The sequence below is a fragment of the Mus caroli genome, unplaced genomic scaffold, assembly GCF_978045245.1.
Source record: "Mus caroli unplaced genomic scaffold, Mus_caroli_1 scaffold_13, whole genome shotgun sequence".
Lineage (NCBI taxonomy): Eukaryota > Metazoa > Chordata > Mammalia > Rodentia > Muridae > Mus > Mus caroli.
This window is the reverse complement of record NW_028227268.1, coordinates 11,116,415-11,260,593: the sequence shown is the minus strand read 5'-3', so window position 1 is coordinate 11,260,593 and position 144,179 is coordinate 11,116,415. Positions and strand designations below refer to the sequence as shown.

Genomic DNA, 144,179 nt, shown 5'->3' with positions numbered 1-144,179 from the left:
ATCATCAGGGAAATGCAAATCAAAACAACCCTGAGATTCCACCTCACACCAGTCAGAATGGCTAAGATCAAAAATTCAGGTGACAGCAGATGCTGGCGAGGATGTGGAGAAAGAGGAACACTCCTCCATTGTTGGTGGGATTGCAAGCTTGTACAACCACTCTGGAAATCAGTCTGGCAGTTCCTCAGAAAATTGGACATAGTACTACCGGAGGATCCAGCAATACCTCTCCTGGGCATATATCCAGAAGATGTCCCAACCGGTAAAAAGGACACATGCTCCACTATGTTCATAGCAGCCCTATTTATAATAGCCAGAAGCTGGAAAGAACCCAGATGTCCCTCAACAGAGGAATGGATACAGAAATTATGGTACATTTACACAATGGAGTACTACTCAGCTATTAAAAAGAATGAATTTATGAAATTCCTAGCCAAATGGATGGACCTGGAGGGCATCATCTTGAGTGAAGTAACACAATCACAAAAGAACTCACACAATATGTATTCATTGATAAGTGGATATTAGCCCAAAACTTAGGATACCCAAGATATAAGACAATTTGATAAACGCATGAAACTCAAGAAGAATGAAGACCAAAGTGTGGACACTGTGCACCTTCTTAGAATTGGGAACAAAACACCCAGGGAAGGAGTTACAGAGACAAAGTTCGTAGCTGTGATGAAAGGATGGACCATTTAGAGACTGCCGTATCCAGGGATCCGTCCCATAATCAGCTTCTAAACGCTGACACCATTGCATACACTAGCAAGATTTTGCTGAAAGGACCCAAATATAGCTGTCTCTTGTGAGACGATGCTGGGGCCTAGCAAACACAGGAGTGGATGTTCACAGTCAGCTATTGGATGTATCACAGGGCTCCCAATGGAGAAGCTAGAGAAAGTACCCAAGGAGCTAAAGGGATCTGCAACCCTATTGTTGGAACAACATGATGTACTAACCAGAACCCTGGAGCTCTTGTCTCTAGCTGCATATGTATCGAAAGATGGCCTAGTCGGCCATCAATGGAAAGAGAGGCCCATTGGACTTGCAAACTTTATATGCCCCAATATAGGGGAATGCCAGGGCCAAAAGAATGGGAATGGGTGGGTAGGGAAGTGGGGGGCGCTATGGGGGACTTTTGGGATAGTATTGGAAATGTAATTGAGGAAAATATGTAAAAAAAAAAAAAAAAAAAAGAACTGGCCAAAAAAAAAAAATAATAATAAAAAAAGAAAGTAATGTCACATTGGTGTTTATGATTATCAAAGTAGTAGAGGTTATCAGTGGCTAACAATTCCTCATACAGCTAGTGTTTCCTATTGCCACCAGTTTCATATTGCTTTGACCAAGGCTATCACTGAAGCTACAGATCTTACATAGCCGTTATAGCACGGCTCATCTACTTTCATGGCCTCAGTTACAAACGAGCCCCTTAGAAGTGGCAGAATTAGGGGAGAAAAACCTGCTTCTTTGAAACTGAAGAGTCCATTTCTCCCTCTGGAAGTGTGTGTGTGTGTGTGTGTGTGTGTGTGTGTGTGTGTGTGTGTGTGTGTGTGTGTGAAACTGTGTGAGTAAAACTTACCTAGCTTGATATATTTGTTACTTGGAAATCCTGAATAGCTTTTTCTTAGAAATGACCAGATGGAAAAAATTTAAAAGTGACTCATAAGAGCTCTTAATGCTGGGTAGATTATTTTCTAGATGGATGTTATTTTTATTTAGATCTAGAAGATTAATATTATTAATATTAGCTTTCCAACATAATGGAAGTTGTTTTCATTAGATTTTGAAGCCATCCTTTCAAAATAGAGCATAACCATTTTTCAAAGTAGCCTATTCCTTTCTTACGTTTTAACAAGACAACAAAATTCAAGAGTGTCCTTACAGTTTTGGATCAAATGATCTTAGAAATATATTGAAGAAATGCTAAAACTGGCCCAAATTCCATTCTGTTAATTTTATTTTTTTTATTTTTGAGATTATAAAATAATAACATAATTGCTCCCTTCAGTTTTCTCCTTCCAAACTCCTCTGTAAATCTTTCCTGATCTTTCAAATTCATATCCTTTTTTCCCCCTTTAATTGCTGTTATATACTTATATGTATACACTAATTTTAATGTGTAACCCTAGAATGGTATCGATTCTGCGATAGAGCTTTCAAAAGAAAGACATCTCGTTTAATGTATTTGGGGGGGATTGTGGGAAGTTATATATGAAAATTATGAATAAATGCATATAAATTATTTTTCTTTTGTCTTTTAAAAAAAGAAGTATGTGCATGTGTGTGCATCTCTGTGTGGGTGTTTGGGTGTGAGTAGAGGTATCCAGGGAGGACAAAGGCACTGCCTTCCTGGGAGCAGGAGTTACAGAAGGTTGTAGGCTGTAGGCTGTGGGTTCTAAAACCTGAACTGAACTTGGGTCTTGTGCAAGCGCCATACACACCCTTAACTGTGAGCCATCTTTCCAGGCCTCTTGTCTTCTATCATATGATCACATATGTAGAAACAATTGATACTGTCTAAATGATGAAATTCTCAACGTTCCTCTCCAAGTCGATAAACATGCTGTAAGACCTTCATGATGAGGACAGTTGCTATAGATGGGAGACAAAGCATGACAAACTTCAAAGTGTAAAGAGTCAGGGAAAGAGGCAAAGTTTGTGGGTGAGAGTTAGGGACTCCTCCAGGACTGTGTGTCTAGGGGAGAAGGATTCCCTTTTACAGTTCACAAGGGCAAAATTATTGAGAGAAAAAGAAAAGCTATAGGATAACGCAAACCTGAGGGCACATTAACAGATTCAGCTTTGACAGGTCTCTTCATATTTATAAAAGCACTTAACCACCAAACTACACTTCTATGATTCTAACATTCTAACCTGAAAGTTGGCTTTCATGTCCCTTTATGTGCTTAGAAATAAGAAATCATCTTCAACAACCAACTTTGTCTTAGTGCTAAAGTACAATGTTTGGAGCTATGGTCTGAAGTCATGATGAAATAATGCCAATAATATAAAATACCTGTGGTAAGTTGTAAAACGCACTATCATCTATACCATATGCATCACTCACAGTTTGGTGGATTTCAAAACTTAGGAGAAAGAAGGAAACACAGAACCATTTTAGACCATAAAATTAAAATGTGAAGAGAGAATGCTAAAGAAACTCTTAACAATAAATTTACTGATTTCACTTTTCTACTACATTTTGTTTGCTTTTTAAATTTTACTTTGAATTGCCATGAATAGCAAGGCAGAAAAGACCTCACACAAAATAGTTCTGGATCACTGTATTCTTTACAGTCACAATACTTACAGCAATAAAACTTGTTATCCCATTTTCATAATTGTATTCTTATGCCAATTGTGACTACAGTTTCTGAAAAATGGAACACCCAAATATAAGTTATTAGTCTCGAGCCAATAAAAAGAAAAGTGAAACACAGTCATTAAGCAAATTCATTTGAATAATGTTCATTTAGTTGTATTCCTGGATGAAATCGAGAAACAAAGGCAAAACCAAATTATCCCAGGCCTCGGGGCTTGAGGAGTGAAGATCTGACTTTAGATCTACTCTACAAGTATGGTTCATGTCTTCAACTCCAGCACAGGAGGAATGGAAATAAGTGCATCTTCAGGTATCACTGACCAGCACCAGATTTATAGAAAGTAAACAAAGAGCCCATCCTGATTTCAATGCTGATCTCAGTAAATGCCTGCACAGCCCAGTACAGCTGTACATGCATACACATGCATACACACACACATCAGAGATCCCAAGTACCCACCCCACAGATTACACCTTCCATATACACACGTCCCTGAGATCTTACCACTCGTATACACACTCACACACGCTATACCTACTTGCACACATACATGCACATACACATACCCCACACCACTTGCATATAACACACACACACACGAGTCATGTTATACAAAAGTTACCTCTTTACAAGGAGTCATTCATGGATATATTTTAACCCAAATTCATTGATGGATGTGTTTTTAGCACCTTCCAACATTTGGTGCCAACTAGAGTCTTGATTTTAAATGTTTTTATAGTAATTTGTAGAGACTGGCATCTTTAGGTTCATGTCTTTAATACTGTGAATTTCACTTTTGGAAAGATATCAAATTGGATGAGTTCCTAGAATTATTCTTGATGCAGCCTTGCTGTTTATATACATCCTGACTATAGTGAAGCAAAACTTCAGGGTTCGACACTAGCTCTACAGATCTGGTCTTGCATATTAATGGTCATATCTGGAAGGAGTGACATTACCAAGGATAAAGATAAGCTTATTATATAGTTGCCATGTGTCAGATAATAGATCATCTCCTCTTATATTTATATTTCAACTTATTTTCTCTCTATGTGGAAACACCATAGAATGTGAACTGGGGATATCAGAAAGCCATTTGAAACTGTAAATGATGCTTTGGACATCTTTTTCTTTTCCTCCACATGCATGCGATGATGCAGAGAGGAAGTAATTAAAAATAATGTTGATTTTATTGCATTATGTTTATAGCTTTCCAACATGGTATGTTTATAGCTTTCCTTCATGACTTAGAGGGACACGTCAAAATCTCGTTAAAATAACATTATATATCAGCTTGAAAGCAGAGTCATTTGCAGGCTTTTGGTTTTGCTAAAAAGGGAAAGTTCCCGACAAGGAACTGATTTCAAGTTTGCTGATTGAAGAGTATTACGATCTAGTTACTGAAGTCTTCTGGAATTTTTTGAGGCAACTCACAACTTTCCCACTCTTGTCCACCCAGGAAGGAAAATGAGGAGTATATTTTTATGATGTGGCAATAGAAATCTTGGAATGTATTCACTGATATGCCAGAGAAGTGAGGTGTCAAGAATGTCCCCTTCTTTGCTAGAGATATCTGATATTTTCCCCCACAATGAACTCAGTCATTGACACAGACCTTCTTAAAGTTCATCTGTCTGTCTACACAATTTACATTTTTAAAGCGGGTTTTCCCCTACTGTTGGTCTTTATTTGCATTTGAAGTTAAAACTTAAATTCTTTATGAAGTTAGGCACCTCTGCTCTGTGTGATGCTTAGGAGCACCCTTGACCTCTTCGTACTAAATGAAAGTAAATTGCCCCACCACACTGTCTCTATCTCAACTACTACAACCAAAAACGTCTGTAAGCTTGGCCAAGTGGTCCCTGGGAGGCAAATTGCCCTTAATAAAAAACCAAAAAACTATTGCGGTAAATCTTGCAAAATAATAGTTCCAGAGCCTAAGGCATTAGTAATCTTCTCTTCTTTGCAACTCTTGCAACATACCCTGTATGTTTGTGTATTTTGACCATGTACTTTAAAGTGTGAGCTCCTGTTTATAGCCTTGTGTGTATCATCTGAGGAATCTCATATTTGAATGTGGATAGGGGCATGGTGTTGTGCTAGCCTTATGTACAGTCATGTCACTGTCGTTAAATATAGGCAGTAGTGGGTACAGTCTTCCATGTTACTATTTCTAAGAGGTAACCAGTCACTTTCTGTCAAGCTTCCTGAATGTGGAGACTGACCTTTGTGTAAGAATCCTCACTTGGACAAGTGGTCAGGGGTCAGGGTCAGGGGTGGGTGGGTGGGGGAAGCAGAAGATTAAAAGCCAAAGTCACAGGCCTGACCAAAAAAAAAAAAAAGATACTAAAGGTAAAAATGAGAAAGAAGTTTTGTTTTTGTTTTTTAAGTGAAGTGCTAGGAAATAAAAAAATGTATTCTCCAAAAACGTGTGTCTGGAAGCCAGTGATTATTCATCCTGGGAGCCTGCACCCTGCACGAGTTCCTTGGATTCACGAAATCTCGCACTGACATTGATGGTCTGGGAGTTTGCTCAAGAACAGGGAAGATGTTTCAAAGCAAAACTGTTGACTCAACACAGTGTTTTTTTTTCCTCTGATCCAAATTCTCTTCTGTGAAATATTCCAAATGTTACATTGAATTTACCTCTGTGAAATCAAAATGATGTGAACATAGAATTCAGCTTACAGCTTATTTGAGTTTTCTTTGCTTTGGAAGCTTTATTGTTGATGTAAGTTTTTTTTAGAATTGTGTTTCTTTGCTAAGGATTTCATATCTTAAAATTCCCATTAACATGCAAGATTCAGAAGCTGGTAGTCTGAAACTTAGCATGCTGTGAGGTCACTGAGGTTCCCTCTGTGATTCTTATCACATATTTACAGTGAAGTATTTTTAACAAAGTGCTCATGTAGATAAAGACCTATGTATTTGTATTGAGTAGAGTAACACCAATAGGTTCACAAGATTCAGGTTAGACTGATTTCTGTGATATTTATCTGGAATAGTCAATAGCTGAAATATGCAAAACTAAATCCCTCATGATCCCATACATGATTCTAAATTGAGGCACACTGGATTAACTGCTGGAACAATGTGGAATGAATTCTAGCCATTATCATCTTGACTAGAAAGAGACGTGTTATATAAATGGGAGTTAAAAGGAATGGTTATGGATATTTGCCTGGGATAAACACAAACTTGTGGAAGACAGTGTGTGCCCTTAAGAAATGCATTTTCTGTGTTAAACTACTGTGGTATAGGTATGCATCATTCTCCTTTTATTTGTTACAAGACTGCTGAGGCTGTATACATAGAGAAAAGCATCCATGGCCATAGGCATCTCTTCTCATTTCTTATCTGGAAAAATAGAACAGTACCGTGTTCCCTTCTGTTATCATTTGTTTTGTTGTTGTGCTAAACTCAATCACATGAAACCAAAAGCCACTGTCTTCTCCATAATTACTGTCTATGAGAGGATTTTGAGTAGCATTTTCACAGATTTGAAAGTGGTCCAAAACTTAATGTGCAACTTGGTCCCAGCTAAAACAATTTTGAAAGAGAAAATAATGGGGACCATTCTTTCTCATGCTCTTCATTATATAGATACAGTAATCAAAAGAGTGACATAATTGGGAAGATATCAGTACCAATGGAATGTGGTTAGAGAGATGTATATGTCAATAGAATATCAGACACCATCTACAAGTAAACAGCAAAAATACCTATGCAAATCCCAGTGACAGTCTTTTCAACAAATAGTATTTTTAGTCACTTATTGCTATACTCTTAGTTTAGTATATCTCCCAAACCTCATAGGAAGTTTTTTTTTTTCCCCTCAGCAGACAGTGATTGATACATAGACAAGAACTAGGAAAGATAAGAAAGTAGATTATGGAACACTCAGCCCTAATCAGAATATTTATAGCACATCCCCTCCTCCCAAGTCTCAGAGGCTATTATAGAAGAAGAGGTGGAAAGACAGTAAGAGTCAGAGTTGGTGGGTGGCCACAAGGTCATAGTGATTTATAGACACAGTAGGGCAGTAGCTTTTACAAACTCACAGCAGTTTGGACTAGATACACCAGTGAAAGCAGAGGCTAGACAAAATCATAGCATAGAGAGAAAAAAAAAAGTTCTATCCAAGCTATGACATACTAGCAAACAATAGAAACTTGGGGAAGAAGATGTATTTTAAGGTATGGTCCCTGGTAGTTCAACAAAATTCCAGTCGAAGTTGGTCAAGAGTCTATAAGCAGTATCGATTTGACTTAGTGGATTAATTTTACAGGGAATGTGTGGTGGGGGTGCAGGCCACAAAGTTGGTGGGAAGGAAGAGTGAGCAAACTTGAGAGAAGTTAGAGAAGTGTGAACGTGTTCAAAACACACACCAGATTCCATGAAACCAAAGCTGCATGTGGTTGTGAGGTACTGGACATGGGTTCTGAAACTTGAACTTGGGTCTTCTGGAAGGGCATTTAATGCCTTCTTCTGACCTCCATGAACACCTGGCATTTGCATCATGTACACCTACATACACACATACACACACACACACGCACACGCGCGCACACGCACGCGCACGCATGCATGCGGGCATGCACAGATAAGCACACACACAGGCAAACTAATCCTACATGTGGAACAAAATAAATAAGTCTGAAAAATTACGAATAGACAGCAGTAGTGATTTGGGCATTTAACTATATTAGAGTAGGTGATATTTATTATAAAGAAAGGGTAAAAGGAAAAACAACAACAGCAAAGATGGACTAAAAAGGGAGCTGAACTCTTTTATTCTTAATCAAGAGTCCCTATTAAAAACATATAGACACACAGAAAGAACAATCTAACGTTGTCCCATGGGATCAAACTCTATTTCCAAACCTGCTGCAGGTTCGTAAAATCAAGCAACCAACAATCAAACAAATTCTCTCATCCTGGGCCAAATTTTGAGTTGAACTAAACCAGAATATTTTCTAGGAGCTTGTTCAATATTTGGCAACCGTACAACCTTTTATTTGTTATAAAAATTATTTTTTAAGCTTCTGCCATTTCAGTGATACCCATAAGTTTCAGTAAGGAGATAATGTGGGGGTTGAGGGCTAAATGGGAAACACAAGGGAGGGAAAACATTAATCACTCTCTTCATATTATTTCAGGTGCCCACTTGTGAAATCGCCTTTGATCTCCATAGCAGAGAACTGTTCTGCTCCATTTCAAGAGCCTGCCCTGTGTGCCATTTCCCTATGCTAGACTGAACTAGCAACAAACTTCACAGACAGGATTCCACCATGGGCCATTTCAAAAGAGGTGAACGTTACATCTTCCACATCACTTTTAAAAATTTCTTTCAGCAGATCGCAGTTTAAAAATTCTGTTAGTTAATATTGCTATTGGCTCTGGTCAAATAATGAGGATCAGAAATTGGAGCTCAATCACAACATATTTTGCCCAAGCTATTTTACTTTTAGCTATTTGGAGGAGTGAAAAGACAAAAACAAAAACCAACCCCTCCAACCTATAGGAAAAAGCAAAGTCTGGGTAGACATTGTAAAAAGAAAGGCTTTTAGATGTTGGCTTTATATCGTTGCTTCTGATGATAGCACTGTTTCCTACAACTTAAAAACCTGAATTCAGATAAGTTTAGAAGAGGGGTCAGGATGAGCCAGAGGAAGGCCCTTAGCCATCATAGCAAAAGAGGATACCTAACTAGGTCATATAAGGACAAAAAGTGGTGGGCACGTGGACTTTTTAAAAATTATCTAAGACAAGGAAGGTAATATGGTTCTTGGAACAATGGATTTGTGATCAAAGGTCAAGGGACCAACACTGAACATTTCCACTTAGCAGTTGTTTAACTTAGAATTTTTTAAAATTAAATTTTGTTTGTAGGTGTCTTTTGTTTGTGTATTTATCATGTGTATTTCTAGCTTTTGTAGAGGCAAGAAGATGGCATTGGGTCCCATGGAATCTGAAGTACAGAGGGGTGTGAGCTGTGGGTGTAAGCTTCCATTTGTGTGCTGGGAATTTTGACCTGGGCCCTTTGGAGGATTAGACAGTGTACTTCACAGCTGAACAGAAAGAGACAATTGTCGAAATGTGAGAGTAGTATAAAGTTAATAAATGGGATGGATATCAAGGCAGGGAAGTCTCTGGATGGCATTTCCTTCAGTCTCTGCTCCATTTTTTGCTCCTGTATTTCCTTTAGACAGGAACAACTCTTAGATAAGAATTCTGAGATAGGTGGATGGGATTCATCCCATCTGCAGATACCAAACCGCAACACTGCTGATGCCAAGAAGTGCTTGCTAGCAGGAGCTTGGTATAGCTGTCCTCTGAGAGACTCTGCTAGCACCTGACTAAGACAGATGCAGATACTCACAGTCTACCATTGGACTGAGCCCAGGGACCTCAGTGGAAGTGTTAGGAGAAGGACTGAAGGAGCTGAAGGGGATTGCAACCCTATAGGAAGAACAATATTAACTAATTGGAGCCCCCCTCCGCCCCTCCCCCACCCAGAGCTCCCAGGGATTAAACCACCAACCAAAGAGTATACATGGATGGGTCCAATGGCTACATAAGTAGCAGAGGATTGCCTTATCTGGTATCAGTGGGATGGGAGGCCCATGGTTGTGGAGGATCATTGCCCTAGCATAGGGGGATGCTAGAGTGGTGAGGCAGGAGTGGGTGGGTGAATGGGGGAGCACCATCTTAGAGACAAAGGAGAGGGGGGATGGGATGGAGGGTTTAAGGAGGGGAGACTGGGAAGGAGTATAGCATTTGAAATGTAAATAAATAAAATAACCAAGAAAAAAATTAAAATTTAAAAATATTTTTAAAGTTAATAAATAACACAACATATAAAAAAATTAAAGAACTATCTTGTCCTGGTTTGATTTTCCATTGATGTGATAGATAAATATAATGACCAAAAATCAGGTTGATTATGGGAGGGTTTACTGAAATTCCAGTCTCCAGGTTCCTGCTTGAGCTCCTGTACTGGCCCCCATCAGTGATGGTCTGTAGCATAAAGTTTAGATTTTTTTTTTAAAAATAGGTATCCTATCAACAAAACCCTAAAAATGCATGAGACTGTGGAATAAACACTCAAAGAGGCATAAAAGGCTTGATTTTCAAAGATAATGAACACTTGGTTGGCTATTCAATTTTACATGTGAATAAAAATTGGGATATTGTGTGGAATTAAATTTATGATTGTGAAGTCTCTTGAATGGATGTTTTGGTTTCCAGGAATAATATTTATTCACTGATGTCTAATTAGCTAAGTATCACTGTGATTTTTTTTAGACATTACATCCCACAGATATTAATTATCATGGTTTTCAAGAAGACATATGTAGCTGCCAAACTTCTGGACTCTGTTTCCATCTCTTTCTCTTACTGATTTTAACATTACAGATACAAATTATCCTGGATGGTCCAAGGATATTGAGTGTGCATCCTGTTTTTAGACATAGAGCATCTTTGTTTCCTTACCAGCTCATGGGCAAAGCATGATTCTCATCCATTAGTCTTCTTTGTCTTCCTATTCTACTCTAGAAGTGAGACACAGCATGTTGTGCGACAGATTCCTCTGAGATTGAAGCCTTACATCTTGCAAGGAGCTCTGTAAATAGGAAGGGGATAACTCAGAAGAGCTTCAGGAAATCCCTGAAACTGATCAGATTCACTAGGCCCCTCCCTGCCAGGGTAAGCAATGAAAGCTGAGAGTTCCTCAGAAGAGCCAAGCTGCAAAGATGGAAAGAGAGGCCCATTGGACTTGCAAACTTTATATGCCCCAATATAGGGGAATGCCAGGGCCAAAAGAATGGGAATGGGTGGGTAGGGAAGTGGGGGGCGATATGGGGGACTTTTGGGATAGCATTGGAAATGTAATTGAGGAAAATATGTAATAAAAAATATTAAAAAAAAAGAAAAAGAACTGAAAAAAAAAGAAGACTTTCAGAGGAAAAATATGCAAAGACGCCAGCTGTCTGCTTGGAAGATGTTTAGACCAACTGAGGCACATGGAAAGTATGCTCTCCAACACATTGAGCTGCCTGCAGGCTATGTAGTGTGCCCCAGGATCCCAGCTTTGTGAACTGTCACACATGCTGTGGTCAACTTAGGTGATACAGCTGTCACTGAGTCATTGCTACCCCTGTATTTTCTTACCCATAGTCCTGAAAGTAGACATAGTTAAAACCTCATCATTTTACTAAGCTGGATGTTGGTGGTGTCTGTACTTTGGATAGTCATGGATTCTCTATCTGGGTGAGTAGATGAATGTCTTGCATCCTCCAAGAAAACTTATGTCACACACCACATGTCCACACTAGAAATATATTTCTCTTTAAGCAAGGGAGTCTTTGGTTTGAATATCAAGCACCCCATTGAGTACTAATTGTAGCTGGGCTCTATCTGTGCAGTTGGATTTCTGTACTTTCTCTGAAGAGTGTGTTGGTTTTGATGGTATCCCCCAAAGATCCATGTGTTAAAATTTTGATGAAAATCCCACTGGGAGGGAGTGGGGACTTTAGGAGGTGGAGCTGAGAGAAAGGAAGTTAGGTCATTAGGAGTATGTCTTTGAAGTGGATCATAGGACCTCATCTCTCTCATTGTTTTCTAAGCACCTTGAAGTGGAGGCCCCTTCTGAAACTTTCTCACACTATAAGGAACTACAAAGCCACAGACCCAAAACATAGCTGCAAAGCAGCCATGGGCCAAGAATCCAAAAACCATAAGACAAATAACGTTTCCCTTACTCAGAGGACTATTTTAAGTATCTAGTTGCAGAAAGACAAAGCTGTTCATGTATTTCATAAGAAATCCAAGTGTCTCCTCACAGAGCTTAGCCACTCAGAGCACTATTGTTATGCTGTGGTATGTGTGATTGTGAGTATAGGCCCACATGTGTGTAGTATCCAAAGAAGTCAGCAGACAGCATTGGATCCCCTGGAACTGTAGTTACAAGCTATTTTGAACTATTAGAAACTCAACTCCTGTCCTCTGTAGGAATTCTTAACCAATGAGCTATCACTCTACCTCGTCTTTTCCTATGTTTGAGTCTTGAATGCAAAACACCCATTCTGGAGATGGTGTGGCAGAGATGTAATTGATATTGGGCCTAATATGTGCTCTACAGATCTGGGATCCTGGCACAGTTCTGCCACAGAGTGACTCTAGGAAACTAGCCACTTAACTTCTCGAGTTTTGTCATGAGAAAAGTGAAGCGTTTTCATGACAGTGTATTGTAAATTTCATATTTACAGCATTTTCTATTTAATATTTTGAGATGGGCTCTTATTTTGAAGTTGTCTACATTGTATTTAGTCAAGTCCAATAAATCATTCTTTCGAAATAGCAATATTAACCCCTTCAAAACAGTTGTTGAGCATTTGTTTTGTCTAGATAATTCCATGTAATAACATAAGCAAGTAGAGAAGGCACATTAATAAAGCTTTTACTTTAAATCATTATCCCACGAACTGAATTGCTGCTTTAAAGAAGTACAAGCTAGTAGAAAGATGCATGACTCACTTGAAATCAGTTGCAAACGGAATCTTGGATGCAAATACAAGCCTTAGCAAAAACTTCTGTTTAGGTACTGTCATATTGTATGATAAGAGATGCAGTAATAGGGCATGGGCAGTGAGATGAGCTTGCTGATACAGGCAATATTTGCCAAGTCTTATGACCTGAATTTGATCCCTAGGACCCACATAGAGCAATTAGAGAACTGACTCCAGGAAATTGTCCTCTTTCCTCTGACATGTGTCATGGCACATACACCCCTACAAAACAAATACGATTTTTAAAAAGAATTGTTACAATACTTGCTATTTTGCATTTTCTTTATGCTCTACTGCCCCCTCCCCCAACTGTTGCTCGTAGGTCTAAAACTGTTCTTATCTGACTACCATTATCCCACTTACAATGACAGTATCTTGCAAATTTCATACATATGACATTTTTCTATTTACTATTTTGAAATGGGGTCTTATGTAGATATAAACTTTTGAGTATCCTGACTCCATTTCCTGAGTGCTAGGTTGAAGATGTACACAACCATGCCCAGTTTAGACGGTACTGGGGACCAAGCCCTGTGTATTACACATGACAGACATGCACATTGCCAACTACATCAAACATCAGATGTTCCACTTAATATTTTTGAACAGTAATTGACCAGGCTATTTGAAACTGTGAAAATTGAAACTTCAGATGGTGATGGGATGATACTCCGTATGTATATGTACTCTATATCTATATGTATTTCCAAATATCATTGATATTGAACAGTGATTGACCAGGTTATTTGAAACTGGAAGTTGATAATATCTAGGGAGCAAACCATGTATTTCTCCCAACTGTTTGATGCTGTTAGCATCAGCCAGGCAACACTTGACTGAAAAACCCCTTGTCACACTCTTGCTGGTGATTCTCCGTTCTGCTCCAGTCAGGTTCTGACTCAGGACATGGAGACCTACTACAAAAGTTTCACAGTAAAGTTTCATCTTCGTGAACCTAAAGCCGCATTTTCAAAATGCATGTTGTCATGATGAACCTTCTTTAAATGTGTTTTCAAGTCCAACTCGATCTAGTTAAGGATCTATTTAAGTTCAGACAGCATGATCACAGAAGAATGAAACTGATAGATTTATCAGTTCGGCTAAGCTTTGATGACTCTCTGTTTTGGTGAGAATTCAGGGACTTATGTTGTTGTTGTTGCTGTTGTTGTTGTTAGAAGTAGTTCTCTTTTACTGACTATGCCTCTGAGCATACAGGAGTGTCCTCCCATACAAGGGCGACTAGGCTCATTCGTGCAGGAGGGGAAGGCAGCCTTTGATAAATCTAAAACCCTGTTATTATCTCATTTTGGTATACTCTGAGATTTTCCTAAACAGATGTCATGGAAAATTCATTGAGAAAGAACATAACTTATTATAAAAGTAACCCACAGACTTTATCTCTCTTTTTCTTTGCTCAAAAAGTTCAAAGCCAGGGCAAAAAAGCTTAATTGAGATAAGCCTTATAAGAAAGAGAACTGAAGGGTAATTTATGTGGTAGGGACTGGGTAGCATCAAGTGAATTGTGTTGGATAGAGCTGAAATGCCCTCGATGCTACAAAGTTGGAACTTCAAAAGTTCTCTCTCTTAGAAAGTCTTAACATTCCCATTTTAAACACTGCTTCCCTTGGTATGTCAAGAAGTATCATTGACGATTAGCAAGGGAACTTTTGAATTTTTCCAAATAATGGATTGAATTTTCTCATGAGCCACTGACAGAAAACTGCCCCAGATACCTAAAAGGAACTGAATCTGAGTGTTTCCAAAGAGTAAGGAGAAGGTGCTTTAACACGAAGAAGTGAAATTATTAACTCTGGTTTCCAGTTAGGGGCCATTTGAACTCGCCACTTAAAGTTTTAAAAGTTCTTTCAATGGCCCACATCACAGAAAATAGTGAAGAGCAAAAGCTATAGTGATTATTATCAGGCAGAAACAAGATATTGACGTTTTGTTTATGAAATGAGATCTCTCTTAGTATCTGAGGCTTGGGTCAGATCCTACAAGGCAATGAAGATCACTTATTTGGATATATCCTAAAGAAATGCTGTAAATGTCATCCATAGAGAACAGATAATGCAAATGAGAAAACACGTCTCAATACCACTGGTAGGTGGTGAGGGAAGTCGTCCATACAACTGTACGGCTCGTGAGCATGGGAAGGTATCACTTGGAAAATACATCTTGGCCCTTTCGTAAGCAAATCCAACATACATACACTTAGCACCAACATATACTTAACTGCGTGCAACATCAGTTTACCTGGGCTTTGCTCAGGTTTGTGTGTGGTGCACACCTGTCAAAACTACAAAAAATACACATAAATAAAAATTAAGATAAATGTTAGGCAAAATGATGGGAGCAAACAATCATAGTCCTTGTATGTAAAGGATAAAAAAGAGATAAAACCATATTAAACATATATACATGATTGATAATATCTACGTTATTCACATTGGGCCCAATCTGAGACTTAAGTGTAGGTATTTTGTTATAGATATATCACCTGCTAATGTAAACCCCACAGTCAGTTATTATATGTAGTTGGACCAGCTGTGGATTTCTGTGATGTCTGTCTTCCATAAGGAGAAAGTTCTTTCATTTGGGGTGAGAGCTACAGTTGTGTGTGGGTACCAGGATTAATATTTAATTAAATACATTATTAAATTATTAAATATTAATATTTAGACAGTGTTTGCAATTTGGTTTAGAGGCAAGTCAGTAGTCTTTTCGAGGACACGTGACTTTGCCAGCCCCAGGTAGTAAGCTAGAATCACAATACCAGGCATGAATTATTCCCTATTGAGCAGACCTTAAATCCAAGTCTGTGCGTGTTGATTACTGCCGAGGTCTAAGTGTTAGCATCACATCCTTGCCTTGCAGGTCACTGCTGTGCTTCGCAGGCTTCAGGGCTGTGTGGGATGGGTGATTAATTGCTTTTCTCCTTCGGCAGCTTGCATAGTACCTTTGGGTTCTAGGAGAGCTTGTCTTCAGGGTTGAGGATTCCAGATCAATTTCAGCTCACTTCTTCCAAGTCCTATGTCTACAGCATGGAATTTTTTTTAGCAATGGGGTCATACTTTAAAGTTCTGGTAGGCAACAAAGGCAAAAACCTCTATTGTTTTGTGGGTTTCTTGGACTCCTCTATCCAATAATTCCAAAGAAGGTTCCCCATAATTTAGCATTCAGTTTTTTTGTTCAATACTCTATGGCTTTGGGGGAGAGCATTATCATCCCAGGTGCTACAACTGGGCCTTCATTTAGATTACACACACACACACACACACACACACACACACACACACACTATTGCTACTTCCTTTGGCACAAATGTAGATTCTCATTGAAATATTAACAAACTATGTGTTATTCTTCATATCACCTTTTGGTCATAGCTAGAACCCAAACCATCCTGATATACAGGTATTACTTCTGACATTCTGCTGCTGGCTTTATCTAATCTCTCCTGTTCTTATGTATGGAATAAGATTGAGCTTCTATTTGCCACAATCCAGCTATTGCTTGAGTTTTCTGTGGGGGACATCATTTCTAGGACATTCATTTAAAAGATAATCTTTCTGGCTTGAGATGTCCTTTTATGGGTGCCCTATCATATACAGGTGACATTATCTAACAGGATACTGCTTGGATTTCTTGCTCTTACAATATTTCCACAATGTTCTTCACAAGGAGGAAAATGTGTGAACTAGTGTGGTTGAATTTTGCTTAACACAATACAGATAAATGTGTTTTGTCTCAATCATCTTCCTTCCTTCCTTCCTTCCTTCCTTCCTTCCTTCCTTCCTTCCTTCCTTCCTTCCTTCCTTCCTTCCTTCCTTCCTTCCTTCCTTCTTCTTCCCTCCCTCCCTCTCTTCCTTCCTTCCTTTCTTCCTCCTCCTCTTCCTCCTCCCTCCTCCTCTCTCTCTGTCTCTGTGTCTCTGTGTCTGTCTCTGTCTCTCTCTCTTATTACAGTAATTGTCTATGGTGTAACTATAATTAGCTGGCTACAAGGTTAACCTGGACAAAATAGGAAAAGATTATGCACTGACCTTAGACAAGCATTATATTCAATATTACATTTTTATTATTTTGTTAAAATGTAAAATCTGGGTATGCTGAGTTGGCTCAATGGTTAAAGCATTTGCTCCTCAAGGGGGACTGGATTTTGGATTCACCAGAACCCAAATAACTGCTAGGTTTGTAGGGCATTCTCCTTTAACTATAACTTGAGAAGGCTGATTCAAGGGATCCCCAGAACAAGCTGGCTGCCAAGACTAGCCAACCAGTGAGCTCTTGGATTGATCAAGAGATACTTCCTCAAAGAATAAAGTAGAATAATATTCCCAACATCGACTATTGGTTATTAAATGCAGGTGCACACAGTTTTGTATGCACATACACATATAGTTGTACACATGCCTGTGAACATGACCATAGAAATATACATTAAAGGAAAAAAGAAAAATATAAAAATATATTCTATTTAACAACTCACTTATTATATTCTACCTTCCATTAATCTTTTGTTAAACAGGGATCTACTGGACACTGGTTCTAGACATAAGAGAAGCAGTTTGAAGCAGGAATATACAATCTTTGTTTCCAATGAGCATAGAGTTTGGCATGGAAAGCCAATGAATGAGAAAACAATTATGCAAGCTCTGTAGATAAAATAAAGAAAACAGCAGGTGGCTAGCTCATATTTGGAGAGCATATTTCAAGGGGCCATTCACAGAAGATAACATGTATATGTAACTGAAGAACAAGAATTTTTGTTTGAAGACTGAGAAGCAGTGTTAACAAGTACATAATATCAGGTTCTCCTCTAAAGTGACGGAGTTCCAGGATCACAGTACAATAACAACCCTCATGTAAACACTTACCAGTCATAAGCAAGCATGGAACCCTCATGTAAACACTTACCAGTCATAAGCAAGCATGGAACCCTCATGTAAACACTTACCAGTCATAAGCAAGCATGGAGTGAATACAGTCTTTTCTACCCATCCAGCTTGACCAATAATCCTTTGTACCAACCTGGAAGGCCTACTTTGAATTTGGAATTCTCAGACTTCTTGAAATTCTTTGTGGCACAAAGAGGTATTGGGAGAGACAGCAGGATGTCTGACCTTACTGTTCTTGCCTTCCCATTTCTGGATCCACCCATCCTGCATTGTAACTAGTCCCAAGGGCTCATGCTTGCATGGATACCAACCCATAGTTTGGTTGTTTGTTTGTTTTTTGTTTTTTTGTTTTTTTGCTAAATTATTATAAATACAATCAAAGGCAAACAATACCAAGTAAGGTTATATTGGAGGTTGTTTTCAGCTTGGGGAGACTGTCCACAGGAAGGTGTTTGTCTTATTTAAGGCTTCTGTTGCTGTGAAGAGACACCATGATCAAGGCAACTCTTACAAAGGACAACATTTTCTTGGGCTGGCTTACAGGTTCAGAGGTTCAGATAACTATCATCAAGGTGTGAAACATGCCTGTGTGCAAGCAGGCATGGTGCCAGAGGAGTTGAGAGTTCTTTCTATACCTTGTTCCAAAGGCAGCTAGGAATGGACTGGCTCCTAAGTTTCTAGGTCCCAGGTTTCTAGGAGGAGGATCTCAAAGTCCACCTCCACAGTGACACACTTCCTCCAACAAGGTCACAACTTCTAAAAGTGCTACTCCCTGGGCCAAGCCTATTCTAACCACCACAGTGCTCTCAGGCTGGATCTGAGGAAGGAGTGGGCACCCTCTCTGCAGTCTTACCACTGTTTCCTGTGCCAGCACTTTGATATGCACAAACCAGACTTTCTTCAAACATCTGGTCTGCTTTCTGCTCCTTGAACTAAAGTCTGCATTTGGCTTGCAAAAGACCATGAAAGTGCTAAGTGCCACACCACGAAGGTTGCACAGTAGCCACACCTGGTCATTCTTGTGGGAAACTTGCTGGCAAGTGGTAGCAGAGGTCAGCACCAACTTGTGGCCATTGGGGGAAAGATCTTTTGAAAGCAGTCTGTGCTGTAGAATCTGAGTGGTAGATAAAGGGCTTCCTGTCTCGAGTCCATGCATTTAAGCACTGTCCACACACAACTTGGAGCCACTCTCTAACCACATGTTAGACCTAGAGATGAATAGTTTATGGTGCACACCCTCATCATCAGAAGAACAGAATCGAGAAGATTCCTGTTCAGTGTGAAACTGAAGGAATGATGGAGAGGTTGTCTATGGAGTTATGGGTAGGGATGAGTTCTCGTCTCCTGTAACTAATACATGGGTTGGAGTGAAAGACATAAGCCAGAAGCACATAGGGACATTGCATCTTTGGGAATTTTGAGTTTTCCAAAAAAGTCAACAAAAGTTGTTAATTTGAGCATAATCTTCTATGCTTTATATACGTGTTTTGTAACATCTTTTGATTAAAAAGAAAGACATTTAATGGTGAAAATCTGGCTTGTGGAGTCACAGGGATAGTTTCCAGTGAAGGGTTTGATGTTGATTCTCTGCTCTACACCTTCTGTTAAAGAAATATTCCTGGACTGGAAATATAACTCGGTGGTAGAGAGCACACTTGCTGCTCCTGCAGAGGATCTAAATTTGGTTTCTAACAGCCACATTAAGTGGCTTATATGTGCCTATAACTGCAGCTCCAAGGAATCCAATGTCCTCTTCTGGCCTGCGTTGTCACCAGTTATCCATGTAGAAAGCATATAGACAAATAGGCACATACATGTACACATAAGTTTTAAAAAAAAAAAATTAAAAGAAATACTCCTACACCATCCACCTTGAATGAACATTTGTCTTAGTGTTCTACTGCTGTGAAGAGATACCATGACTATGGCAATTATTATATCCAAATACATTTAATTAGGCTTTCTCACAGTTGCTTACATCATCTTCACTCAGGAAGCATGGTGGCAGGTAGGCAGACATGGTAGCTGAGAGTTCTATATTCAGATCTGAAGGAAGCAGGAAGAGTGAGACACTGGGCCTACCTTGAGTGTCCAAAGACCACCCAAATGACACACTTCCTCCAGTGACACCACACCTATTTCAACAAGGTCACACTTCCCAATCCCTCTGAAGTAGTGCTACTCCCTAATGACCAATATTCAAATTTATGATCCTCCAGAGGCCACTCCTATTCAAACTAAGCACAGCATTATTTATTATTAGTATGTGAGTATGAAAGTTGAGGTGTAGGGTTCATAGAGAGCTTGGTCTTGATGCAGAATAAAAAGAGTTGGGGACATGGAGATCTATCTGATACAGGCCCTCTGTATCCCCCATATTGACCAAGCCACCGTAGATGCATCAAAATTTCTACTCTTAGTTAACAATTCATCAGGTCAATGGTATAATAGTAGTATTGCCCATATAGACTGGTGAGGTCACCTAAGTGAGGTAATGCATACAGTACCTTGAAGAAACTGATTGGTGTATACTATTAGGCCAATGAACTACTAAATTACCACTAGCATTGTCCATGAGTGCTTCTATGGGTAGTCTGGCTAAGACGTCTACAGAGTGTGCTTCATTAATCAGTGAAGAAAATTAACCTTTCATTTTCTGATTTAGAAACTAGTGCTCTGACAGCCTGAACCAGCCTTGTGATTATGTGATAATCATGATTAATAATTTTACATGGTTTCTTGGAATTATATTTTAAGCACAGGTAAGACTTGGCCGATAGTAAATCTTTGACAGCATTTTTTCCCTAACAATAAGCTAATAAGAACAGTGGATGAGTAGACATGGGTTACTAAGAGTGAAGGTAATACACACTGATCATAACTTCAAAAGCTCACCAGCTCCTCTAAGGACAGGAAGTGAGAGCACACATTAGGTGTGCCCTCCTCTACTTGTGCTATTCAGCTTAGATACTCTACCATGTGGACCAGGGTGGATTCTTCATCTGGACGGAGAGTTTCTGTGTATACCTGGGGAGGATAAGGATAGTGTCCGTCCATTCTCTATTAGAGGCTAGCAGCATTCTGTCTTTCTTCTTACCACCAAAGTTGTGCCAGGCAAAAATGCCTCTAGGCATTGCCAACATATCCAGGAGACAACAATGAATTGTCCCTGCTTAAGAAGCATGACTTAATATTATTCTGCCCTGCTAACTCTCAATCCCTGACCTAGGTGGTCACACTGGCTCCCCAGACATAAGCAGCTCCTGATCTTACACCTCCATTCTAGGCACCTGGACTAGCCAACATCTGCCTCTACAGCTCTGTTTACTAGAAGAGCTACTAAAAGCAACTTGATAGGGCCAGTGCAACTGTTTGTAATTAAGACTAGTTTAAAAGAGAGATAATCTACAGAATAAAAGTATAGAGTACTCAGTAGTCTACAGTGATTTATATTTAAAAATATTTTTGTTCTCCTCCAAGTTAAAATGCCCCTTATTTTAAAAAGAGCTGTTTAAAGAATACCCCAGAATATTTCTTAAGTATATAACAGACCAGCAAATTAATTTTTTTCTTTCCCAAAAGTTATACCTGGGAAAGATTAAAATGTATTATTTAAGAATGTTTCATGAGCTGAGAGGCTTCTGCCACAGGTTCCACGGGAGCCAGCTTGGTTCCGGGACTCCGCGGAGGGCAGTCTGCACAGGTGAGAGTGTGGAATACAGAGGCCAGCAGTCTCTGGGACAGGCGAGAGACACAGAGCCTCTGAGGCAGCGCCATTTTCGGCTCCAGACAACTGGCCACCTTCCTGGTCAGAGCACAGGTGTCCGCCCGGCCCGAGAGGCTTCTGCCTCAGGTTCCGCGGAAGCCACCTTGGTTCTGGGACTCCGCGGAAAGTAGTCTACACAGGTGAGAGTGTGGAATACTGAAACAACGGCTTCTGTGACAGGCCAAAGCAACACAGCTTCTGGGAAAGATCCTGTTTTGGGCCTTCATCTTCGGCCAGGAGGAGGTCCAAACACCAGATAACTGTACACCTTCCCTGAAAGAGGAGACCTTGCCTGCAGAGACTGCTCTGACCACTGAAACTCAGAGGAGAGAGCTAGTCTCCCAGGTCTGCTCATAGAGGGTAACAAAATCACCAGAGGAACAATCTCTAAACAGAGACAACTATAACAACTAACTCCAGAGATTACCAGATAGCGAAAAGTAAACGTAAGAATCTTACTAACAGAAACCAGGACCACTCACCATCATCAGAACCCAGCACTCCCACTTCGCCCAGTCCAGGGCACCCCAACACATCTGAAAAGCTAGACCTGGATTTAAAAGCATATCTCATGATGATAGTAGAGGACATCTTTTTAATAGCTGAGTAGTGCTCCATTGTGTAAATGTACCACATTTTCTGTATCCATTCCTCTGTTGAGGGGCATCTGGGTTCTTTCCAGCTTCTGGCTATTATAAATAAGGCTGCTATGAACATAGTGGAGCATGTGTCCTTCTTTCCAGTTGGAACATCTTCTGGATATATGCCCAGGAGAGGTATTGCTGGATCCTCCGGTAGTACTATGTCCAATTTTCTGAGGAACTGCCAGACTGATTTCCAGAGTGGTTGTACAAGCTTGCAATCCCACCAACAATGGAGGAGTGTTCCTCTTTCTCCACATCCTCACCAGCATCTGCTGTCACCTGAGTTTTTGATCTTAGTCATTCTGGCTGGTGTGAGGTGGAATCTCAGGGTTGTTTTGATTTGCATTTCCCTGATGATTAAGGATGTTGAACATTCTTTCAGGTGCTTCTTAGCCATTTGGTATTCCACAGGTGAGAATTCTTTGTTTAGCTCTGAGCCCCATTTTTTAATGGGGTTATTTGATTTTCTGGAGTCCACCTTCTTGAGTTCTTTATATATATTGGATATTAGTCCCCTATCTGATTTAGGATAGGTAAAGATCCTTTCCCAATCTGTTGGTGACCTTTTTGTCTTATTGACGGTGTCTTATGATGCTCACATCATAACTCAGGAAGAACTAGGTAAACCCTAATTTATCTCAGATTAGAACCCTAATGGATAGAGATGAAAAAGAAAGGTCCAAGGTGTTATTATCATATATATGATGTATATATATATATATATATATATATATATATATATAACGTGCCTAGATATCTCTAACATGAAAACGCTATTACATTAATATACATTAATATACATACACATATATTAGTATTGAAGATTGTACCCAGAGCTTTCACACATGCCAGGAAAACACTCTATGGCAAAGCCACAGCCCAATCTTAAAACACATGGAAGGATTCCCCCCCCACAAAACACTCAATAGTTGTAGTTTCTCGTCCAACTTTTCTTCTTAGCTCAATTTCTGTCTTTTTTTTAATATTTCTTTCTTTTTTTTAATTACAAATTTTCTTTATTTACATTTTAAATGTTATCCCCTTTTCTGGTTTTCCTTCCGAAAATCCCCTATCCCGCCCCCCTCCTCCTGCTCCCCAACCCTCCCACTCCCATTTCTGGTCCTGGCATTTCCCTATACTGGGGCATAGGTCCTTCACAAGACCTAGGGCCTCTCCTCCCATTGATGACTGAGTAGGCCATCCTCTGCTACATATATAGCTAGAGCCACTAGTTCTACCATGTGTTTTGCTTTGTTTTGTTTTGTTTTGTTTTGATTGGTGGCTTAGTTCCATGGAGCTCTGGATATACTGGTTAGCCCCATTTCTTTTGGTTTGTCTTCTCATGTCTGGATGTTTAGAAATCCTGATTAGTCCTGAGTAAGTGCTGCATTTATGATGTTGATTCTGTTCTGATCTTTCATATATCTATCTATTGATGCCTTAAGCATAATTCAAGGGCACTTTCTCTTCCTGACTCTTCCCCATAGTCTCTGAACTACTAGACAGGCCCCAGTCTGTAATCACCGCTAGCTGACTTTGTTACAAGTAATTCTCATAACAACCATTCACTGCATTTTGCCAGGCTCTGGCAAGCATCTTTCATATAACCTTCAGGATGATCCTCCCGAGCAAGGTGTTTTCAGCCCACATTACTTTGAAGCACAGCACATTTAAGTTTGCTGTTCATTTTTATCCACAGCTAGAAGGTGATCAAGCAGCACTTAACGATCTAAACCTGTCAGATTCTTAACAAGGGCTTATGATACAATTCTCTGTTCCTGGCTTCCCAGGAGTCTTTTATATCATGATGCCTATCAGGCTCCGTGCTAACATATCCTGTAAGCCACTTAGAGATTCCATTTCATCCATAGCTATCTGCTCAAAATATGGAGTGGAATGCTGTGTGCATCAAAGGCATGCTCTAAAGGATTATCTAAATGACTTTCTTAAGTTATAACAAAGTTCTCAACGTTATTGTAGCCTTAAGCTTGAACCTGGCAGTTCTGAGAGGAGAGAGCGGTGGAAGAATGTTCACGGGGCGAGAAGAGCTAAAAATGCCTTCTCATTAAAGTAATGGTCAGAAATGCCAGTGAACTTCGGGAAGCAGAATTCTCCAGGTTCTCCATAGGCCTCCGGGTCTGAGCTGTAATTGTAGGAAACAGAGTTCTGTCCAGGGCACTCCCCTTGCCCACACTGGAAAATGACAAGGTGTGTTGGAATGCACTCGGCTCTCCATTCGGCCATTGGGTTTTCTGCTTGTCAGGCACTCTAACTTCATGACCCCTGGAGCTTCCTTGACTCTAGGGGGCCTGAAGTCTCCTCACCTGTGAAATTCTGTTTAAGTCTCTTTGACCTACTGAAGATTCCTTAAATGCTACCATTCTATGATTTTTAAAATGCAATTATGATTCCTGGAAGCGATGCTGTTCCACTCAGCCTTTGTGGAAAGGAAAAAAAAAAAAAAAAAACTAGGGGAAGGAAAAGAAAAACACTTCCATAAAAGTATTTATAGTACAGCCAGGGCCTATGAATCACAGTATAATTAATTCTTTTTTATAAAGCTGCTTTCGTTCCTTACTTGATGCAGTAGTAACTCCCAAGCCAGGTTCAACAGCAGCTCCCCTGACAGTTAGGACATTTTCCTTGTCTCTGAATAATGAATGAGTTCTAAACACTCCGCCTAATCTCTACCAGCTCTAAATTCTGGAGCTGTGTGATTCTAATCCCCTGTGACTGACTGACAGACGTGCTTGCCGAAGGATATAAGATGTACATGATCCATCTCGACTTTAGCCACACTCTGGGTTGCTTTCCCCTCATCAATTTTACCCATCAAGTTTCAAAATTAAAGGCTTAACAATTTAATTATGATTTGAGTAGAAAGCCATCGCCGTGGGCTGATTTGAAATCATTGCATACTGACCCTACAGTTATGGCAGATAACAGTCATCTCCCTTGGAACATGAATTTGAATCTCCATTACTGGAATTTGATGATTCCTGGCTTCACTGTTTGAAAACTTGTCTTCCTGATAACAACTCCCAGAAGAATAATTTTCTATAAGCTACTTTTCTCTCCTCTCAGATCCTGTCTGGAACTCCTCGAAAAGCAATCAGAGGTCCCCGAAACCTGCAAGGAATCACGGTGAGATCCCATTTTATCCACGTTGCTCTAGTGACTTCATATATGCTTCCAAAGCCAAGTCAAGGAACTTTGTAGTTGGGGGGGGGGGGTCCTTCAGGCTTCTCAAGGCAATGAGAAAACCAACATGAAGCCCCTAGTGGCTGATTTTGTGCTGTGATTTTGAACATAATGACTGTTTGTGAGGAAAGCGGGTTATCTGTGAAGCCTCAGTTTTTGGCTTTCATGGTTATTTCTTGTCTCACATCACAATGAATTTTGATGGGAGTTATGTAGGTAAATGTAATGTGATGGCAATCTGAATTGTCTTTTGACTGTGATCCAGCTCACGCAAAGATGAATGGACTTCCCAGGGACATCAGAATCAACCTAACTTAAAACTCGTTCTTAGTTTCTCTCCTTATTGCTATGGTAAAATATCTGCTAATGGGTAACTTGAGGGAGGAAAGGTTTGGTTGGTTTACAGCTCCAAGCCATACAGTCCATAACAGCAGAGAAGGCATGACACCATGCATACAGTTATGTAGGAGAGGGAAGACAGGAAGTGCTGCTAGGTTATAAAACTCAAGCCCCTCCCTGAGTGACCTAATTCCTCCAATGAGGCCTCATCTCCTAAGGGCTGCACAACCTTGTCAAACAGCATCAGAAACTGGAGCCCAAGTGTTCAAACGTGTAGAAAATGCAGGACCGCAAAGCAGTGAATTTATCCAATAGAAACCATGTCCTTGGATGACAAGAGGTCTTATATAATGCATTAAAAGCCTGAACATTTCAGAGTCAATCAGAAACAGTTATTTTACATAACTATTCCCAGGAGTAGACAGCATTTATAATTTTTGTCAGAAATAATCAATTTTCTAGGAACAGTGTCCCTAGCATCTGCTGGTTTCCAATTGACTAGTTAAAAAATAAAAAACTCTTGGGACTTCCATCTTTATCCATCTGACTCTTCCAGATTGGCCAAAAGGTAGTCATTTAAGTGTCTGCTTTGGAAATGTATCCCTGGATTGGATTTCCAGTTTCTAAGACAAAAGCATTATACCTACAATAGTACACTTAGAGTGTGCTTTGTATGAGATTTTAAAGTATTAATTAATTAATTAGTTAGTTAATTCACTTTACATTCTGATCACTGCTTCCCCTCCTGGTCACCACTTCCCACATTCCTTTCCCCTCCGTTTCTCTTCTGAGCAGGTGGGGCCCTCTGGGTATCCCTCCTACCCTGGCACTGCAAGTGTCTGTGAGGCTAGGCACTTCCTCTCCCATTGAGGCCAGACAAGGCATCCTAGATGGAAGAGCGTATCCCATGTACAGACAACAGCTTTTGCGATAACCCCCTCTCCAGTTGTTCAGGAGCCACATGAAGGTCAAGCTCCACATCTACTACTTATGTTTGTGGAAGCCTAGGTCCAATCTGTATATGCTCTTTGGTTGGTGATTCAGACTCTGAGAGCCCCAAGGATCCAGATTAGTTGACTCTTTTGGTCTTCCTGTGGAGTTCCTATCCCCTTTGGGCACCCAATCCTTCCTCCTATTCTTTCAATAAGAGTCCCCAAGCTCCATCCACTATTTGGGTGTGGGTGTCTGTATCTGTCTGAGTCAGTTGATGGGTGGAGCCTCTCAGAGGACAACATGCTCCTGTCTGCAAGCACAACACAGTATCATGAATAGTGTTAGGAACTGGTTCTTGTCCATGGGATGGGACTCAAGTTGGGCTGATTATTGGTTGGCTATTCCCTCAGTCTCTGCTCCCTCCCCTGTGTCTGCATTATTTTGTGACTTAGAACACTGTACGGAGATGTTGAGAATACTTGTGAAATAGTAGCTTAGCACTTGGTATCTCTACAACTGTCCAAAACTTACATTATCTCACACTGTCTGGAGGGTATGGCAAATCAGATTTTATGTGTAACACAGCTTAATCAGCATACATTTTTGAGATCACTGAAGAAAAGTTTCCTTAGTGAGGAAAGATAAAGAGGGAACACTCAAATTCCTCCACTGTTTTCTCTGTCTACACAAGTTTCCAGAATGTTCTTTAATGCTGGAGGAGGAAGGGATTGTGCAGAACTCAGCATGATCCAAACGGCTGTATTTTCTGAACTAAGTATCTGATTTTTTTTTCCCAGACTGTTGGATATCAATGCACATTCAAGCTGTTTCTCCCAGTGCAATTTGTCTCTTCAAGTTTCTTTAGCCTAGTTAGATAGGGAATCTCTCCGGATGGAGTTACATGTTCAGCCTAGCAGCATTTGATTTAGATCCACTCTAAAAGCTGAACCGCAGAAGGAACTTGATTCACAGTCAGGCCAGCATCCGTTTCAGGCGTGTTGATGGATTGTCTGTTCTCATCTTGCATTGTCCTGTGTAGCATCTAGAGAAGATGCAAACATCTTTTATCTAGGGCATTTTTATTGATTTCAATTGTCCTTTCTCTATAATATATGCTTTGTTTGCCTGGAGCTGGAAAGAATGAAAATAGAACAGAGAGAATAAATCAAGTTATATTTCTCGTGTCAGAGCAAAACAAAACAATAAAACAAACCCTCTACTACTCAAAACTAGACAAACCATCCAACACAAACACTCACGTACAAGGAGAGGGCCATGAAGGAGACCGGGAATGGTCCCCATCATGTGTAGCCACCTCTCCCAACTCCCAGCCAGTCAAGTTTGCTGCACTTAGACCCTGCCATCCCTAGAAAGAAAACCTCTGTATCCACATGTCTGTTGGCCTTTTATAGTCAGTAAAGACTCCCTACTTGAACAATAAATACCTGGCAGGAAGCAAATGGCTATGTCTACTTGGTCTATCTTCTTTATGTGAGGAAGGCAGTATAGATCTAAACTCTCCTAAAGACATCATTAGCTTCCATGTTTGAAATAATCTCATGAATAAGAAGTGTGGTGACCTACTTTTTAGTCCAAAAGCTATAGTCTTTGATCTTTGAATGCTCATTACAATTCTATCTTTGCCAGCAGCAGGTGATATAATCTTAGAATATTGCACCCTTTTTTGGGGGGGAGGGAGACCATATAGACAGTTTAATATTCTGCAGAGATACTAAACAATTCTTTTCAAAGTCTATTATCATTATAGGAGGAGATTGGGAAACTGATCACAAAAGGAAACGAATATAAAGGAACAACTGAAGCTTATATAAAGCTTAAATGTCGGATTCTAGTGAAAGCCTCTCCTAAATAGTGATAACCATTGAGTATTTGCTATACTGAACTGTTTTGGTATGGCTGCATGTTCTGGTTGCAGAGCTGAGTTTCCAATTTGTTCTCTATCTTCCCATCTTGCATTGAGATTTCTCACTTTCACTCATGCCCCGAACATGACGTCATCTGTCATGAAGTCTCAATACAGGCCAAAGACATGTTGGACTTTTACCCCCTAAAACTGGGAGTCCACTACTCTCTTTTCCTTATAAAATAAACTTGCCTCTGAAGTTGTGTTACAGCTACATGAAACAGACAAATAAAATATGTTGCACTAGCCAATAAGGTTTTATGTACACTATATGATTGTGTGGTCATACAACTTTTAGGTAGCTCTATCAGTCATCCTAGGAGCATACATATGAGATACGGCATTATGTCTTGCATGTCTAATAGTGAGCAAGTCATGTTGTTTGCCTTCAGGGAACTTACAGGTCGATGAGGGATAAACATCAGTAAATAGAGAAACTGTATTTTAGGAAAGTACCTGTTCCAACCAGGTTTCAGAGCAATGCATATACAAGAAAGACGACAAGTCATGTTATGGACTTGTAGCACCAGTAAATGATGACCTACCATACAGCTGCTAGCACAAGCACCTCATTATTTGATGGAGCTTTGACTCCCTGGTTCTTCAGGCTTTTCAGCTCTGAAGCAATGAAAGGCATTAATGATCATCTTCCCTGGATTCCTGACTAAACAACGGATGCCTGCCCCTTACATTTCTTATTGCTGCTATACCTTTCCAGCTAATTCCCCTCCATCTAACCACACCACAGTGGTCACTGCAACAGTCTACCACTCCTTTTTGTGTCTCACTGTGATTTTCCTCCTGGTTCCTGGTATCACATTCCAATTAAATGACTTTAACCCCATCATTGTCTCAGAGTCAGTGGCTAGACAGACCCAAAGGTGACAAAATTATTGAAAACGAACCTTTAAAAAATAGAGACATATATGCACAAATTAGAAGATACACATACGTAACATGCTTCATTCTTTGCTCCATTCAATGGAACAAATTGGAGTGATTTCTATATTCTACATGGACATTAATAAATCCAGGATGAAAATGCACACAATTCTTATTCCTGGATGTCATAGCCTTTGACAATAGACAAATACAATAAACATACATGAACAACTTGCTGTTCACATCAGAAAAAAAAATGCAAGGTTTCAGATCATCAGGAGTCACACTGAAACCAAAGCAACCTCATAGTTTATAAACGCAAGTGCCAGGGCTGAACAAAAGAAGAGGCCTCCTCAAGGGACTGCAAGAAGCCCAACAAGGCTCCAAGGGTTCCAGTTTTAATCTCCAGTCCTCTGACCACCCCACCATGTGCTTTCTTTTTGTTGTTATTGTTGTTGGTTTTTTGAGTGGGGATGTGGTGGAGAGTCTCACTCTATAGACAGACTGACCTGGAGCTCAGTATATATCTCAGATTGGTCTTGAATTTACAGTGATCCTCCTGCCTCAGATTCCCAAGAGCTTAGAATACAGGCAGGAGGCTCTGTGCCTAGATGCTTACTCAATAGAAAGATTGAAAACAGGTGGGCTGCTTAAATACTATCACTATTAGTTATGCCCTAGGAGTGTATACTGTGAAGAAGTGCCTATTAAGTTCTTGTTCCAAATAGAGTTTAAGTTAACTAGAATTAACATCTGTGAGGGAATCAGTCTTTCCACTCCTTAACCCACCCTCATGGGCTAGTCATTTTTAACATCAGTCTCTGAAAAGAAAATGCCTATTTGTGTAACTTCAATGGTTGGGAAGGAACAAGTGGTACCAAATGTTCATCACATCCTACTTTCCCACCCTTGGTGCCAAGGCAACATTGTCTTATAGTTCAGCCCCACCCTGTCCCCCAACTCGGGACATGATACATAATGGAAAGAATTCCAGTCACTAACCTTGGATCATGGGTTGGCAGCTGCTGCATCCCTCATCTTTAGCAGGCGGTCAAAAGCTGAGCTGAGTGAGTCTCGAGTTGTTATTTGAGTAAGCAGGATGTATCTTAAAGTGGTTCAAGCCCAAGAACTGAGCTCAGTAACATTCTTTCTCTTCACTTAAATAAAAGGATGCAGAGTGTAAGGAGGCAGTTGTTTAAAATGTGTGTTTTATAAGCACAAGAGCTTAGTTCACACCTGGAATCCATGCAGTTATGTGAGAACAGCGACTGCTGTCTGTGAAGGCAGCACCTGGCGGGGAAGAGACAGGCAGATCTATGCCTCTCGATGGCTAGTCAGCCTACTGTACCTGTGAGTTCCAGGCCAATCAGAGACCCTCTCTCAAAACAGAAATAAAGGTAGATAGTGCCTGAGGAATGACAGCAGAGGTTGGTTTTGGCTGCCACACTCCTGTGCATACACATGCATGTACAGACACACACACACACACACACACACACACACACACACATATTGTCCGTGCTTCCTTCATGCTTTTTTTCTGATCATTATCAATAACTGTTTGTTTCATAAAGCAGATTCGTAGATTTAAGTTCTAATTCTTATTAGTCTGACTGAGCTATTACGGTAATAGTCTTTTGGCTGAAGGCTGCACCTCTTGTTTTCTGGTTATAACACCTGCACTCCATCACTCCGTCGTCAGGGACCATGCGCTTTCCTCTCACGCTCTCCTAAATTAGAAAACTTTAATGAGAGATTTGTACAACTCCATCCAACAAATATTTACCATACTTGGCTCTCTAGCATTCTTTACATTTTCCTCCCATTCCCTACAGCCTAAAGCAATTAGGAAATCCATTAACTGTAATTACAAATCTTGCAAGTTAATATATGCAGCAATTAATATTCACCATCTGTAACGTTCCAAAGGAATATTTGTTTATTTCAGTATTTCAGCTGCTGCATCTAAATAATTTGACAAAAGTTTCAAAAGCAATGAATACTTGCTCTCAAAGGAGTGTGTAAATTCTTAAAATATCCATGCCCCATGCCTCTTTTTAGATTATAGATTGTATTATATTTCATCTGAATGCTTTTATTGGTGTGTGTGTGTGTGTGTGTGTGTGTGTGTAAGAGAGAGAGAGAAAGAGAGAGAGAGAGAGAGAGAGAGATTAGAAAAAAGGGTTTAGGGTTTGGGTTACTAAATTCCTGGCTATGTAGAGATAAGATTATTTTGATTATTTTAAGACAATTCTTTTGCATCTTCAGTGCAATCCCAGTTAGTAAGTAAAGCATTTATGCTGAAATGACTCAGAGAAAGAGACCACCCTCAGCATGACTAAGGGATTTAGCATTGCATGGTAACTTTTGTTAGAGCATGTGGCTGAACCTACAACTGGCAAACTGCCTAAAGCAAAGCATGAGCTTAGAGGTCTACGTTGGTTCCCAGCTCTAAACTGGAGAGCAAGCTACGGTGTGAGAAGAGAAGCTGTTGTTTTTCTCATGGTCTCTTGGATACACGTGTTCACAAGTAGATTTAGGGTAAACATGTTCACAAGTAGATTGGGAGTCTACATGTTCACATGTAGATTTTTGTGACTGCTAGCCTGGCGTCTCTGCACAGTAGCTTCTTTCTGCTAAGTGCCACTGTCTTTGAACATTCCACATTAATGGCTTGAAAATCCCCACACTACAGTGAGAAATTACGGGCTCCACATCTATGCTTCATTCTTTCTTCCCTCAACGGTTAAGCTTAGGTGTCTGATTAAATAGGCTAGCTGATATTTCTGGAATCTGCCTTCTAAAGGAGATAGGCAGGACACTGCTGAAGTTCCTTTAGCCTTGTAGGAGAATGTAGTGCCCCACTTCTACCCATCATCTGTTTGAGCATAATCCTGTTTTGCTGGTAGTCACTGAAGTTCATACATATAAATTAACAGCACCCCCATTAATCTGTAGTCTGCCTAGGTTTGGAATGGTAACTGGTATGTCTAGCTGAATCATATAGGATTATTCTCTAATACTAATAGGACATTTTGAATATAGAAAATATTTTATATTCTTAGTCTCTTATTAATATGTAAAATATACTCTTTACCATCTTGACACCCCACAAAATAAGAGTAAATTATATTTGTGTAAATTACTGTCTCTTGAAGTTACTTTGAACTTTATCCATCTCAGAAATGCAAATATCATTATAAATAAGCCCAAAGATCAGCTTCCTTCACAGACTGGTGTAGTATCCCATTTATAGATACTCTATTGATGGGCCACAAAAGATGAGAACAACTAATCCTCCCTTGTCAAACCTTATAAAATAAATGTGTGACACATGTGTCTACTATTAAGTAGCATCACCCACATGCCCAAAGCAAGATGTACCAAAATAAAGATGCTCTGTAGATAGAGCAGCTGGGGGGGAGGGGGGTTGGCTTATGCCACTATTACCCAGTGGGGTAAAAGGGTCAAAAGTTTTCCCTCTACCCACACTTGAGATAGTGACCAAGATAACTTAGCTACAGGAGCATCTTCTCCTTACTTTTACATTCCAAGCAGGCTGGGTCATTCACTGAATTTTAACCTCAACTATGTTTATCCTTTCTCTATCTAAATTATATAGTTTAATTGTCCCAACCTATTGTGTTGGGTCACTTTGAAGTAGTAAACTATATGACTGTCCAGTTAGACCTTAGTGATTTTTATCTAGACTCTCTCATTACATTATATATATGTATATGTGTATATATATATATATATATATATATATATATATATATATATAATAACAATACATTATATTGTTATTAAACTGTAAGAGCACTCAGTGCCATACACAAAACAAAACTCAAACTTGCATTGGATGATGGTTAGAAAAATGAATCTGTATAAGAAGTGACACCCTAAGATTATGAGTAATACTATATATAAATTCTCAAAATATAATTTCACAAAGAAAGAGAGAAAGCAATTTGGGGAATCCATGTATAGGGTCTGCTGTCAATAAAACACAGCAAAGAGTCTTCACAAACAAACTGTACCCTGCAGGTTGCTGTTCAGAGTGAGTTTTAATCATTATATTTTATGTAGTTTGATTGGTAAGTTTGACAAGTAAAGGGGGGCATGGGTAGTGGTGACTTCCTTGGTTATTTCAGTTCTGTGACTTTGTCCTTCATCATGAGGAAGAGATACACTAAAAATAGATGCCTCCATGAGATCATAATAGGTGAGACTTTAAAGCGGAAATTAGTTTTGCTTGGAGAAATGTTCTCACCATACTTCCCTCCCCCCACTTTTAATTTCACACCTTATTTCAGAGAGGGAAGGAGACGTGTTCCTTAATTACCGTAATCAAGTGTGCAGCCCACAGGAAGTGACTCAAAGGAAAAGGTGTCGGCTTCTATGAGCTGATAACATAGAAGCTGGTGACCACACAGGAAAGCCTTCTACACGGAGGCACAATGTTAATTTTCTGCCAGAGCTCTAAGGCCAATGCTACGTTATGGCATCCCCTTCTACTTACCTGCCTCCATCCAACTGCTTTCAAAGAAAGCTTACAACACTCATTGCATATAATTTTGTAAAGAATGTGACTTAATGATCTTGACATGAACACTAATATTTAAGCCTTGAGCCTGAAATAATGAGATGGGTAATTATTGATTCATTCACTCAACAAATTTTTACTCTATCATGAAGGAAATCATGATCACCAGGAAGGAGAATAAGTGTATCATGCTCTTTTTCAGTGTGGCCTGTTAATGGGATGAATGTGGATAGAGATGAGCAAATCAACAAGTAAATGTCTAATATAACATAAATATGTAAATTAGATCATCATAGAATTCATCAGAAAATGCTGACCAAGAGGTCTGAGGGACTGGCAATAATGGTAAGAATTTTTACTATATTTTATTTTGCTTTTTTTATAAAAATATTTTATTACTTTCTGTGTCTTCTTTCTGTGTTTTGCCTGCATGTATGTTTGTGTGCCACATGTGTGCGGTATCTATCAAAAGCAGGAGAGGGCATCTGATACCCTGTAACTGGAGATACAGAGTGCTGTGAGCTCAACCCTCAATCCTCTGGAAGAGCAGGCAGTGTGCTTAACCACTGAGCCACTGCCCTGGATCTTGCGTCCTGTATATAATTTTTGAGTCTAATCTCACTAGGTAGTGATAGACAGCCTTGAATTCAATGGCATTCAATGACAATTTCCTGAGCAAGGGGGTTACATTTGTGAGTCATCACATCCAGTGTGTGTGTGTGTGTGTGTGTGTGTGTGTGTGTGTGTGTGACATGCATGTGAAAGCCAGAGGTCATCCCCCTGTGTTGTTCCTTATGAACCTTGATATTTTTTTTTAGATAAGGACTCTGATTGGCCTGGATCTTCACAAGTAGTCTAGGTTGGACAGCCATTGAGCCTCAGGGATCCTCCTGTTCATGCCCTCTTAATACCAAGAAGTACATGGCACCACGCCCAACATTTTAAGAGTCCTGGGAACTGAACTCAGGTCCTCAGACTTATGACACAAGCACACTCTCAGCCACTGCTTCCCAGCCTGCAATTTTATTTTAAATTAATGGTCACAGGCACAATTCTGAGGATGGGTGAATAAAAGTCAGCTTCTCTAAACAGAGGTATTCATTCTAAGAATATCTTCTTTCTGGCTGGAGACATGGCTCAGGGTTGAAAGCACATACTACTCTTACAGAGGCCAAGAATGTGGTTCTCGGTGCCCAGCCTGAGAAATCACAACTGCCTCTAAACTCCATTTCTGGGAGGTTCATCTTCTGTTCTCTAACAGATCCCACATTCACGTGCACACACTACAAACAAATATATACTCATACAGAATAAAAAAAGACAAATAAAATAAAAACCCTATACTTTTAAAGCACATCCTCTCTTGATGGAAGGTGTAGTGCTCAGATGCAGAGAGGATGTGGTAGGTGAAGGAAAGACATCACGAGAGACCAGGTCATGAGTTTTAGCTGACCTTGATAAGAACTCTGTGTATTATTCCAAAGATTCATGTTCAACACCTGTGCACGTCCTAACTACATGTCACAATTCTTCTACTCTGCCATGCTGTCATCTGTATGGCACATTACTCAGATGGTGACATGGACACTTCATCATTGGACCTGGATTTTATTTTATTATTACTTTTTATTACTTTTATTTTATTTTTTATAGTCCAATGATTACCCCACTCCTGGTCTGCCTTCCCACAGTTCCTCATCCCATTCCTTCTCCACCCTGTCTCCAAGATGTTTCCCTCTCCACCTATCAACCCACCCCCCTGCCAGGCCTCCCCACTCCCTAGGGACCCAAGTCTCTTGAGGGTTAGGTATGTCTTCTCCCACTGAGGCCAGAACAGGCAGTCCTCTGCTGTATATGTGTCTGCAACCTTGGGCCAGCTCCTGTATGCTGCCTGGTGGATGGCTCAGGTTCTGAGAGATCTCAGAGGTCCAGGTTAGTTGAGACTGCTGGTCTTCCTATGGGGTTGCCCTCCTCCTCAGTTTCTTCCAGCCTTTATCTAATTCAACTGCAGGGATTCCCAACTTCAGTCCAATGGTTGGGTGTAAGTATCAGTGTCTGTCTCAGTCAGCTGCTGGTTGGACCTCTCAGAGGACATTCATGTATTTTAAGTGGGTATACTTTTCCTTATACTCAAAGCTACAGGCTGGATTCAGTCTCTTGTTATACATCAATCTGACTAAGTTCAATTTGTTTCCAGCCTTTAGGCTTGGATCCTTGCTTTCTTTGTGGAAATCAGCAGAACCATACTTTAAGTAATTAGTTAGAAGAAGTTATTTAAAATATAGGAAAGACAACATCTGTTCGAGGAATCCAGATTGCCCTGGGCTTTCTCGGTTCATACGGTCCAAACTTAGGGATGAAATTAGTACATTGAAGGGTAGAGTTGAGAAGTCTTCTACTTAGAAAGTAGAAGTGATCCCATTTGGAAATTCAAGGCCCTTGATGCCCGGCCTGAAGTTCACTGTTCACCTCTTCATGTTGTGTTTCTGAGTTCTTGCTTGTCAATTTTAGTTTAAGTATATGTATTCCCATAGGAAAATGATACTCTGGGATAAACAGAGAAACTAGGGTAAGGCAAATTGGTTTGGGGACATGGAAATATAAAGTCTCACCTTTTCTTAGATTTAAAGTTTCCATTTTTTCTTATTAAGAAACAGGGAATCTCAATGACGTGACACATCCATAAGAACTCTTTCTCCATTTTTACCTCCTAAGAGTAGTGCTGTATGTGTAAATGCAAATCATAATAATGAGTACCTAATGTTGATCAGTTTGTGAGTGTGCTTGAGACAGGGTCTTTCTAAGTTGACCCGGACCTCAGATGTGCAATGTCCTTTCTGTCCCAGCCTTTTGAGTGCTAGGATTACAGCTGGGCACCCTTGCTTCACTCTGATTAATCATTCTAAAGACGTAGAACAGTTCTGCTAACAGCAAACCAAAAGATATATCTCAAAAGTATAGAGCATTTAGAATCAGATAAGTTTAACCCTCAGCTTCCTACATATAAATTTTCCCAGCAAGTTAATTCAACCAGTCTCAGTCTGTAAATGGACAACAATAACTATTACCATTGTATTGAAAAGTATATGTTACTTTTGAAGTAATGTTCCTGGGAGTTTTAGACGTAGGGCAGCCTGCAGAAGGAAGGTGTTATTAACAATAACCATCATTGACATCATCATACATGCCATGTATGTATAGTGACTTCTTGCAATGTGTCATTATCCAAGTTGGTGATGAAAAGAACAGTTGAAAAACCTCAAAGTTTAGATCCGTCTATTATATTTTTCTCTTTTTCTTTCTGATACCAATTATAGACCCCTTAACACTATCCTAATTATATAATTAGAGAGCAGGGCCAGGCATAAAAAGGAAGGCAAGTTGAATTCAAGACCAAAGTAGCCCTGAAATTCATTTGCTCTCAGAGTTAGTCACCTCTTCTTCTGCATGTTAATGTAACAAAATTCTGAATTTTATAAATGGGTACTAGAATGGCTCATTTGGTAATCTGAGCTTCAGGAAAGTAAGTCCAAAGGGGTTATAGGCTTTATAGACATACATATATCATGTATGAAAGAGAAACGCATGTTGGTAATTACTACTGACCATTCGGCAATGGAAAGAATAATCTATAACATTTTACAATCTATTAGTAAGTATGTAGTAATTGATACAGGGTAAGGTAGATATGTAGAAACAGCATGTGGTTATTGGAAACCATAGTAAAAATGCTAACTGCTATTTGCTCACTGTTTTCTTTCCAGTCTGCATAATACAGAGAATGTAATGAATCACTACATCACTGTTCTTATCCACTGAGTCTGTAGAAATGATGTTGGCAAAGGAAGAGGTGCAGAACTTTTCCCAATCTCTGCCTAATGAAACATTGTCCCATAATGTGAGGTGAGGAATTGAATGACAGATGGACAGGACTCCATTCAATATATTTTCTGGGGATTTTGTGCTTTTGGTTTAGTGATTCCTCTTGGTTGTTTATTTTTAAAAGATATTGGTATACGCCAGGCAGTGGTGGCACATGCCTTTAATCCCAGCACTTGGGAGACAGAGGCAGGAGGGTTTCTGAGTTCGAGGGCAGCCAGGTCTACAGAGTGAGTTCCATGAAAACCACGGCTATACGGAGAAACCCTGCCTCGAAAAACCAAAAAGCAAAAAGCAAAAAGCAAAAAGCAAAAAACCAAAAACCAAAAACCAAAAAAGACCAAAAACAAAAACCAAAAAAGACCAAAAACCAAAAACCAAAAAAAAAAGGAAAAAGATATTGGTATACTAGGGAAACATACACTATGTTTACAATTTTCAGGATAAACCATTTTTATTTAACAGCCATTTCCATAACTTGGTCAACAAATACTCTCACTGAGTACAGCTGAGGGATGGATTGGTTATTAGAGGGGCAATCACACACAAGCTTAAAAGCTGTGCTTTCTCCTCCCCCTTTTTGTTTACATTTATAATAACTGAAATAATTTAGGGCATTAAAATTATCATAGAATTCATTATGTGAAGTTACTTTGATATTCTTCCCAAACCAAACATTTCTAATATTATTATCTTTCTTTTTATGTATTCTTATCTCATGCAATAATACATCCCAACTGCAGTCTTCCCTCCCTCCACTCATCACAGTACCTTCCATTCCCCAGATTCACTGCTCTTCTTCCCTTCAGAAGAGAGCAGGTCTCCCAGGGATATCAACCAAATACAGCATATAAAGTTACAGTAATCTGGAATGGCCAAGAAGCTCTTTAAAAATGTCATCCAGGAAATGCAAATCAAAACAACTCGGAGGTTCCATCTTACACCCATCAGAATGGCTAAGATCAAAAACTCAAGAGATAGCACATACTGGTGAGTATGTGGAGCAAAGAGAACACTCCTCCATTGCAGGTAGGAGTGCAAACTTGTACAACTATTTTGGAAATTAATTTGACATCTTCTCAGAAAATTGGGAACAGTTCTACTTCAAGATCCAGTTATATCATTCCTGGGAATATGCCCAAAAGATGCTCTACCATCCCACAATGACACTTTATTTTATAATAGCCAGAAACTGGAAACATCCTAGATGACCCTCAACTGAAGAAGAAATAGAGAAAATGTGGTACATCTACACAATGGAATACTATTCAACTATTAGAAGCAAAAACATCATGAACTTTGCAGGCAAATGGATAGATCTTGAGAATATCATCCTGAGTGAGGTAACCCAGTCCGAAAGGGATATGCATGGTGTGTACTAACTTATAAGCTGTACTCTGTGAGAATATTTGTTGATCAAGTTATAGAAATGGCTTTTAAATGAAATGGGTTATTGTGGAAATTGTAAAACATAGTATATGTTTCCCTAGTACACACATACCTTTAAAAAAAAACTAAGAGGAATTACAAAATGAAAAGCTCTAGATTCCACAGAAAATATATTGAATGGAGTCCTGTCCATCTGTCATTCAGTTCCCCACATTATGGGACAATGTTTCATTAGGCAGAGATTGGGAAAAGTTCTACACCTTCTCCTTTGCCAACCCCATAAGTATGTCAATACAGATACCATGCTACACTCTACAGACACAAAGAAGTTAAACAAGAAGGAAGGTACAAATGAGGATGCTTGAATCTCATTTAAAAGGGGTAATAAAATAGCCCAAGAGGCAGATGGAGGGGGGGAACTATGAGGGAGAGGAGCTGAGGAGGGGATGGGAGGAATTCAGGTTCAGATATGGGAGGGGCAGGAGAGATGGCCAGATTAGCAAGGAAATGAATGGAAATCTGAAACTGACAGAGGTAGGGAGCAACTGCAGGATAAGACAAAGACCTGGAATAAATGATGCACCCAAGAATCAATGGAAGTGACCTTAGCTGCGAGCCACAGCATTGGAGATATGGCACTTAAAGAGGCCACCTCCTTTAGTCCGGCAGGAACCCCAGTGGAGAGATAGGGACACCAACACACCCACAAAACTTTTGACTCAAAATTTATCCTGTTTACAAGAAATGAGGGCACGAGGCTTGGAACAGAGACTGAGGGAATGGCCAACCAATAACAGGCCCAATTTGAGACTCATCCCATGGTCAAGCACCAATCCCTGACACTATTAATGATAGTCTGTTATGCTTGTAGGCAGGAGCCTAGCATGGCTGCCCTCTGAGAGCCTCTACCCAGCAGCTGACTCAGACAGATGCAAAGACCCACAGTCAAGCAGTGGATGGAGCTTGGGGACTCTTATGGAAGGATAGGAGAAAGGATTGTGGGCCCTAAGGGGATAGGAACTCCATAGGAAGAAAAACAGTGTCAACTAAACTGGAATTCTGGGACTCTCAGAAACTGAACTACCAACCAAAAAACACACAAGGGCTAGACCTAGGCCTCCCCACCCATATGTAGCAGAAGTACAGCTTAGTCTTCATGTGAATCCTGAACAACTGGAGCTGGGGCTATCCCAAAAGCTGTTACATATATGTTGGATATGTTCTGCTAGCTGAGCTGCCTTGTCTAGTCTCAGTGGGAGAGAATGTACCTAGCTTCAATGAGACTTGATGTGCCAGGGTGGAGGGATACCCAAGGGGCCCCCACCTAATCAGAGAAGGGGAAGAGGATGGGGAAAAGGATTGTGGGAGGGGGTGACATAGAGGTGGACAGTGAGGGAGATATAAAGTGAATAGGTTAAAAAAAAAAGGCTAGGCATAAACTTTCATATCAAGGCTAGATGAGGTCATCCAGGAGGAGGAAAAGAGTTTTGAGTAGGGAAAAGAGTCAGACATACCCCTATTCCAACAGGTGTGTGTGTGTGTGTGTGTAAATAAATTATTTTATTTATTTATATTCAAAATGTTGAGCCACCTTCCTGGACCCCCTTCCCAGAGTTTTTTACTCCATTCTCTTCTCCCTTGCCTCTGAGGGGGTACTCTGCCACCCACCCACCCACCCAACCCTCACCACCCACCTGCCCCCAGCATCCCTCTTCCATGGTGCATCAACTCCCTACAGGATTAGGTGCATCTTCTTACACTGAGGTCAGATGGTCCAAGGAGTATGTACATATTTTAAGTTTTCCTTCATTCCATCAGAATGAACTGATAGTTCAACTAGTCAAGGGAAAGGAATTGATTTGACTCAATCTTACATCGTTATTTGAACCCAGTGTCACGTTAGAAAATCTAATAAGAAAGTCAAGCAACATCCTCAATAATAGTAAGAGAAAAATGAACTGAGAAATCTTTTGTATGATTCAGTGAAATAACACACGTTATAGAATCTGTGGTTACTTATGGAGAATCTTCTTTTTTTTTAAGCCAATATCAAATTTTTATTAGTTATTTTCTTCATTTACATTTCCAATGCTATCCCAAAAGTCCCCCAGACCCTCCCCCGCCCCACTCCCCTACCCACCCACTTCCACTTCTTGGCCCTGGCATTCCCCTGTACTGAGGCATATAAAGATTACAAGACCAATGGGCCTCTCTTTCCAATAATGGCCAACTAGGCCATCTTCTGCTACATATGCAGCTAGAGACATGAGCTCTGGGGGCAGCGGCAGTGGTGGTGGTACTGGTTAGTTCATATTGTTGTTCCACCTATAGGGTTGAAGACCCCTTTAGCTCTTTGGGTACTTTCTCTAGCTCCTTCATTGGTGGCCCTTGATCAATCCAATAGCTGACTGTGAGCATCCACTTCTGTGTTTGCTAGGACCCGGCATAGTCTCACAAGAGACAGCTACATCAGGGTCCTTTCAGCAAAATCTTGCTAGTGTATGCAATGGTGTCAGCATCTGGAGGCTGATTCTGGGATGGATCCCCGGATATGGCAGTCCGGGGATCCGGACAGATGGTCCATCCTTTCGTATCAGCTCCAAACTGTGTCTCTGTAACTCCTTCCATGGGGTTTTTTTTTGTTTGTTTGTTCCCAATTCTAAGAAGGAGCAAAGTGTCCACACTTTGGTCTTCGTTCTTCTTGAGTTTCATGTGTTTTGCAAATTGTATCTTGTATCTTGGGTATTCTAAGTTTCTAGGCTAATATCCACTTATCAGTGAGTACATATCATGTGAGTTCTTTTATGATTGGGTTACCTCTCTCAGGATGATGCCCACCAGTTCCATCCATTTGCCTAGGAATTTCATAAATTCATTCTTTTTAATAGCTGAGTAGTACTCCGTTATGTAAATGTACAACATTTTCTGTATCCATTCCTCTGTTGAGGGGCATCTGGGTTCTTTCCAGCTTCTGGCTATTATAAACAAGGCTGCTATGAACATAGTGGAGCATGTGTCCTACTTACCAGTTGGAACATCTTCTGGATATATGCCCAGGAGAGGTATTGTGGGATCTTTCAGTAGTACTATGTCCAATTTTCCGAGGAACCGTGAAACCGATTGCCAGAGTGGTTGTACAAGCTTGCAATCCCACCAAAAATGGGGGAGTGTTCCTCTTTCTCCACATCCTCTCCAGTATCTGTTGTCTCCTGAATTTTTGATCTTAGCCATTCTGACTGGTATGAGGTGGAATCTCTGGGTTGTTTTGATTTGCATTTCCCTGATGATTAAGGATGCTGAACATTTTTTCAGGTGCTTCTCAGCCATTCGGTATTCCTCAGGTGAGAATTCTTTGTTTAGCTCTGAGCCCCATTTTTAAATGGGGTTATTTGATTTTATAGAGTCCACGTTCTTGAGTTCTTAATATATATTGGATATTAGTCCCCTATCTGATTTAGGATAGGTAAAGATCCTTTCCCAATCTGTTGGTGGCCTTTTTGTCTTATTGACGGTGTCTTTTTCCTTACAGAATCTTTGCAATTTTATCAGGTCCCATTTGTCGATTCTCAATATTACAGCACAAGCCATTGCTGATCTATTCATGAATTTTTCCCCTGTGCCCATATCTTCAAAGCTTTCCCCCACTTTCTCCTCTATAAGTTTCACTGTCTCTAGTTTTGTGTGGAGGTCCTTGATCCACTTAGATTTGACCTTAGTACAAGGAGATAGGAATGGATCAATTCGTATTATTCTACATGATAGCCGCCAGTTGTGCCAGCACCATTTGTTGAAAATGCTGTCTTTTTTCCACTGGATGGTTTTAGCTCCCTTGTAGAAGATCAAGTGACCATAGGTGTGTGGGTTCATTTCTGGGTCTTCAATTCTATTCCATCGGTCTACTTGTCTGTTGCTATACCAGTACCATGCAGTTTTTATCACAATTTCTCTGTAGTACAGCTTTAGGTCAGGCATGGTGATTCCACCAGAGGTTCTTTTATCCTTGAGAACAGTTTGTGCTATCCTAGGTTTTTTGTAATTTCAGATGAATTTTCAGATTGCTCTTTATAATTCGATGAAGAATTGAGTTGGAATTATGATGGGGATTGCATTGAATCTGAGATTGCTTTTGGCAAGATAGCCAGTTTTATTATATTGATCCTGCCAATCCATGAGCATGGGAGCTCTTTCCATCTTCTGAGATCTTCTTTAATTTCTTTCTTCAGAGACTTGAAGTTCTTATCATACAGATCTTTCACTTCCTTAGTTAGAGTCACGCCAAGAAATTTTATATTATTTGTGACTATTGAGAATGGTGTTGTTTCCCAAATTTCTTTCTCAGCCTGTTTATCCTTTGTGTACAGAAAGGCCATTGACTTGTTTGGGTTAATTTTATATCCAGCTACTTCATTGAAGCTGTTTATCAGGCTTAGGAGTTCTCTGGTGGCATTTTTTAGGGTCACTTATATATACTATCATATCATCTGCAAAAAGTGATATTGTGACTTCTTCCTTTCCAATTTGTATCCCTATTATCCTTTGAAGGGCGGGATTCATGGGAAGATAATGTGTCAATTTGGTTCTGTCATGTAATACTTTTGTTTCTCCATCTAAGGCAATTGAAAGTTTGGCTGGGTATAGTAGCCTAGGTTGGAATTTGTGTTCTCTTAGTGTCTGTATAACATCTGTGCAGGATCTTCTGGCTTTCATAGTCTCTGGTGAAAAATCTGGTGTAATTCTGATAGGCTTGCCTTTATATGTTACTTGACCTTTTTCCCTTACTGCTTTTAATATTATATCTGTATTTAGTACATTTGTTGTTCTGATTATTATGTGTCGGGAGGAATTTCTTTTCTGGTCCAGTCAATTTGGAGTTCTGTAGGCTTCTTGTATGTTCATGGGCATCTTGCTTTAGGTTTGGGAAGTTTTCTTCTATAATTTTGTTGAACTTATTTGCTGGCCCTTTGAGTTGAAAATCTTCATTCTCATCTACTCCTATTATCCGTAGGTTTGGTCTTCTCATTGTGTCCTGGATTTCCTGGATGTTTTGAGTTAGGATCTTTTTGCATTTTTTATTTTCTTTCATTGTTGTGCCGATGTTCTCTAAGGAATCTTCTGCACCTGAGATTCTCTCTTTCATCTCTTGTATTCTGTTGCTGATGCTCGCATCTATGGTTCCAGATTTCTTTCTAGGGTTTCTATCTCCAGCGTCATGTCACTTTGGGTTTTCTTTATTGTGTCTACTTCCCTTTTTAGGTCTTGGATGGTTTTATTCAATTCCATCACCTGTTTGGTCATGTTTTCCTGCAATTCTTTAAGGGATTTTTGTGCTTCCTCTTTAAGGTCTTTTACCTGTTTAGCAGTGTTCTCCTGTATTTCTTTAAGTGACTTATTAAAGTCCTTCTTGATGTCCTCTACCATCATCATGAGATATGCTTTTAAATCCCGGTCTAGCTTTTCGGGTGTGTTGGGGTGCCCTGGACTGGGCGAGGTGGGAGTGCTGGGTTCTGATGATGGTGAGTGGTCTTGGTTTCTGTTAGTAAGATTCTTACATTTACCTTTTGCCATCTGGTAATCTTTGTAGTTAGTTGTTATAGTTGTCTCTGGTTAGAGATTGTTCCCCTCATGATTCTGTTAGCCTCTATTAGCAGACCTGGGAGACTAGCTCTCTCCTCTGAGTTTCAGTGGTCAGAGCACTCTCTGCAGGCAAGCTCTCCTCTTACAGGGAAGGTGCACAGATATCTGGTGTTCACACCTCCCTCCTGGACGAAGATGAAGGCCCAAAACAGGACCTGTCCCAGAAGCTGTGTTGCTTCAGTCTGTCACAGAAGCTGTTAGCTTCTGTAGTCCACACTCTCACCTGCACAGACTAGTCTCAGAGGGATCCAGGAACCAAGATGGCTCCCCCAGGTGCTCCTACAAAGCCCTCCTGGCCCAGGCAGACACCTATCCTCTGGCCGGGAAGGTGCCCGGATGTCTGGAGTCTGAAAAGGGGGCTGCCTCAGAAGCTCTGTGGCTCCTGCCTGTCCCAGAAGCTGTTAGCTTCTATAGTCCACACTCTCACCTGTGCAGACTACTCTTGGAGGAGTCCTGGAACCAAGATGTCTCCTGCTGATGCTCAGGCAAAGCCCTCCTGGGCCAGGCGGACACCTATACTCTCTTAAAGTCCTTCTTGATGTCCTCTACCATCATTATGAGATACGCTTTTAAATCTGGGTCTAGCTTTTCGGGTGTGTTGGGGTGACCAGGACTAGCTGAGGTGGGAGTGCTAGGTTCTGATGATGGTGAGTGGTCTTGGTTTCTGTTAGTAAGAATCTTATGTTTGCCTTTTACCATCTGGTAATCTCTGGAGTCAGATATTATAGCTGTCTCTGGTTAGAGCTTGTTCCTCTCGTGATTCTGTTAGCCTCTATCAGCAGACCTGGGAGACTAGATCTCTCCTGAGTTTCAGTGGTCAGAGCACTCTCTGCAGGCAAGCTCTCCTCTTGCTGGGAAGGTGCACAGATATCTGGTGTTCGGACTTGCCTCCTGGCAGAAGATGAAGGCCCCAAACAGGGACTGTCCCAGAAGCTGTGTCACTTTGGCTTGTCCCAGAAGTTGTTAGCTTCTGTAGTCCAAATAAATAAATAAATAAATAAATAAATAAATAAATAAATAAATAAAAACAAGGTCGGCTTACAGACACATTTTGTTAGCCCTACTCTAAAGGCTACTCTAAAGTTTTTCTTCCTCCCAAACAAGATTAGCTGTCACACCTTCTATTTTTAATTTGTCCCAAGCACTTCTTCTCATTTCTCAGCACCCATGAGAACCCCATTTATTCACCTCACCTCAGGCAAGTAGGTTTGCCTTTCTCATTTGTGGAAACTTTTCCCATCCCTTCTCAACATTATAACAGCCTTCCCTGGTGTTTAGATGTATGGGGGGTAAGGAAGGGGAGGGGGTGATAGCCTAGGAAAAGTTTTTTAAAAGTTGACAAAGTTGATCCTGCCAATAGAAACTCAATTTAATTAATGGAAAACCTTCACGTTAGTAAAAGCATTTACACATGCACTATAAAATGAAACAGCAATTACCTAAAATGTATTTACTGCTGTGCTCACAATGAACTTATTAAGTCCTTTTCTGTTTACAGAGTTGGTCTGTAACTTTTCCATTGCCATCCATGTACAAATAGAGCCACTATAACCATTTACATGAAAAAAGAAAACTAACTAAATTGAAACATCTCACCAAAGAGGGTCTGTTAGTAGCCATGAAAAGAGCCTGCATATCATAACTCACTGGTAATAACTTAAGCTATGGAGAGAACTTATCTCATCAGGAGAGGGGCAAAGTAAAGCACAATGCTCATGGCAGAGGGTAGAGAAATAGTGAGAACTCTGATATTTTGCCTGTGAGAGAGTGACATGGCACAGTCATACTAGGAAATGATTTGTGGTGTCTCAATGAAGAAAAGTTAGATGTATCATAGGACTTAGGATTCTCAACTATCGTCTTTTGTCCAAGAGGAATAAAACATGTGTTCTCACAAAAGAATGACGAAGCATATTTATAGCTGCATCATTTATAAAACTGGAAAGTGAAAAATCTTGTCCATTAAATACTAAACAAAGCATGCTGTTTTCATGAAATCTAGTTAATCAGCAACAACATAAAATCCTAGGTACTTAGTCTCACCCATTGCAAATTAAATGCTCTGCTAAGTTAAATAAGCCAGTGCCAAAGAGCAGGTGTCATGTGATTTAGCTTCTGTATAATGCCCCAAACATGCAAAACTGTGGAAACAGAAAACAGTCAAAAAGACAGCAGGAAGTCTTATTACTATACTCAAAAAGCTATAACTGTAATTATGGCAGACATACACCTGTACATTAAAAAAGCCACTGAATTGCATAAGAAGTCCATTTGAATACAGAAAAGGGTGTTGCACCCAGATTCTCTGATGTGGTTTCATCATGGAAAACCTTTGACTAAGAAAGACACATAGAACGGGCTGATTGCTTCTGGGTCTCTGTCTATGCCACCTGCTCTCACTATGAAAACGTTATGACCAAGAAAATCATGGAACATGCCATGCCTGGAGCTCAGGTTTACTTTTTGTTTACCCAAAGGACACATAAAGTCCATGTTAACCTTGTGTTTTATACATGTCAGGTGTTCAAAACCAGGTGTAGAGGGATGAGGGGACCACGAAAAGTAAAGCATTTGGCTTCCTTATCCTGCAATCAGGTGAGAGCAAAGAGATTCAAGACTCCTGGCACCAAACAATACCAAGGCAGGTAAACAAAGTTGCTCAGGAGAGGAATCTGCCTTTAATTTCAACACTAGGGAGACAGAGATAAAAAAGGGTCTCTACAACTCATTGGCTAGATACTTTAGCCATTCAGTGAGTTACAAGCCAGTGAGAGACCCTGTCTTCAAAGTAAGCTGGACACTGATGAATATAGATACCTGATATTCTTTGAACTCCATACAAATACATGCAAACACACAGGAACATATATATATATATATATATATATATATATATATATATATATATATATATATATATATTACACACACACGCAGAGAGAGAGAGAGAGAGAGAGAGAGAGGAGAGAGAGAGAGAGAGAAATGCACAGAGACAGAGGCACAGAGAGACAGATCAGAGACAGAGAGACAGAGAGCATACACAGTGGGCATGTAGTAAAGTAGATATTTCATAAATGCATATAGAGTTATTCTGTTGGGCCAGTTGTTTAAAAAATTGTTCCTTAAATATGTGACAATACAACTGCTTAGTGGAACTGCTTCAGTTCTGCGTAGTGTAGCAATGGATCTATGCAAGAAGCATAGGATAACGTGATTCATTCCAGACTCAAACAGACTTGGTATGACTCAAATGGACAAAAACATTGAGTCTGGTCTACAGAACTGGATGCCTCAGACACTGTGATGCTCTACAGAAATGCAGTTCACCTTAATGGGATGGGTAACAGCTCTTGGCATTTTGTTTCTCTTCCTTTTTATTCATTTATTTTAATTGACAGATAAAATTGCATAATAATTTTTCTGTACATGTTCTGAAAATACATCCTGGAAATGAAGAATTGAGCTAATTAACACATCTACCACCTGGTATTAGAAAGACAGCTCTTTGTGGCAAGAGCACTGGATGCTCTTGTAGAGGATTCAAATTTGATACCCAGCACCTACATCCTTCTGTAATTCTATCTCTAAAGGATCGGAGACTTTCTTTTTAACTCTGTTCATACCAGGCCAGGGGCAGAGGTGCTACCATCAGCCAAACACTCATACAGATGAAACTAAAACTTTAGAAAGTTATGAAAAATATTTTTTACCATTTCACATAGTTGTCATTTTAGAGGCTAGGAAGGTTTAATCTCCTCCCTTAACAGTTTTCAAGAAAGCAATGTCTTAATTATAGTTACTTAGGAGTTTTGTGTCCTTGTTTATATCTTCTTCATTTATGCTTCCCCAGACTCTTGTGAACACGGTAGAGTTTCAACAGAACTGCAGAGAATTCTTAGAATAAATTGTTCATAGAAGTGGCTGGTGAGATGGCTCAGTAGCTAAAGTCCTCTCCACACAAGCATGAGGACAAGAGTACAAATCCCCAGAGGTCACATGGATGCTGGTGGGGGGACAAGGTGGCCTCTCTATAATGTAAGCTTTTATAGGCAGAGATAGAGGATTGCTGGAGCATACTGGATATCAAGTATCACCATACCAGCAAACTCTGGGTTTGATTGGGAAACCCTGCCTCAGTAATTTCTGACTTCAACTTCAGGCCTCCACATGCATCCATGCAGATGCAAACATGCATATACATTCATGCACATACATGTCAGATACATACATGACCATGGAAAAGAAAAAAAAAGAACTGTCTATAAAAGGGAGTGGTCATAGCAAACAGACAACCAGTGGGCTTGTGTTGGGACTGGAAGGTCTGGGTAGGAAGGCTTCAAAGAAGTTCTGCATAAGCAGACACGCAAAGGATGCACTCGCTGCCATTCATGTGGAACAAAAAATGCAGCTGATCATCTGGCATCCAGAGTTTAACAGAGAGAAGCAGTATTTATTATTTAAACAGACTGGACACATACATCACCATGATAGAATTGTCACTTCTTCAGTGCAGACCATGCAGTTTGATGACTGGTCTTTACAATAGGAAAATCATTGACTATAGGAAGAATGGTCTATGTCATCAGTGATTTAAAATAATATGTTTCAGAAACAGTATCTTAAAGGGCATGGCATGGACGAGACAAAATTAAAGTCTATTGTGAATCTGAGCCGATTCATATGTTTCTATCTATAAAGCATTGCTCTGTCATCTAGACCTCTGTACATGCTGAAGGTGCTGTGCTATCTGCCTGCAGCTGCTTTTCCTGGATAATGATGTAAGATGTTGGGTATATATATTCCTTTTGACTAGAGCTGTTTTTCCAGTGGCTTTAAGATTTAAGAAAAGAGAAGTGGATAAACTTAAGAATTAGGCAGATTCTGGACTTCACTGACCTATTTTGAAAGATGTCTCCATCAGAACGCAGGATCTCTGAAGGACAGTGATAGTGGATAGGTCATATCAACAGGCTCCAGGAAAGCATGGGGAAGCCTCGAGAGCATCCCCTGCAGAGGAAGGCATTGCTCATTGTGATTAGGAAGGTCAAAGCCAGACCTGAAGGATTTCCTTTGCTGCTGAGAGGGAAAGAGTCCTGTGAACAATGGGAAGCCAGCGCACTGCAATTACTATTTTATAGACCTCTCCGAGGTCCGAAATTCCTAGAAAGGATGGCCGTTTTCTTAGAATAGCATATGCTGCCCAGAGACAATCATGTACAAAAGGGGCCTAGTTATTTATGGGTCACTTAAATGATTCTAGAGAGATTTGACCTCAGTGATTAAAAAGGGAGATGCAAATGCTTTTAAGTTCTTGTGCTTCTTGGCACTTCTCTGCAAAGGTTTCATGTATACTATTTGGCTGTTATGTGGGATGATGAGGCACTGAGGTAAATGCAATGCTCTCTCTCCCCATCCCCCTCCTTTTCTCCTCCCCGCCCCCCCCCGCTCCTCTTGCCTATGTGAGTCCTGAAATTGTGCACTTTGAATTTGTCTCTACGTCCGTTTCCAGGTTCCTGTGCATAGCCAAAGAAAACTACCTTGGAAACGTGCACTGCCCATGTCAGTGTTGTAGCAGTGTGTCTCTTGCTATGACAAGAGCTTCTCCAGTCTCAAAAAAGCTATGGTGGCTCTCTGCCTCAGATCTTCTGCAGAGATTAGCCTCTGTATCCAGGAAGATGCAGGATTACATACTGTTCCCATCCTATCCAAGGACTTGTTGCTACTCTTCTGTAGATGCTTGCATCTGCCCATACTTAAGATCTTGTTTGTAGATCTTATCTTTTAACCTTTGTCCTCTGTCCTATCAAATATCCAGCATTTTCTTCTATACCATCTCTGTTCTTTCAGCTATAAATGTGAAGGCATTTCTATCACTATAATCACCTTCTTCTTTCTCCTTGAGTCTCCTAGCTATGTAACTCATATTGTACTCTAATAATCTGTGGCTATGAAAAAATATCTGAGGGTATTCTTACTGCAAGGATATATGTCTTTAGTACATAAAATATAAAAACAGAATAGTTATGGAAGGAAGATGAAGGAATAGAGAATGGAAAAGAAAAGGAAGAATCATGAATTCAACAACGGGAGTTGATCTCTGTTATACTTTATATGATTTTAATATATAGACATATATTTTAGAAGTGTACAACATCCATTTCTGTACATATTATTGTATGTAGTGTATGTTTTGCTTTTAATGTCATAAGTCTTAAAGGATATTCTATTTCACTGGATTTTTTTTTATTACAATGTCATTGTTGGTGCCTGCTCTAGGAGGACAATTCATTGCAGTATTCAGGAGTGTATTTCTCCTCTGTACACTCTTTTGTACTCACCTTGACACTATCTGATGTTGCGGCCCGACCCACAGTCCGCAACGTGAACGGTTCAACTGATGATGGCAGTTCGAGCTGAAAAGAGAGGAAGCTAGACGGGGCGGGAGAAAGAACAAGGCCAAGACGATTTCATGTTCAAGGCCCCCCTTTACTAATTCCAACATTCAGTTATAAAGGAAGGGGGAGGGAACCCAATTTCCCGCCAAGTAACTCGGGGTCCAGTAGCAGGACGAACACGTGTGTGCCTCCAAGCAGCAAAGCGACAGGGTCCAGCAGTGGGTGTGGCAGAACGAATGAGCAGGAAACTCCACCCTTGAGCAAGCAGGTTCCAGGGTGGGGGAAGGGAAATCACAATCTGATACTCTTTTAGCTGCATTCATAGCCTCGTCTTCTCTCTCAGAAAGACTCTATTGATCCCAAGCCTGTTCTTGTATCTGTTACTGTGGAAGTCAAGACACTTACAAACCCAAGATATAGGTACTGAAAGTTACAAAAAGAGCTTCTGAGGTCATGACTCTTTCAAGGATGTGCATTTGAACATTTTATACCATAGCCATAGGCATGTCAATGGCCATTGTATCTAGGATTCCTAGGGACCTAAGGAATGTGAGTTGTAAATGACCAAGCTTGTGGTGGTTTGAAGCAAACTTAGGAATTGGGGAGGTAGAAAACTCCCAAATGTTTAGGCCCAAGAATAGGAAGAAATTGGCTTTTGTACCCACTAATTCCCAATATTTGTATGATCAGTAAAAAAAAGTTAATGAAAATAAAAGTGAACCAGGAGAGTGTTGTGTCTAGGCAAATTTCCTGTGGTACCACTGGCCTATGAGAAGGATTGGTCTTAGCTGTGTTCTTATAAATAATATGGATTCTGTAAGTGCAAGAAAATGTCTAAGTTGAATGGAACTTGAGCCAAGGGAACACTTCTTGAGAATTCTCCATGAGAGACTGTAGCCAGGACAGAGTAGGTGTATAGAAATCTCAGTAGATACAGAATAAAGGGACAAACATAGCAGAGAGTCAGGCCAGATAAACAATGTGTAGTTTACAGTATCCACATGGCTGGGTGTCTTCCCTTCCATCCCCTTTGCCTTTATCCCATTCTACTAAATAACTCTGTGACTAAGCAATGACTGCAGGGTGAGGGGGGAGAACTTCTTGTAAGATTTATTTTCTACTTGACAAGGGAAATCATTGGGTTCAGAAAATAAAGAGATCATTTAATATAATGAGGAGCATCTTACAGGAACTGTCCCTGCTTCTTTGGTAATACATAAACTTAGCTCCTGGAAGTTGCCCTAGATATTTGCCACAATGATGGGAAGATGACTAACACATTTCTCTTGTGTTTGGATTTTTTATTTTGTCCTTTTGCTTTTTTCTACTTCACTCTGATTTCCTTAGCCTGATACTCTTCTGAATTACCACCCTAAGTAACTTCGGTTTCTTCCAAGTTTTCTTGTTTTACATGTGTGTTCTTAATCGGCATCACATGTTTATCACCTAAATGTGGTTGTTTCAAAGCTTCACTTCCAGTCAAAATTTTTTATTGAATGATTTCACTATGCATGCTACAAGTATCCATTCACCTATCTGTCCACCTGCCTACACATCTTCCTATTCATGCTCCCTGCCATCCACCCATCCATTCACTTACCAACCTACCTACCTACCCATTCATCCATTTACTGATCCATCCATCCATCCATCCATCCATCCATCCATCCATCCATCCACCCTCTTACCCATCTACCCATGGATCCATCCACCCATTCACCCACCCACCCACCTACTCATCCATCCATCTAATCGTTTATCCATTTATCTAGAAATATTCAGTGTATTCTGTCTCGGGTAGCTATTTCTCTTCCATTGTTTATCCAGCTGACCGCAGATTCTATTTTATAAGTCCTCACACCAGCAGACATTAATTCGTGTGGCAGATGAACACTAAAAATATGGTGAGTCCAGTCATCTATTAGATAGAACACAGGACCCCCAATGGAGAAGCTAGAGAAAGCACCCAAGGAGCTGAAGGGGTCTGCAACCCTATAGGTGGAACAACAATATGAACTAACCAGTACCCCCAGAGCTCGTATCTCTAGCTGCATATGTAGCAGAAGATGGCCTAGTTGGCCATCACTGGGAAGAGAGGCCCTTTGGTTTTACAAACTTTATATGCCCCAGTACAGGCGAACACCAGGGCCAAGAAGCGGGAATGGGTGGGTAGGGGAGCACGGTGGGGGGAAGAGTATAGGGACAGTTGAAATGTATATAAAGAAAATATCTAATAAATAAATAAATAAAATATGGTGAGTCAAAATTCAGATGGATGGAAAAATCACACAGGTTTATCCAAAAGAATAGAACAATTCTTTATGAAATTCATAGCCAAATGGATGGACCTGGAGGGCATCATCCTGAGTGAGGTAACCCAATCACAAAGGAACTCACACAATATGTACTCACTGATAAGTGAATATTAGCCCAGAAACTTAGAATACCCAAGATATAAGATACAGTTTGCTAAACGCATGAAATTCAAGAAGAACGAAGACTGAAGTGTGGACACTTTGCCCCTCTTTAGAATTGGGAACAGAACACCCATGGAAGGAGTTACAGAGACAAAGTTTGGAGCTGTGACGAAAGGATGGACCATCTAGAGACTGCCATATCCAGAGATCCATCCCATGATCAGCATCCAAACGCTGACACCATTGCATTCACTAGCAAGATTTTGCTGAAAGGACCCAGATATAGCTGTCTCTTGTGAGACTATGCCGGGGCCTAGCAAACACAGAAGTGGATGCTCACAGTCAGCTATTGGATGGATCACAGGGCCCCCAATGGAGGAGCTGGAGAAAGTACCCACGGAGCTGAAGGTATCCGCAACCCTATGGGTGGAACATTATGAACTAACCAGTACCCCGGAGCTCTTGACTCTAGCTGCATATGTATCAAAAGATGGCCTAGTCGGCCATCACTGGAAAGAGAGGCCCATTGGACTTGCAAACTTTATATGCCCCAGTACAGGGGAATGCCAGGGCCAAAAAAATGGGAATGGGTGGGTAGGGAAGTAGGGGGGAGGGTATGGGGGACTTTTGGGATAACATTGGAAATGTAATTGAGGAAAATATGTAATAATAAAAAAAAGAATAGAACAATTCTAATAATCTTTAATTTCGTATTGAGATATTTCTATATATTTTGCTATATTGTTAAAGTTAATGTCACATGTTTAGTGTTACTTTTGCAGTCTGACAACTAGGAGACTCAGAATTACTTAAGTGAATTGGATCATAATTCCTATTTTAAAATGCCTTTTTTAAAATGCCCATTTTTTTTTTCTTTCTGGGCATGTGCATGGAAAGAAGACCCATGTACATGCATGCAATGCGAACACTTTATAGCTGAGCTGTATCTCCTGCCTGAGTCTGACCATAGCTTTACTGGATGGTGTCATTCTATACATGCCTCTTATTCTTTTATGCCTGGACATTGCCATCTCCCTTCCCTCTTGTTGCTATGGTACCCTACTGACCTCTGTCACTGAATCCCCTCTGAAGTTTCCATCCCCTCTTGCCTGGCCCATGGTTCTAAAATGTTAAGGAAAGCGTTTAATTAGCTTTCCACCACCCTCAGGATAAGTCCTGTCTCCTCTCCACACTTTATAGCTCTTTGACATTAGAAGTTCATAGGGCTCCAGGCTGTCTTTGTACTCTCTGTTTCATCCCTCATAGGGTTTGACTACTCAAAGCTATTTCATGCTTCTAAGCTCCAGGGCATGGATTTCCTCTACCTGAAATGACCTCTTCTTATCCCAGTCTACCCAAAACGTTCCTCTTTTATTCCCAGCATCATCTTTAGGTTGCCTGGGTGACATTTCCCCTCCTCTCCTTTTAGCTTTCACTTGCTGCTCTTATTTTGCTTCCTAGTTACTTGTTAGTTCTCTTTCTCTGTGTCTGTGTCTCTTTCTCTGTGTCTCTTTCTCTTTCTCTTTCTCTTTCTCTTTCTCTTTCTCTTTCTCTTTCTCTTTCTCTTTCTCTCTCTCTCTCTCTCTCTCTCTCTCTCTCTCTCTCTCTCTCTTTGTCTTTCGTCTCTGTCTCTCTCTCTGTCTCTGTCTCTCTCTCTTTCTGAGTGTGTGTGTCTCTCTGTTTGTCTCTCTGTCTCTCTCTTTACCAGAAATGTTATTCATCATTTGTTACAATCTATTTTCACCATATGTATCAAATTATTTGTAGCACATTAAAAATGTGCCATATTTAAAGGGGAATTATAATGGAGATTTTAAAACACATACTGGTAAACCAAACTAATAATACAAAATAAATATGCATTTTGCCTGCATTGCTATTAAAAAGGAAAAAAAAATGAAAGAAAACCCACGACTTGAGACATACCAATCAAACAAATGTCTGTAATACATTTTTAAATATTATCAGAACTGGTATTTGAATGCACACTGAATTTTGAACTTTCTGTTTCCAAGTCCATTAATAGAGTCAACTGTAAATGATATAAATGCTTCCATTTTATACTGGTATATTTATTTTTGAGGTCCTGTTTCCCTATGTAGTTCAGCTGCTCTTAGAGTTGGATTGCAGATAGGTCCCGCCTTCTTCTCTTTTGTTGCTTTATGACAGTAAGGGTCTGTCTGCAAGTGTTTGTTAAAGCTGCCAGTTCCTGAATGAGGACTGGAAGATGTAGCTCATCTAATTATTTTACAGAAGGATTCATTTTGGAAGTTCTGTTTCATGTAATTTCCATGGTGAAGTCTTGATTGACAATTCTATCTCTTAAGGTGCTGGGCTTCCTTCCCATACTTTGCAAGCCCCCGAAGTTCAGTCAGTCATGCTTGTTTTCCTGTCTCACAGAAACCTGACTCAGGAAGTGCCCCTTCCAGTTGGGTGAGCATTGAAACCGCTATCAGGTGCTAGTGATTTCTGAAGCAGTAAAACAACAGAGAGGAGGGAGATAGTACAGAGTTCAAGGCTATCATGCTCCTTCCTGGTGACTTAGGAGGCACTGCTTGTTTTCAAAGCTGGCAGGGCTGGAGTGATCTCTACCCTTCTCTGTAATTTCTTAAAACCCCCAAAACAGACATTCTAGTACAGTGACCTAATTTTCCAGGCATCAGTTACCCAATAGGTCAGACAGCCAGCTTCAGACTGTGATACTCTCTGAAAAGTATGGGCATTGGCTCAGGAAGTCGGCAGGGGGAGGGGGTGGAGGTGCCCTTTAAGGTTAAGACGGATGACATCATCACTGACAGTGGCCTCTGGGATGTTTGGAGACTCTGGCTTCATAAATTATCACAGATGAATGTTTGTGCAGAACTGTTTGTATAAAAGCAGAAAGATATGATGCACATTGTAGGAATTACTAGGACTAGGAAAGAATGAAGTAACAAAGAAAGATAGTTTTGGTTTAAACAAGTCTAGCGTAATATCAGGGAATCACTCCATTTTACAATGAATTATTATGAAATAAGATGTCATCATTTTCATGGCGTTATTGTGTGTAAGTACTATTATTAGTAAGTGATTGTAGCAGTAGACCAGATCTGAATAAATATCTATGTTTGCTTCATTTAAGATTACAAATTCCACACTTAACCTTGCCATTCAACACTCATTATACATGAAATTGATGGGAGCCAGTAGGGATCAATAGACTTTCCTGTTCAGTGGTAAATAATAAATACCATGAGCATGCAGTCCGCATGAGGCCTAAGCAGTTCCTCTGCTTGGCCCTTGCAGGTTGAAAATCACTAGGAGTGTATGTAAATAAGAGGACAGCTAAATTCTGAGAAGCATCTATTCACCAACGTCATAAAAATTATAAACATACAGAGGGCTGAACTTTTGTCTGCAATCCAACGTACAGGCCCCAAGGCTGCAGCATCATATGAAATTCCTCATCTCACCCCTTTCTTACTGATGGATGATCAGATTACTGAAATAATTTTTCTATTCTAATGAGACATTGCAATAAACGTTTCTCTGACTGAGATTTTATACCTTCAAGTTACCGCCAGAGTATATTCCTAGAAGTGGAATGTCTAGGCCAAAAGCTATAAATATTTTTAAAGGATTCTGACTCCTTGACACAAAGTAATGTAAATTTGGTCACTTTTCATTGAGAAAGCAATTTGGTCAAGATCTTTCTTCAAGATCTTCCTAGTTCCAAGTATGATTCTTTAGAAAGCAAAACAAATGAACAGACAAACAAAATCTTTCATAATTTTCATGGGCTGGCTTTAAGTAGTATCTCAAAAGTATATCAAAGTATCCCAAAGAAGGCATGTGTGTAGTGTAGTTTAGTGTAGTGTAGGTGTGTGTGTGTGTGTGTGTGTGCATATGTATATATGTAAGACACTTGTCCATCATCTATTTAAAAGTGCTTTTATCATTGTTCATTTCCCATTAGTTGTTTTAGCATTTTCTCCTCTCTAAATGTATTTAATAATGCGTGCGTGTTAAATTGTAAAAGTTTAAGACAGATTTTCATGGCTTTGTGATAAGGTAATAACAATAAGCTCACTTCTGTTGCTCTAATTAATGTGACAAGTCACTAGGCTTGAAAGCAACTCGGGGATGCAAGTGTTTATTTCCTCTTACATCTCGTGGTCCATCATGCAGGGATGTCAGAGTGGGGACCCAAGAGAGGAATCTGGATGTGGGGACTGAGACCATGCGTGAGTGCTGTTTTCTTCCTTGTTCAGCTAACTTCATATAGCACTTGGGACCACGAGCCCAGGAGGGGCACCTCCCACAGTGACCTGAGCCCTTCCAAGCCAATCATTTATCAAGAAAACGCACTACATGGTTGCTGCCCAAAGGCCAGTCTGATAGGGCATTTTCTCAGTTGAGATTCAGTCTTCTAAAATGTTTCTGGTTGTGTTAGGATGACATAAACCCAGGAAACACACTGCCATTTATAACTATGTTTGGGTTGGTCTTGTGCAATGCTGAGTTCTGTGCCTCAAGATCAGGTTGTACTCTGGACACAGACATTATTTGGACCAATGGGCTATAAAGAATGCTTCCCAGTAATCTCTGATTGGACAAAAAAAGGCTAAAGCCTGTGATTGGGCAGAAGAGAGTGGAAGGCGGAACTTGATATAGAGGACCATGAGACGAAGGACAGAGGGGAGAAGGTCAGCAAGATGGACCACGAGCACGTGGCTAAACGAAGCTTGCACTGAGGATACACATAAAACAGAGCAAGACCCAGTTGGCAAATAATGGGACATTTATCTGGTTATTAGTATCTAGCTGTGCAATAACAGTCTCAGAACCTGCCCAGTTTAGATTTGCAGTTTGTTAGTAAATTCTGATATCTCTGTGTTGTTTACCTGGGAGCTATATGGAATAGAGTGGTAGGGCAGAAACTCAACATAAAAGTGTTTCAACATTGATGGGTCAGAGAAGTGGTCATGGACACCTGCTTTGGCTGCTTCCGCTGACTCGTCCATCTTTCTATATGTGCTGTTGACCATCTTATCTCAAAAGCCTTCCTTACTGAAACATTTCTCTCCTGCTTATTTTACTTTTCTCTTTTTACCTTCTCTGCCACTCTGTTTTCTCCTAATCTACTTCTTTCTTTCTTTCCAAAAAGGAAAATACAATCAGCCAAAGAAGGAGATATGTTGTCCAATTTCACATGCCTTTAGGGATTCTGGAAAATTATAAAACATGGAGCAAATGCTTCAGAGATGTGTTGGCTGAGAGCTGGAGTTAAGGACAAATGATCACCACTTAGATGTGTTCAATAATTCTAAAGATTTCCAGGCACAGTTGCTCAGCTCTGTAGCACCATCGTCAAGCAGGCTGAGACAAGAGGATCACTCCTTGTTCAAGTACAACTTTCTGTATGTAATGAGTTAGTTCCAGATTATCCAGTGATCCAGAGAGGACCATATATATATACACACACACACAGAATACACACACACACACACACACACAGAGAGAGAAACGCACTACATAGTTCATATGGACCATCTATGTGTCAATCATTCATTTTTGGGTTCTATAAGCTATTTTTAAAGAAAGACTAATTCGTGGGACTTACCACAGATGTTCTTGTCTATAAGAAGAGCCAAACTTTGAAAATCTAGTAATTACATTGCATTATATCTGATTTTATACATAAGCACCAGTGGTCTACATATTATTGGCACCTAAGACTTGGAGGTCCAGAAGAGGAGCATAGGAAAGTGAATAAGAGTTTTCTAGGGTTGAAAAATGACAGAAACATGGCAAGGAGCAAGGGTATGCCAATTCTGGTCTATGAGTCTGAACACTAGCAAGTTCATATGTGTCAACATCCAAGCCATCCGGAGGCTCCCAGGGAGCTGATCATCATGATTTGGAGGCTCTTTATACAGTCTGAGATGACCAGATAGGTATGAGTCTCCAGGCTGATCCCCTGAAGAAGGCCTAGGAGTCATTAAACCTTTCTTTAAATGCTTCCATCTTCTGTGACTCTTCTCCACATCTTTTTGGTGACCACATGGATTAATAAGACGGAAGAACACTTCTTTAAAAGTGTGTTGTTGTAGTATTGATTTCTGAGTTGGGCTGACTCCTAAGAGGCCCACTGAATGGAACATTAGACTGATGTTCAGATAGTAAGAGGTAGGGAAGAGGGGCTGAGGTAAAAACTGTTCAACTTCAGAGTCAAGGAAACTCAAAAGAGGAACCCAAGGAAGAAGAGTCCAATATTTCAACCACTGAAACAATTTATTGTTCGATTGGAAGAGACATCCTTCTGTAGCCATTGTATTGAATTCATGGTCTAGGCTCTTGTCTAGCAATTTCTGCTGGAATTGTACTGTCTGTAATACTGTCTTTAAAATGAATAATAATTAGGACTCTTTCTGATTCTTCATTTTATTTAAAACTTAAAACTTAAAACTTATTTAAAACTGGGATAGATAATTTTAAGATGGTTTGGGGACCTTAGTCATTCTGTACATGAGCAAATGAAGAATTGGAAGCAGGAAATGATTTGTTTGAGTAATACAAAGAATTATGGGTTTGAGATGAGAACACGGTGCCCTCCTCCACACCTTCCAGAGCACCTTTGAATCAGGAATGAGGCTCAAATTTTAATTTCTTTCAGGGAAAAGAATATGTGCTCTCTCTCTCTCTCTCTCTCTCTCTCTCTCTCTCTCTCTCTCTCTCTCTCTCCCTCTCTCCCTCTCTCCCTCTCTCTCTCCCTCTCTCCCTCTCTCCCTCTCTCCCTCTCTCCCTCTCTCCTCTCTCTCCATGTGCCTCTCTCTCTCTGAATCTATCTTTGTGTCTCCCTGTGTCGCTCTATGTCTCCCTGTCAATGTGTCTGTCTCTCACACAAACATTTGTTTACCTGTGTGTGTGTGCACATAGAGGCCAAAACAGAATGTTGGGTAGCATCCTCTATCCCCCACCAACTTATTGCTTCAAGACAGTCTCAGACTGAACCCAAAGTTACCATTCCAGCTAGGTTATCTGGTCAACTAGTCCCTGGAATCGGTCCCTGTAGCCCCACCAACAATGCTGATGTTCTAGGCATGCAAAGGTATAGCTTGGCTTTTTACATAGGTGCTGAGGATTCAGCCTCTGGTCCTTGTGCTTGTAGAACAAGTACCCTTACCCATAGTGCCATGTGTCTGACCTAGAGTATAGGCTGTCAAATTTGTTACCCGGGACTTTCTCTTAAGGATGATCACATCTGTGAATCAGCGTCTGGTGCTAATTTGTGGAGAATTCTCTCTCCACTGTTTCAAAAGCTTCCTCCGTTCATTTCTTTTCTTCCCCCAATTCTCATCTAGCATATGTTATACTTTTCTTATAGTTGTTATGTGGTTTGGGGATAGTTGTTTTTTTTCTTCCCGTTTCTGTTTTCAGTTTGGATTTTCTAAGGATAGATCACTGAATTCAGGGATTATTCTCTCAGCAGTCAGCCCTATCAAAGGCATACTTTAATTCTTTATCTCCATTATACTGGTTTTGATCTGCAGCTAGGATCTCCATATCTGAACAAATTGCAGCCTGTGTCACATGCTGTTCACTTTATCCTTTGGAGCCTGCATGATATGAAGGGTGGATGTTCTAAATTTGTGTCCTGGTAATCCCAACCTCTCTGCAATATTGAAGTCTTTTTTTTTTTCAATGTGTATGAATTTTGATTTTGAAGCATTTCGTAGTTTTGGCTTGGTAGCCGGGAATTCTATACTGTATAAAAGGAAATGTTTTAAATCAATCTTTAGAAATGTGGTAGTCTAGTATTGTCGGGAGGAGCTGGGGATTCTATAATCCTGAGTATTCGATCTTTTAGTAAGCTTGTGCTTCTGGACTTAAATCCACATGTTCTCCACAGTCTTTCCTCCCCTTTGGTGTGACAGGATGGCTGGCAGGGGTTGAAATCAAGTGCTTCCCTTTCTTGCTGTTTGTTAGGCTATGATGACACTGTGACAAATTAGGTTATGTGGCTTACGTGCACTAATTGCTCTTTTAACTTAATGACACTGTCAACTTAGACTGGGTTTGCTAGGATTTAGCCCTCTGTCACTTCTAGTTTCTTCACAAGGCAAAGCAAACTAAGAGCAGAGTTTTCTAGTTTACAATAGCTTTCAATTCATACTTGGGTTATACACTCACAAACCCATCACAAGTTGGCATTTCTGTTGAAATAAAAAAAGAATACATTGAACACACCTAAACCTTCTATGTTAGATATGCTCAGAACCCATACATCATTATTTTACCACTGGAAAAAATAGTTGATTGATTGATTGATTGATTGATTGATTTGGGTTTTTGAGACAGGGTTTCTCTGTATAGCCCTGGCTGTCCTGGAACTCACTTTGTAAACCAGGCTGGCCTCGAACTCAGAAATCCTCCTGCCTCTGCCTCCTGAGTGCTGGAATTAAAGGCATGTGCCACCACCGCCCAGCCAAGAAAATGATTTATTATAATGACTGTGTTGAATATGTACTGGTTATCTCATGTCTCTTATGAACATGAGATATGTGTGATACCTACATGCAGGTAAAAAGAATGAATGTAAATATCCATACTTGAGTCATCATGAAGTTGGGCATTTGTATGTAGCGTTATCACTCAGAATCCAAGTACCTCTCCCAGAAGCATCCTTTTATTCTTCTTTCCAGGAACACAGTGGAACCAGGGGAATCCTAGAAGATGATCTCGTCCATGCCCTACCTACCTCATGACTCGATTTCCTTGAATCTTTACTCATTCTGTCTCTACCAACTCATCTACCACAGTCTATATTCCCTTCCCCAGGGTCAGTTCATTCTACAATTTCTTCCCTGGTGGGCTTCGTCTTTGTGTCTTCACCAGCAAATCTTTGGAAGTGTTGGTAGGGGACAGTGGTTTCCCCTGCAACCTTACTTTTCTGATGGATCAAAGTGGCACAGATTTCTTTTGCACTTTGCTCAGGGTTGGTGGGTACTTTTTTTTTTTAACATGCTCAGACTAACCTCAAGTTTTCAAAAGTAAAATTTTCTTTATCTTATAAAGTCAGAGCCAAGTCACTCTAGAAATATAAGGCTATTTCTTATAGTATATTTAAAACTATAGTAACATTCCAAGATTTTAGATCTTGGTCCTTAATTTTGTATCATTACTGACCAATGCAGAATTTAATGATATTACAAGGGACCCAAGTACCTATACGAAGCCATGAAGATCATATCATTTAAAATTCCTAAAGTAAGGCTATGCTCTATGTGCTTCTGTGTTGGTATTTTGTGTGGCTTGAGGTTGCATAGATTTTGCGTATAGTCTCACAACTGCTCTCTGTTCATTTGTGCAACCATGTTGTATCTGGAATACACTGTTGTTGTTGGTTTTGTTTGTTTGTTTGTTTGTTTGTTTGTAATCATCTACCACCTCTGCCTCTTAGAGTCTTTCTGCTCTCTCTTTTGCAATGATCCCTGAGCCTTGGGAGGAGAGACTAGTATGCTAGATGTCCCATCTATGCTTAAGATATGTCTTCAATCTCTTATTCTCTGTTCCTTAATCAGCTGTGCATCTCTACGTTAATCATGATCACTGTGGAAAGATGCTTCTCTGGTGAACTTTGAGAGGTGGACTGGTCTATGGGTCTAAATAGAAGTCACTAGGGGTTGATTTAATACCAAGCCCTTTTAGCTGTCAGGAGAGGGGAAGTTAACATTTCTTTAGGAGTGTGGCCCCAGCACTGGAGTAAAAGTGAAGAAGAGAATAAACTCCTACAAGTTGTCTCTCTCATCCCCACATGATATGCACATGAGCATACACACATATAAGTAATGATAAAAAACAGAGTGAAATTTGTAAAATGAAACAGAATTGTTTGAAATCACTAAAAGCTTTCTATATTTTCAAAAAGGATTTTTTTTGTAGGTGTTAAGATCAACGATTTGTTCTCTATGTGTGTCTATACCTTCTCTCTCTCTCTCTCTCTCTCTCTCTCTCTCTCTCTCTCTCTCTCTCTCTGTGTGTGTGTGTGTGTGTGTGTGTGTGTGAGCATTTTACTATATTTCTGCAAAGGCTAAACTCCTCCTTACAAACCCCATAATCTTTTGGCAGTTCTATAGATCTTCCTTAAAATTCACTCATAATATTTTCTATTGCAATCTTAAAAAATTAAAAATTCAACTTCCCAGTATCCCTCCATCCACTCTTGTTGAAGACACCTGGAAAGATTCAGCTATTACATTCATCCTAAGCAATATAAGTATTAATTGCCTTTCCTTTGAACCCAGTTTCTCTTGTCAACTAACTCTCTGGAAGTCAGTTCTTTACCCTGGAGCAGCAGGTCCTTTGTCCATGGGAATCCCAATTGTGGGGCAACTCTGAAACTGGATCTGTGGGATTTCCTCTTTAACCAGTTCTCTCAATTTCTGCAGTACTCACCTCCTCTGCCTCTGCCACTTACTGAACCAGTACTGAAGCTTTGAGAGTTCAGAATATCTAATTTAATTTTTAAAATCCTAATACAAATTATAGTTTGTGTAGGAAACCTCACTTGAATTTTTATCAGCCTAGATCCTAATGAAAATGTAATTTTAGGTGATAGCAATAATAAAATAAAATATTGGCAGGCATCTAGTTGCCAAATAAAAATTGTTCTACTTTCCATTCTGTTGTTTCCTGAGCTACGGTACATGGCTTCAAAACACTGATTCTGGGTGGAATATGACCAAGGTGCCTCAGCAATGAATGCCTTCTGAATTTAAAAGGTAAAGAAAATCATCCACCATCCTTCCAGAAAAGCAAGAAGCTCATTTTTCTTTGCTTGCTGTTTTGCTTATTTATTTTGCAATATTAGGAATCAAATACAGACCTAAGGCCTTCAGATATTCTACGACTAAGGTATTCCTGAGGCTCTATGACTGTCTATAAAACCTAGATCGCCTCTTTAAAGGTACCCAGGTCAAAGTATACAAGGGGTGTGCAAACAAGGTCATTGAGGAAGTACAAACAGGCTACAAAATTGTTAATCGTCAAATAGATTTTTCCTTAGCAAGTAGATTTGCAGTCTTTTTGTTTCAAAGTCATGAAGAAAGTATATTCATGCCTCATTGTGACTACTTAGTTTCTGATGAAGGACAGGTGTAAAATTGTAAGCACCATGTTCTTTGTTATGACTATGATCATAAATCATATGAAGGGTGACCAAGACTTATTCACCTTAATTCACCTTCACCTTTATTTTGAGAATCCACATTGAATGTCCATATTTTTTCTGTTTCTTTATGAAGAGTGAGGGGTATAAGTAGAGACCAAGGGCCTAGATTGGAGATAGAGACTTGAGAAATTCACCCTGTTATGAATACATATAAATATTCAGAGTTTGTAGTTTTCACTGTCCTCAGAGGATCTTAAAATACATTTTATGGAAACCTATAGTTGGCCTAGAAAGAGGATCTTACTGCACTTGATCTTAGCCAAAAGGCCGAGAAGCAATAGAAGATCTTACTGAAGATGTGTGGGCTTCTAGTCAGTTACCTGGGCTATCTAGTTGTTCCGGGCTTTCCACTCTCATAAGTCAATACTAATCAGTCCATGTGTAAGAGACATATAACAACCCCATTTTGTCTGAATACTTTCATACCACAACAAACCTGTTCTACCCTATACCCCTTTATGAATGATAATTTAATCTACTAGGAGCAGCCAAACCTTAGCAACATCAAACCAATTAAGAGTAGGAGGAACTAAAGACCCTTTGGGCTTCAGTGGACTTGTTGGTTCTGGACTCTGGGAGGACAGATCCAGCCAGTGCTTGAGAGGCACAACAGAAAGGACTCAGGTTTGTCCTCTGGAAATAACTCACATCAGATGGTTTTACAAAGGAACTTTCCTTTGCAGCTGTCAGTTCCTATGGTTGAGTTCCCCCAGGATCTTTCTTCATCTTCAGATTTTTACTGTTCCAAAGATGTGTGGAAATCATCTTCCTGGGACATCATGTGCCCAAGTCCTACAAGGAAGTAGAGGAGAAAATTGGAAAGCCTATGGTGTGGAACATGATTACACCTGCTTAATAGTACCAAGGACAAGTTCTACCCCTGGCTTTCTGGCCTTCCATGCGGATGCTATTGAGCAGCGGATTACAGAGGCAGACTTTCTAAACTATGTAAAACTTGCCTTTAGATGGGTTAAGGAACTGTGGTACTCCTGAGAATCATTTGTATTTTTTAAAACCACACTTGAGGTATGGATTTCAAACTGCTGTAATGAATGATGATTAAAATATTATCTCTCTTACTAAATATTTACTAAATTATTAAATCAAATAATTGCTTTGACTTTGTACTGCCATTGTTAAGTGTGTAAAGTGTCACCTCACATTCAAGGTGACATTGCTTGTTGCTACTTGTTTCCTCTCTTCCCCTCACTTCTCAAGTTTTCCCCCCACCCTTCTTTCTACCCTTCTTTTCTCTCTGTCAGGATACAGAAATTGCACCACTTTAATTTTTACTCCACATTTAGAAAAGTCTCCCCTTGATAATGAATTCTTACGGTACCTTGGCCATGCGCCCTCACACATTTTTCAGTAAGGCCAATTCATGAAATGAATGATTATATTTGGTTTACTTGCCTGTAGGCACATAAATCTGAAACACTCTTTTGAATACATCTTTACCAATTAGCATAGGAGCATAAAGACGCACATGTTACAACATTATGATTATTTTAGCATTCATAGTAGCTGTTGTCTGAATGAAAGCAAATCTTTGAAGGAGTCACTCTAAAGGATTGCCAAACATCCAACTGTATCAAAGAGGCTGGAGCAACTGCTATATACGTTATATAGATCTTCAGTTTAAGACCCCTATCTTAGTGTCACTTCTTATTTCTGGGTTAAAATACCCTGATAGAAGCTCCTTAAGGGAGGAAGTATTTACTTTGGATTACAGTTACAGAGGGCATGCAGTCCATCATTTCTGGGAAGGCATAGTGACAGAAGCATGAGGTCAAGCCATCATATTGCCTTGCCTCTGGAAACAGAATGAGCAAGGAGCATGGCCAGGCTGTATACTGCTGTATACGAGCAACTGCTGAAGACAGTCCTACTCTTCCTAGCCTTCTAACTCTTCTTTTTTCCTGAGATCTCCTCAAGTTCTTGGATTTCAATTTGCTCAGTATAGTGCCAGTAAAACAATCCTCTTAGGATAATCCAGTAGAACCACTTGGTAACTTTCACTTTCCACAGTTGTACTGTGGTTTGGGCTTTCAGAGGATCCAGGAACTTGCAGATGAATATCCGTGTCAAGTGCTAAGTGTAACTCCAAGAAATGTATGCAGTGCCCTCCTGACTTCCAGTCAGTGGGTCTGGCTCAAGATCGCTTGGCATTTTCTCAAATGACTGAAAATCACTTTCACAGAAGCCTCCTTGACCATGTGCCTTCATCCTGACAGAAGAAAAAAATACTTAATTGAATGTAGGAACTCAAAGAAGAAAGTATCTCACAGAACACATGTTGGGCCACCTCTTATAAGGAGGAGACCTAAAGGGAAGCATAAAGCAGGGTGGTTTCTATTTCCAGTCAAGGTAGTAGTAGTATTTGAGACAATAACTTTCATTCCATAGATGGACGTTAAGTATGCATATTTTCTCCATGTAGAACAGAAGAGTTATCAGTTACAATTCAGGAGGAAATTTCTCTTATGAAGATCATTCCAGTTGACCCCAAGTATCATATGCAGAATATGGTGCCTGGGAGAAAAGCTAGTGATGGAGAGAACATGAACTCCCACTGGCTCTGCCACCTTTAGGTCAACCCCAGCCTCCTGGTTTTATTTGTACCATGGAAGTGATAATTCTGTGTTGACTTACAAGGTTGGGATTAAACAAGGTAAGACACTGAAAGCATTCACCCAGCCCTTAGCAAATACTACATAGAATACAGCAGGGATTAATACCTCCAGATGGTTGTTTCCTTGTGGGTTTTCTCCACAACCTGGTTTTCTTTTACCTTAATAACTGTAATATTTCATATCTATTAGGAAGAATGGATAACAAAGAGAGTAAACCTAGCTTTTATTTTCTTCTCATGAAATAAGCTTGTCACTAAAAAATATTCTCATGACACAAATTGTAAATGCATCACACGAAAGTTTGTTATTAATGGTCACCTAAAGAGAAAGGTCAAAGGATTCAGGATAGGGTATGCTATTGTCTTCTGTGATCTAATAGGTTTAATGTGGTAATACTCATTGTTAGAGATAACATAATTACAAAAATCTCCACTGCAAAGGATTCTGTTTCCTAGAGAGTAGTACCCTGTCTTAGCAACCAGAAGATATAGATCTTCAGTTTAAGACCCCTATCTTAGTGTCACTTCTTATTTCTGGGTTAAAATACCCTGAGAGAAGCTCCTTAAGGGAGGCAGTATTTACTTTGGATTACAGTTACAGAGGGCATGCAGTCCATCATTTCTGGGAAGGCATAGTGACAGAAACATGAGGCCAAGCCATCATATTGCCTCGCCTCTGGAAACAGAGAGAATAAGCAAGGAGCATGGCCAGGCTAACTACTTCAAAGCCTTCCCTCCCTCCCCGTAGTGACTCACTTCCTCCAGCAAGGCTCCACCTCCTAAAGTTTCCACCATTTTCCCAAATAGCATCACTGGATGAAGAACAAATGCTCAAACACAGGAGCCTGTGGGGGACATTCTTTGTTCAAACCATGGCACCTCACAAATACATGTCACCTGTCAAACTGAGAATGATAAGACACGAATAGTGTTAACTAATAACACCATTACCTGCTTGTTTCCAGTTTCTAACATTTGGGCTGAGTCAAGTCAGTACAGACAGACAAACAGTGCTGCCAAATGGAGCATAACCACACATCAAAGTCCTTGCCTCTGGAATTCCAATCGCACTTTTCTTTGTAGCTCTTCTTTTAACAAGTCCTTATCTTAGACTGTATCATGGGTGAGCCATGATGCTACACAAAAATACGTTGGTTATTTTGCTGATCAGAATACTAGTATTTGTTGATAACAACATAATAAGGGTAGGACATTGGTAATTTGAGTTCCCGCTATAAAAATACGATAATTTTTTTCTATTAGTTTTCCCCAATTTTATTTACTTTTCAAAATGATTTCCTTATTTTTATTTTATGTGCATTGGTGTGCTGTCTGCTTGTATTGTGTATCATGGTGCTCGATCCCCTAGAACTGGGGTAGCAGAAAGTTGTGAGATACCATGTTGATGCTGGGTATTGAACCCAGGCTCTTTGGAAAAGCAGCCAGTGCTATTAACCACTGAGCCACCTCTCCAGCCCATGACATAGTTTTTAAAGCTTATTTTTCTTCTTTACTTTAGACTTCAGAAGGAAGTAACTTTTCTTATTGATATTGTACTTTGGGCTTTGGAGTTAGGATAGTTACATAAAAATTAGGATTCAAGATTAGTGAATCTCTGATTTTCAAGCAGCACAAATTGAGCCTAGTGAATCCTTAAAAATCTACGGGCTAGAAGGCTATAATGTGTTACATTGAGACAGCAAAATACAAATGATCTTTGACAAGTCTTGGTAGACTAGCTATGTTTGATTTTTAATTGGGGTGGGGAGGTGATAATATACATTCAATAGAATACACAAGTCTGGCCTTAGAAAAATACTGTCTCATGATAATGGTCAAGATGTAGCAACCTGAAGTCAGTCAGGCCATCATAGCAACAGAGGATGCTCAGGGCACTGTGTTCAGTTAACCCAAGAACTACAGAACACTTCCTTATAAAACTGCCTTTGTCTCAGCTGGTAATGCTCATCTGTTAGCTAATGTAAATTCCAAACACACATTAGAAAGGTCAGCCTATAATACATTTTATAGTTTAGGCATATTTTGGTAATATGATTAATTTGGGAACTTTTCCTTATATTTTCATTTTATAACAGATTTGTCAAGATAAAACCACCTCCTAAGTTGAGGAGCCTCTATGATATTTTGTGAAGGAATGGCAATGTGTCATTAATAACGTCTAAATAAGAAGGTGTAATACCTTCAAGGAAATCATGCTTCTCTATGTGAAATATGCAGATTCATTTTACTTCTAGAAGGTTAACCTCATTCTCATTCCAAGACCCCATATGACAGTAGGAAGAGCCCCAGTAAGCACCTAAAACTGGCTGATTGACAGCTACTTATTTATATTTGAAAAAAAAGAAGCAAACATATTTTCTTAAATTATGTAAGAAGTTTTTTAAAAGATACCTCTAAAATGTTGAGACTTTTTAAAACGACAAATCAACTGTGTTTCGTAAGCTTCTGAACACCCTTGCTCTTTGCTTCCTTTGTTTCGTTTTGCTTTGGTCTTGGTTGGTTGGTTTGTTTTTTTTTAATTCTGCTTTGCTTGTTCTTCCTCTCATATATGTGGATTAATCCATGGCTTCCGCTATGAGGGAGACAGCTTCCTGGTGCTTTATGCATGTAGGCAGTGAAGAAAATATATCATGGCAGTGAGCCTTTTAATACAACCTTCACTTTCTGTTTCTTTATTTGATGCTGAGAAATGACGGGATTAACCCCCATGTTTTGTCTTGGCTCTGTTTCTAATTTGAGGTAAAAGACTTCTTAAGTGGCTATAAAACCAAGGCATAGTACCAACACAAAACATTTTGAGGGGCACAGGAAGTTTTTAAAATGACCTTTGGTCCTGGTTGCCTCTGACAGTTCCTCAGGAATCAATTTAATCGCAGAAGGGATGTTTACAAGACGATGCAGTGTACATGCCTGCGTGTATGCTGTTGTAGGTTGTTTTTCTAGGTTAGAGCTGAAAAGAGGTCAAGTACCTTGTGCTTGTTCCTGTTGTTTTGTGTTTACTCTGGATCCTTGCAAAATCTTTTCCAAGGGATCAGCAAGATTCCTAGACAGAGAAGATTCTGAGCCTGAATGTTTTTATGAGAATATTGGAAAGCTTTTGCTTGAAGATTTTTTTTTATACTTGAACTAAACAAAGCCCCAAATATCAGCCTACTACAGCTTTAACTGAACAAGGAGCCAGCATTTCAGAGATAGAGAGTTGCCAGGTAAATTTTCAGCATTATAGCAAGGATAACTTGATATGTTACTGTAATTGAGATCTGAAACAGATTGGATAATTAAAATCCTGAGAAGATGACTGTGGGTGACTTGGGAAGACCACAGTGTCTGTAAAGCACTCCATCACATGAGAATAAATGTGGTGCTTGGGCAATTTAGACAAATAAATACACACACAGTTCTCTGCTTGAAGGAGACAAACAGTATTATTGAGATGGGTGGAAAATATCACAGTATAATATCTTATGTCTACACAGCACTAAGGATCTATCTGAAACCCTTTTTCAAACTTAGAAAAAGCTTTGACTGTTCAATATTAAGGATTATCTGAGACATGCAGTGAGTTTTTCTGTAGCACACATTGGTACTTGGAAATCACTTCCAGGGTGCAGAAATATGTGTGAGCATCTCTGGTACCTACATGAACTTGCCAGGGAGTTTGAACACTCTGTAGATGCTATGTGCAATTCTACCTGTGAGAAATACTAGGCAGGAGAAGACACCAATGAGCTGAGCTACTATACAGAAAACACTTAGAGTGAGATAGTAACTGTTTCCCTGTAGCCCACGTCAGTGTGGAGGCCATGAGGTTTCTTATGCCTGTTGTAGCAATGTTTACTCAAATTATAAGTGCACTTCCTTCTACTGGTTCCAAGAGTTTACAAGTTGCAAGACTTCTTCCAGTGCCCATTTCTACAAATTATTTCCAGTTCATGTTATATGCACGTATTCATTTATATTCGACATGTGTAAAACTCCATAGCCCTTTTGGTTGGGTGCCATTTTTATTGTCAACACTGATAATGCTTTTCCGTGTTCTGATCCCAACTATACTTTTTAAGTCCTCATCCCTTTGTGTCTCTGTGTGTTTTGTTATGTGTGTTTAAGCAAATTCATCCATGTATATATATATACATATATATATATATATACATATATATATATATATATATATACACACACACACACACACACACACAAACCAATACCAGAAATGTTCACCCAGTGCTCTCCTTTGCTGCTTTCTGCCTTAGATCCATTTCTCAGGTTCTCTTGGTTAAAACCAGAGTTTGCCTTTTGGCTAGACTAACTTGCCAGCAGTTGTCAGGATTCACACATCGCTGGTCTTTCAGTGTTAAGATTACAGCTACAGTTGGTTTTGCCTCATGGGTTTTGGGGATTCAAAGCCAGGTCTTGATGGTAGCTTAGCAAGCCATCTTATCTCTGAGTCCTCTCTTCAATCTCTGTCTGTAGGTTTTGTTTTGAACCATGAGTAGTTTGGTGAGTTTTAACAGCAACAATGATGTGTTATAGCAGAACTGAGGAGATGGGGGTAGCTCTAAGCAGAACACTGAGTGTACAAGTCTGATGTGTATGCTATGTGTGGCTCTAAGTAGTAACCCCCAAGGGCTTTGAGATGCTGTTTCCAGTGTCGTAGGATGTCTTTATTACCCACACTAGGTAGCAAGAGAATCTGTTCATGGTACCTTGTCTCCCTTTATGATTTGTCCTCTGGTTGCTTCCTTCCTAATCCTCCTAGCCTTTACCTAGTATGAACCTAGCCAGTTGGCAGCATCTCATACTCTGTGATGGGTTTTCCAAAGACCAAAATGTACCTATTTTTCCCCTTGCCTTTTCAAAGAGAGCCACACAGGAAGGAAAACAAGAAATTCAACTTTTAAGCTGGGCTATTCACAGCCTTTGCTAAGTCCTGGCAGAATTTCACGGTTTTCATTACGATTCATCTCATTGATTTCCTGACGGAATGAACTGGCCTTTTCATTGAGGCCATGGGGAAGTGAAGTTGGGTCACTCGAGTCATTGAGTTTCACTATCTGATGAGTGAGGGATGGACTAGTTTTCAGTGTGTGTTTGGAAACCCCTGTGTGTTCTTTCATTAAATTCCATTTGGTGAAATTTGAATCAAGGGGAAGGAGAGGGTTGTTAGAACAATGTCTGTCTATTTTGTTCTGGGAGCTCAGAAAGGGTAATGGATGGTCCCAAGAAGCAAAGCTATAGGGTGTGTAGTGCTGTTTTTCACTTTCCACAGAACCCAATCCGCTTCATCTGCTCAATCAATGCTATACTCGGCTTCTCGGTTGGAGTACACACATGCTCAAGTTCACTTGAGCATAACACCCTTCCCCCAACCTCTGTCCTGGAATGGTCAGCTCAAGTAAGAGAAACATGAGGTTGTCTAAACTTATTCCAAATTACCTGCTATAATGAAATAATGATGTCCACTTCGGACTTCTGAATTACTTCATGGCTAGACGACATAATAAGCCCTTTGTTTTTAGTTTATTTTACATGTACTATTAAGATAATCTGTGTTGTATACTTATTGAAACATATAGAATATTTAATTTTTTAGGTAAATCTAAACAGTCTTTGAAAATGATGATTAAAATTTATACCGTGGATTGAACTTTTTGAATGTGTTTGGCATTTGATCTGATGCTCATACTGTTAGTTTGAAAATTTGTTTAGCGTCCTAAATGTTCACATATTGGGTTGCATGTAAGTGACACAAAAATATTGAAATGAGCCTGGGAACTTTGTTCCTGAGCACTGTGAGAACACACTTTTGGCAGAGATTTTAATATTCTAATGTAACTTAAAATTACATACACTAATTCTCCTGCTGCTTAATCAATCTGCACTTTATTCAATACAAGTACTCCTGTATGTGTTTGTGAAAAAGATGGAGAGAGAACAAGAGAAAGAGAGGGAGAGGGAGAGAGAGCGAGAACACATGAGAACACACTGCTTTTAAGAAACACTTTTTCTGGATTTACAAGTCTGGTTTTGAAACACATATAACAGGGTCCTGGAAATCATGAATACAGAGTAAACTTCTGGAATGGTTATGTGTAATACTTTAAATTTTGGATCACTTATTATTTTATGCTTTCTATTAATCAAAACACACAATTCAAGTGCACAATATGTTGCTTCCTAAACTGGACCGTATACAAGAGAGTGAAACAACTGGACATTATAAATAGAGAAATAAAATCCCTCAGTTTGTTGGGAGCAATAAATGGGAGAAAATGGAAGCAATCTTAAAATAGCTCTACACCAATCTACAACAAAATGCAAGAATTCTGAGCTTGCAAAATTTCAGAGGAAATTCCTTGGCATGAGCCTGGCTAGAGAGCTATGGTTTCTGCAATGAGATATGTATTGATAACCTGCAGAGATGGACATGAGGGTAATAGATATATAACACTACATATCTATATATGTATATCTATTTATCTATATATGTAACACTATATATCTATTATTCTGAAATAAGAACAACTGAACTCTGGCTGAAGAGGTAGCTCAGTGGGTAAAGTATTTGTTGTGCCAACATGAAGACCTCAGTGTAGATTCCCTGCACACACACACACACACACACACAAAATCTTAGCATAGTAATGTATACCTGTAACTACAGCTCTGGTTTGGGGATGGGAAATGGGGGATGGGGAATGTGGGCAAGGGCATGCTTATCTCAGGTGTTTTCTGGATCCACAAAGGTAAGCTCTAAGTACAGTGGGAGACCTTGTCTTAAAATATGAGATGGAAAATGACTGAAAAAGGCACACAGAGTCAATTTCTGGCTTCCATATGTACACGGACTAGACAAACTCACTGTGTTTCCTCTGTATATACCCAAGCTTGGAATACATATACATTTCGCACACACAAACACACACACACACAATGGTAGGGTTATATAGGTGAGACTACAAAAAAATCAGTGTTATATTGATTGTCAACTTAATCAAGCTCTGTGACCTGCACTAAATATTATCCTCAAGGGCATGAGTGGTTAGCATTAGAAAGAACAACCTAATTACTGGTTCCTTTAACATATATACACACATTTAGTGAGCATAAGTTCTACATTCGGCACTATCCGATGTGTGTGGACACAATTCTTGTTCTCACCTATGTAGCTTTATTTCAATGTAATATGAACAAAAGAAATAATACATTATTGGTAAAGATAACGGAGATTAACCAAGTCTTTCCATTTTGGAAAACACAGACCCTCAGACCTAAAACCTCTTGACAGAGACCACACCTCTCTTTACTCCTCTGCCCTAAGGGAAATTCTACTTTATGTTTTCTCTGACCATGTTATCCCTATATACTTGATTGTTTCCACTGAGTGGATTCTATAGAGGTATTTTCTTCTCACCAAGATGTGAATGATCTTTAAAATAATTCATCCCAAATATTCAGATAGCAAAACTCCACAATTACTTTTGACTTCTCATTCCTGTTCTGCTACATAACATAAAGGCCTTTTCTTTAATTTCATTTGCTTTTGCCTACCTTCAGCTCCCTCACTAACTGCTGGGTAATGAGTGGCAAAAGTCTGGGATAAGAAAAGGCTGGGGGATGGAGCTGAGAGGAAATAGCAAAAGGCAGTCAAGCAGAGAAGTGATGTTTGAGCAGTGACTTATTGTAGGAGTCCAGGTTGCGGTTCTTGTTACCATCCGGGACATTTTGATCTGTGATCTGATGGACTAGCTGTGTGAACTTTGTCTTTACAAAAGGAGGAAAAAAAATTCCATTTGCATAAGCCCGGGTATCTGAGTGCAGCTGCACTCCCTGTGGAGATTCAGAAGTTCTCATGTTCTCAGTTCTCCAAATGCAAACAGAAACCTGGTCCGGCTCTCATCAGTGCAGGAGTTAAAGGGCACGTGACTCTGCTAGACAAAACAAGAAGACTTACAGACTCACTGGAAACGTCTAGGTTTTGAAAAGTACCTGATGTGGAAAAAAATTGAAAGAGACAGGAATGGAAAATTCCTTTGCTGGCTTCCTGCTCTCCTTCCTGCTAAAGCAGGATTAGTTACCAGCTGTCAAAAGAAATATCATTTCTGATTCTTATTTTGGGGAAAGGAAAGCATTAGAAAAAAAAATCTTGGAAGGGGAGCCAAGCAACATGGTCTTGCCTTTTTGCAGTTCATTCTTGAAGTTTGAAACAGCAGCAGAAGGTTCTAAATTAGGAAGCAAAGCCTGCACCTGTGTACGAAAAAAGTGAAGCGAGCGAGATAAAGGAGGGGATGCACGCCACTTTCTTCCCTTCCAGTGTTACCTAATGAAAACAGTAATGGGGTCAGGGACACAGGACTTGCAATGTTGAAGTGATGATAGAAAGTCATCTCTCACAGAGATGAAGACAGGGCAAATACACACAACATCATCTCCAAGGTCAGGTATTTATTGAGACTATGACTGATGAATGCTCAGACGTACATAGAATATGTACATCACTGCCGTCAAGGCCCAGCAAGTGCCACAGAAGAGAACACAGGAAGCTTAAAAGGGACACAGGTGGAGTGGGATAGAGGACTGGTGTGAACAGTTTTCTGCATGTAGCATGGCCCTTGCAGTCACAAGCAAGAGATACAGCTCACACACAAAAGAAACATGCAAGTTGCAGGAGAACACGTGGGGAAGAAAGGACGAGGGGGTCAAAGAGGCAGTGGGGAGACTATAGCTGTAATACCATAAATGTGAATAAAACCAAAAATAAGATCTTGAGAGCAGTAGTGTTGGAGAGATGGCCCCATGATTAAAGGTGAGCACTGATTATGTAGAGGAACTGGACTTGGCTTTCCCAGTACCCAGGTTAGGTAGCTCCCAAACACCTCTAACTTGAGCTCTGCGGATCTGATACCCTTGTCTGGCTCCCACTGACAGTTGCACTTCCTTACGTGTATACCCCCCAACCCCCAGACATACACATAATGAAAAACAGGGAAAGTGAGCCTTTTAAAAACAGAGGTCATCTTAGTCATAATAGTCATAATAAATGTGTAGATAATTTTAACATCCAGGAGAGATTTTAAATAATATTCTCTTCATTCTAATCCCCTGGAAAATATAACTTGTGTTACTCTGTGTTCATTATGGTTTAGGCATAAGATGCTCCCTAAAATCTTCGTGCTTGAACACTTGGTCAGTAGATGATGGCACTGTCTGGAAGTTGAAGAACCTTGAAGGCAATAGTACACAGGTTGAGGTGCTTTGCGGGCTGCATCTCAGCTCTGATTCCATGGGGCTTATCTTTGCTTTGTGGCTCACGGGGATATGGAGAGACAAGCCATCCTAGCCACATGCTTACAGCGCCATGCACGCTGACCCTGACATGCTTTTCCAGAGGACAGGTTCTACTCCTTTGCACTGTCAGATATTTGGTCATAGTGACGAGGAAAGAGGCAAATGAAGCATAATTCAACCTCTCAGACACTTCTAATAATGTAGGGATCCCAGGACCTTGACTCAGCCACCAATGACGTACGATGAAGTTCATCTTAAGGAAGTGCCAACAAAATAGATTGCTCTTTGACAAGGAAAATAGAAATTGGGTCCTTTGTTTCCTTATCCCTCTGACTCTTGCTTACTGTGTTTCAGAGGGTTTGGGGGCACAATCAAATGCTGACTGTCATGTAGAAAGGAGATAGGAAGAAATTTTATGAGCAAAATGATTGTAGAGACAGCCAATGCACACTGTGTACTCAGTGTGATGCTGGGTGGGCATCTGTGCAGTGAGAGCAGCTGAGGGTTGAAGAAAGACTCCACTCGTTGATATTTACAATGAACAAGTAAGCACCTATCAAGAGTATATCTGGAAGGGCAGTTATTCAGGTTCCTGTGGCTGTGACATACCTGTGATAGAAATGTGTTTGAAGGGAGAAATATTGTGTGGTCTCATATTTGGGGGGTACCAGTGGATTCAATGTCAGTATCTTCATAGTTTAAGATGCTGGGAAGAGGAGAAGAGCATGATGGGAGGTCTTGGTGGAATAGAGCTGCTCACTCCTGGTGTCCAGGAAGCAAACATAAAAAGAACAGTGTGGGTGTCCCAGCATTCCCTTTATAGGCATGTTCCCAGTAACATAACCCAACTTACTTCCAAAGAGTCCCTGTCCTGATGATTCAACTATGAATGACAACACAGGAACATATGACCTTTGACAGATATTTAAAAATCTTACCCATAACAATAGGACCCTGTGATATAGAAAGGTGGGGCATTTGCATTCAACCACAGGAAGAAATTAATCAGAGAGCTGTAACTTCGCCTTTGGAGAACAGGGAATCATGTGATGTGCCTACATCAAAAGTTGGTAAACATTTTCTATTATAAAGGATATTTTAGGAGTTGAGACCCACGAGTCCTTGTAAGCCACTGAATCAAGACAATGGAGCATAAAATTTATTGACCATATGAGCCTGGTTGTGTTCCAATACACTTTATTTATGAGCAGTGAGACTGAAATTTTATATCATTTCCACATACCACAGAATATCTCTCTCTCTCTCTCTCTCTCTCTCTCTCTCTCTCTCTTCTCACCCCCTTGCTCCCCGTGTGTGTGTGTGTGTGTGTGTGTGTGTGTGTGTGTGTGTGGTGTGTATGTGTGTGTGTGTGTGTGTGTGTGGTGTGTATGTGTGTGTGTGTGTGTATGCTGGTGTGTGCATGTGGGTGTGTGCATGCACATGTTCAAAAGAGTGTAGAAGCCAGAGATCAATGTTGATGTCTATTTTACTCTTCGTTATTTTGAACCTGGCTTACCACTTTGGCTAGGCTGCCTGGCTGCCTAGCTCTGCAGTCTACCTGTCTCTATACCTACAACTGGGGTTAGGGAAGATCACCCCCATGCCTGACTTTGACCTGAGTTCAGAGATCTAACCCCTGCCACCTCCCTAGCCTCTAAAGTCCCTTTGAATGGTACAGCCTCCTCTCATGACACCACGAGAGCTCCACCAAGAAATGACTAAAAAAGAAAATAATTTCCCAATGGCAGCATATACATTCAAGTTGCAAGTATTTTCATCATTTTGCAGTGTAATAGATCCTAAAGAAGACCTGTTTCCTTTATTTCCCTCAGTTTCTCCTTCTGCTTCTGAATTGCAGAACCCAGAGGCTGAAATTCAGTTAAACTCATGTTCAGAGGCTGTGAATGGAAGAAGCAGAGCAGGACATCACAAAACCTGGTTTAAATATCATTTGGCTTTACGGTAGGTGTGTGTTTTGAACTTCCTGGTCAGCTGGGGCACACCTGACATTCCCAGAATCTACTTCAAATAAAGCAATGACATTACAGGTCATGGGATGAGTGTTGGAATCAAGAAGCTATCATCTCCATCTTCCCTCCTGTCCTGCTTATCTTGATGCTAAGACACCAGATCCTTTGTCCTCTCTGTCCAGTCCAAGCCCTTGCACACAGTCAGCTTCCTTGAAATTATCCTCCTAGAATTTATCTTCACACTCACTTAAAAGTCTCTCAAGAGCTTCCAAGATGACTTGTAAACTGAAAAGAAAACAAGAAAGAGCCTCTGGGAAAGAGTAATGCAACCCCAGGGCCTGGAGAGTTCTGGTGTGGAGGGAAGAGTTTGATAGGTATAGCCCATGAGAGGTAGAGGGTGGGGGATGCTGGGAGAACCTGGAAGCCAGTTTGACTTTAGTATGTTAAATAGGCACCTCAGCCATTTGTCCCAGGGCTTGAGCTTTAACAATATTGATATCATGTAAACAGGAGGACTTGAACTTGAATCCCCAGACCCTCTGTGAAGCAGAAACAAAAATAAAGACAAAATCAGACAACAAACTAGGTATTATTAATCACAAATTATTAGATAACCTTACCTCCACTCTGAGGTGATAGGTGGGGGTCCCTGCGGCTTTCCAGAGGTGAGCTCTGGGCTAGTGAGAGAAACTCTTTCAAGTCTGAGGATGAAAAGAGAAGGTTCACAGAACCCAAGGAACAGCATCCAAGGTTACTCTCTGACATCCATGCACATGTACACACACATGTATTTATACCACAAGAGTATGCATGTAGCCAGGCATGTACATGTGTCCAAACTCAAAGTCTGAGGTAGCATAAAAAAATGTAGTGTCCCCAATGAAGGAGCTAGGGAAAGTACCCAGAGAGCTGAAGGGGTCTGCAGCCCCATAGGAGGATCAACAATATGAACTAACCAGTAGCCCCGGAGCTCCCTGGAACTAAACCACCAATCAAAGAAATTACATGGTGGGAATCATGACTCCAGCTTCATATGTAGCAGAGGATGGCCTAGTTGGTCATCAATACGAAGAGAAGCCCTTGGTCCTGTGAAAGTTCTATGCCCAAGTATAGGGGAATGCGAGGACCAGGAATGGGAGTAGGTGGGTTGGGGAACAGGGGAGCAGGAGGGGATAGGAGATTTTCGGAAGGGAAACCAGAAAAGGGGATAGCATTTGAAATGTAAATAAAGAAAATATCTAATTTTTTTAAAAAGGAAACTCAGCTTTTGATCAGTGTAAGGGATCATACCCACTAGTACCCACTAGCCAATGATGCCAGACTGATTTCATACACGTCATAAAAGAAAGTTGTGGCTTCGGTTAATCCTGAAATGAAGGTACCCAGGAACTCTGAGTCTAGTTTTCCAATTTCTTTGCAGAGGAAGCAAGCTTTGGGCCCACTGTTTGCCAGCCATTGCTGTGCTGAAAAGTTCTGTCTCTTGGAAGGTTGAGATTCTTCTGAGGGATTGGGTTACAGTTTGCCTAGCAGATGTTTATATTAGAATGTCAAGACCTGAAGTTAGCTAACAGTCTGGCACAATGTTTATCTACCTGAGGGAGGTGTTGCTGCCGCTGTTGTTCACTGCCCCTCCCTCTTTTACAAATGAGGATATTTGAGATAAAAATTGAGATTAAATTAAAAAAAAAAGTATCCGAAATCTCCCAGAAGGGCTGACAACACCCGTGTTCAATTTCCCCAATCACTGGAGCCTTTGAAAATAGAGTTGAAAAAACAAACAGCAACCAGGCTGCAAACAGCAAACAGGGATCAGAATCTAGAAAATGTCCCCAAAGTTTGGAGTATGAACAAGCTATGGGGTTCCTTCTCTCCCTCTACCCATCCTTCCTCTTTGGAGAAAAATAAGACAAATTCCCAGCTAGAAAAATACTCCATTGACCTTTCCTGAAAACAGCTCTCCTGGGGCAGGGAGAGGTTCAGGAGCTTGGGGGAGATTTCTTTAGTTCCTCATGGCTGCTTTTTACATTCCTCTTGCATTTTAACCCATGTGCTCCCCTTTGAGGCTGTGTTCTGTCTGCTAGTGAACCGCAGAACATTTTATTTACCTTCTAGGACACACTTCCACGAACAGTACCTGACTATCAGAAAGTGTTTTCAGGGCCTGTACTACAATCTGGGTTCTATTTCCCCATCTCACTGTTAAGATGTGACCCCCTGGGATCCTGTAAAGGAGCAGTTCCCATTTCCAACCCACTGTCTTCCACCTTATCAGGGCTAGTCTACTGAATTGCCCGGATGAACTACGTTTGGTTTATGTGGAATAGCAGGATGAAGACTTGGGTATCTCTAGTTGTCTTGTCTCACTGTCCATGGGCATACAATCCCAGCCCTCACCTGTTGGGCTATGGACAAAGAGTTCTGCTGAGAAGAATTTCATTGTATGGCACAGTTCAAAGCCATAAGACAGACAGGAGCGTTTGTTTCTGTAGGTTATTTCTCAATAAGCCTGTTTGTAAATATCAGTCATTTACTGGCATGTCTGGGCATACTTCTGGCTCCAAAGCTCAAGCTCTTCTTCCTCCTCTGTATCCCTGAAAAAAAGAAAACAGAAAAGACAAACTTGTCAGGGTATACTTGAGTGACCTTCAGAGAAACAGAACCAGTGAGGTCATTGCTGTCTCAGCTGACCGGTTATTGCCTGCTTCAGAAGATGCCAGGGGCTGCTGATGTAGATTCCAGGGTGGAACCAGAGGAGCAAACCGGTGTCAATGGTTAACCTGGGTTCTTGATATCGGAGACTTTTCTTTCCTTTATTATTAACTAACGAGCATTCATAACCCTTGCAAGCTGAGAGCAAGCAGCTCCTACCTCCCTGTGGAAGAGTGTGAATGAAGGTAAGCATTGCTTCATATTTTTTTATTATACAATCTTCTGCTACATTGACAGTTTACACATACTGAATTTTGGTGGGTGGGGGGAGGGCAAGAGTGAGATCTTCAAGGCTCCATGATCATAAGTACAAATGTTTATGTTGAATTAAATGCAATTAAAGTGATTTAATAAGGGTATGTCACATTCCTGAATTTCTTTTGAGGCTTTGGGGAAAAGCAGTCTCAAACTAGCATTTGTAGAGTGTATGAAACTTGTCTCATCTATCTATCATTATACAGGTAGATATTTAAAGTCACATATCATGTTGATCCCACCTGTGGTATTCTGATATTTATTTCAAGATCAGATTATTGGAACCAAAATGTATATATGTATATTTATCAATGTGTATGCCTCAAAATTGTATATTGTATATCAACCAAAGAGCTTTAAGAATTTTTCTTTTAAGCATTTATAATGATACACGAGGAAATAAAGCATCTATTTCGCTAGACTTGTTTTAACATGAATTTTATACCAGGAACTCATTCCTTCATTCCTGTAAAGCAATAGTTCTCATTCTGAGGGTTGTGACCTTTGGGGAGGGGGGGTTGCATATCAGATTACCTGCACATTGGATATTTACATTACAATTCATAACAGTAGCAAAATTACAGTTATGAAGTAGCAAAAATAATTTTACTTTTATGTTTGGAATCACCGCAACATGAGGAACCATATTAAGAGCCATAGGGCCTAGGGAGCTTGATAAATGCTGCTGAAAGTTGAGCCTCTTTAAAACAAAATAATATATTTGTGTTCTTCTCACATTGTGTTCTCTCTTACCATACAGTTACTATGGTAAATGTAAACCACACATTCTCTATGTATAATTTTAATGCCCCTCCTCCAAATAAAAATAAATAGCATGAGGTGTTTGAATTGCAACTGATTTGTAGCACAAATGTATGGGTATTCTGAATTTAAGCCAAAAAGGAAGACTAAAAATGAACAAGGTTCAGAGTTCAATTCAAATTAGGAGACAACAGTGGACAAGCTGAAAGGCTGGAGAGAGAGGGGGAGAGAGAGGAAGAAGACAGAGACACACAGAGAAAGATACACAGAGACACACAAAGTGAGACAGAGAGAAAGAGACACAGAGAAAGACAGAGAAAGAGAGAGAAGACAGAGACAGACAAAGACACACGGAGATACTCAGAGACATATAGAGACACAAAGAAAGAGACAAATAGAGAGAGACATAGAGAGAAAGAGAGACCGAGACACACAGAGACACACAGAGAGACTGAGAAAGAGGGAAAGAAAAGACTTGATAAGTATCTGGTGGATATCATTGTATATAAATTTAATTTTAGAACAGGGGAATTGTGGTAAATCGGTCTCAAACAAAAATGTTGGGGTAGCATGCAAGCCTTTAATCTCAGTAGTCAGGAGGCAGAGGCAGAGACAGACAGAATTCTGTGAATTCGAAGCCAGCATTGTCTATATTGCCAGTTAATGGTAAGTCAGGACTACATAGAGAGACACTGTTTCAAAAGTCAAGCAAATAAACAAGCAAACAAAACCAAATCAGAACAAAATTTGACATTTGAAAGCATAAAATCAGAATTCAAAGGGCATTCAATATATTATTTTGATGCATTAATTAATTTTATATATACAAGTGCGAATAAATAAAAATACATAAATATATTAAAATAAATAAAATACATGTCTGTGCACCATGAGTATGCTTGGTACCTACTGGTTTTAGAGGGCATTGGTTGCCTGGAACTGGAGGTGTTAGCTACTTTGAGGAACCAAACCTGGGTCTTCTGTAAGAACAGCAGTTGCTCTTAATTGATGAACCACGTTTTCAGTCCTGTTAATGTATTGTTTTAATTGCTAAGTTAACTCAAGTGAGGAATTTTCAAGGATATTTAGAAAAAAATAATTTTCTTACAAAATACATAAATGTGTTAATGGTGAAGACTTCAATGTGAATTAAGATATAATTAAGAATAGGTAAAATAAGAGTAGGTGCAAAAAAGATCAAATACAATAAATATGTGGTAGTCAAATAATCTGTGTAACTTCTTGGTTTAGTTTGTAAAACCTACCACTTGAGTGGCGCACGCCTTTAATCCCAGAACTTGGGAGGCAGAGGCAGGTGGATTTCTGAGTTCGAGGCCAGCCTGGTCTACAAAGTGAGTTCCAGGACAGCCAGGGCTACACAGAGAAACCCTGTCTTGAAAACAAAACAAAAGAAAACAAAAACAAACAAAAAAATCCAAAACCTACCACATGAAAACTGTTGAAATTTTGCCCAACATGAAGTTTATAGTTGAGTATCCTATGGTGATTTCTAGTGCTAGGCAAAGTGGCCACAAGCCTAGTTTTTAAAAATTTGGTGAATATTTTGATTATTTCACTCGCACATATGCGCAGGGAAAGGTGGGAATGAAACACTTGTGAGGATTACTGTGTTCCTAATGCTGAAGAGCTCTCGTCAGAGACTTTTTAGTAAGTACCTGTTCTGTTATATCCATCTAAGGAGTGAAGCCTGGATTTTCTACTCAGGATGTATATAGTCTTGGAACAGTTGCATAACGTCTTCAACTCTCTAAAATGTAAACTGACAGTTGACTGAATTTTGTCATGCATAAACTTCCTCACTTCTCTATTCTTATTCATTGTCTCCAAGAGGAAAAAAAGTTGACTATAGAGAACAATGAAAGTATCCAGCAAGATATCTGACATTGGTTGTTGTGTTCTGATGTATCTGGTACTTCAAATGGACCACTAACTCTCTCTTTGTCTGTCTGTCCCCTCCCCTCCCCTCCCCTCCCCTCCCCTCCTTTCCTTTCCCCCACTTATCTGAGCTTAATGGTGACTTTTTGTTCATGGGGACAGATTTTAACAATTGATTGAGTGCCTATTGCTTAGGAAGCTTCATCACTTTCCATATCTAAAGCCTTAGGTTTCAAGACTTGTCCCTAATTTCTTTCATTATGTTTTTACCATACATGTATATTTAATTCCTAATGATGAAAATAACTTTTTTAATAATATAGTAGACTGCATATTTTCCCCACTACTACAATTTTGTAAGAGAATAAGGGATTGCTTTTATTTATTCCTTGAGAATTTCTTGTATGAATAGGATATGGTTTGATTTTACCTGCTCAATTTACTGCCACATCTTTTATTTTCTCTTCCTTCTTTTCTTCTTTTCTTTTCTTTTCTTTTCTTTTCTTTTCTTTTCTTTTCTTTTCTTTTCTCTTCTCTTCTCTTCTCTTCTCTTCTCTTCTCTTCTCTTCTCTTCTCTTCTCTTCTCTTCTCTGCTCTGCTCTGCTCTGCTCTGCTCTGCTCTGCTCTGCTCTGCTCTGCTCTGCTCTCCTCTCCTCTCCTCTCCTCTCCTCTCCTCTCCTCTCCTCTCCTCTTCTTTTCTTTTCTTTTCATTGTTCAAAGTAGGGTTTCTCTGTGCAACCCTGTCTGTCCTTGACTCTCTTTGTAGACCAGGGAGGCCTTGAACTCACAGAGATCCACCTGCACCTGCCTCAACCTCCTGAGTGCTGGAATTAAAGGTGTATGTCAACAAACTCAGTGCTACCACATCTTTTAAGGAGAGGAATGATACCTGTGTTATATTTTTGAAAAAGAGACACTAAAATTATAGGATTAAAAAAAATTACAATAGTCTCATGTTCTTGTTCAATATAAACTTTAAAATTGATATAATGGGTTATGTTGCTATTTCCCTGACTTAGGTGGTACAGTACTTAATAGTACGATTTTTTCCCAACAATTTATTTGCATATTGATCTTCTGAACAGACTCAACAGTGTCAAGGAATGAAGGTTAAACAGAATATTGTTTCTTAAAACTAAGCCATTGTCTTGACAAATGTATGGCTAGTCAAGGATAAATATATGTCATAGAATATGTCCTTGTCTTTAACAAACATTTTAATTTACCTATTCTGTAATAAACATTGATCAATTATAACAATATATTAATATAATATTGCTGAATCTCAAACTTTAGTAGGACTTTGAAAACCTGTCTGTGAGAAAAGTATATAATTAAGTATTCATATAATTATTATAATTAATATAACTAATACAATAAATAATCTGCACATTCAATAGCCATAGCTGGTATGGAAGAAAACCTGATAAGATAGGGGATCAAATGGAAAGGACAAAGAACTGAGAATAATGTATTATCCTCTAATAATGTGTAACAAGTGATTTCAAAACACAGTGGTTAAGAAGAACAAATATTTTCCCTCCCATAATATTTGTGAGTTAGGACATTCAGCTTCTGCAGTTCTCCTGGGTCACGCCCAATGTTTTTTAGGTACTGCAGGCAAGGTGACTACAGGAACACTTCACCTGAGATAGTTATTTCAAGATTCATCATCTGGAATTTAACAGGCTTCTTCATGTACAGGTGGATGGGTAACCTAGCTCTACTCCTTGGCTAGATCATGCCTCCAGTTTTTTTTTTTGTTTTTTTTTTACAAAATGGGCTTCCTTATAAGCTCTCTCACAGCACAGCTATGGGTTTCAATTGCAGTAATCAAGTGAAAAGTTAGAGAGAAGGCAGAATTTTTTTCCATGTAATTATGGAGCTGGAGAGATGTCTCCGTGGTTAATAGCACTTGTTGCTTTCAGAGGAGATCTGGGATCAATTCCCAGCACCATATGGATGCTCACAACCATCTGTGACTGTGCTAGGGGATAGGATATTCCTTTTTGATCTGCAAATGGGAACCAAGCACACACATTGGTACACAAACAAACACGAGGGCAAAACATGCAGACACAGAAATTAAGTAAATTCAAACCCACTAAAATGGGTCTCTTAATGCAGATCACACTGAAGGAGTAGTTATTAATCAGAATCATGAATGGGACATCATTTTCAACAGTTCTAACTATGGTTTGGAATTTGTAGATTCTATTAATAACTAGATTCCCCAAGAACAGAGATAGCTGAGTGAAAACTTGGAGGTTGTAAGAAACTATGTAGGAATCAAGATTCCTTGAAGAAGAACTTTTCTGGTCCATGGAAAAAAATCCTTGAGGCACAGGATCAATATCATGGCCAAGAAACAGGAAGTAGATAGGACAAAAGCAAAGTTGGAAGAGTGCAAATCTGAGTTTCTCTTAACCCAGATGTTTCAGAGCAAGTTTCTGAGGCGATAGATGGAAAGGCAGTGAGAAGTTCATGGATGATAGGCAAATTATGTGGATGCACAAAGTGCATAAATAATAACAAACAGAATTCATACAGGCAGTACAAGAGCTGAAGATTTAACTCTTCTAGCTTGCCCAGGACAATAAACCAATGCCATCATAGAACCAAGACTATGCTGAAGTTAATGCTGCAGACACCACAAAGAAACTGGTATGAATGCACATCTAGTCAGCCCAGAAGCCAGGCAGCCTCTGGCTTGTCTCATATGTTGGATGCACAAGATAATGCCAAGTGAACATGGATTTCAGGTCTACTAAGCAAAATTAGGAGATGTTCTTTCAATGCCCTCCTGATGGAGACATGCTGTGTTCTCATGGAGTGATTTGTGACCAGTCAGTACATCCATCAGCTGCAGCCCCTCCAAATCATCTCTGTTGGAAACCATAATAATTTTTAAAAAGATGTTCTTTTGGGGTTTCTATCAAAGGTAAAATAAACTGAAAGGGGGGTTGGGCTAAAGTTCGTATAAGTAAGTCCAGCTTTGGGCTTGTGATGTTTTACACTTGGAAATGAATTCCATAAAAATCTCCCTAATCAAGGAGGGTTCCATTCTTCCTTGAGAGCTGGCTATCCTGTCCAGACTCCTTTCTTCATCATCCTTCAGATTCTGTGTTCACAGGCTGTCCATTCCCAGGCTCATGAGTTTAACTCTACCTAACAAATGGGAAGATGGCTGCACTCCATGTAACTGCTTTTAAGTGAAAGGAAAAAGATGAAACCAACTTTTTCCTCTGCTTGTCCCAGGGTTTCAGTATTCCAAAAGCAAGTATTCTCTATGAAATATATACAGCACTGAGTAGAAGCATTCATTATTCAATACAACTTTTCCCAGTACCTTCTACATAAGATGTCCTAAAAATATACCCGAAACCATCCATAGATGCAGAGGATGAGTGTGGAAAAAGATAATTATCTGGAGGAAGAAATGCCCTAAAATTGCCTAGTTCACAGCAAGATAATTTAACATTTGTATGGTACAGAAATATAATCTTAAGTTCAAGTTTTAAATTCTCACTAAGTTCTATTTCAAATTAGAACCATGTTCTCATGACATCAATTCTCAATGATTCCCATTTTTCTAATATTTGATACTAAGAATGACCATGTTCTAGTCTCTGCCCTGAATTGTGGAGGCAAAGGCTAATTTGTCAACAGGTAGATGGAAGACAGTGTTTTTGAGCATTGTCCAGCAGGAAAACAAGAGTCTGTGGCCTTCTAGGTTATCCAGAGTGTGCTTTTGAAACTCAGAGCACTTAGAAAATCTGAGCGGTTCTTCTCTGAACCTCTCCATCACCACAGTGATCCCCCGCACTAGTCTCCTACATTTACTGTGCCTCTAAGCTCAGTCATAGCCTACCAAGTGGGGTTTCCTAGAAAACATACTCAATAGGGTGTGCAGAAAGATGAGGAGGAGGAGAGAAGGAGAAGGAAAAGCGAGAGGAGGAAGAGAAGGAGGAGAAAGAGAAGGAGGACGGAGAGAAGAAAAAGGAAGAAAGAAGGAATTAGAGATGAGGAGGAGAAGAAGAAGAATGGAATGAGGAAGGAAGAGGAGAAGCAAGAAGGAAGATAACCATGGTAGTGTGATTTAAAGGAATTGGATTACAGACAGAAAGTGACAAGTCTGAAATCTGTTGAGATAATTGAGAACAGTAATATGTATTGATGAGTGGAACCAGACAGGAGACTTATTAGTTTCCAAATCACAGTTTTGAGGATGAATTGGCTGGTGATTCCTCAGGAAGGCTGTTCCTACCCCTGGAGTCTTCAAGTGATCTCATGAAATCCACCCCTATTTTGGAGGATAACCTGCTCACCCAAAATCCACTGATCAGTAATATTCAAAACACAATCTAATCCACAGCTTCCTAATATCCAGATTGTTGTTTCATCAAAGTAGGCACCATTGCCTAGCCAAGCTGACACATAGGTTAGCCATGATTTAACTTGGGCACTTTTCTCTTAAGCTATTTTGCAATCCATCTATGAAATACAATGCGTTTTGAAGCTTCAGAATCTGCTAAAGAAATGAGGTCATACTCTCCTGTTTTATGTATATGTTTAAATTGCATGACACAGATGAACCTACCAAATAATAGTGTTTGAATGTAGGAGTGTCTATCACTCATTTAAAACAGTTTCCAGTTATATGTATGTATGTATGTGTATGTGCATATGTATGTATTATGTATGCATGTATGTATGTATGACTACAGTTCCCCTTTTATTTTCCCTTAAGTCCCTCTCCCCATCTCCCCCTTTCCCCGCCCTCATCCACTCCTCCTCCTTTTCTCTTCAGAAAGGGCAAGCTTCCCACAGATGTCACCCAGCCATTGCATATCCAGTTACTGTAAGATTAGGCACTTCTTCTCCTATTAAGGCAGAACAAGGGAATCCAGGAGGATGAAAGGGTCCCGAAAGTAGGCAACAGAGTCAGAGATAGCCACTTCTCCCACTGTCAGGAGTCCCACAAGAAGACCAAGCTACCCAAATGTAACACATGTGTAAAGGAAGGGCTTAGGCTAGTACCTTGTAGGGTCTCTGCTTGGCAGTTCAGTCTCTGTAAGCCTCTATGAGCCCAGGTTAGCTGATTCTGTGGGTTTTCTGGTGCTCTTCCTGACCCCCTCTGGCTCTTAGAACTCTTCCTCCACCTCTTCCACAGGATTCCCCAAACTCTGCCTTAATGTTTGGCTGTGGGTCTTCGCATCTGTTTCCATCAGTTAGTTGTTGGATGAAGCCTCTCCGGTGACAGGTGGGCTAGGCACCACTCTATGAGCGCATTAGGAATCATCTCCTTGACTTTTTTAGTTTTTATTTTTGTTTTTTGTTTGGCTCTACCCTAGGTATCTGGGCTATCCAGCCTCTGGTTCCTGGCCCTCCAGGCAGTGACAGGGATAGACTCCCTTTCATAGAATGGGTAGTAAGCTGGGACAGTCATTGATTGGCCACTCTCACAATTTCTGTGCCGCTTTTACACCAGTTCCTTTTTCAGACAGGACAAATAGAAGGTTTCTAGCCAGGTTGATCTTTTGATAATGCAACTTGCTCATGAGAAAGTAATTTTTCTTAAGTGAGGTAAAGGACAAGTTAATGTAAAAGACATTCATGGTCCTGCCCTCTAACAACACTACTTCCATGCTATTAAAGTTTATTATACATTTTAATTGCCATTCTCTCCTCTGTACCTTTATGCACTATATTATTCATGCATATGAATCCTACCTATGAAGAGCTGTTCTCCCAGTGGTAGAAGACCATAAGGAGCTGTAACTATATGAATAGCACATTGTGTGTACACTACAGTACTCATAGCTCCTTATGTTATTCTCTTGAGACAGTGTCTTTCCCTGAACCTGGATGTAGGCAGGTGGTCATCAAGTCTCAGGGATCCTCCTTTTTCTACCCCACCTCTCAGTGCTATGATTCAATGGCAGCCAGCCACCATGATTTGCTTTTCACATGTGTTCTTCCATCCTGAACATAGATCCTCATGCTTATGAACCCATCTTCCCAACACAGGATGGAGTTTATGACACAAAGTTCTTGAGCTCAATTAGTAATTAATTAATTAGCTTGGTTTCACCTTCAAAAAAATAGCAATTCATTCAAGAGCTTGGCCAGTCTTTTTACAACCGTATTTTCATCTCCTCTACAATGAGACTGGCCCAATCAATGGGTCCTTTAGGATATTCTGTCTTTACTCTAAGAGTCTGGAATAACATTATAAAATAAGGTCTATAATTCAGTGCTCCTATCAATGAAGGCAGGATGGTGATTTGCTGTAGAACTCAGTAGCTCTAGCTGGCTAGCACCTAAAAGACACAGCCATTTCTAGGTAGCTCATTTAGTAGGGAATGTAATTTTTAACTTTTATCTCTCTAGAATTGTATTTTGAGTTATATTTACAGGTGACACCATGGAAAACTTCCTGGGTTTGCAACTGGAGTTTGAAACATTTCCAGACTGTTCCAGACTATTAGCTCAACTTTTGTTTGAACCAGAAATGATTCAACTTGCAAGCTGGTGCAAGGAGAATATGGTGGCTAATTGGCTCAAATGATCTAAGACTTATAAGTTACTTATTTTTAAATTTAGGCTCTCTGGGAATAGCAGATTGTTTCATTTACTCATGGCTAAAATTGTATTAGTAATGCTGTTGAGGTGAAGATAAGTTTCGTTTGTTCTAGGGTTTTACATGATAAAGAATAGTCAGAGCAACAAGTCAGAGCATAGTAAATGGTCTAGACAGGACGCACAGTCCCAAAGCAAACCAGGAAGAATCAAAATGCAGTGTGCCTTATGCTCATGAAAATTAACAACGTTGGGCCTTGGGATACTGTTTCTCTACTTTAAGTTGATGCAGACGGAATGTGTCTGCAGCTTTCTTTCCTGCACAGATGTGTCAGCTCGTGCCTGTTGTTTGTAGATGTAAACAGAGGGCACTGCTTCTTGAGTTGTGCATGGAATTTGGCTGTCATCCAGTGGGTCAGCTTGTACAAAAGAACAGGAACACAGAATAAGCAGAGCTAGCAGGCTAGGAGTGGCACATTGTGTGCTAGGAATAGTGTTGATCAATTACAATGTCTTGCATGCATGAGTATATATAAAATGATGTCTGTTTAATGTATGAAGCTCTAGCCTGATAATTGCTATATAGAGAGTATAATTTTTGGCCCTGGCTATTTATACATCAAAATAATAATGTTTAGTAATCATTTTGCTACTCTGTAGGCAAAATGCTATTTTCCCTGATGTGAGCAAATGTCACTTCCTTTTCTTTTAAATAGATGCACAGTGACTCACTCTGTTGGTTACTGGAGGGATGTTAGATTACCTATCCAGTCCCTAGCATCAGTAGGGTCAATTGTTTGTAAATGTTCAGAAAAAAAGCACAGTGCTTGGGATGATAGAAAGCTTTATAGGGAACATATTTTTTGTTTGTTTTTTAACAGATCAGGAGAAGAATTATCTGTCTGACTGTGAACAGCCTATTTGGTTTCGGATCTATGAAACATTCAACATGGTTGGCGTGTAGGTTCTTGGTGTAAGGACAGAAGCAGAGTTAAAAGAGTCTGATATACACAGAGTTAGTCATGTCTGCTGGCTTTCTCCACGTGGATGCACAGCCTAGGTGAAGCTGCTGCTTCTATCTGACACTAGACCATGATGCTAGTTGGACAGGCCAGTGAGGTGACGAGGAAGAAGGCAATGAGTAAAGATAATGATTGTCCATGCCACTAAGGCATTAGTACATCTACATTGTTCTCTCACGGCTTTAAAGACTCCAACTTGATAATGAAGGTGCTCATCATGAGGAGTTGGAGGCACAGCACTGGAGGGCGACAGGCAGAATCTGTTGGCACACACCAAGAGTGTGCTTTGGTGAAGCAGTTACACTCTGCATACTTGTCACAGTCTCATGTCCTATGGTGACCCATTGATGCAAGAAGAATGCAACTATTGGTTCTCGTCTCCCCTGCAGATGAGAAGTAGCATGTTCCCGGTAGCCTGGGCTAACTGGGAGTCTAACTGTGAAGTGTGCAGGAGAAAGATTCTCAGCCTTCTGAGCCTCTACGATCAAAGTTTGCATACAGCCAAATTCAGAATAACAAAAGCAAACAAATGCATGATAGTTTTTGCCATCGAGGGGTTGACTGGATGGTAGCAAGGCCAGCCTGCTCTTGACTAGAAATGAGAGTAATGAAAACAAAACAAAACAAAACAAAACAAAACAACCAAACAAACATGAAGCAATTAAATTTTGAATGAGTTTCTAGAGACCCATCCTGTCTATCTGATCTTATTTCCATTTTCAAAGATGAAATACTGGGGTATGAATCCATCTTAGACAATTTAATGAGCTTGGAGTTTGTAAGATTTCCCTGTCACTTGTCAGCTGATGGAATCCTGGAGAGCAACCCAGTGGCTCCATTAGCCTTGATGCTTTGCTTTACCTACGCATGTCCACGTTTGAAAGCCACCATTGACTTTCCCACCATGTTTATACCCTTTATAGCTATTTTAATCGATGAAAGCAACAAAAGTATACAGAAAGCATTATCAAAATTCCTTAACAATTAATAACTGAAACTTAAGGATGGGGGGTAGGAAATGTACTCTCAAAATAGGATGTCAAATCCACATATTACAAACTGCAGAAAAGATAGAAAGGAAGAAATCATTCGTTTGTCTCATCATTTCAGAGAGTGCTGATAAAATCATAGAAGAGAGCTCATCTGTGTTATTGGGATCATGTAGTGGGGTCTGTTCACATCACAGTGGAGGAGAAGGCAGACTATGGTAGGAGCTGGGACCAGAGTAGGCTATCACCTGCAAATACCCACACCCAGTAACCTATTTCTACCAGCTGGGCCTCAGTTAGATTTCACAACTTCCCAAAATAACACTCTCAGCTAGGAAATGATTGGTTAAAACATAGTCATTAAAGGACATTACCTTTTCAAATCATAGCACATACAAAGCATTGAATAGTTCATACCTCACCAAGAAACTGAAAACAAAGCATAAAACAATTATATCAGAAAGAGAAAAAAGGTACATCTGTATTTTACTGAAGAGTTACAACCTCTGATGTACCAGAACAGGGCTTGCCATTTACACCAAAAGCTAATAAGCACAAAAACCCAAGCAAACAAACAAATGAAACCTTCAATAACACAAATCAATGAGAATTTTGCCTCACTGAGCAAATATAGTATCCAATGAAAAGGAAATAATATTTCATTGATGTGGAAAAATCCACCTTTCCTTATGTTCTTAATGATGAGTGCCACCCTGATGGGCCAAATATCGAATATTGACCTGCAACAGCGTTTGTAGGGAAAGAAAGGATCACAAAAGTAAGATTCAGCAATGTCTTCTAAGTGGCTTAGTTTAGAGTCAAAAGTCCCTCCCTAATCCAACCCAGTGCTAATAGTTCATGAATATTACTTGAAAGTTGTTGGTTTGGGGTTTTTACCTGAATATTTTCATGAGAAAATAAAGACAAATATGACTTTGTATCTTTATATGACAGTTAGATATTGGAGAATAACAGTAGCAGGCAGCCAGCCTGCTCACATTTTGCCTGCCTCTGAACACATGAATCTTATAGTTATGATGTCTCAGAGTATATTACCCATGAAGTCAGATTGATGTTTTCTCAGTGTATCTCAAACAAAAGCCAACAGCCTACAAAAGAGAAAACACGGTTTTGGTGAAAGACTTTCAGATGGTCAGAAAGCTATAGCACCTAGGAGAGCAAGCAGCACGGAATCCAAATTGTTGCTAAAGCCGTTACACTTACATGGTCACCTCCGGGCAAAGTAAGGATGTTTATATGTTCAGTTGAAAAAAAAAGAAGTTAATAATTGGAAGAGGCACTGTGTTGTCTACCCTGAAAACCATTAGTTCAGTGCTTTGGAAGATGGCACAACCTCTGAGGTTCTAATAAACTTCTTTGTCATTTCCTTTTACGTCACCCCGGCTTTTAAACTAAAGATCAGTTCCTTTAGTGGCATAGTGGCATTCCTTTTTGGTCCATCTTCAGTTCATTGTTGTTTTGATTCCCTACTGAAAATAACTACTGGCACTTGTGGTGGCGCGTCAGAGCTCTGGAAGTTCTTTAACACTGATGGGCACATTTTCGGGGCTTTTAAAATTAGCATTGTAACATTTTCATACGTACAGATACTTTTTTAAAAAAATCATAGTTATCCCCTTTAGCTCTCTCTTGTCCCTCTCTCTCCTTCTGAGCCTCCATTAGCCCCCTTGCAATTCTCATGTGTGTTATCCAATTACGTTAATTAATTTCATTAGGGCTGCTTACAGGAACATGGACAATGGCTTGCTTATAGGAGAGTGAGCAATGTAACAGCAGCCACACTACTGAAGGAAATGTCTTCACACCAAGAAGCCATTATCTGTCTCTAGATCCTCAGGTAGGGCTGTGGTCCCAGAAGGCCTGTCCCTACTAGTCATCATTAACTTGACCCGTTTCATATCAAAACAACTCTTAGTGTTAGAATTCTTACTTCTGTAGCAGAAACACTAATGATCAGATCAATTAAATGATGCGCCGATATATCACAGCGCCAGGAGCCCAAATTACAGTATCTACTACTCTTCCATTTACCATCTAAACACGACAGTGCCTTTCCTCCTCTGTTAACTTCTGCACTAAAGAACTCCTACAGGCAAACTGGTGCTTCTTGTTGTGGTCTCTGAATGCTGTTTAGAATCAGACAGAATGGAGTATGATCTATACTCCTTGCTTATAGGCTACATGGTCAAATTTAGCCGTTCTCAGTGTAAAGCAGTATTTTAAACCCTTTAAGGAACTTGTAAGAAATTCAGATGTTTAGATCCTATAACCTGATCATCCACAATTCTGGGGGCAGGGATTGGCACATCAGTTTAACCAACACCCAACAAGACTGTGGTACACACCAAAGTTTGAAAAACAGGTGTGCAACAAAGTACTTCTACAGAGCCTGGACTCCCTTTAGAAACTGGGTCCATGGCAACCGTGCCGCAGAGCTCTGAGGGTGGGGATGTGGTTAGGAAGAGAAACATAACCAGCAGGTGAGAAATGGAAGCATCCCAAGGCACCCAAGTGGATTGAAAGGATTAATTCTTTTTTTTTTTTTTTTTTTTTTTTTTTTTTTTTTTTTTTTGGTTTTTCGAGACAGGGTTTCTCTGTGTAGTCCTGGCTGTCCTAGAACTCACTCTGGTCACCAGGCTGGCCTCGAACTCAGAAATCCGCCTACCTCTGCCTCCCAAGTGCTGGGATTAAAGGCGTGCGCCACCACGCCCGGCGAAAGGATTAATTCTAAGGAATTCTTTAAAATTGGTCTCTTTGGGGAAGGAGCAAGGCAGTCACCTAGTCATCCTTCTTGGGCACAGCAGCATTTCTAAAGTTGAAATTGATTGCTAATGCTAACCTCTATCAATCTAGGTTATCTATGGGCACACTGGATGTATTAAAAGTGTTTAGTGGCTGCTATTGAAAAAGAAGCAAATGAAGCTCATTGATCTATGCCTCTGTTTTCTTTCTTTCTCTCTTTTTCCTTCCTTCCTTCCTTCCTTCCTCCCTCCCTCCCTCCCTTCCTTCCTTCCTTCCTTCTTTTTTTCTTCCTCCCTCCCTCCCTCCCTCCCTCCCTCCCTCCCTTCCTTCCTTCTTTTTTTTCTTCCTCTCTTCCTTCCTTTCTGTAACAAAGGTGGGTGTAGGAAAGCATGAGGGAGAGGTGACTCTTTTCTTCATTTCCTTTACCTCATGTACTCTTTATGTGATTTCAGCATTTGAATTCCAAAACTCTGCTCAATAGGCAGATTATAGTCTCATGATTAGAATTATCTGCAATTTATAAACCAAAATATGACCCAATGAATTAAAAGTCCTCATTTTTTTTTACCAAAAACCCTACAAATTCAGTTTGAAAACTCTTATTTAAAAAAAAAAAATAGTCTTACTTCTCCCAACACACAAAGCAGGTATCTGTTTTCTTCAGACAGTTACTATGCTTGCCTACAATCCTCACACTCCAACAGCAATAGTAGTAATTTTATTGGTATTTTGAGGTGGTGTAATAGGAAAATTCAGTAAAATAAGTAATGCTGCAAGTTGGAATGCAGAAACATACGTACACACATGTGGGGCAGTGGACCATGCCAGGAAACTTGGTAAAGTTGAGCAGGTCAGAAGCCCGGGAATCTCTGAAAGGGAACCTCTGAGAGGATGCTAGGAGCTTCGCCTGCTTTCCTACCTGGCCCCAGCCATGTGACCACACTCCCCACATAGTAATGTTCCTATATGGTCATTTAGATCAGAACAGAGCTCTCCATGCTAATGAGGTATCTCTAGACCCTGGGGGTTTATCCAATAAACTTCCCTTCCAGGACATTCCTTCCTGCAAAAGGTATTTAATCTCTGGTCCACCCTGATGAGGTGGCATGCACCCACCCCTTGTTCAGAATGAACAATCAATAAACAGTTTGGAACCATGGACAGTCTCATCAAGAATGGCTATGGGGAGTGGAGCCTGGAAGCCGCTGGTCAGGGAACCACAGTTTCAGCCGGGATCCCACATCTTAGGCTGCATTTTCCCACCTTCTGAGCAGTGTGTCTGTGCTTTCCTCCAGCCTAGCACCTGATCGTGGTGCAGGGTAAATGCAACAGAAACACACACACACACACACACACACACCAAGCCAATAATTTATGCTTCGATTCTTTCTCTTCCTTCCTTCCTTCCTTCCTTCCTTCCTCTCTCTCTCTCTCTCTCTCTCTCTCTCTCTCTCTCTCTCTCTCTCTCTCTCTCTCTCTCTCTCTCTTTCTGCCCCTCTGTCTGTCTGTCTGTTTTTCTTTCTGACTCATCTTTCTGGATCTACAAAGGCATAGAATGGTTGTTAAATGCCAAGCACACATCAAGTTTTGTGCTGTTTGCTAAGGACCATGTTATGTGACTTATATGTCCCTCTTAATGTCAGGTATTCCAAAAGATAAGCTGGAGGTGGTAAGCTAAACCAAGTGGTTGCATACACTTTTGTTTTGGAATTGGGTTGTGTATTATTTAAGTAGTAGTTTTGTGATGACCAGAAGTAAGAGCAGTTTTATGTTTTTGTTGTTGTTCTGGCTTCTACTGTTGGACAAGAAACAACACTCTAAGACCCTCCTGCCACATCGTTTTGTTATTTACTTCAGTAGCACTCTAAAGTGACTTGGGAAGACAGGGTCCGAATTACTGGAGCATAAAACTACTGTGCTTCCAGGACTTTGGTAGTCTACAACCTGAAGGTATACTATTAAGTAAGTTTAACTTGCTTGGAATGAGGGAAAATGTTTATCCATAAACTAGGCTTTCAACTGCAAGTGACAACTCTTTCTAATCTCTGTTTATTAAATCTATGTGTAGATAAAGAGATGAAAACTTACTACTCCAGTATTTATAGAGAACACACAGCTCTAACTGATTTGAATCTAATCTTAACATTGTATTCAAGACAAAGGAGAATATGACACCACTGAGGTGTTAACACTAGAAACACCTGTTCCTGTCCCTCTTAGTCTAGTGCTATAATCTACCCTGCTGCTTTCATGGACAAGACCTTGAGAGGGAAACTGGTTGAAGCTACTTCTGCCTGACCTCGGCCGGCTGGTTCACTGTGCCCAAAGAATGCTGCCCCACCATTTGCTGGGGCACTTAGCCTTTAGACTCCACTTAGAGTGTAATCACTTACATATCTTCCTGTCAAAGAATCTGAGCTGGTGAAATGGGGCAGGCGATCTGGGCTGAGCCTGTTTTGGCTGCTTGTGTGCAAAGGGTACTTGGAGAAAGGCTGATGGCAGTGATTTCGTGACTGAATGGGGAAATTGTTCTGAGGGAATTTTTTTTCCCCCTTTAAAGAAAACTCTACAAGCCTGAAAGCTCTGAGATAAAGGAAAAGCCACCACTGTTTATTCTCTCACAGGCCTTTGGTGACGGGGAAAATAGATCATCCTTGTTGCTTGTTGGCTCACTGTAACTGGACACAAATACTTAAGAAATTAAGGTCAATGAAGCACTAAAAAGTATTTCCCTGGGTACCTTTTTTTTTGTTGTTGTTGCTGGCTTGAATTCTGCCTTACAGTCCTATGTGCTAACCATCCTGTGGAGTGGGCATATGTTCATCTAACATTTTAAAAAGTAATTTGTCATCCTTCTTAGGATTTCACACAAATGCTAAGAAATCTTATAGCCACCCACTCTTTTGACCCTTTTTGACGCTTTGTAACTTCCTCCCATGTGTATTTTTTATTTTTATTTTTACCTTTGAGACAGGACTATGACACTATGTAGCTCTGGCTGGCTAGAACATGCTAGGTGCAGCATACTGACCTAAAATTCACAGCTATCTACCTTACGGTTGGGCAAAGCACCCATAAGCACACAATAAAAAGAAAATAAATATCAAATAATGTGGGATTCACAGAAGTAAAGCCTAACTTCGTGGTAAAGTAACATTAGGTGGAAACACTTCTTTTCCTACCTCTGGCTTAATTTTTTGGAGAGTCCTTTTTCAGTAATTCTCATAACTACCTGAATCTGATTAGTAGTCAATGAGCCATCTTCATTCTGATGATAAACAAAAGGGAAGGACACCGACAGAGTAAATGAAAATGGAAAATAAAAGAAACACATGACCAATTACACAGGGACACATCAAACGTTCTCCTAAATAGTTCTTCTACAGAGAAAGAGAAAATTGTGACTTGGGTGTTTGTTTAAGTACCTGTGACTCAGATTTTGTCTTATAACTTTTCACACATCCAGTCCTGTGAAGGTTCCTCTATATTTTCCATCTGCAGCCTAAAGAGAAATGACAATAATAACATTGGCATTTGCTTAAGTCTTTGGAAAACTTCAAACTGAGTTTGCAGGAATGCAGCATGGAGTAGATCACCCAAGCAAGTTGGTTGGGCAAGGCTGTTATTTGGGACCCAATTTTCACAGGAGCAAAGTAGATAGTATGGGAGCCAGATGAAGATAGACTATGACCAATATTCCTGAGAGAGATAGCATCCACAGGGACTAGTCTGTAAGTCAGAAGCAATTACAGAACTTGGAAGAACTTGAGCTGATCACAGTGAGTAACCATGGTTGGTGACACCATCTGTTGGGGGAAAAATGACCTTCAAAGAATTGGAATAATTATAACCCTCCAATGCACAGATTTATTAGTGAAAAAACGATCAGACCAACAGGTATCACAAAGGTGGAAATGGTAACATAGACTTACATAACTTGTGTGATTTAAATTGTCCAGTTGATAAATTTTACGAAGATTAAGGTTTTCATGCTACAGCCTTCCACGGGTTTTAAATAAACTTGAGTCTTTTTTACAGGAGCTCTCTTGAAAGAAACTGAAAACCAGGCAATTTATGTTTCTAACAACATGGCATGTTGACGTGGGGGAGTTTAAAAGCAGCAGCTACTGCTTTTCAAATATTTCATGGAGGGGCAGTAGAATTTATCCCTAGAATACCAGAGTCTTTGAGCACTGTTATAATAGACTTCTTAAAATCAGAAAATTAGAATAGAGAGATGGCTCAGAGGACAATGTGTTTGCTGTGAAAGGACCATGAACCTCAGGTCAGATTACACACACACACACACACTCACACACACACACACACACACACACACACACACACACACACACACACGATATTAAGCTTTCCCAAAGCCTCTAAATGCATTTGCAACTTTTGCCGAATGAAGTAATACCTGCTTCTTTGGGACAGCAAACTGTAAATAAATAACCCCTGCTTGTCTTGATTCACATGGTCTTTGTCTATTTTTGCAGTCTTATTATGCTTCTTGCACAGAAATATATACATGGAAGATTATCTCTGACCAAGTCAGAGAATAATTTAGGGCCAATTGGATATCAAATGTGGCATCAATAATTTTAAAAGGCAGAGAAATGGATGGAATTTGTTCACCTTTGGAACAAGACTCCTGTGGACTAGCTGAGATTTGTAATTATTTGGTGTTTATAGACTCAGTTGACTTCCTAGATATCTCTGCAAAAACTACACTTCTGTGAATTTTCTACATGCAATATTATTTGACAGGATATTTGTAGAATTACTCGAGATTATAAGAAAGTCCTCTGTAAATAACAATTTGGCTCTATTTCTATTTTTAATAATATAATAGTTATACTCTTTGAGAAATTCACCCATCCTATCTGGATCACATTCCCTTTGTATTCCTTACCCCAACCTCTCTCAGATCCACCTTTTCCTCCCCAAGTCCCATCCTCTACTTTAGATCTTTTAAAAAAAATATTCAATAGGAGACTATCTCAAAGCACATGGCCTTCCCTCTGTCTTTCACAATCATTGAGCCCTCTCTCTTCCATGTTCCCAGAGTCATAGGTGTAGGGGTTATATTGTAAATACAATAATAGAGGAGGTTTCCCATGATCAGTTCATCTCTGCATTTGACCAGTTGTCATTTTCTATAATGGTCTCCACCTGCTGAAAAAGAGAAGAGGGTTACATTTATCTGTGAACACAAAAATAAATTATTTAGCATGAAATTAGGGATTACACTGGCTTGGGAATCTGACAGTATTTTCCAGGTCACACAGCCTTGACATTCATGGGTATTTGGTGAAGTTTAAAGTACCAGGATTGGCTTCCTTCCTATTGAGAGAGTCCGGAAGTCATATTAGATAGCATTTGGTTACTTCCAGAATATAAATGTCACTATTGTACTTTTTAGAAGCTTACCATACTGTCACTGTTGTGGCTCAAAGGTGGAACAGCTAGGTAGGCATTGATTATTGATTTATTTTCTCCATTGACAGTTTGCATAGAACTTTGTATAGCACTGTGAACTCTTGCCCACAAAGAGGAGGGCTCCAGATCAGATTCAGAACGATTCCTCCAAGTCCAGTGTTTGAAGCATGTGGTGTCTAGCAGTAGAGCTTACTTTCTTTTACTGGAAGGCACAAGCGTTACACCAATGATCTGTTTAACTTGGAAGGATCTTTTGGATACCCCTTATTAAAACTCTAAATGAGATAGGCTCTATTTTTTTTTAAGAAAAAGAAGATCTGATCTTTCATTATTAACTGAGAATTTTGTGTACGGAATCTATTGGATGACTTCAATTCAGTTACAGTCAATAACTTCTGTTCATTGTGTGGCACAGAAATAGTGTACTAATATGCTTAGCCTTGTGTTGCTCATGTAAAAAAAATGTGATAATGATCTTGGTATATGAAGTTTCTAAAGAAATAAGACAAAATTTGTGCAAACCAGTGACCTATGTTCTAATATGCAGCACTTATTCAAATAAATAATAGCTGTTCCTATTCATATTATCATTACATCAGAAGCCATGTTTACATTTCCAAATGCCATATTTTTGAAGTGACTCATTCGGTATTCAGAGTTGAGAACTGCTTATACCTGAAACTTTCCATTAGCTGAATAATGTGTTGGGTTTCCTTAGGTATTAGACAAGACTGCTGCAAGAAAATCTACATATTGCATGATATATAGTATAAATTTGCTGTGCACATAATTTTGTCCAGGCAGACCCTCAACTATACTGTGAATTCAGTCTTGAAACCAACATAGTTTGATATTATGCTGTTGGTCTTTTGTTTGACTTATACATTCTATGTGGCTTCTATTGTTTGAGTAAATGACAGGCAATATTTTGGTCAAGATATTTAGATAATAGCTTTATCTTTTGGAATGGAGACAAACCTACTTTGGAAACACACTGTTCCAGAAAAAAAAAAGAGAAGCACAGACAACCAGTGTCAAGCATGTCCTGATGCACAAAACATTATCTATTCTGTTTTGAATCCTGCGGCAACTTAACACATCATCATATTCCACAAAATGCTCATTTTGGAGACGTGATACATGCCCATTTAAATTCTGAATAAAACAAAGGAAGAATTTCTGGGTATTTTGTATATGTTTTCTGCAACCGTGACTCCAGATACAAATTGCTATTCCATCTTAAAAGAGACAGGACCTCACCTGGGTGGCAGGGAGCGTTATTGCTTTTTTACTCAATTACAGTTTCCTCACAAAGGACAGCATCAGTCACAGGGTCTTCCATTGAGATAATGCCTCTTCTCTGACACCAGAGGCTTGCACCTAGGGATCTTTAGCAAGCATTTTTTTGGAACAGATAGATTGTGGGAGTTTTGTTGAGCCTGTCACAAAGGCTATTTTACGGACATTCTGGAAAATGAAAACGGAACGTGTGAGCTATTCAAATTTAGTCTGGTGGGTTCCCACCACATGATGGTGATGGAGGGGCAAACACCTGGAATCTGTCTAACTGCAGGGCATCAAAGGAGAATCATGGACCGGGCTTTGCAACTTTCCAAACTTGTCTTCTTCAAGTTCTCTTCCTTCTCTTTAAACTTATGTCTCTCTCGCATCTGTTCAATACCCTTCCGACAACAGCACAGTATCTTGTATGAACCTCTTGTTCCTCAGCCTGTGGGTCGGATGGACTTCTCTTCCTTTTGGACTGTAGACAAACCTATATTTGAAATATGATATTTCAGAACTCCAGAGAGGTGTAGCCAACTGAAGACATGGCAACCTCAATTTATTTAATGCCCTTTGTTCTAGTTTGAACCCATTACATTTCAAGATACTGACTCTTGTCTTGAAATCTCTCTCTTGTAGACATTCTCAACCAAGTTTCTTGGAATCATCTGGACCCTCATTGCATCCTCTACTCTCTCTGCTCATCCACTGCCTTTCCCTTCTGCCCCCTTTCCCTATGGATTTCTGCCTGCTGTGGAGTCCGTAGCTGACTCTCAAGCATCTTTAGAATTTATCTCCCTTTCTTTGTTCTCTGGAGCTATGTAATATTCTCCTACTCATATCGCCATCTCTCATGTAATCAGCTTAATCACCCCTTTAGACCCAGAATTCTCAGTGTAACTTTACTCTTTAATACTTTGCTTTTGGGGCTAGAGAGATGGTATACTCAATAAACTTCCTGGTGTGAAAGCATAAGAAGGGATTCCTTGGGACCCACAGAAAAAGCTATGTGGTGAAGTCTCTATTCCAGTGCTGGTTGGGAGAAATGAAGAGGTCGGTGATTTTCTGATGCTCATTGCACCAGTAATGGACAAGCAATTGAACAAGGTTAACTGTCTCAGAAAATATGGGGGAAAACAATTGAGGAAGGCACCCAATGTTGACTTCTGGCTTCAGTGTACACAAGTGCACACAACCACAGAAACATGTACATACTTCAACCTTCCCCACCCCTTACACTTACACACACACACACACACACACACACACACACACACCATACACACAGAGACAGAGAGACAGAGAGAGATTTTTATACCACAATGCTCTTAAGATTGCCCCAGTCCCCTGATCAAAACCTTTCATTCCTTGTGAGCCTAAGCTTAGCAGTTTAGGATGATTTACCAGTGACTGCTCACCACCTCAGCTCTCTGTGATATTTCTCCCATTAACTGATCTAGAGATGAAACCAAACAGGCAAGCCGCTTTTGCCTGCTGATTCCTTTTCAGGGCTCACACCATTTGTCTCCATCATTTCCGTTCAGTATGAAGGGTGTGAATTGCACCCTTGGGAAAGTGTGACTCAACAAGCAGCTACTGGAGAGTGGATACCCTGGAAAGCAGAGACAAACACATCCACAGCTTTTGAGAATGGAGGAGCCTACTCCAGAGTGGAAAAGACTGGACATAAAAAAAAAAAAAAAAAAAAAGATTAGTCATAAGGAGACATTTAAGTTCAATGTGTATGGATTTTCCATAACTCATGATAAGGGCTTGAACATTAACTGGGTTTTATGGAAACATTTTAAGACATTAAGATCAATCATGATTTTGTGTTTGTGGTATCACTCTTTACAAGATGCACTTCTTGCAAGTACATCCAGTTCTTGTTAAATTTCATTTCTTTTTCCTTCCCCCCAGGAAAAACAGAACAAAACAGCCCGTTAGTTACACCTAGTGCCACATGACATTCTATAGACTTGTAACCTGCCTTTGTGCATGTCCCTCTTATATTTCATTAGCATTCCAAAGTTGTGGATTATGGGAATGTGCTACTGTGCTCAGCTTACATTTTAGTTTAAGGGGCATCCTCAAGAATTCATCATCTCACAAAACCCAATTCAGATCTGTTACCCGCACTTGCCCTAGCCTGAAATCTCACATGTTTATATTTTTTAAAAATTTTTAATATTTTTATTACATATTTTCCTCAATTACTTTTCCAATGCTATCCCAAAAGTCCCCCGTACCCTCATCCCCACTTCCCTACCCATCCATTCTCATTTTTTTGGCCCTGGCGTTCCCCTGTACTGGGGCATATAAAGTTTGTGTGTCCAATTGGCCTCTCTTTCCAGTGATGGCCGACTAGGCCATCTTTTGATACATATGCAGCTAGAGTCAAGAGCTCCGGGATACTGGTTAGTTCATAATGTTGTTCCACCTATAGGGTTGCAGATCCCTTTAGCTCCTTGGGTACTTTCTCTAGCTCCTCCATTGAGGGCCCTGTGATCCATCCACTAGCTGACTGTGAGCATCCACTTCTGTGTTTGCTAGGCCCCGGCATTGTCTCACAAGAGACAGCTATATCTGGGTCCTTTCAGCAAAATCTTGCTAGTGTATGCAATGGTGTCAGCGTTTGGAAGCTGATTATGGGGTGGATCCCTGGATATGGCAGTCTCTAGATGGTCCATCCTTTCGTCACAGCTCCAAACTTTGTCTCTGTAACTCCTTCCATGGGTGTTTTGTTCCCAATTCTAAGAAGGGGCACAGTGTCCACACTTTGGTCTTCATTCTTCTTGAGTTTCATGCGTTTAGCAAATTGTATATCTTGGGTATCCTAAGTTTTGGGCTAATATCCACTTATCAGTGAGTACATATTGTGTGAGTTCCTTTGTGATTGTGTTACCTCGCTCAGGATGATGCCCTCCAGGTCCATCCATTTGCCCAAGAATTTCATAAATTCATTCTTTTTAATAGCTGAGTAGTACTCCATTGTGTAAATGTACCACATTTTCTGTATCCATTCCTCTGTTGAGGGGCATCTGGGTTCTTTCCAGCTTCTGGCTATTATAAATAAGGCTGCTATGAACATAGTGGAGCATGTGTCCTTCTTACCAGTTGGGACATCTTCTGGATATATGCCCAGGAGAGGTATTGCTGGATCCTCCGGTAGTACTATGTCCAATTTTCTAAGGAACGGTCAGACTGATTTCCAGAGTGGCTGTACAAGCTTGCAATCCCACCAACAATGGAGGAGTGTTCCTCTTTCTCCACATCCTCGCCAACATCTGCTGTCACCTGAATTTTTGATCTTAGCCATTCTGACTGGTGTGAGGTGGAATCTCAGGGTTGTTTTCATTTGCATTTCCCTGATGATTAAGGATGTTGAACATTTTTTCAGGTGCTTCTCTGCCATTCGGTATTCCTCAGGTGGGAATTCTTTGTTCACATGTTTATCTTAAAATCAGCTATAATTGGAATATATACAACACTGATATTGAATGATTTGTGACTAGACATGACTTGAATATTTATACCACAGACATTGGAAACTTTACCAATCAGCCTAGAGTTGTGACTCAGATTTAGGACATTGGGTTGGGCTGACCAAGTCCTTGAGTTCTGTTGTAAATGTGGCCCTAGCCACAACTCATGAATAAATTGACCATATAACCCACAATTCTGGTTGGTACCCATTTCCTTAGTGACTTGGGACCACAACATTTATCCCATTTAATCACAATAAAAGACTAAATGATTACTATGGATATGGAAGATAATGAAAAACTGGGCATTCTTTCTTTCTGGAAGATATGTAGTCTGTGTCAGAAGGTAAGCCATGAGTCTCTTCTTTATTTAGCTGAAGAGCCAGCTGTTGGAAGTCCTATAAGGCTTGTTTTTCAGTAATTTGGGGACACTGTGAATACAGGAAAGTTTGTAAAGGCTACAAGAAGATGCATTTTTATCAGAATCTGAGGAAGGACTTCCTCTTTAATTATGTAGACTCATCACAAAGCAAGAACAGAACATAAGGGGGGGGGGGGCTGGTGAGATGGCTCAGTGGGTAAGAGCACCCAACTGCTCTTCCGAAGGTCCGGAGTTCAAATCCCAGCAACCACATGGTGGCTCACAACCATCTGTAACAAGTTCTGACTCCCTCTTCTGGTGTGTCTGAAGACAGCTACAGTGAACTTACATATAATCAATAAATAAATCTTAAAAAAAAAAAAAAAGAACAGAACATACAGGTACCACAGAGATCCTGGTCTGTGAAAACAATATAGATCAGAGTCATTTGGAAGGGACATTACAGAGGATGCTCATATAATAAATTCTTCCATTAACATTCTCATGATGCCTATGATATTTTGGATCATCTCAGGTCAACCCTTGATCTGCCATTCTGTCAGTTCTCAGCAGGCCTTGCCTAATGCTTTGTGTTTGGCTGTGAAGAATACCAGCCAGCTGTCTAAAAAAAAATCATTTAATTTCTTAAATAAAATATCCAACCAGAAGTGCGTGGGGGGGCACTTCTGTATTTGGTTCTAAAATTAAATGTTGTCTCTCATCTGAGAGGAAGTAAACATCTCGCCAGTGCCTATGCATGCTTTCAGAAGACAAAAATCTCTCAGGATAACATAGTTCACTTCAGCACAGCCTGGTCAAAGGAAGGGAAATGCATCAGGAAAGAGAACCAGGCTTGAGGATCTGAAGCAGGGGGAACGACGTTTGGGAGGGACGCCCTGTTTACTGATGAGAACTTTAACCACTTCCTCCATATCCTAGGGTAGCCCCAGCAGCTAGAATAACAGGAAGTTCTCAGGCAGGCAAAACATGGCACCTGTGCAGTTTGTTTCAATCAGTCACAAGGAAACTTTCAGCAAGGGCTAAGACTGTGTGAAACAGCAACAACTTAAGCATTTTCGCTGGATGTTGAAAATCTGGCTAAACTTAACATTTCTGCCTGTTATCCATATGAATGTGGCACTGTGCAGCAGTAAAAGGGTTTCTGTTTTGATCTTAGTTTTCTTTAAGGAGTGGTCCACTGGTAGTTTGATTATGCTCCTGACTGTCTGTCTGTCTGTCTGTCTGTCTCTTTCCTTCTTTTTTCCTTTTTTGAAGGTGTGTCACAAGGCTTGAGGAATGGACCAGGGAAGCCTGGGAAGGGAGTGTAATTGGGTGGAAGAAGTGAACTTCCCAAATAATCAATAAAAATATTATGTTGGAAAAAATGTACCAAAACAGGGTTGACACATAGCTCAATTTGTGGACATCATGCCAGCTAGCTACGAATGATGCCCTGGTTCTATTCCTAGGTTCACATAAACCCAGAGTGGTGATGCACAAGGGCTGTGGAGACAGGAGGATTAGCAGTATACGTTTTAAAAAAAAGAAAAGGAAGTTTAATAACATCCAAGGCTCCATAGCAAGTTTGAGTCCAGCCTGCTGTGCATGAGACCTTATCTCAAAGGAAACAAAAACTGCTTTAAAAATAGAATTACTTTCTACAAAGTATGAAGTTTTTATAGCATTACCAGAAGTATAGTTGGCAGTATTTTCATGATCAATGTGTTTCATTTGCATAACTTTAATTATACCTGATACTTGTCTGCCCATTCCTTCTGCTGTGTAGGTTTTTTTAGTTTATCCCCGTTTCCTGTCAATCTTTGAACTACAGAAAATAATTTAATCCCATCCACTCACCCACACCCTAGTAGGCATTCTTCTCTCTAGTCTTTCCATTAAACTAATTTCACAATGATTCTGAGAGCATTTACTTTGCTACTGTTTTAACTGTTTTGAAAATATTACTTCATTTACTTTTACTAAGAGCTATATGACACACACACACATATAATATATATATAATTGGTTTGTCAAGTAATTAAATGTGTATATTTTAAGCTTCTTTTTAAAAAAGGAACCAGACTACTCTCCCAGTAAATAATTGCAATCGTAGATCATTCTAATACTAATTTATTCAGATAGTTATTCTGGCCTTTGAGAAATAGGCATTAAGCACTGACTTTATGTTAATGGTATTTTAAATGACTTAGTAGAAGATTATGATTAATTTATACATCAATAATGGGGTTATCTTAATAATAATGAAAATTATGGAATTTATACTTTATAGTCTATCTTATTTTTACATGTATAAAAAGAATCATTACATAAGAAGTAAGAACAGTACTTTCTATAAGATACAGACCATTAAGAAAACATAGTGAATGAGATTAATCACTTATTGCGCAATCATTTAAACAGATGGTTAGTAACATTAGACTCACTAGGAGAATCCAATGATGGCTCTAATATCGGTGTTGTATTTTTTCCCTATGAATTTGCAGTGAAACCATGAGGGTAAAATGATACCTTCTTCTTATTTACCAAAAGACTTGTTTTTTTTTTAATTAATTTATTTATTATATGTAAGTACACTGTAGCTGTCCTCAGACACTCCAGAAAAGGGCATCAGATCTCATTACAGATGGTTGTGAGCCATCATGTGGTTGCTGGGATTTGAACTCACAGCCTTTGGAAGAGCAGTCGGTGCTCTTAACTGCTGAGCCATCTCTCCAGCACAAGACTTGGTTTTAAAACAAATGATGTGCAAGCGGCAGGGTGTGTAAGAACTTAATTAAGAAAGTTAATCAATTGAAAACATTTTCAGGCAAATTGTAACTTCTTTCATGGGTGGGAGGATCCAAGAAGCCCTTGGCAGCTAATGTCTAGCTGAGAGAAATCATTTTCTTCAGAGATGTCACCACTGGATGCTTATCCCTGCCTCAACCCTCAACTCCACCCCAGGCTCATGCAAACAATCCCAATTAAACCCAGTGGGTCGCAAAAACACAAAATAAGGAGGGGAACTGATGGGAAGAAGAAAGGTTTCAGCATGTGTGAGAGTGTAAAACAGGGTGTGTGCATTCTGATAGACATGTGTCAAATTACCAACAAATTAATTAACGACAGACAGACAAACTTCTCTTTCCCGGAGTAACAAGCAACTCCTCTTTCCTACATGACTTTCCATCCATCCCAGTTATCTATGGCATCCCACATGTGAAAGCTTCCTGCCTCCTCTCGCTAACACCTCTCACTCTGCTCTCATTTTTTGTCATTTAACTAGGGTTCTGCCTTCAAATTTATGACATTTTTTTCATCAAGGCTACTAATAGCATTCCACAGTCAAATACAACTTCTCAATGCCAGGGTGTCCCTCCATGTCTGACAAGATGGCATTCCCTAACCCTGCCAAACTTTCATGGTGTACCATAGCTCACAGTTTTGCTGTACATGGAAGGGTTTTCTCACTTCCTGTTATGGATTCTCTTCCTCGTTCCAACCTCAAATTGGGTTTTGTCCTAGGCCTCAGTCAATGGAATTCTTCTCTTTTCTAACTCTTCTGGCTTCTTGTGTGTTCTCTTCCATTGTCCGTGACTGCAAATCCCAAATGTATAGCACTAACTTCTAGTCTGAATCTTCTGAATTCCAAATCATTGTATTATCTCCTGGCAAGTCCATTTGTTTGAAGAGTGTATACCTATTCCTATACCTATACCTATACCTATACCTATACCTATACCTATACCTATACCTATACTTATATATCTATAATCCTAGGTAAAAATCTACTATTGAGTGTCATGTGTTAAAATTCCTTGTCTCGGGTCTCAGTGAATTCACCAGAATTTACTTGAAAAAAAATTCAACACCGACTAATTATTGAAAATGATGCTAAGCCTTCATTTAAAAAAATGAACACTGGACAGTGAGTAAGTGACTCATTCCTTCTCTTATCCCCAAAGTAAAGAAAGCAAAGAAAACAATCACAAATGAAAACAGTTTCCTGAAGAACATCCAATGTCCTTGGAACTAATACCAAGGTTGTTGATAATTTCTCTAGGGTCACCTACAACCTTGGAACCCATGTAAAATCATGTTGGGCAAGAGGCTGTTTGCCTTTGGTATAGGGTTACATAGTCAGGCAGGGTGTGTGTTTCCACAGAAATCTCTACTGTGACAGTAAGAAAGCCCACACACAAGAAGATCAGACTTGGATGAAGTTGTATGAGCCCTGAGATGTCAACACGAGAGGATTCAGCCTTCTGGGTCAACTCGATGTTTAGGGGGCAGCATGTGGCCACTTGGTAATTTGAGGGATTCTTGTGACTTAACAGGCTCCTAGAGCTGTGATCAAAGACCGAGTTGTAAAGGAGCTTAGAGAAAGGGTATTTCTCCTAGCTTCTTGTTTTCTGTCAGCCTCCGTTGGCAGGCGTCTCTACCATGAGTAGGCATGGGAACCAGTTAAAGAAAGTGTCGATTCAGTCAAGTAACGCTGAGAACTCTGGCTTTTGTCTGTGCTGAATGTGGCCGGAAAGGCAAAACAGAACGAGATTCTGCTGTGGGGTTTCTCATCTCCATGGTGGTAGGTACTGACAGCCTCAGAAGGGGAACAAGAAGAGCCCAGAGAAGAGATCATGAGTTCTGTCTGGGCAGTCGTGTTGAAGATCAAAAGGTCCCAGGGTTTGGATCTGTAACTGAGGTAAGACCTTGCTGTCATGTACAAACTGGTCGAAGCCTGGGCTACTTGCTCATTCATCTGTTCCTTTAAGCTCATTCTTTATAGGGGGAAGCTTTTGTTGGGTACTTGCATCGTCCACGGGCTAGATAGTCATGTTTTGTTACTACACAGTCTATGGCTGGGATTCTTTTTCCTTTTCATATCATCTCTAGGGAGGGCTGAAGCAAACAGACTGAGACAAGTGCCATTTAGGGATTTCTTAAGGGAAGAAAATTCAGAGGAAAGCGAAAAGGGGAGCGACTTGATCAGTGGAATACTAGTGCTGCTTATTGACATGGCTGGTGTGGCAGAAGTGAATCTTTAATTTCCTGTGCAAACAGGCATGAATAAAACAAAGCCATGCTGTATGTTTTTGCCATCCTTCCACTGCCTCCAAGGGACAACAAAGCAACAGGAAGGACGTGAAGTTGTAAGACGATTCAGGCTCTGTACTGTTTTGTCATAATTACATCTCCACTGCTAAAAATGTGGGCACACATTGTTATTAAATGTATGTAAAAAAATTAACTACTCAGAGGTCTTTAGTGACGAGGAATATTCCCTACTTGCCAAACACTTAAATACGCTTTAGAGATTAAAATAAATCACTAGGCTTTTTGCTATTTAATGATTTTCTTATATTAATTATTTTATTTCAATTTTCATATCTGAGAGTTGCTATGGAGTAAATAGCACTCAGGCTACCCCATGTCTGTAATTTTTCATTTCACTTTTAAAAAAGACACAATTAGAATAGTTTGACTGTGGAAATTCTAAGGCCACGTAGGTGCAGGATCATGGATAATGGCCATAAGTATTTTATTTATAGAGAATGTGAGTCTTTGCCTTTCCAAAGTTCCTTTTTTTCTTCTGTGATTCGTATGAGTCTTCAAGTCATCCTGAGAACTCAGAAAAGGCTGAGACAGTGTCTGCAGAGCTTATGGAAGCTTTCTATCCTATCAGAATTGGCTACCTATCAGCAGTGACCTTTCCAAGGTTCTCAGCTTCAAACCACCTCCTTGAAAAAAGCCTTTAACAGTATCTGTCCCTAGATAGTATATAATCTCTGTTGGTATGGTACCTGGCACATAGGAACCACAAACTACGCAGAGATAACTGTTATTAGCTCCATTTTCTCGAGGAGGGAAATTATGGTGTAAAGAGTCACTTGATTCAATAGCTAAACTCAGAGTGATATTCTAACAAATGGCTCAGGTCCAAGCAAGTCACACTTTGTTTGGTATTTGAGAAAAATACCAGGCAATTGTAATTTTGTAATGGGGAAGGTGGAATAAAAGATAAAATAAACAGGTAGTTCCAACAAAAATATCAACTATGATATGTTGCAACCATGGATATTTTGCTTCTTGATAGCTGTGTTCCACCTCAGACCTTCCTCTGCTGATGAGCCCAGTCTCTGCAACTAGGGTTGCAGCTGAAGTCAGAGTTGGTATGTTAAAGTGGGCTGGTATGAGGAAGAAACAGGGTCAGATGGGTTTAGGGCCAGGCAAATTTTCTTCTGTGTATCGATGCAATAAAGAGTAACCATTTTATATTCTGAACTCTTAAGTTGCACCACATTAAAGCATCCATTATTGAATTAATCTAGCCCAGTGGCTTTCTCTATGCCTATCAGGTGGCTTTTTCAGATCAGCCCTTGTTTGACTCAAGTACTTAAGCTAAGCGTATGATTTATAAGCATTAACAGGATCTCTGTCATTCCACAATGCAGTTGGATTTAATTTTATAATTAGTTATGTTTAGGGAGTAAAATAATTAGTCTGAGTTATAAGAAGTCAATGGTTACAACAAGATTCAGATGGGAATCAGTCTGTCCATTGAAATTAACTCTGAATTACTAAAATAAAGGCACTGTTTGATTTGAGAAATGGTGTATTTTCTGTGTTAGATGATAAGAACACAAGAAATCTCTCATAGTATACAGATAAATAAAAACAGGATTTTGATCATTTATAAGAGGCAGTACTCCTAAGGGGATCAGGGGCTCCTGGAGTTCACAAGTTATGGACACAGAATCATTTGTAGTTCTTGAGCATTTCATTTAAGACGGTCTCTTTGTACAGCCGTAGCTAAACTAGATAGAACCCATGATGTAGACCATACTGACCTTGGATTGTTAGCAATCCTCTGCCTCTGTTTCCCATGTACTGTGATAATAAATTACTATGTGCTACTATGTATAGCTCCCTACGTTTTTCCTTAATGGTTGCTCAGAAAATCCCTAATCCCATGTGAACTGTTTCCCTTCGTATTGTTGATTTGCTTTTAAGGTTTGAGCTCCAGGCAGATCACAAAATAAAAATGAGAAAAAAAACAAAAACAAAAACAAACCTCAACTAAGTCATAAATGTCAACATTGATCAAGCAGAAAGATAGCAAGCAGAGATGAAAGGGGACAATTTTGCTGTGGCTATGACAGTAAAGCTCATACCTTCTCGTTTTAAATCAGAAGGTCCAGGTGCTTGAATCCTAATGAACGGATGGGGGTTTTGTAGTATTGTTTCATTTTTAAGCCTCTTGAGCATCCGTTCACCATGGAACAGTCTTCTAATACTGGAGTAAATACTGTGTGCTTGTGAACAAAAACTTTTAGCCTCCTACTGTTAAAAGAGAACTTCAGAGTTGTCTAGCCCAACTCCTCAACAAACGCAGGAAATTCCTTCACAAATCCTTTGATTATACAAATTTCAAACAAACCATCCCAGCATGGTGTCTATTGTTAAAATATTAGTGGCAAAACACTCTTGTTGATATGGGTATTAAACTGTAACCTTGTAAATTCAGCAGGCAGTTCTTACTCAGGCTAACATCGCCAAACGGACTCTGTGTCTGTTGCATAAATACATGGATTTGCCATTTCTACATGCAAAGTATGCCAGCGACTTAGAGCAGAGCCATGTTTTTGTTATCTCTGAAAATCTAGACCACCAAATATAGAGCTTAGTTGATACGTGTTGGGTATTTTTTCCTAAGAAAACATAAGGAAAGGACGAATGTGCCTCGATATATCATCTACAGACCAAAGAAATAATTCCCTTCAAGTCTAGAAGAGTGAAACAATGAGGGATTTTTATTTATTGATTGATTGATTTGGAGTTACTTATAGGAACATAGGAGACTCAAAAGGCAGCTATACTACTTAGAGGTACCTTGAACAATTGATGGGCATCTCCTCCACCAAGAAAGCCCATCTCCATCAATTGCCACATTATCAACAGGCATCACTGGAACCCGAAGAAGGAAAGAGGCCGATGCAAATCTCATGAGCCTTCATGCTCCTTCTGTAGGGAGTGTCAATAACCATGATCTTAAGAGGGTTTTTTTTTTGGTTTGGTTTGGTTTTTTTGTGGGTGCTGATAGCCACTCAGCCCCAAGATAGTGATGAGAATCTCCAACCTAGAAAAGAAAAGCTGTTTTACTATAATGCTTGATAAAGATTTTAAACACAAGCGTGTATATCTTCAATAGTTTCTCCTTCGCTAATTCTTGTATTATTTCCATCTTTAAAGTGACAGAGACCTGTCTTTAAAAACCCAATAGTGCCAATAGACCTTTATGTGTAAAATATCCCTACTTACACAACTTTTCATTATTTACACTGGAAATTGATTTTGAGTTGAAATTGATCAAATTCTATTCTTTTTCTTTCTCGGTTGAATAGTTAGTTGCCTTGACTCTTCTGGGAAGATGCTTGTTTTTCTCTCCATTTCCCTTTGTTCATGTCTCAGAGTTTGTTTGCTCTTTATCTGGGTTTAACTCAGATGAGCATTTAGGGACTAGCTCCTTTAATTTTCCTGCCCATGACCTCTAATCCCCACAGTTGAGGCCATTTGATCTCACATGTGGTCCTCTCCGCTCTAGGTTCTGAGCTGAAGTATTCCAAGACTTATCAGCAAAGCTCTGTAGCCTATCTCTAGGGATACAGCCAACATTCCTTGCAGCTAATTCTGTCCTGAATCTAAGCCTCAACTTAGGAATCAATGCCTAAAGACAACTTAACAATAATTTTACCTCTAATAGCTTCTTATCTCATAACAGCTTAAAGTTGTAGTGACATCACAGAAGGATGAGTGTGTCTTACTGCTAAAGTTTCTCATAGCACAAAACTTAAGCAATGGGATGAAATGAGTTCTTTATACTCCTTTTCTCTTGCTAGTTCCTGTTGATCCTGGAAAGCCTACCAAGCCAGTTAAGCATGATTTCTGTACCCGAGGAAGAGGATGATATTGATGCCCGGTTCTCAGGGTTATTGGGAGAATTAAGCATGTTCCTGGTGATGAAGTTTCTGACACTTAAGTTCTTCTCTGGCTGATGATTATACCATACTCCCATATATTACATACATGGATATCTTAGACTCACCTGCATACCTAGGACCTGTGGTATGTAATGCTTGCAGGTCTTAATCTTCATTATGTGTAGTGAGTCCTCTAAATTCCTTAACTATATGTTCTTCTTTCCTTGTCCATTAAGCTAACTAAAGACCTGTCAAGTTTTGTTCCATATATTTTCCCTAAGAAGGTGCATGAATTTTGTCTTTCAATATCTAAATTTTCTGTATGCCCAGTGAATATCCTTCAGTGTACATTTCATTGCCCTCCAGTGTGCTGGCAATTATATCATCTATGAATCCAAATGCTTCAGATCTGTAGCTCAGAAAAGCATTATTCACTTCTCCTAACAAGAGTACCCCTTCCTCACACCAGTGTGCTCAGCTTTCTAAACCCACATGCAAGATGCCATGAAAACTGTGTGTCATAACAAGTGGTTCACCAGCATCAGAAGTAAATTCTCAAAGATAGACTCAGATGACTGCATTCTTTCTATACGCTTTAGAGACATTGTCTTTGGAGATGGTGAAAATGTCTCTCTTCAGGTTATAACCTAACCTCCAGCTTTATTTATTTCAATTGACAAATAACAAGTCACACACACACACACACACACACACACACACACACACACACACTCGCACACACACACTGTGGGACAACAATTTTTTCCATAAGTTTTGTGATAAGAGCATTTGAAATCCATTTCTTGGCAAATTTCAAGCACTAAACTACATTGCTTGCCATAGACATGACATTGTACGGTAGGTTCATAGATTGTATCTTTTTCTCCTAACTAAACCTTTGCATGTGCATGTGTGCACATTGAAGTGCATATGTTTCTGATGGTGTTGCATGTGTATGTGGAGGTCAACATCTGGTATCGTCCTTTATTGCTCTCCACATTTTACTCTGAGACTGCATCTCTCTATGAAGCCAGAGCTCACCAAGTTGGCTAGGCTGGCTAGCCCATAAGCTGCAGGGATCTACCTGTCTCTGGCTCCCAAGGCCTAGGATTCTAAGTGAGTGCTGCTACTCCTGGCTTTTTCTGTGGGTGCTAGGGATCTGAGCTCAACCCTTTATGTTGGCACCAAGGGCTCTATTGATTGAGACATCTAGCCAACCTCATTAAGTAATCTTTTGTGTCATTTGACCTACATAATCTCAGGAATTCTTCGTTCTCTAATTTTGTCTGACAGTGTCTCCTCAGTTATCTGTTAGGGTGTAAATTTGTTTTATTTAAATGATGCTAGGCTGACACTGACAGAGAAAACCCTAATCAGTCCAACTAAAACATTATTAAATATAGCTAGAAGGTATACAATACAATTTGAGAATGTCCGTGGAAAAGAAAGGCGATTATCTTCTTAGTTTAGTGAAAATGGCCTTGGCTAGTCACAGAAAATCTCAGATTATGTGGAGGAGGACTGAGATGTTAATTGATTTACTTCTTAGTTGAAACTCACAAGTAAAGATGAATGAACCAGAGGCTTGATAGCCCAGGGACCTAGGATAAAACTAAACATGACTGGCAAAGAAATGGTCAATGAAATGATTCCTAATAATATCCTGCTATACTCATTCACTGGAACATACCACAATCATCGTCAGAGAGGCTAGTTCCAGCAACTGATGGGGGTAGATGCAGAGATCCACAGCCACCAAAGATTAAGCTGAGTTCAGGGTACCCCAAAGAAGAAGGGGAAAAAGAACCGTAAGATCCAGAGAGGTTGAGGACACCCCAAGAACACGCCCCACGGGATCCACTAAGCAGGGCTCACAGGGGTTAACACAAATTGAACCAACAACCAAGGAGCCTATAGGGGTCTGAACTAAATACTGGGTATATATGTTATAGTTGTTTAGTGTTCTTATTGAACTCATAGCAGTGGACATGTGAGGGTGTCTCTGACTCTTTTGCCTGCTTTTGGGACTCCTTTTCTCCTACCAGGTTGCCTTGTTCAGCCTTGATATGAGGGTATGTGCCAAGTCTTAGTGTAACATGTTATGTAAATGTCCCATGTCAGATTGACTTTCCAGGAGGCCTGCTCCTTTTTGAAGGGAAATGGAGGAGTGGATCTGAAGAGAGGGGAGGAAGGGGAAGGGACTAGGAGGACTGAAGTGAGGGGAAACTCTGGATGGGATGTAATGTACTACAGAAAATAAAGTGGTAAAAAAAAAAGAACCAGTTTTGCATCCTTCATACCTACACACACACATCACACATGCATATGCACATGTCATACACATATAAACACACCATGCACTCATGCACATACACACACACATGCACACATGTTTCTCACCCATACCCACATATACACCCATATCATATACACATACATGCATATACACACATACACACACATCACACACATGCACATGCATACACATGTCACCCACACATACACATACATACACATATACACATGACACAATATACACATACACATATATATATATATATACACACATACACATGTACATATATACATACAGCCACACCCATGTCACATACACATACATACATACATGAACATATACATTCACATACACACATTAAACACATCATATACATACATGTTACATATACATACCACATGTGTGTATTTTATTGACCATTAATTGTTTTTAATGTTTTTTAAATACTTTAAGTATGTTCTTCTTTTACCTGCATGTACATGTGAGTGTGTATATGTGTATATATATATATATGTTATGTGTATATATATATATAATGTGTATGTATATGCATATATATATATATGTGTGTGTGTGTGTGTGTGTGTGTGTGTGTGTGTCTTTATTTAGCTCAGGTTCATAATTCTTCCATTTCCCAAGTACAGAGTTACAAGTGTGAACCACCATACCCCACTCAGTTTTGAGTCTTTGTGACTAGGCACGGTTCATCCATGAGATCGAAACGACAGCCTGCAGAAGGGATCCATAGCAAGATAAGGCTGGAGACTTTGAATGTGGGCAGGAGGAAGCTTTCTCCTTGCCACTTTCCTCAGGATACCTGATAACATCACCCACATTGAATTGTTTTTCCCATTGTGTTCGGATGTTTTGGCTTAACTCCAAAGGAGTCCTGCCTCTCATCCAGTCACTGGTTGGATTAATCTCGCATGTGAAAACACCGTCCGTAAAAGGAAATCAGTGGATCAGCTACCAGTGATAACGCTGTCTGGGGTCTGGACATCCTTTGCCCTCTCTTGCCAATCTTTAGATTCTTAATGATTTGATCCACTCATGGTTTGTGAGCTGATAGCTACTCAATGTATATGTGTATACTGGTGTAGTAGATGCAGCTCATGCAAGCTGAAATATCTTGCCACAGCCTGGTACCCAGAGATCGAAGAACAGAATAGAATCTGTTTGATTCTAGGAACCAGGTTCAGTCCTTATACACAAAAGACTGACTATGCCAGGGTGCCAGCACTGATCTCTTTGTATTGTTTTTGTCTAGTTAGAGAGAACTGGATTGCAATGCTAGTTTTTTTGGCACACTCTTTAATAAAACTACTTCATTTGGTTTGTAAATAGTTAATTGCCAACATATACAAATATAAATACAATATAAAATATTATGGTATACAGGTAGGTTCTGGTAGTGCAACCTTTAACCCCGGCACTTAGGAGGCAGAGTCAGATGCATTTTGCCTGGTCTACATAGTGACTTCAAGAACAGCCAGGGGTTACATAGTGAGGTCTCAAAAAACCCAAACAAGAACAATAATAGTAACAGAAAATTAAAAGGTGCTAGTCTCATAAGTGAGGGTTCTCAGTGCTGGATACATCTCTGCATCATACCACAGAAATGGGATTATAAATTCTGTGCTGACTTCTGAGCAGTCCTTTGTAAGGTTAGTCCATAGGTACCGGCTTTATTTGTGTTCTGTCCAAGAACAGAGGAAAGAGAGGAATAAATAAAATACTGTGTGTGTGCACTGTGGAATTTTTGTGGCCCTAAAGAAGAATATCTTTTTGTAGGAAAATTGATCCAAATAGAGGTAATCACATTAAGCAAATTATGCTAGTCTCAGACTGATAAGTATTTTTTCATATGTGGTTTCCAGCCTTTATATGGGTACATAGCATCTCTCTCTCTCTGTCTCTCTCTGTCTCTCTCTCTGACTGTCTCTTTCTGTCTCTCTCTGTCTCTCTCTCTGACTGTCTCTTTCTGTGTGTCTCTGTCTCTCTCTGTGTGTCTCTCTCTTTGTCTCTCTCTGTCTCTCTGTCTCTCTGTCTCTTTCTGTGTGTGTCTGTCTCTGTCTCTCTCTGTCTCTCTCTCTCTGTCTCTCTGTCTCTCTCTCTCTCTCTCTCTCTCAGACATGAAATAAATCTGTCTAGGGGGACAAAAAGGAGCTGAAGGAAGAGAGAAGCAGGGAGAAAAGGGATGATGGATGTTAATTCAGGGATTTTCTACGTTTATGCTGTGTTAGGCACCACCTCCCTTCTCCTCCTTGAAATACAGTACATGTAGAACAAACATAAAATGAAAGCTTTGTAACTTCAAAACAAGGATTTATTAACACTTTCATTGTATGATTATCATTTGGAAGTCAGAGTAAGGGGCTAGGCACTGAAACCATAAGACAGGATCAGAAGATTTGCTGAGGTTGAGGGCAGTGTCCTTAAAAGCAGAAACAGGCAATGATGAATTTTGATTGGCATCACCAACAACCTACAAAGCTGTACCACATTGCTGGGTTGTAATTTTTGACATCTTGGCCATCATTGATTATACACTGATATTTGATTAGTGCTATTATATAGAACGAGAGTAAAATCTGCTCTGGGAAAAAGAGAAGAGCAGCAGCCACAGAGAAGCAAGACCGAGGGTATCTGCCGCACAAGGTAGTCTTCAAAGAGAAGACCTTCCCAGGATGGGAGGTGAAGACCAGCCTTGCTCAGTGGAGTCAGCAGACCCATGTTCTTGCTGTGTTTTTGCAGCTCTGGGAGAGAGAGATGGGATCCAAGTGAAAATCCCAGAGGCTGAGGGGGTGATAGAGTCAACTTTATAGTTCTTGGCTTTCAAAAGATTTTAGTGCCATTTAGCCAAATATGAATGGACAAAAGCACAAATATTTTCTTAGCCTGCTATGTGTCCTTTTAAAAAACTGTTTGTGGATGTGGGAGCTGGCATGGGAACATTCACAACCAGCTGGAGATCTGCCGTGGAGGGCTGGTTTCTAATTGTGTATGCATGGTCTTACACATGCCAGGCAAGTACCTTGCTCTTGAGCTTTGCCTCAACTATTCACTTTTTTTTTTTTCAATTAAGGTCTCCACTTTGCTCCTTCTAGAAAGTTACAAGAGAGATGCAGGAGCCAAAAATTCCAGTGAAGTTTTACGTCTGAGAAACAGTAGCATCAAAACAGTGTTTCTTCCTCTGCTCCTAAATTATATGAATGAAAAAAACAACGATAATCAAAAAATAAATTTAATGTATTTGTCAGTTATATTTTGAGCCTCAAAAGAATTTTCAGACAAATTATTAAATGAACTTCTTGCAAATAATATTCATCCCACATTGATGCAAAAATGGCATTTTTGGCTAAGTGATAGCAAAATCAAATTTTATTTCCAAGGGAAATACTTGGTTCGTCTCTGTGTCCTTCCCCAGGTAACATCAGACCAGGTGTGGTGGAGGTGGGAGGGGAAGCAGATGGACTACAGTTAAAATTGTTGTACCTAATCTTTAACACTGTTAGTAGCTAAATGTTTCTGAAGTTTCAAAATACATTAGGATTTGTTCACCAGATTGCTATGTTGTGTAAATTCTTGGTGGAAAAAAAAATTTTTGATTGGCATGCTGAAAATGCATTAATTTGAGCCAAGCATCACACAAATTTTCATAGGTCCATTGCCTGCTGAATGAATTAGACTTAGGCATTAAAGTTTAAATTTCTAAGCTGCTTTCTGCTCACCAATTTACATTCGAGGTGTTTATCTGATCATTGACTTAAGAGAGGGAACACAATGCCAGTGTGAATCACCTCCCAGGTACACGAATGGGTGTTCTATACAAACACAATGCAATTTCTAATTATTTTCCTCCTACAGTTTATCTATGTATGGCCATAACTTCATTAGCTAGGGAAACAGAGTTAATCACATAGGCACGATGTTAAGATGCACACTGGAGTCTTAGATGCTGGGAAGGTCCCAAGCATATTTACCTTTCTCTTGCCTGGAGCTCTATCCTTGGCTACTATGGTCCTATTCTCCCACAAAGGTCTGCCTTTTGAGAGAGCTGTTTAAACAGAACAACTCAGGGAGATGAAGTTTCTTAGAGGCAAAAAGATTTGTCCCAATCCTTAGTCCACACCATCACAGACACAGTTGAATATTGATTAAGTTGAAAACATGAAACCATTTTTGTGGTTCTTAACACCACTGTAGGCATAAGTACGTTTGGCTGTGACACAGATGCTTAAGAGATAGTTTTAACCCTTCACATGCAGACATAATTGAAAAGTGCCTGTATCAAGCCTTACCCTGACTCTCTAGCTACCAAAATAATGAATATTCCAACCTGAGAAACACTGGTACCAAGACATATATCACTTGCCTTTCTAAGGGAAATAGCACTGATTCGGGTTGTCACTTCATGCACACATTCATGAATAATGAATTCAGACCTTCAAAATCAGGTCAGGCTGGGTTAATCTACAGCTCCATCATGGGAATAAAACTATGATGAGAAGATAAAGCATAGAAAATCAGATTCGTGGAAATTCGAGAGCCCATCAAGTGTATTTTAGTCTTTCCATCTACCTAAATCATCTGTAAACTATTCAGGGGTCATGCTTCCCACCTAAGCAGGCTTCAGAATGCACACACTGATAGAAAGCCAATCCCAATGGCTAACAGTACACAGCATACAGAATCCTCAAGAGATTATGGATCTGGATCATCCAGAAGAAGTATCTTATCTCGTATTTTAAGGTCTCTCCCTTTTCTGTATCCATGGGAGAAATGGGAGTTGAGCCAACAAACGATAACAGTTGCTTAATCTTCTTCCCCAATAAAGATGTCCTGACTTTTCTTTTTGACAACTTAAAACAGAAACTGAATCATTTAAAGGTCAGAGAAGTTGTAGACACTATCCAGGGAGTTCCTGGTCCACAAGCATAACACATCTGTGATTCCCGGCAGATGCGGCAGACTAATAAATAGCCTTCCTGTTGCCAAGGAGGACAGTTCACAGGCCCTCATCACAAACGAGAAAATAGTAACAGAGACACGGGAGTTCAGTTTCTGTTGGAATACCATTCATTCTGAACTGAGAAGGTCAAAGGTGGTGGCCACATGTGCTTTCCATAAGTTACGTTTGTTTGGGAATGCACTCTTAGGTCTAATCAAAGCAGCTTTCAAATAAAACGGTCTGGAATCTATTATGGGTCAGTCATAGGCAACCTGGCATTGGAACCACAGTGAAAAATGCTTTTTTATCCTTGGGAGTATGGGGGGGGGGGTGGGTGGGTGAGTGCTGGGTACCACATGATTTCTATTCTTAGCAATCCTAGGACTTCTTCTGGACGGTTCTGTCAAATCTTCCTGAAGACAACAAGGCTTCAAAGTCGCCCATCTTAACATTCACCATGGATGTGCTCGCACTAATGGCACCCAATGCTCTTCACATAAAAATCTACACTTGAATATGGTGATGTTCTGCAAGAGATGACCTTGATTCGTGTTATTTGACTCACTTGAAGGAATTGTAGCTACAGGCCTTGCTATTGAACCTGCACTGAGTTCCATGGTCTTTGAGGACAGGTTCCATAGCACAGCTCCATGTTCTGTTCAGAAGGGCTAGGAGTCCCCAAAGGAGCAGGCAGGTGAGCAAGCAGCCACTTAGCTTAGAAAGGTTAATGCAAAATCCAAAGAAGTGAACAAAGAAAGAAACAAATTCAGTTCTGGCCATCCTAACCTAGTCTAAAAATGCCAAGGCTTCCCATGGAGCCCTCAAACACTTGAACTCAAAATCTTACCTTTCCATAGCTAGTCTCAGTAAAAAAAAAAAAAAAAAAAAAAAAAAAAAAAAAAAAAAAAAAAAAAAAAAGTTGTGGAGATTGGAATCCTAAGGGTGCTAAGTCAACCCCAGAATTTGCAAGGGCATGGACTCCTCTGGGAATTTAAAGGCAAGTTATTAGAGGACCACACATTTAAACACACGGCGATGCCATCCTGCATGTGGCTTTGTACAATAACAGATTGCATTAAGATCCATTCACTAAGAATTGGCTAATTTTGACTCTATAGACAAATTCACATCTTAGTAACTGAGATTGGCATTTTTCCACTTCCCAAGCTTTGGAGTTTCAAAGTCTGTCCTTATAGACTACAATGCCCTAAAGTTACCCAAAGGGTTTTAATGTTATTTATTAAATGTATTAAGAATAAGTTTTTAATATTTTATTTCTTAAGATAAAAGATTCTGAAAACAGACTTGCCTCTCTATTGAGTCAAGAATTAGTGGTATTAGCAGTTTAATAGGGTCTGGCATGGGGAAGGTAGGAATGTTGATACTGAAATAGACACATGCACTTCCATGACTCCTTAGAACCAATGCTGCTTTTATGTAGCCCTGGTAGGTTACCGACAACTTTCATGGGTTCCTCCATTCTTCTCAGTGGCCAGATCAGATCAACTCCCTCTTCCCCCAACCTCTGTGTTTCAAAGGAGATCTGGTTTTACTTAGAGGAATTAAATGTCACTATATTTGTTTCTGTGAATTGTTCCAGCAAAAATTACCGCATCGATGTCTGACTTTAGATGTCTGTAAGGCTGTCTGCTTCTCTGAGCTATTTATAGCCTCCTTTAAAAAAAAAAGGTCTAATAAAGGCTTAGGGATTGCTATTCATTTATATTTTTTATTTATGGAGCCTCAGAATTGGTAGGTTTCAAATTTTGAACTGAAAAATACCTGGATTTCTTTTTGCAAAGGATATGTTTACTGTAAAAATTCTCTCTCTCTCTCTCTCTCTCTCTCTCTCTCTCTCTCTGTGTGTGTGTGTGTGTGTGAGCATGATACAACTGAGTAGCATATGCACATGTATGATAGAGCAGAACATCAAGTGTCCTGATGTAGCTAGCACTCTGCCTTATTCCATTGAGACAGGGACTCCCACTGAATCTGGATCTAGGCTGATGACCAGCAAGTCCCAGAAATCCTCAAGTCTATGATCCCTCCAACCACTGTGCTGAAGTCAAAAGTGCTTTGAGATGTTCCAGGCTGTTTTCATGGGTTCTGGAATCTGGACTTGGGTTCTCAGGCTTGCATAGCAAGCAGCCTACTCACTCAGGTATCTCTATAGCCTCTATTGTAAAATTCAAGGTATATAAATATACAAATGACAAATATAAGTAAAAAAGAGAATAAATAAACATACTAAATTCATAGGGTGACAACTTATATTTCACTGTATATTACACCTGTCCTATGTTTAAATACATTAAAATTACATTGTTCAAAAAGTTTGTGTTTGGGCCAAATCACATGTTACGTGTTTTCTTGTGTCACTTTTAATGTTTACAGAGTAGATGTGATTCTGCTGGCTACCTATACAAACCCATGCTTAACAGATGGTCTGATAAAAACCAAAAGTCACTGCAAACAGCTTTTTGTTCTGGTGTGATTTTTGTGCCCATCCATGATAAACTTTTAGAATGAAAATTTTAAGTAGAATTTCTAGAATTAGTCCATATTTCTGTAATTTAGATTTGCATTTTAAAAAAAATTTTAAGAATTAAAATGTAATTATATCATTTTCCTCCTTCCTTTTCTCCCTCCTATTCCTCCCAGGTGGCCCTCCCTTGTTCCCTCTTAAAGCTACAGCCTATATTTTTTAACTATGATATTTATGTGTGTATATGCAAATATATGTACTTATATCTGCATATATGCATATTTATCACATACATGCATATATGTGTATGTGTATATATAAACATAAAATTGGCTAAATATATACATACAACCTGATGAGCCCATTTGCTGTCGCTTGTGTGTATATTTCCTGGTCTGAACTCTTGTTACTAGATATCCAACTAGGAGGCTCACCCCTGGAGATTATTTCTACCACTCTAATTGTATAGATTATTCTCACAAATAGCTAGCTTTCCTTCAGAAGTAGTTCCAATAAATGTATATGTACACATATGAATGTGCAGATTTAGACATATCTCTATGAAAATTTAATAATTTGCATTGGTTCCAGGAGTATCCTATTTCTAAAAATTCAGTGATAGACCAACTTACACACCTCTTATTTTCCAGTTTTTTTAAAACTTATTTAGAGACATATTTGGTAGAAGTTTTTGAAGTTTGTCTTCAAACTTCCTATGTAGCCACGTGTGACCTTGAACTTCTGTTTTTTTCCACTAATAGGAAGATACTAGGAGTATAGGTGTGCATCATTACACCCATTTTATGTGATGCTGAGGCCTATAGTCGTTCCAAAGAAATGTGTGAACAGATTTATTCTTAAATTTATAGATTGAGAATTAAAGAGTGAAAAATAAGGATAATTGGGATTTGGGATTTGGAATAGTGTCAGGATTGATAAGGTGCTGATTATTTTCTTTGATAAGAAATAATAATGTCCTTCCAATGTTTGCTCACTCAATCCACCAAGCTACAATTAGTGAGCCCACGCCTGCCATGTCTTGTATTAGCTATAAGTGATATAGGGATGGAAAGATGAATGAGGTGCTTTCATGTGGGAGCTTACAGTCTTTCCCATGGTGCATTCTGGTCACCAACTCAATGATGTATTAGGGCAACAATCTAATCACATATTAGAACAGGGTTGGAGACACTTCTATGATAAGCCAAAGACTGAGACTGTAGACCTCACAGATTGCATGTCCTTTGTGACAACTGCCCTTCGTTGCCTGATGTAAGGCAGGGAGATTACCCTTCTTAGAGCAGAATCATGGAGTCTATGAAATACGATAAGCAAACTAACACTAGAAAGAGTATTTGCATGTACTGGACAACCCAGGAAGGGTAAATGCCTCCCTTCTACCACATATAGAAAATGGGAGAATTCCAAAGATCTGTAAATGAGGAACTAGAGTGAGCCATTAGTTATGTTGCTGGTAAGCTCTGAAATTTTTTTCTTGGGCTCAGTGTGCATGTCTAGCATACTGTCCTGGGATAGGAGTTTCTCTTCCCTACTAATGAAACTATTTGGAGAGAATCAGTGGCAGCTAAGTCTCCCATTTCTGAATAGATTAGGATGGTCTATAGAAAACTGTATATGGGGTCTCTGTCCCCCAGACTAGTATACTTCATATTAATCAGCACATTCATGTAGTATATTGGGAGGTGGCACCTCTTGAACTAATGCTGAGTATGTAGGCAACACACAATGTCTACACTGTTGTCTCCATTCCAGTCTGAGGGTCACAGTTCCATGTTAATGAAAAAGAATATGTGTGGCTGAGAAATAGCTCAAAGAGCAAAAGTTTGCTTCAAAAGCACAAAGAACAGACTTCATATCCTCAGCACGGAGGAAGGGTACTCAGAGACAGCTTTCAGAGAGAAGCTATCCAGCCTGTAGCTTCAGGTCCTAAATTCCATGACAGATCTTATCTCAAAACAGAAGTGGAGAAATGTTTATGAAGGTATCCCATTGTCAAAATCTGACCTTCATCCACAGCTGAGTGCACACACACACACACACACACACACACACAGACATGCACACACACATACAGACACATGCACACACAAGCACACACAAATGCACACATACATGCGCACACACAATGTCACACATGGAACTGCACACACATAGATAAACAATTAAATATGCTAAGAAGGGCTCCTCCTATTGAAGAATAGTGAGAGATAGGTAGGTAGAGGTAAGCCACTGGCAGTCTGTGTATAGATAATGCAAAACACTTAAATCTCAGTGGGAAGATTGTTACTCAAACCAACACTGACAGGTTTGGAATCTGCTTTTTACAAGACAATAGCATGGAAAACAAAATAAGGAGACCTATTAGGAGGCTTTCATGATGGTCTACTGAAGACATAGTCCGTTGACGATATGAAGATTTTGAAAAGAGGGGCAAACAGTGAGAAAAGGCATTCCATTAACTGGAATCTGCTGATAGTTTAAATGTTACTAAGGAAACTGACTAGACTAACGTTCTCCCCAATGGAAGATATTTTCTGTGTGTATTGAATTGATTTTTCTAAATGCTTTGCTATTTTTCAACCAACCAAACTTGTCACTGGTTGATAAAAAGGTGAAAAACAATAAAAATATTTCAGCTAAGGGAATCCAAGAATGGTTGCAAGGAACTCTGGGGAAAAGTAAAAGACCAGGCAAGATGGAATGGAGGAGACTGTCCCCTAAGAAATGGTAGCCCTTCTAGAACACTTCAGTGTGTGCTGCCTCACCACTGGCCCCAAGCACTGATCTCAAATAATAGCCTCAAAAACTTTATGTAATTTCTTTAATTCAATTTTAACTGTGAAATTCTGATTGATTACTCTTATATCAGATGACTCTGCTCCAGCAACATTATAGTGAGTGGAGGCTTCTTTGACATCTCTTGATTCTTCTCTCTCTAATCCCTGCCCCTGTCACAGAGTTGTCTCTTACATCATTGGGTTGTAGAGCTTTTGATGATGAATTTTCTGCCTCCTGTGAAACAACCGTTTGTTCTTACTTAGTTCACATCATAGCTTAATCATCCATCTCTATAGACTAGGTGAGGACTCACTATGATGCGCGATTGGAGTACAGACACCTGTTTAGGTTTGGAAATTACAATAAAAACTGAATACTCATGGAATCAGTGACTTTTCCATTCTCTATTCATGAAAACCTTTTGAGAAATATCAAGTGCTATTCTTAAAATTCATATACATTCAATAAAGCTAAATTATTTGTAATGTGATATTATTTTGCTAATGTGGTGAAAGACAAAGGTAGATTCCAGTCTTCAGTCTTCAAGTTCCTATCCTTCACACACAGTTACATAGGCTTGCGTTGTTGTTTCGGACAGTGCCCACAGCAGCAGGAGGTTTTATTTCAGGTCTAAAATGTTCCCTGGGAGAAAAAAGCCAGAGACATGTTTGAAGGCAGGTGTTGTAGAAGCCAAGTGAAACCAGGTGAAAGAGAGCAAAAGCCTGTGTTCAGGGGTGAAATGCAGATGAATTCCTGTAATATTTGGTTCCTGTGAGAACCAGCTCTTCAGATTCATGTAGAACCATCAGCCAAAACAGCCCTATAAATAATGAGAGCCTTAACAACCAGATAGTGACTAGGTCTTAGAGAAACAAAATAGTATGGAGAGCCAGGTCTGTTCGGAAGGATTTTACCTGGGGCAAAGAGTAGAGAGCACAGAACCAGAATGACAGCTTCTGAGTCAGAACCTTTCTGGTGGCCCATGTCATATAGCAACTTCCCTCTTTGCAGTTCCTTCTGCACGGTGACATATACTGTTCCTTTTCCCTAGAAGCTATCAGTGATGTAAATTGTCTCCCGTATCACTTTCATAGCCATTGTCTGTGAAACCCACAAACGTAAACTCCCTACAAATAACAGGCTGCCCTTCAATATTCACAAGTGATTATATCTGGTATATAGTAGAAGTCACTTGAGTAGACTCTCAATGGAAATTTAGAAGTCATAGGAGAAATGCTTTCATTACACAGCAGAGATTGAAATGTGTCTTTTAAAGGGACATCTGATCTTATCACAACTGGCTTCTGTACCTACCTCAATCCAGATCAAACTGAGGTATAAGCAACCCAGGCTAGCATCCAACCAAGGCAGGGATGGGCTACCATCCAACCAAGACAAAGATGGGATAGCATCCAACCAAGACAGGGATGTACTAGGATCCATCCAAGACAGGGATGGGCCGTGTATTATGAAGATAAGACCATGAAAAACCACAAAGATTGGTTTTACCCCAGGTATTCTAGACAAAAAATAAGGGCAGAATCACCTTGAGAATTTCTTTTTAAAAAATTGTTTTATTTATCTACATTCCAAATGTTGCCACCCTTCCCAGTGCTCCCTCCAAGAGTTCTTCATCTTCTCCCCTCTCCCCTTTGTTTCTGAGAGGGGGCTCCACCCACCTCTCACTCTCTACTTCCCCACCTCACTGCCCCCCCTTCCCTGGTGCATCAAGTCTCTACAGGATTAGGCACATCATCTCCCACTGAGACCAAGCAAGGCAGCCCTCTGCTACATATGTGCCAGGGGCTGTGAACCAGCCCATGTATGCTCTTTAGGTGGTGGCTTAGTCTCTGGAAGCTCTCGGGGATTCAGGTTAGTTGATACTGTTGTTTTTCCTATGGGGGTGCTATCCCTTTCAGCTCCTTCAATCTTTACCCCTAACTCTTCCATGGGATTCCTGACTTCAATCCAGTGGTTGGCTGCACATATCTGTATCTGTCTCAGTCAGCTGCTGGTAGAGCTGCTCAGAGGACAGCCATGGTAGGCTCCTGTCTGCAAGCACAAAATGACATCAGTAATAGTGTCAGGGTATGGTTCCCGTGGGATGGATCCCAAATTAGGCAGGTCATTGGATGGCCTTTCCTGCAGTCTCTGCTCCCTTTTTATCCTTGCATTTCTTTTAGACAGAAACAATTCTGGGTCAAAATTGTTGAAGGTAGTTTGGTGACCCCATCTGTTGAGTTTTCCAACTTTGGAAGCTCTTGCTTCTTTTTGGTTGTTCTCAGAAAAAGTAACAATAAAAATTCTCAAATTGAGTTGAAAGAGTATGTGTTGTGTGCATGTGCCAATATGTGCATATAATGTATGTATGCATGCATGTACGTGTGCATATATGTGTGTACAATGTGAAAAGGACAATCTCCCATATAAGATATTTGTTATGAAAAAATTTTGCTGGCTTTTTGGGCTTCGAGGAGCTAGTGGAAAGACAGAGAAGGAGCTCTGGTGGTGTAGTGGTAAAGACAGTGGAGTTACCCGTGAATTTACCTAAAATTGTTGTCTAGGAACCACACACGATTTGCTACTAACATGCCAGAAGGGGATTATTTTTTGAAAGAATGAAAATAAATGTTCTGACATTTTACAGTAAGAAAAGTACCCTCCCATAATCCTTATCCAGGCACTGACTACTGCATAGTGACTCTGTACCTGTAACAGTACATGTTGGCTCTACATCCTTTATTTCATTCAAACAGTAACCCAGTGACATGGGCTACATCTTCCCATATCATAAGTGAATACGTTAGATTTCAGAACAGCATCTTATACAAGATGTTCTTGGAGTAGAGGATAGACCTTGAACTGAAGTCTGTCTCCAAACTTAGGGTTTCCCTGTGATAACCCTCTACTCCCCAATATACACTTAGGCTGTGCAGAAGTCATACAAAGATATTGTAGATCTCAGGTATCCTGCCCTATCATTCTCTACTCTATTCTCTTCTGGAAACAGAATCTCTTGGGTAACTTGTATCTCCCATGATCCTTCTCATATAGTGATGCAGTTATAGGCATGTGCAAGGACATGCTCAACTTTTTATGTGAGCTCTGGCTCCTGAGCCCTCTTTTTTTGCTTGTATAGTCATTTCTCATACTCATACATCATACAGGCTTTAATAGTGCCTGTTAGACAATTCCAATTTCCATAACTTGATTTTAAGTTAGATTGTTTGTAATTATATACCATTTTTACTTTAATTTTGATTTTAAAGACATGTTGTCAGTCTAGATGATAAACTGTGATATTTCAGCATGTGTATGGAATCAGTAAAAATCCAATTATCTTTAATGTAATGTTGACATCAAGAAAACTAGAAAACATGTCCTTGTCTCAAAGTTTGTGCTTATTTATAAAGCAGCAAGGCAGTTGGGCTGATGGGGCAGTGTAAGCATACTCACTGTGCAAACCTTGTGACCTGAGTTCCATCCCAGAGATCTGTGTAAAAAAGCCAGGGGTGGAAGCAGCAACTGTAATCCCAACATGCTTAGCAAAATGAGAAGTGGAGCCAGGCGGTGGTGGCCCACGCATTTAATCCCAGCACTTGGGAGGCAGAGGCAGGTGGATTTCTGAGTTCGAGGTCAGCCTGGGCTACAAAGTGAGTTCCAGGACAGCCAGGGCTATACAGAGAAACCCTGTCTCGAAAAACCAAAAAAAAAAAAAAAAAAAAAAAAAAAGAGAGAGAAGTGGAGACAAATGAATCAGAAGAAATTCTGGACAGTAGTAAGAAGCCAAAAGCCCAAGAAATGCCTGAAAATAAGATGGGTGGAGAGAACCACCATATTGTACATGCCATAAAGTTTATCTTCGGACCTCAGCACACCGTGGCATGTTTGTGCGCTTACACTCAGTGCACATAGGCACAGGACACATAACAAAATACGTTTTAAAAAAATGTTTAAAACCATAGAGCAGCGTTTGGGGTGAGGAAGGATTTAAATTAGGTCGTGTACATCACAGAAGGACAAACTGGGATGGAAGCAGGACCTCAAGTCAATGTCCCCACAAATTGTGTAATGCCATGTTCTCACCTGGCCCACACTCCAGGATGCTTGCTTACTTCTTAACACATTACAGTCCCCTTTTATTGTTCTTTATTTTTTATTGTCCATGTACTGGGTATCATAAGGACATTTTCATACAATGGAAAGCTGCAGGCATGCCCTGCACAAATACCCAGCCTCCCAGCCCCCCAGCCCCCCAGCCTCCCAGCCCCCCAGCCCCCCCCAGTGCCCCCAGCCTCCCAGCCCCCCAGTGCCCCCAGCCCCCCAGCCTCCCAGCCTCCCAGCCTCCCAGCCCCCCAGTACCCCCAGCCTCCCAGCCCCCCAGTGCCCCCAGCCTCCCAGCCCCCCAGCCTCCCAGCCTCCCAGCCCCCCAGTACCCCCAGCCTCCCAGCCCCCCAGTGCCCCCAGCCTCCCAGCCCCCCAGCCTCCCAGCCTCCCAGCCTCCCAGCCTCCCAGCCTCCCATTCCCACTTCCAGTTCCAGTCCCTCGTGAGTCCTTTGCGTCAGAGGTGAATCTGCTGAGAACGAAACAAGAGTATGAACCAAAATCATCCTCAAAGAGAAACTGAGATGGGAGCTGAGGGGACTTGGGGAAGAATGGATAGTGCCTATTAGGTTCCAGATAAAGCACTGCTGCTGAATGGGGAAGCTCTGTCGGAAGCTGTCCGCATGCCTTATAAATACAGCAGAGACAAACATGGAGAAGAGATGGAAGAAAAGGAGGTCCAATGACTGGCCCAACTTGCGATCCATCTCATGGGGGAGAGGGGCATCAAGGCCTGACACTGCTATGCTATGATGTGCTTACAGATGGGAGCCTGGCATGGCTGTCCTCTGAGAGACCCTACCAGCTGCTGAATTAGACAGATGCAGATACTTACAGCCCACCATTGGACTGAGGTAGGGGACCCCTAAGGTTTAATTAGGGGAAGGATTGAAGAAGCTGCAAGGGAGAGCAACCCCAAAGGAAGACCAGCAGTCTCAACTAACCAACACCCCAGGGGGCTTCCAGAGACAACCAAAACCAGGAGCATATACATGGTCTGGTCTGGGCACATATATAGCAGAAGTCTGCTTGGTCTGGCCTCAGTGCAAGAAGATAGTGCTTAATCCTTGAGAGCCTTAAAGCTCCAGGAAGGCCTGGTAGGGGGAAGAGCACCCGCTCTGAGACAAGGGGGAGGAAGAGGAATGGGATGAGGAACTGTGGGAGGCAGGCTGAGGAGGGGGCAATGAGTGGAATGTAAATAAATAATATAATTTAAATTAAAAAAGAAGTCCAGGAAAGATAAAGGTTTTGAACAAACTAGCAAAAGCCCTCCTTTATTTTGATGTCAAATTCAACACCCCTTCCCTCTTCTTCCTTCAACCAGAGCCTGCCCTATCCTCACTACAACCTCTCCCACTGAGTGTCTTATTCAGGACCCTGCCTTCCCTGCTTTGCTTCACAAAAGAGACTATTTTCTAGGCAATAAGTTTCCAGCGGAATGAAGCCATCCTTTCTCCTCTCTGCCCTACCAACTCTCACATTTCCATCAAAACTTATCTCTTTAATGGTTGCCAGGAGAGTAATTTGATTACTGATGACTTAAGTGTCAACCGCCTCAGATCCATTATGCAGGGGAAAAAAAAGTGTTTGTTAACCTCAGAAGCCACTGGCTTCAATAATTGGATCTCACCAAAATATTTTAGGACATGTTTGTGGTGTATGATGAATTATGCAAGACAGATAATGAATGTGTTTATGCAAAGAGGATGGTAGAGGCAAGATTGCATTTTAGCATCAATGTGGTACAAGGTGGCAAAGTCTCTTTGTGCTGTGCACTCAACCTGCTGGGAAAAACTTATTTTTGAAGACCTAACTGTGAAAGGGGTTTACTTGGCAAGCAGTTAAATATGGGATGATGTGGCTGAATAGAAGACAAAATGTTTTAATTTTATGCGTGAAGAAACAGGGACAAATATGGGGGTGTCGTGTGTGTTTTCTCAATGCCCCCTGCTATATCTACTGCTCATTCAGAATGCACCGAATTAGTATAAGTTGCCCCTGACTTGAATCAATGCAAAATAGAAGTCTAAAAGCAGAGCCCAGTAGTCAAAGGGATTAAAATGTTTTTCAAGTATCTACTCAATATAATTAGCAAGATATCAGAGAAGTGGCTATCTGGAAGAGGAATGCTCTCTCCAATTGTCTGTCTTCTCTCCACCCACCCACCCTTAGCTATCTCCACAAAAAAAAAAAAAAAAAAAAAAGTATGGTGGAGTACCTCTTAGTAGTTTTCTAAATACCTTCAGATGGATTTATCTTATACAATGTGTAAGATATATTTCCTCCATGTGCCTCCCTGGTGTTTATGTCCAGAAGCAGACATAGAACTGGAGTTGCAGAAGTTGAGAGTCACCTTATGGTGCTGAGAATTGAAGCAGGATTCTCTGAAAGAGCAGCCAGTGCTCTTCCCCTCTGACTTATCTTGCTACCCGCAACCTTTGGATCTTTTAATAAACACTGATAATATTTTAAACATCCATCATTCTGATTGTGATTGGACCCCTTTGTTTTAATCCCAGCTATGGAGTCAGGATGCCTCTGCTGCCTCTGTTAATCACCATGTGGGAAAATGGGCTTCTCTTGAATCAGCATCTACCTTTGACCTTTATATTCCATCCTTTTATAATTGTCTTCCATCTAGCTTTCTTTCTAGAGAGTGATATGCAGGGCAGATGCTGGAGTTGGGAGATTCCATCTCCTTTCTCTGGATGGGATTTGTGGTGGCAAGATGACTATAAGAACGACGAAGTAATTCAAATTTATTGGTTACATTTCTTTGTGTGCCTGTGCCTGTGCCTGTGCTGTGTGCTATGTGGAGGTTACAGGATAACTTGCAGAAGTCAGTATTCTGCTCTATCCTGTGTATCCCAGGAATCCAGTTAAGTAGTCCAGTCTTGGTGGCAAGCATCTTTGAGGCATCCTCTCTAGTGGGCATTATGGCAGTTTTAAAAGCTTGATCTTCATCCTAAGAAACGCATATTAAACATAGAATCCTAATGAACTCAGAAACACACTCCTCTGATGGTTACTGGCAAACATTTGAAAATGTTTGCAAGTTAACACAACATACTTACCAGGAAATGAATACATGTTTGTTTTGTTTAGCCATCTTGACAATAGACCCTCCATCAACCCCTTTATTTATTCTGTAGGCTGAGATGAGGGTTGCACAAAGCTGAATGAAGTTGTCCCATCTTTGCCAAAATTTATCATTTTAGATGGCAGAGATTTGTTTCAGAACATGTATCATGGACATGTTTAAAGAGTCAAAAATATATAAAGAAAGAATGGAGACCTACACAGCATCTGCATGCCTGTATCTCTGAATATGTTGAACTATGTGGTTGCAATGGGCAACCCTATCAAGGACCTGGGGAATTTGGCGCAGAATTCTCAGTCATAACTCGAATCTCTGACATTCTTAACAGTAGTCAGCAACAAATTTTCCACATACTAGATTTTTCTCGCTTGTAAATTGTATTAATTGCAAAGTAATCCACCAATTATCCTTTTTAGAAGGTGTTTGTAAAGTGGCTTGTTTATAATAGCTCCTAGCACCACTGGAACCCAAATCAGATGCCAACTGCACACCATTTCAAGTAAAACTCTTTCCTTCACTTTTGGCAGCTACACAGTAGCTCTTGATCTGTGAACTTTTTTTGTTTTTTTAATTCTCAACCTCCCCTGGTGTTGGGCAGTTCTCCTTAAGAAACTTTCTTGGTTGAAAACATTTAACAAGAAACTAATTCTACCTCTTCATCTGTTCTTTAGTTTGAATTCATCTGATTTTTAGTATAATTTACCCCAGACCCTTGCCTTCTATAGTCAGTATAGCGGAAAGAATGGGCAATGCTATAGGACTTCTGTTTTGGAGTCGTTAAACATTTAATTAGGCAAATACCTCTGATGACCAATCAACTGATATCACAGAGAGTGTTCAGGAAAATATTTTATGCTATGCATTTTCTATAAGCATTTTGGGAGATGTAGGTGATATCGTGAAATTATTGAAACATCTTTCCTTAAACAAAATCAAGAACTGCCCATAGAGAAGCTGAAAACACTCAAAACAGACCTGCAGGATGTGAGGCATAGGCAGAGAGACAGAGACAAAGACAGACAGAGAGACAGAGGGAGGGAGAGGGAGGAGAGAGAGAGAGAGAGAGATAGAGAGAGAGAGAGAGAGAGAGAGAGAGAGAGAGAGAGAGAGAGAGAGAGAGAGAGAGAGAGAATACTTTACAGGGCTTTTGGCCATAAGCACAGTCCATCCTTGTGAGTGGTCCCCTAGACAAAGAGTTCTTTGTAGAGTGGCTCTGATCCCTGGAGAGAGAGAAAATGATTCTTTCTGGCTGGGCAGATGTTAACTCTTTCTTCTCTTCTGCAGTGGGGAAGGCAGCTGATCCGAAGTGATCAATTCCCTAATGAATTGCAGAGAGTAGTCTTTTTTATAATATTTGTTCCCATGCGACTGAGGTTGAGATATCATGACCTGTTTCTGCCTGTACCCCTCGAGTCAGTTAGGCACAGGTGCATCATGCCAACGACAGAGTCCAATAACAACGGAACCATTAAATGTGTTGATTTTGCTACCCAGAAAAAGCTGAGGACTATTTTAACAATCACATTTTTGATGTCTACTTTCAGATTTGAATATCCTTAGACATGGCTGCCCTGACATAAGACGTGTATGGCTCTGCTTGCCAACTAGTTCTGTCTAGGGAAGGTTGCTTGTGCATTAAAAAAAAAAAAAAACACTCAGAACTAAGGGGGCAGGGGTGGGGAGGGGTGGTCTATTGATGTTCAGTATGCTCCCTTTAAGAGTGATGCAAGCTTGGCAACTTTGGCTACCTTTCTGTTTCTATTCAGGGTAAAGAGAAGAGCTGTTAGTGTCAAAAACCAAAAAGCTGGTAGGGTGGACTGAGGCTGGGAGAAAAAAAGCAGAGGCAACTTTATACCTACCCTAGAGCCTACCTGGGAGTGGTTTGAACTCCTCTGGGGTTAAGAAAGCCGTTTGTTTCCAATCAAGGTTAAGGGCGGAGTTAGGTGAAAAGGAGTTTAATCTGAAGTCAATGTCAGTATTAGTTCTCTTCTGTTTTGGGAAATAGACAAGAAGAAAACCCAAGTGGGACAAAGAAGAAGCTGCAGTGAGGGGCTGCCTACTCCAGAAACCAGGGTAACCACCCCATTTGATGCCAAAGGTAGAAACTATTTACTGTTTTGGATTTAGTAATTGGAAATCTGGTAACTAAATCCTGCTTCATCCCTGTATATTATAGATTGCTTTGTTTTCTCATGCAAAATATATATATATATATATATATATATATATATATATATATATATATATATATATACCAATTTAAACCTACTATTCTCTCTACCTGTTGAGACAGGGCTGTGAGGCACCATTTGGAGTAATCACAGTGTTTACTCAAACACTATGCAAACAGAAAAGTCTTATTTTCTCTAATTGGATATTTCGTTCCTTTTAATAACTGAGTTGCTTTCTCTACCAAAACGTTGAATCAATACTGAATGTCTCCATGGTTCAAATGAAGTCTTTGCTGCTTTAGATAGCAGAAAATTGCTCCCAATTTGTCAGACTGCTAAGATGGAAATTGGAATCTAAAGCTAAAATGGTGTTTAATCGTCTGTTTTCTTTTGCTCTGTACTTTTAGGCTTTAACAGAAAATCTTTAAAAAAAAAAAAAAAGTAGAAGTTAGAATACACCTGGAACTTTTAACTGACATCGAACTCCTCTGAATGCCCTAAAGGACCAAGAAAGAATGAGCTATTACGGAAGTAGCTACAGGATCGTCAATGTGGACTCCAAATATCCAGGGTATCCTCCAGAGCATGCCATCGCTGAAAAGAGAAGAGCAAGAAGGCGCTTGCTCCACAAAGATGGCAGCTGTAATGTGTACTTTAAACACATTTTTGGAGAATGGGGGAGCTACATGGTTGATATTTTCACCACTCTTGTGGATACCAAGTGGCGCCATATGTTCGTAATATTTTCTCTGTCTTACATTCTCTCCTGGTTGATATTTGGCTCCATATTTTGGCTCATAGCCTTTCATCACGGAGACCTATTAAGTGATCCAGATATCACCCCTTGTGTTGACAACGTGCATTCATTTACGGCTGCGTTTTTATTCTCCCTTGAGACCCAAACCACCATAGGGTACGGTTACCGCTGTGTCACCGAAGAGTGCTCTGTGGCTGTGCTGACAGTGATCCTTCAGTCCATCCTAAGCTGCATCATAAACACCTTCATTATTGGAGCAGCCTTGGCAAAGATGGCAACTGCCCGGAAGAGAGCCCAGACCATACGCTTCAGCTATTTTGCCCTCATTGGTATGAGAGACGGGAAGCTTTGCCTCATGTGGCGCATAGGTGACTTCCGACCAAACCATGTGGTAGAGGGCACCGTGAGAGCCCAACTTCTGCGCTATTCAGAAGACAGTGAAGGGAGGATGACGATGGCGTTTAAAGACCTCAAACTCGTCAATGACCAGATAATCCTGGTAACTCCAGTGACAATTGTCCATGAAATTGACCATGAGAGCCCTCTGTATGCCCTTGACCGCAAGGCAGTGGCCAAAGATAATTTCGAGATTCTGGTGACATTTATTTATACTGGTGATTCCACTGGGACATCCCACCAGTCCAGAAGTTCCTACATCCCCAGAGAAATTCTCTGGGGCCACAGGTTTCATGATGTATTGGAAGTGAAGAGAAAGTACTACAAGGTGAACTGCTTGCAGTTTGAAGGAAGCGTGGAAGTCTACGCCCCCTTTTGCAGTGCCAAACAACTGGACTGGAAGGACCAACAACTCAACAACTTGGAGAAAACATCCCCTGCCCGAGGATCCTGCACCTCTGACACCAACACCAGGAGGCGGTCCTTTAGCGCAGTTGCCGTGGTGAGCAGCTGTGAGAACCCAGAGGAGACCGTCCTGTCCCCACAAGATGAGTGTAAGGAGGTGCCCTATCAGAAAGCCCTCCTGACTTTAAATAGGATCTCCATGGAATCCCAGATGTAGTCCTCCTCTCCGACCCTTATCTAAAGGCCAGAAGCTGTAAGCATGATTTTTAACACAATGTTAGTTCCGTGATTTGGGGCAGGAATAGAAAGCAGAGCAGGTTAAACTTGATGAATTATTATCTAAAAATTCCACAATTTTACAATATTAAAATTTGTCTTTGGCAGTAGAGCTTGTATTAGGGAAGCGATTAAGAAGCTTAATTGATTACAATTAATCTCATTATTGCATATACTTGTGTCTCCTCTTGAAGGTGAAATATTTAGGAGTTGGGAGGAAGAGGCTGTTAAACTAGATAAATATAGAGAAGCAGATAAGCTAAATATTTGCATATAAAAATAAATTAATTATGGAATGAGAACTTATGATCGTATTGTATCACCTAAGCACAGCAGGTGAAATATGCCTCCGCTCAGAAACATTGAGATAAGAAAGTAAAACCAAGTGAAGTTTGAGTTTACCATATTTGCCTCTCATAGTATCTTGGTATCAGCAGACAGAGATGTGGCTTTAAGAAAGTGAAAATGCTATCAAGTCAGCAATAATTGCCTAAAGTGTTATTAGTGAATGCTGGAAGCCAGAACCAACCATGTGACAGAAGAAAAGGGACATCATCATGTAAATTAGTATTTCTCTCTTAAATACCTTGGTTCAACCAAGCCACTGGGGAGCGGAAGGGAGGCGGTGGCCTTTCTGTGTGCTCCCTGGAGAAGGTTCCTGTGCTCATAATCCCACTGTGCTCAAGCATTTGTGAAGAGGCGAGGTGGGATGCAGGAGTGGGCAGCAGCTGTATGTATCCTCAGACCTTTGGAGAATAGATGCTAGATGCTCTTGATTCCTGATCCTGAGAGGCTACGGTGTGGGTTGAGGAGAATTCAAAGAGAGAGAACCTTTCCTGAAGGCAGAGGATCAGTATGTATGGGGACCTGAGTTGCAGGTCTGAATACTTTTGTCAACAGTGATATTGATTTGATTGTATATAAGAGGAATAAACTGAATATTATAGGGCGGCTTAAATTTTAGAACTTGAGATAAATGTTTATTCTCTGTCTTCATGTTAAAGGATTAAGTTAATTCCTGATTCCTTTTTAGCCAGAACCCAGCCACAGACACCGTAAGCTTTATAAACTGAAGAATTATTAGCCATGGCTTGGCATCATTGGTGCAATTTTCCCCACTGTTGCTGAGCTAGGAAGGAGTACATTATATGGCTGGTATTGAATTTAAGCACATACACATTTTGATTCTTTTGGTGCCTTCTTTCTCTCTCTTCCTCTTATTCTCTCTCTCTCTCTCTCTCTCTCTCTCTCTCTCTCTCTCTCTCACACACACACACACACACACACACATACACACACACACACACACACACACACACACACTTACTTAAATTTAATCCCATAAGCACACTGAACTGAATCACACAATTCAAGATTACCAAGCTAAGTCAAATAAATAGATATTCTAAAGGGGCCTCTTTTTCTTCTTTTTTCTGTCATTTTTTTCTCCCACTCCCTTTCTTTCTTTACCTCTCCCTTGTTACCCAGGATCAATACAGAATACAGAGTAACTTTTCTAATGCACATGTGTAGATAAGTCTTTCGTTCCTGCTGTCATATAAATAAGAGATCTGTTCAAGGGGCATGTTAAAAACTGTCCTGGACTTCTCAATATCTGAAACCTAAATCATGTTTAACCTGCAATACTTGGGAATGGAGATTACATTAGTTAAACCATAGAGCCATGTATTTATACACCCACACATCTGGCATGCACACACACACACACACACAGGGTGGGGTGAGGCAGGTGAGACAGACACACAGAGAAAATTCAAATTTTTTACCAGGAATTACTTGTCTAAATTAGAATATTACCCTTTCCAAGGCTGGAAAACATCTCTAACCATGCTTTCTCTACCAGTTTGAATTTGTTTTCCTTCAAGGCAGGTACAATCCAGTGCACCAGGCACTGTCCTCCTATGACAAGATCAAAATGAAGGGGGGGGGGGCGTCAGGGATCACTGGTCTCTGATTAAACAGATTCTGGTGCACTGTGTGTTCATACACAGAGTGGAACGTGTGGTCCCATGCATCTCTCATCTTCTGTGCAGATTTATAGCATGCTTCGACATGCCTGATGACTTACTTAATAAAGATCTTAGACTGGTGCAAATGCTGTGTACATCCCTCTGCTCCCTGTAAATGTCGATTCTGCTTCCCAAAACTGAAGATGGTGCCTCCTATAATTCATGAGACACTGTTATGGGGCTCTTACCAGTGTGTGGAGCAGCTACACCTAAAGAGACAGTCACTTCTATGAACAGCACAGACTGGCTTTGTGCAAAATATACTTAGTCTCCATGATGAAATGGTAAGGTGGGTATTTAACAAATGTCCTCTTCTCTGGATTTTTTTTCCCCTCACAAACAAATCCCTAATTGGGGCAGCAGTGTGCTCAGGTGAGATCATGCAACAGTGCTCCTCGGTTTCTCTTTGCTCTGGTGGGAAGGGAGCGCGGGGTCACGGATGGTATTAAATAGCTCCATTCTGGGTCATGTTGTTATCAGTGCAAGTCTCTCGGTGTGACTTTCACAAAAGCACTTTTATAGAGGCAGATTTAGCAGGCATGCGTCTCTTCAGTCTCCCTTGCCACTCCCTTTCCCTCATGAACTTCAGACTTGACGGCTGTTGGCTCTGCAGCCATGTCATAAGTGAAACACATCTCCTGGAGACAGAATGGAGGGACAGAGGGACCATAACCTCCACGTGCAAATGTCTGTGTAGTCTGAAAGAAATTCATACGTGCATACGATATACGTGTGCTTCGGTCACATTCATTTATCGATTTCCCCCTCTGTTCCAGATCCCTCCAACATACTCCCTCCAGACTTCATGCTCTCTTGTCTTTTTTAACCCATTGAGCCCATTTACCACTGGAATAGGGACCACCCACCAGAGACATGAAAATAAAAAAAACCAAAAAAAACAAAAAAAACAAAAACGGACTCTCTCTACTCCAGTAGCTGTCAGCTATCAGTAGTAACTATTCAGCTGGATCTAGCTTTATGCAAGAGTGAAAATAAATACTGTCTAACCATCACAGGGCAAATCATGTCTCAAGGGAATGACTTTGAAAACAGGCAGGCTAGAAAGGAAAAGAAAAAGATGAACAGCTTCAATCCAGTTTGCACTTGTACATGACATTTGCTGTATCTGGTCACTGTGGAAATGACATATTTTCTTGGGAGTTGAGGAAATGCCATCATTATTGTAAAACAAACACAAAGGAATTGTCTTTGACCTGGAAATCCCTTTGAGACACTGGTGGCTGAGTGATCTTTACAACAGGATTCACCAGACCTCCTATGGGAGGGTGGGGAGGGGTGGATAGGAGGCTGCCTTGATGTTCTGTCTTTCCCACAACCCAATCACATAAGTTCTGTGTCATTGTGGGACTTTTGATGGAGCTAATTACCTGAAATAAATACAAGCCTGACAAGCCCTGTAGTGATAACAGCAAAACAAAATAAAATGCCCCCCTCAATCCTGGTTAAATTCTCAGTAGACCTTAGCAAGATTAAATGTCTTAAACTTAGGATATTCAAAGAAACCTTAAAGGTATTTTAAGGAATCTGAATTCTGAACATTTCTACTTTGGGGGGTGGGGCACCGAGTATGTAGTTCAGTGGACAGAGTACGTGCTTACCCAGAATGCACTAAAACATCTCTACTATCTCCAACAAAGAAACTAAACAGGGCATGGTGGGGCATACCTGACACCCCAGCATTTGGGAGGTAGCATCATGAAGATTAGAAATTTAAGATCATACTCAACTGTATTTAGCCTGTTCTTTGCCAGTCTGAGCCACATGAAAATCTTTGGTAGAGAAGAAAAAATAGGGGCAGAAGAATTGTTTCAATGATTAAGAGCAATGGTTGCTCTTCCAGAGGACCTGAGTTGGATTCTATTCACCAACTAACAGCTCACAACTGTCTGCCATTCAGTGCTAGGGACTCAGTGCCCTCTTCTGACCTCCACACACATCAGGTAAGCACATGGTACACAAACAAGACTTGCAAGCAAAATATGTTTAGAATACTATGAAATACACATAAATACGTTTGATATACTCTAAAATTAATTTCTTATATCAGAGTTGGCCACAGGATACACAGGAACACAGCAGGTTCTAACATCTACCTGTATTTACATCATGGGGCAGACACTTCTCCTTAACAGGCAGGCCTGCTGAAGCTGTGACACCATTCTGTGACCTGAGGACTTGGTGAAGCCATGGCTACACACCCAGAGTACCCATCACCCTTTAGCCCTATCTCCACTCTGAAGCTAGTGAGTCTTCCTTTCTCTCACTCCCACTTCTCAGTGAGCCACTTAATTCACATCCAGAGGAAACGCCTCCATCCACATGCACAAAGCACAAGCAGGGCTCACACAGAGCACTTGAACAGACCAAGCGGCAGGGAACTACTTCAGCACATCTCCTGCCAAGAGGCTTCTGGATACTGAGAAATGGAAACTAATGTTTGGACTTGGTTTAGATAGCTGGATAGACAGAAAGCAAGCAAGGTCCCCAGCAGGGCCTTTTCTTGAAAAGATACAATCCTGGAGATGGAACACCTGTCAGCGCTGCCATAGCAACTTCCTTTCCAGTGTTTCTTCCACTGTTCTTGCATCACTGAAATGTTTTAATGCGATTCTGCCTTCAGGACTCTGTGCTTGGGTTCTGAGGTCTCATGGGTGCTGAGCTGATTCTTCTTCTGTCCTGCCATCCTGTACCACCTTTCCTTGGGAAGGCTCAGGACTGTAGTTAAAGGTTCTCCATGCAGTGTCCAGAGACTGAGTACCAAACCTCTAAAATAATTAGGTATGAATTTGAAAGTAAATGGGGAATAGATCAGGTATGGGTAGACTCAGGAGAGAAGGACAGAGGTTCAGAAAAATGAATAGAAATATGTACCAGGGGGTGTGGAACTGGGGGGGGGGGGTAGCCAATAGAATGTCCCAGACGTTAGGGAAGCAACAGTTTCCCAGGTCCCAACGGGGATGAAATTAGCCAAAATACCTAACAAAGGGGA

The 144,179-nt window shown here is 40.2% G+C and overlaps 1 protein-coding gene across 5 annotated transcripts; it reads left to right on the top strand.

Annotated features, from left to right (window-relative positions):
* The first annotated feature begins 81,627 nt into the window (after positions 1–81,627).
* Positions 81,628–142,425, top strand: Kcnj16 (potassium inwardly rectifying channel subfamily J member 16). 5 transcript variants are annotated; one of them, XM_085829443.1, is made up of 3 exons: positions 81,730–81,765; positions 137,140–137,232; positions 137,713–142,425. In XM_085829443.1, exon 3 carries the CDS (start codon positions 137,821–137,823, stop codon positions 139,078–139,080), a length of 1,260 nt encoding a protein of 419 aa, XP_085685569.1. In that variant the 5' UTR covers positions 81,730–81,765; positions 137,140–137,232; positions 137,713–137,820; the 3' UTR covers positions 139,081–142,425. The 5 variants fall into 5 exon arrangements, with proteins under 5 accessions (XP_029339491.1, XP_085685569.1, XP_021033932.1 ...); XM_029483632.2 differs by lacking the exon at positions 81,730–81,765 and adding an exon at positions 132,799–132,888; XM_029483631.2 differs by lacking the exon at positions 137,140–137,232 and having other exon boundaries at positions 81,628–81,765.
* Positions 142,426–144,179: the final 1,754 nt, after the last annotated feature.

Excerpts from the sequence above, each read along its gene's own strand:
- Kcnj16 (XM_029483631.2), top strand. The coding sequence starts at position 137,821 with ATGAGCTATTACGGAAGTAGCTACAGGATCGTCAATGTGGACTCCAAA.